The sequence below is a fragment of the Mustela putorius genome, unplaced genomic scaffold (genome assembly GCF_011764305.1).
Source record: "Mustela putorius furo isolate JIRA1106 unplaced genomic scaffold, ASM1176430v1.1 tig00000145_pilon_pilon_pilon, whole genome shotgun sequence".
NCBI classification, from domain to species: domain Eukaryota; kingdom Metazoa; phylum Chordata; class Mammalia; order Carnivora; family Mustelidae; genus Mustela; species Mustela putorius.
The window spans coordinates 13245001-13376021 of NW_025421294.1; the positions used below are offsets into that span (position 1 = coordinate 13245001).

Below are 131021 nucleotides of genomic sequence, written 5' to 3' on the forward strand. Positions count from 1 at the left end.
TGTTCGCTCCAATGCCACTTTCAGTGGAGAAGAAAACAGATATATTTTTAATTGTGTCTCACAAAAAGATTGTGAAATCCAAAAAGGGATTGCTGGGTATCAACTCAGCATTTCAAAACTGTTATCTGGCACAAGCTCATGTGAAAACATCCTTTTGGACAACGTGTAAAGGAAACCCCCAAACCTTTGATGTCACTAAATTGTTGATGCTGTACTCATGCAACCCGAACGTCGCCTCGACCAGCAGAGCAATAATCCAAACTTCCTTATTTTTTCTTCCTACAAATGAAGGAAAATTATTTTCTCTGACAATTATTGGTTGAATTATCAACTCTCTGAGTGTGTTTGTAAAATGAGGAGAGTTAAGATAATTTTTTGCTCTAATGTATTATATGATTCTATTCAGAATTTTTTTCAAGACATATAACAGGAGGAGTTCCGGGGTTAAGATTCTCATGAGAGGAAAAAGAGATTAGAGGCAGAGCTAGAAAGAGATTAGATACATTATAGATGATACCAGAGAAAAAGCACACTGGCTTCAAGCAGGAGAGGATTTCATCTAAGCCCCATTTCTTTATTTAAAGGGTCAGATCTGGGTCCTGTGAGCAATTTCATCACCCTACCTTCATTCTTCCTTCAGGGACAAAATCCTTCCAAAGCCCCTGGGTTTACTCATTCTTGCTCATAAAAGCCTGACTTAAAGGCTCAGACACAGGACCTCTGTTCAGGCTCTGTCAGTGTCAGAACCAACCTGGATAACTGATACATTAGCATACAAATAAGAAGGCATGAGTCTGAGTGATTTGCTGGGAAATAATTCAGTGTAGTTGAATAAGTATTAGGGAAGCATCTATAATGATCAACAGTGTGTAGAACAGAAGAGAACTTGGCCCAGTTCTCGTGATAACAAAGTTCCCCCTTCTTTCCACCATACCATTTCCTCCCACTCTGCCCCCAGAATAATCCTGGCTTCTGAAGGGGTAGAAGGCCTGAGATATGTGGAAAATATTATTTGAGCTTGTCTATTTTTCATAGCAAACATTACCAACCAACTCCACCAGCCATAGGTGCAGCCGTAGGGGAAGTGAATCCTAGCCGTTCCCTCAGAACTGGTGTCCAGTCAACACGGTATCTGCCCACAGGGCCTTTGCTGAGCAGTTATGGAACTGAAATTTAAACAGACCAAGGAAAGACAGGGTGGTCAGGAAGGAAAGAGCAAATATAGGCTCCCCCCACAAAGCATGCTGGGAAAAGTGCTTCTCCCTCTTCTGATTTTCACTGAACAAACTTTGAAGAGACATTAATATCTTGGGATCTATCCTGATATCGTACAGCTTGGACTCTGATTTTTTCCTGTGAAAGGAGTCAAAACTCTTGGAGCAATGAACTCCAAAAATTCTGAAATTATGCTCAGTAGTTTCCTTGGAGACCTCGAAAAGCAAGGCTTTGATCAATCATGGGATATGGCAGAATATGCATCCAGTTTCAAAAGACCCACTCTTGAGAAGAACCCGATTACAGAATTTATTGAAAAGGAAACTGGTATAAAATATGCAGAGCTAAAGGATGTGCTTCAGACCGCAAGTGCTAGAAGAATTCAGTAAGGTAGCTAAGACAGTATTCATATATATCAAGCTCTTTAGGCACTGGGTAATTTACACAGTGGTATGCTGGTAAATTAGCTCTCTAAAAAACAAAAAGTATTCCTCACTGGTAGTATTTGCCAATTTCCACGGTGTAAATATTCCCACCGTTGCTAATTTCAAGCTACCAAAGTACCTCATAAAATTCCTCAATACTTCACAGTTATCTCTAGAGAGCAGGTAGGTGCTGACTTCAGTGCACCACTGTTTTGCTATCCCATTTTATCCAACAGCATTTTAAGATAAGGGCCACTATTATTTCCAGTGTACATATTGGGAGAAATATAATTTGCCCAAATGCACAGGACTAGAATGGGGGCAGAACTCTGAAGGAAACTCAGGCTCTATGACCCTAATAACATCTAGCCATAGGCTGTACTCCTCCGTTAACCTAAAAACCGCCACAGATATTCCAGGTGGTAACCAATCCCCACCTCTGCCTCACCTCTATGACGGATACATTTTTTGTGGCCCCTTGGGGATTCAGTTAATATTTATAGGTCTTTACTGCCCAGGAGAGTATCTTGGTGTAAAAGCCCAATAAGTGAATATTTTACTTAGTACTCGAAATATTTTTTGGCCCCTTGCTACCTAAAAAATGGGCCAACCAGCAGCAGCATCTGGGAACTTGGTAGAAATCCAGACTGTTTCTTACTTAGATCTGCTAAGTCAGAAACTGTCCCGTAAGATGATCCCCAGATGATATGTATGCCCATTAAAATTTAAGAAGCCTCGCTTTAGACTACAGCAATCAAGGCGGGGCTCTCATGTGCCAAGAATGTGTCACATTGTATGTTGTTTTGCAGTTGGCAGTGACAGGCACTGACACAACACACTCTATCCTATCCCATCCCCTTTGTGGTCGTTAGGGGTACAGTCTGTGGTCATAAAACAGAGAGACTCCACGGACTGAGACTCGGCCTCATTAGCACTATTCTGAGCAAACAGCCACAGACTTCTCTTGCATTAACCTGCTTAGTAACCTCAGATTTTGTTTTTCTAATTCTACAAGAAACATTGGAGAGCCAAGTTCAGCTGGCTTCCTCACAAGGATTTCCTCTCAGAAAAATTAATGCAAAGAAAAATAACTTCTAAACACTCGAGAGTCTGTCAGGAAGTAGTGGGGAGGAGTGAGCCTGCTGGAGCCAGACCTCTCTGATGTGCTAGCTTAATTCAAACCACAGGACTTCATTTGAACTTGGCCAATCATTCATGAGTTGAAAATAGAAGGAAAGGATATGTGGCCAAAGTTAGAACTTTTAAAAACACTTTTGGGATGTTCACTAAATTCGCCATCCACACATTTTAAAAGCACTGTGGGTTGGGTTTCTATTATGTTTCGTTTTCTGTTTTCCCAAGCCATCAGGGTGCTGAGCAAACGGCCACAACCCAGAGGCAATTGAAGGTAAATCCCTGTGGATCCCAGTTGAGATACAAGTCTAGAAATGAAACAAATGCAGTTCAGAAAAAAAAAAAATTAAAGATCTATTTGGGGGACGCCTGGGTGGCTCAGTTGGTTAAGCAGCTGCCTTCGGCTTGGGTCATGATCCCGGCGTCCTGGGATGGAGTCCCACATCGGGCTCCTTGCTCCGCGGGGAGCCTGCTTCTCCCTCTGACTCTGCCTGCCATTCTGTCTGCCTGTGCTCGCTCTCTCTCCCTCTCTCTCTCTGACAAATAAATAAAATCTTTAAAAAAAAAAAAAAAGATCTATTTGGGATTTTAAAATAAAGACCAAAATTATTCATGCTCATCAGTGGGTACCAGGCTAAATACATCCCACTGGGATAGCAGGGTGAAAATTCCCTTCCCGTTTTTCATCTGACCAAGGTAGAGTAGCAAGCGTGCCTTCTAGAGGCCAGAAGAGCAACATTATTCAACAGAAGGATAGAAGGAAAAGCGTTCCATCTGCCCAGGTATGGGGAGGGTTACTGTGTTCTTACAGAGGGTGGTCCTTCAGAGATATTTCTTCAGGCTTCTAGTGACCAAGAATAGCATCCCAGGACTCTGAGGTGCCAGGAGGCCACAAAAGGTAGCCTCATAAATCATCCTTACACTGAAAGCTTCTTATTAATAGGAACCACATGCCTATTTTGGTCACCACCATGCCCCCAGTACCAACAGCATTGCCTGGTACCTAATTAATGTTCATTAAATATTTATCATATGATGGATGAATGAATAAAGCCATTGCTCCAGATTAACCTCAGCATGCTAGAAATGCCTGATAAGTACTCACCATGATGTGCATGAAGGTAGAAGGTCATCTGGTAGCCTGGGGCACCTGGCTAACTCTGTCCATTAAGCATCTGCTCCTTGATTTCAGCTCAGGTCATGATCTCAGGGTCCTGGGATGGAGCCCTGCAATGGGCTCCCTGCTCAGGCTCAACAGGGGAATCTGCTTCTCCCTCTCCCTCTGCCCCTTCCCCTGCTTGTGCTTTCTCTGTCTCTCTCTCTCAAATGAATAAATAAAAATCTTTTTTTTTTTTAAAGATTTTATTTGACAGAGACAGTGAGAGAGGGAACTCAAGCAAGGGGAATGAGAGGGAGAAGCAGGTTCCCTGCTGAGCAGGGAGCCCAACGCCGGACTTGATCCCAGGACCCCAGGATCATGACCGGAGCCAAAGGCAGATGCCCAACAATTTAGCCATCCAGTTGCCCCAATAAATAAAAATCTTTAAAAAAAAAAAAGTTAACAGTAGCCTGGAAACTAAAAATAAAAGGAAAACATAGCACAAAGTCAGAAATGGGACTGTGCAGACTGGGAAGGGAGAAGAGGGGCGATCTCTGGGGAGTCAGAAGCCTCCATCACCCAATTCGCCATTTTGCCAAAAGTTGGATTTGCCCATTTAGACATTTAGCACTGAGAATTAAACAAACCAATATCTATTACTGGCTACGGTGAGCATAGCACTCGTTTGGCACTGTAAGAGATGAAAGACCTATCATTCAGCTCAGGTCTTCTGGGAACTTAGAATTTAGTTGCAAATGGAAGTGTAACATGATCATATAACAATTTTATAAAAACACCATGCAAAATATCAATATTTTATGATTAAGTGCCAAATGTAAAAATGTCATGTTAAATGTTAAAAGGTCAAAGAAGTCTTTATAAAGGAGATACAGTTTAAACTGTAAGAGTCCCTGTCACGTAGTAAGTGCTAAATGTTTGTTTGTGTGAATGAGTAAGTAGATGAGTATTAAAAGGTACATGGTATAAGCTCAGAGCAACATGAAAATTATTTTAAGAATAATAAATATGTATATTATTATTATTATAAATGTATTGTTTGTGTGTATATATATGTGTGTGTATGTATATATATTTTATAGGGAGAAAGTTCATATTGCTGCTTCCTGAAATGAGTGGGTAGAATGTAAATAAATGGTTGGAGATCTGAAGTGACAGAGACCATCAATTTTCCATTCTTCAGGATTTCAGACAAGGATATAGTTCTGAGTAAAACACTGGGATCTCCTAAGTGTACAGGCTATCTATCTTTAGGAAAGGTCCAGATAAGCTTCTGGACGGTGTTCACTTATTTCAGAAGTAGTTTAGAAACCCCTTGACTCCAGGGATAGCACCAAGGACGGTGGTCCTCTGGTCCACAGTTCTTTTCTGCAGCTGATAATGTTCTTGAGCAGCCACTGTTTCTTCATCCCCAGTTGGGCTGGTTCACAGAAGTATCTAACTGAGGATCTGGTGGGAGAGTAGCATCAGGGAGGGAAGTGGTGTGGGACCGGAGGGGACGAGGGGGACATGGGAGCACGGGGAGGTAGTGAAGAGAAATGCACTCCACGGAGAAGCAAGCCCACTTCCACAGGGACACAGGCAAAAGCAGCCTGCACACTGACACCACAGGAAAGTGATGCTTGAAGGGTGGGTGACTGACTTGTCGTATAATGATAGTGGTGATGATGAAAATGATGACGGCTTCTTGGGGCTCTTCAGGGCTCCATGTTCTTCAGTGTAGCCCTGTTTCCTCTCTTCCTCTACCCTCTTCCAAACTGTGCCCCATCAGTCCTGCTGGAAATTCGTGATGCAGCTGAGCCAGTCAGCTAAACAACCTTTCCTTAAGATGACATGGAGGCCTATAAAATAGCAGGGTACGGTAGAAATAAAATGCAAGCCACGTTTGTAATATTAACTTTTCTGGGGATGCCTGGGTGGCTCAGTCAGTTAAACGGCTGCCTTCGGCTCAGGTCATGATCCTAGGGTCCTGGGATCGAGTTCTGCATTGGGCTCCATGCTCTGCGGGAAGCCTGCTTCTGTCTCATCCTCTGCCTGCCACTCTTCCCGCTTGTGCTCTCTCTCTGTCAAATAAATATATAAAATCTAAAAAAAAAAAAAGAAGAAGAAGAAAGAAAGAAAAAGAAAAGTCTTTATAAAAGCACTAATCCATTCATGATGGCTCCACTTTCATGACCTAATCGGCTCCCAAAGACCCCCACCTCTAAATGCCATCATACTGGGGATTAGGTTTCAACACATGAATTTGGGGCAAAAACAAACATTCATCTACAATGAACACTGTGGAAAAAATTATAAAAGAAACTTGAATTATTTAAGCTGGTATTAATTAAAATTATAATTGAAACTACACACCATGCATCTTAATGGAAAGTTCTAAATAAAGAAGTTGTTGACCTAAATACTTTAAGAATGTGAAATGCTGGTTAGTTTTAGCCTTTAAGTAGATTTTAAAATAACAAGATTCAAAAAAATTTTGTGCCAATTTCCATAAATTTAAGTTTAATCTAGACTTAGATGCCATATTGGCATTATAAAGTTGAACTTGCTTACTAAGGGGGAGAGAGAAAGTATTGAAAGTTTTGTTTTAAAAGCTCCAAGGACTTTTGGCTTCATGATATTTTATTTGTTACAAAAAACTACAGGATTTAGCAGGTTTGTGGTAGAGAACTATATTTGTTCACTTAAAGTTATACCCATGTTTATTTTGAGAGATTAACTTTTCCCATGAGTATTATGAATAATTAGCCTACTAACTGATTTCTTTAGCCTAGTTTTAATTAACTCAACCAGGAAAAAAGACTATGTGTATTCTTCTATAATCAGAAACAAACCTAATGGCATTTTTTAGTAATATAGATAAGTGACTTCAATACATTTCTTTAAAACCAGTGCATGATCTCAGTTTTCCATAATAGTATTTTATGTACATTATTGGGTCTTAATGCTTGCAACAACACTGTTGTTGTTTTGTTGTATTTTTTTAAGGATTTTATTTATCAGAGAGAGAGAAGGCGCACAGTGGGAGAGTGAAAGGGGGAAGCAGATACCCAGCTGAGCAGAGAGCCCAACATGGGACTCAATCCTAGGACCCTGGGATCATGACCTGAACCAAAGGCAGATGCTTAACCAACTGAGCCAACCAGGAGCCCCCACTGTGAGTATTTTTTTTAAAGATTTTATTTATTTATTTGAGAGAGAGAGAGAGACAGAGAGAGAGAGCATAAGAGGGGAGGTCAGAGGGAGCAGCAGACTCCCCATGGAGCTGGGAGCCCAATATGGGACTCGATCCCAGGACTCCAGGACCACGACCTGAGCTGAAGGCAATCGCTTAACCAACTGAGCCACCTAGGCGCCCCCACTGTGAGTATTTTTGATCTTCATTTGTAACTGTGGTTAAATGATTTGCTCAATATCATAAATGTACTAGAAATGTGCTTAAGCTGGGACCTAAACTCAAGGCTGCCTGATGTTCGAGTCCCTGAGCACTGCTTGTGCTGCCCCTGTACAGCTCTCCCTGTCCTAATTTGAGCACATTGCAGGAAGAGCTCTGGTTTTGCCGGAATGAAATGTAGAGCTACCTACAATTTTCTGTGAGTTCTCCTCTGGTTTATAGCACAATCAAAATATCATTAAAATCTGAAATTCTCAAGTAGATGATTTCTTGTTTATATGGGAAAGTTTCATCGTAAGTTCTTACCAGAAGGTTCTTAGCATGGAATTACCCCAAAGAGTGACAGTTAATTGGGTCCTAATGTAACATTATCAGCTTTGGCAGGGAGAGTCATTCAGTGATGTTCATTCTCAAAGTATTCAGGGCAGTTCTTCATTCATTAGCACCTCCTTTGTGCCCTGCTCTGTGCTAGACTGTAGGGACACAGAGTGGACAAAGCAGACAAGGGTCGGGCCCTTAGGAAGTTTACCCTCTAGTGGAAAAGGGTCTTAATTTAGGTTTCTTTAGCAGCAGACCCCGAGACAATTCTAAAGCAAGTAGCTGGTTAAAAAGTGCAGGAAAATGCTAGTAGGAAAGGGGGAAATCACACAGGGAGGGACCAGCAACCCAGCAACTAGTCTTCTTAAACCAGTTAACACAGGTGGCAAGAGCTTAGTTTTAAACGGGAAACTTAGGGAAATGGCATAAAACAGCACACCGCAGAATCATTACATCCAAAGACAATGCAGCTGGTGGGTATAGACCGGCTCCCAAGAGTCACTGGTTGAGGGCTGCTATTGGTTAGGGAGGGCATGAGTAAGCCCCGGAACTTCTGACCTACCCTGAGAGCTAGCAGAGTGGTCTTCTGAATTCTGAAAAAAATACCCTCAAACCAAAATACAGACATAGGCATTTGAAAGTTGAAAGTGAAGCACATTGAAAAGTCTGGGGACTGACAGGATCAGCTAGAGGGAGACAAATAATGAGGACCTAACGAAGTACAATTACAGATAGGGGCAATCGTAAGAAGGAAAAATGAGCTCATTGTATTAAGTGTAACTGGGATGGGGCAGGGAAGTGGCTGCTGCTTGGGGTGGAATATGGAGATCAGTAAGGCCTCTGAGCTGAAACCAAGGATAAGAAGCAGCCTGGTGTGGAAGCCCGCTGATCCCAGGGAAGAGGGATGTAGACCTGCACTACAAGAAGTCTAGTGCCCCTCCAGGAACTGCTTGTCATCAGTCGGAGACAAGGGAAGTACAAAACTGAGAGTACTTATAAATGGAACCTTTTAGAACCAGTTACAGCAATTTGACATCGCCCCAGCCTTGAAGCCTGTGATGATGGATTTGTCTCCTTGAACATTGTGTAGACTTGTTTGGGCGTCGTCCAGCTTGCATGGAAATTCATAGTAGAAGAGTGTGAAATATGTGATATTTTAAGGTTAGCTTGTCAACTATTACCGAAAAGTATATAAAAATCTGATATAAGCCTTATTTATTTTTTTAAGCCTTATTTATTTTTAAGACTTGCCATTTTCAGTTTAATTTTTAACAAATGTACCTTTAAATTTAGGATAACATTGTTAGTTTAATTATAGAGGTAGAATTTGTATTGTTGACTCTTTCAGCTTTATTGAGATATGATTTATATAATCACCCATTGAGGTGTTTGGTTATACGAATTTGACAAGTGAACACAGTGTGCGACCATCACCATGATCAAGATACAGAGTATTTCTATCACTCCAGAAGTTCTCTCTGTATGCTTTGTAGTCTGTTCCCTCCCCTGAGAAGCACTCCTTTGATTTCTGTCTCTCTACTTACTGCAAGAATGCCTTGTAAGTGGAGTCATGCGGTGTACAACCCTTTGTATCTGGCTTCTTTCCCTCAGTGCAATGCTCTTAAGATTCATCCGCATGTTGCATGTATCAGTACTTCTGTCCTTTTTATGGCTGACTAGTATTCCATCATCATGGGAATGAACATTTGTTCATGAACATTTGCACTGTTCCCAGTTTTGAGTCATAGTAAAGCTGCTATAAACAATCATATGTATTGTGAAACCAGGTATTTTCATTTTTCTTCACAGAATGCCAGGGAGTTGGATCACTGAGCCATATTTATGTTTAACTGTCTAAGAAACTGCTGAGTTATTTTCCAAGACGTCAGTGGCCATCTGCAGCCTGCTGGAGAGCCCCCATCCTTTCCAGCACGCAGTGCGTTGCTAGCTTTTTTAAAAGCTCTCCCAATAGGTGTGTGGTGGTATTTCGTTAAAAAATATGATTTTAATTCATATTTTTCTAATGATTACTAATGTTGAGCATCTTTTCATGTACCTAGTTGCCATCCATGTCTCTTCTTTGGTGACATGTCTGTTCAAATTTTTGCCCCCCCTTTTTTTTTTAAAGATTTTATTTATTTATTTGACAGAGATCACAAGTGGGCAGAGAGGCAGGCAGGGAGAGAAGGGGAAATAGGCTGCCCGCAGAGCAGAGAGCCCAATGTGGGGCTCGATCCCAGGACCCTGAGATCATGATCTGAGCCGAAGGCAGAGGTTTCAACCAACTGAGTCACCCAAGTGCCCCAAATTTTTGCCCTTCTTAAAATGGGATTGTTTTCTCTTACCAAGTTTTGAGGATTCTCTGTATTCTGGATACAAGTCCTTTATCAGATATGTTTTACAAATATTTTCTCCCTATCTGTAGTTTGTGCTTCCATCATCTTTCAAGCACTTCTTAAAGAGCAAAAGTTTTAATTATGACAAAATATAATCTCAGGGGCCATAAGTGATTGAAAAAATAAGTTTTTAGGGGTGCCTGGGTGGCTCAGTGGGTTAAAGCCTGTGCCTTCGACTCGGGTCATAATCCAAGGGTCATGGGATTGAGCCCTGCATTGGGCTCTCTGCTCAGCAGGGAGCTTGCTTCCCTTCCTTTCTCTCTCTGCCTGCCTCTCTGCCTACTTGTGATCTCTGTCTGTCAAATAAATAAATTAAATTTAAAAAAGGAATAATTTTTTAATTTTAATTAAATTTATGTAGCTGCATATGACTAGGGGCTACCACAATGGAGAGTACAGTATATTAATGCCTACAAGTACTTTGAGTGAACAATGTATACATTTTTTATGATTTTTTAATTCTATGTTTGTTTTGATTAAGATTTTATTTATTTATTTGAGAGAGAGCATGAGTCAGTTGGGGGGTGGGGAGTTTCAGCAGAGGGAGAAGCAGGCTCCTGGCATGGGGCTCAACCCCAGGATCCTGGGATCATGACCTGAGCCAAGGGCAGACACTTAACCAACTGAGCCACCCAGGCATCCCTGTTTCGATTATTGATATGTAACATTATGGCTACTGATCTAATAATAAAAACTGGGGCTGGCATTCTGTAAACTTTTTATTTTCCTGTTATTGATTTTTATCATATTTTATTAATGTATCAGTCCATGACGTTTTGGGAATTTTAAAACTTGGTCCTTTGCCACAGGTAGTCTGAGAAGCATGGCAGCCCAATTTCCCTGACAGGGCTATTTTTTTCTTTTTCTTTTTCTTTTTTAAAGATTTTATTTATTTATTTGACAGACAGAGATCACAAGTAGGCAGAGCAGCAGGCAGAGAGATAGGAGGAAACAGGCTCCCTGCTGAGCAGAGAGCCCCATGTGATGCGGGGCTCAATCCCAGGACCCTGGGATCATGACCTGAGCTGAAGGCAGAGGCTTTAACCCATTGAGCCACCCAGGTGCCCCGACAGGGCTATTTCTTATTGTAAATCCACTAACCAGCATTCTGGAGAGGGAACTGACTGGTGGCGGGAAGGACTGGAGGACTACTGTCGATAATGGAATCAGGGAAAGCCTCTCTGAAATGGTGACCTTTGAACTGGAGAAAAACACTCCAAATGGAGGGACAGAACGGCAGAGTTTTGCAAGGCTAGGAGAGGGCGTGGCATGTTTATGGAACAGAAAGGAGAGCAGTGTGGCTGGATGTGAGGGTTGAGAAAGGTGGTGGGTGATGAGCTGCAGGGGAAGCCAGTGGCCAGATTTTGCAATCACAGAGACCTCTTCTATACAGTACAGATAAGAGTTTATGAACTCCAAAAAAAAAAGAGTTTATGAACTCCATATGCTTGAATAAGGGCCTTATTCAAAACGTACTTGAAGAAACACCCAAATGTTATCTTACACTTGGTTTTAGTTAGATAGCAAGAATTTTCTCTATGTTCAAAGCCTGGAAAGTGGACTCAACAATAGTAACTCTCCTAACAAGTTAGGAAATGGAGTTTTCCTGCCACAGATTAAGGCACCAGGGCCCAGAAAGTTCTTTAACTTGCTTTAATCACAAAGCGAATGAGAAACAAGTTCAAACTCCTATCCTTTCCACTCTGACTGCCTTTCTTCAAAATGAGCCCCACATAGCCCTTTTACACACATGAAATTGTCTATATTTTAATTTGGTTTTTTGGTAATGTTATAAATGGGTGCAGAAATGTAACAATTATAGAGACTTTGCATTTATTTTGAGAGTATGTCCTCTGCGTTAATTTCTTGAAGCTGCTGTGACAGATTAGCACAAACTTGGCTGAAAATACAGAAATTGTTCTCTCACGCCTCTGGAGATCAGAAGTTCAAAATCAATCAAGCAACGAATGTGTTATGCTCCCTCTGAAGTCCCCAGGGGACAATCTGTTTCTTGCCTCTTGCAGTTTCTAGTGGCTACAAGGGTGCCTGGTTTGAGGCTGTATCATCCAGTCTCTGGTCACATGACTTCCCCTTCTCTTTGTGTGGCTCTTTTAAGGACATTTGTCATTGGATTTGGGGCCCACTCAGATAATCTAGGATGATTTCGACTCGAAATCCTTAATTTAATTTCATATGCAAAAATCCATTTTCCAAATAAGGTCACTTCCACAGGTTCTGAGGATTAGGGTGTTTATGCATCTTTTGGGGGACCACCATTAAGCCCACTGCACCCTCCCTGCACTTCAGCCTGGAAACTCTAGGCAGTCAGCGGGAGACCCATCAGACTCAGCTCATCTGTTTCTCTTCTTCCGGGAATCACTACCTGCGATCTGAAAAACCAGTGTTTCAGATATTTTGCCCAATTTTCTAGTTGTTTACACAATAGGCAAATCCAGTTCCTATGACTCCACCTTGGCCAGAAGCAGAAGTTGCACCCAAGAGTGTTAAGTTCATTGAGTGTGGAGGACTTGCTCATCCCTGCATCATCAGAGCCTATAGAAATGACTGGAATATGGTGATCCTTCCACAGAAATCGATGAATCAAGGAGCAAATGCGTGAGAAGGAAACTAATCTAAATCGTTCTGCCTCAGTCCTCTGGGCAAGCTTGAGCCATCTTTCCTTAGCTGAGGATGTGCTAGTATGAGTCACTTTATTTGTCAATCCACTAAGCCTTCTCACTTCAGCTTTCATGGCTAATGCAAAAAAAAACAACACCGGGAAATTTAAGAGATTTACCTATGGAGCACATCTTGCATAATGATTTATAAGAAGTGGGTTTGCTCATGTTTTAAATAAACAGAACACAGGGAATTTGGGTGAAAGGGGCTGATGTGAGAAAGACAAGTGAGTGGCAATATTGCCATAGGGAATTGAGGCCAGACGATGTGTTTAATGGAAAAAAAATGATAAGGCAGTGAGAAAATACGAGAAGCAAGAGCTAAGAAAGAAGCTTACCTAGTGAAGAATATATGTCATAAGTTATATCAGTCAATATCACAACAAATTATGGTCATATATGAAGAAAAATGGTTTCTGCTTTCATTTGCACATGCACAAACAAAGTTAAAAAGAAAATACCACCATTTTCAATAGCATGTAGGGAGGTACCTGCTGTATGGCTCTGTGATTCACCCAAAAATCAAATTATTTAGAGTATAGAGCTTTGTTAGTTTGTTTTGAATTTACCACATCATATTTTTAATGACAAATATAAAATAATAGACCTTTGTTATAGTAAGACTAAAAACACAATGGTGGATGGAGTTAGAAATCTACTACTCTAACTGCAGTCCCCTGAGATATCCAGTATTAACAGTTTAGTGGGTATCTTTCTGCATCTTCCTTGGTGTTCCTTAGAACATACATAAATATATTTACATAAACAGTGGGTGGTTTTTGGTTTTATAAAAATGTGAACAAATGAAATATAAACTTTTTTTTCCCATTTAACCATAGATTAGAGACCTCCTACCAGATGAATAGAGAGATTTCCCTCACATCTTTTAATCTAGAGTGTGAATTTACTATCATTTATCCACCTCTTCCTCAAATGATATATATTCTGATATATATATATATTTTTTCCACCACAGATAATACTGCACTGAACACCCTTGTGATGGCAGACTGTTTTAATTTCATTTTCCTGGGTCTCTTGAGCCTTGAAATCTAACCTTTCAAATGCCACTTGCTTCCCCTTACCCTCCCTGTCATTTGGAGAATGAAGCTAGCCGCTGTTGAGCCAGAAAAGCCGATAATCACTCCATATAGCACATGGCCAGCAGCTTCCTGCTACAGTATTTACGTCCTATTCCATTGAGATGGCACTCTCCGCTCACATGACCCAAATGCAGCTCTCACTCCACCAAGAACACAGCTGATTCCAACTGCATTGGCAGCTTTGCACATGCTCCGTCAGGCCCTGTGAATCCTCACTCACCCATTGAGATTTCTTTTAGTTTAAAGCAACATCCCAGCTGCTGAAGCTCCGTGACCTCCAGTGTTTTCCTGGCTCTAATCCAAGGCAGGTGGCCCCTGCAAATGGCGTTTTTTTAGAGTTTGAGCTTTTTTGTTTATTTGTTGGGGGTCGGAAGGTGTATGGTAATTACCCACAAGCATAGCTGATGAATGGAGCCATAAGAAGTAACTCTTTTTTCTGGCAGGTATTACAGGAAGAACATTTACCTATTGCCTTGACAACAACCTGCAGCTCTAATGCACATGTAAGTCACAAACAGAGGTCTTGGCGAGTGATGCTGTATCTGACTGATACGTTGACTGTAACACGTGAGGTGGTGCTTTTTCCCTCTCTAGAAACCTGGATGCTTTTTGTCATTCTGATGGTAAATGATGAGACAGGCAACCATGGATTTCAGCACTCCGTCTGTGTTTGATCAGCAAAAAGGTAAAACGCTGCTTTCATACATCCTTTGGTTCTTCGCATCTTTAGTTCAGTAGTTGAGATTTTGCAATTCTAAGGGGAAAGAGGGGTGTGTGTGTGTGTGTGTGTGTGTGTGTGTGTGTGTGTGTGTAAAGAGGATTTCACACAGAAAAACCTGTTCTAAATGCCCACTTCTTATTCGATAAGCATTTGGAAGGGAAAAGTAAGCTTATGGTCTGTTTGTCTTGTTAAAATATTCCGATCTACAAATTTTAAAAATTGGGTTTCAAGCACACCAGCTATTTCAGATAGGATCATCTTTATTCTCATTTGATTTTTTTCAAATCTTCTCAAAAAATGTTATAGTAAGTTATATAAAAAGAATACATCACATATCTCTTTTCAGTCTATTAACCCAGCATCTCATTTGCTCCAGTTTCAGAGATACTTCTTGATTCCCTTTTAGGAATAGATGTTACCTAGATTTACATTATAGTTGATATGTTATCTCATCCGGGGTTGTGGTATGACTTACCACTATGTTATTATTTGCAATGACAGGATATATCTTTATTACTCATAATTTGCAGAGTGGAGGTCATTTTCCACATGAAAAGATTGCTGTGGAATCAATCCATCTTCATGAAAAGCATGTATTCAGCCATACAGTTTATATGTATCCATTTTGCTTATGAAGTGTTTACATATATGTATACATAATACCTTTGTACAATTATGCATCTTTTCTATGTATGTACAGGAAATTTCCACTCTGCAAATGTCATAGATTTTTTTTTAGAATATTTAAAAAAAAATATGTGATACACTTTCAGCCACCTGTGAGTATTCTTCAGGATCCTAAAGTTCTTTGGTCATTTCCTTGATTTGGCTACCACATGAAAATGGTGATTTGTGAAAGCCTCATTCAGAAAATTCATTGCTTCTTTCTTTTTCCCTTTTCCTGCTTTAGGCCATACTGTGTTTACTATCCTTCAAGCTACATATGGTTTCATGGGTGAATTATTTTAGTTTGGTGCTTTCTCAAATATTAGTTTTACATTTACATCTCTGAGTAACTGTATGTACAGGTGTCCACACACATATACACACACACAGATTGATCTCCACTTCTGAACTCATTTTGAATTGTGTGTGTGTGTGCACCTTCAGAATGTGCTGTTTCACACTGCATTGGTTGAGGAACGCCATAGAGAAAGTGACTGTTACAGCTGTGCCCACAGACATCCCCTCCCCTGTGTCCGTCTTGTATCCCTGAAGACAATCAGCAAAAGTGAAAATATGCCTAAATCCAAAGACCTAATACTGGCTTAAAAAATGACATTGCTGAGCTATGCAATGCAAAGAGGAGCACAGTGGGTTTATTTTGTAAGGTGAATTTGAGGAAATTGGGACCGACTGAAGAGCTGGCCCTTCATGATGAATTCATCTGTTCCAAGGTTGTGACTCCTTACAGGACTGAGCCCCAAACAAAGTTAACTAGTTAACATATTAAATTGTAGCATTCGTTTTCTTTTAGCACCTTTCATGTGAGCTATTCACTGCATTTCCTCCACCCTAGTCGTGACTCTCCCTCATTGAAGTTAACCTTCTCCCTGCCAACTCTATCTCCAGTTCTCAATCCTTTCTTTCTAGGGGTGATATGGTCCAGTGGAAATAGCATAGGTTGGAATGGTAGGTTGACTTCTTAGCTGTGTGACCTTTGCCAATTACCTAACCTCTCTGGGTCTTATTTTCCTCAGCAATAAAATGGAGGCAGTAATGCTGGCCTAGCAGGGTTGTTGTGAGAATGTAAAACAATTTATAAAAAGCACCAGTCCCGGGGCACCTGGGTGGCTCAGTGGGTTAAAGCCTCTGCTTTCAGCTCAGGTCATGATCCCAGGGTCTTGGGATCGAGCCCCACATCAGGCTCTCTGCTTGGCAGGGAGCCTGCTTCCTCCTCTCTCTCTGCCTGCCTCTGCCTGCTTGTGGTCTCTATCTGTCAAATAAATAAATAAAATCTTTAAAAAAAAAAAAAAAAAGCACCAGTCCCATTGCCTAATGTGCCATAAGAACCTTTAAATTGTGGTGCTTTTGTTATTATTGTTGCTATTATAATTATTACTACCTTGGACTGTGAGTACCTCAAATGTGAAAGGCTCTTCACTTCTCTATCTCCAGCTTGAATTTAGCAGTTCTCAGAACAAATGCTTAAAAGCATGCAAGGCCATAATGGTTTAGACCATCAAATAGATTTTAAATACCAATATTGTGTAGCTGGGCAAACCACAACAAAGTGACCGTCTCTCTAAAAGTTGAATGTTGGCTTTATTTGAGGGCTTTCCGTGAATTCTGAAGATTTAGAAAAATAAAAATTCTAGTAGATGCAGATGTTGAGGAAAGATGGGCTATCTGGAAGGATCTTAGAAGTCATGTAATCCATTGGTTCTCAAATGTAGCCGCACATAAGAATCACGTGAATAGGTTTTGAAAATGCTGATGCCTGGATCTCCAGTTTAATTGGTGTGGGGTGTGGCCTAACAAAAGCTCCCCAGGAAGATCTCTGTACAATGAAGATTGAAAACCATTCATCCAACCCATCCCCCTAACTTCTCCGATGGGAAGAATGAAGCACAGAGAGATTAAAAGTCAGGCCCTGTTTGTATTAAGACACGCAGCTAATCAGTAATAGAGGGGACTGAGACCCAGGTGTTCACTCTCCAGACAACAGAACAATAAGAAATTTCTCTTCATGGGTGGTCTACTATGGGGTGGTGGTAGGGCTCATGCTGCTCTGGTTTATGGGTTCCCAGAGAACGGTTAGCACTGTACACTTGAAAAATATGACACAGAATGACCATCCGGGCTCAAATGATGTGGATATGCTAAATCTGAATCCCTCCAATGGCATTTTTCTCTATTTTCTATATTTCTCTTTGGTAGAATGAGTCATCCTTATGCTAGGGGCACGGGGATGGAGGGCAACTGCTCATGTCCTGTCTCAGTTTTCTTCCCATTTGCATGCACCTGGGCAAACTGATCTCTGTGTCTGAAAAATGTGCAGGGACAGAGCTGCTGGGAGGTTTGAAGATCTGGTTTTCTGACTGGCCAAAAGAATTAGAGCCGTGTTTCTGGCTTGCTTTGTGAAATTGTGACGCAGGAAGCCTGGGTCTTCAGAGCTCTCCACTCCTGCTTTGTGCTTCTTGCTCTCACCATAGCAACATCACTTCTGGTCCCACGTGCTCCTTCTGGCTGTCTTCCCTCTCAGAGCCCACATGCAGGAAAGGACCTGTAGTAAAATCATTTACTACAGAACACAAAGGTTCTTCCTGCAGTGGAGATGTTATATAACTGAAGAGATTTACGTTGTAAGCTTTGTCTCTAATTGTGGAAAGAAAAGGTTTGTGATGCCTGAAGGAGGAACCCAAGGCCTCAGAGAGAGAACAGGAGCTGGACAACTGGTCCCAAGGGTCTTGCCTATACCCAGCCCTGAGCAGGGCCTGGAAAGTTAAGCATTTGATGAGCAGTGTGTCTGTGGGCACCTGAGGGGGCTGGGGGCCACCCCACAGGCTTTTCACTGGTAAGGGTGCTGAGACAATGGGAGGAGGGCCAGGCGCTCTGGTGCAGATTCAATTCCTGCAGTAGAATCCTAGAGCTACCTGGCAAGTACCATAGGATGGGTTGCTTAAAACAACAGAAAGGCATGGTCTCCTACTTCTAGAGGCCAGAAGTACGAAATCAAAATGTCAGCTTGCTCCTTCCGGAATCTTCCTTGCCTTTTCCCTCTGCAGGTACTTTACCTCGAATACATTTGATAAGAACAAAGGTTTACTGAGCACTTACCAGACCCAGGCTCTGTGCCACATGCACGTATACTGGCTCATTTAACCCTCATATCTGCCCCACTATTATTTTCCCCCCATTTACCAAGGAGGGAATTTTTTATTATTATTTTTTTTTAATTTATTTATTTGACAAACAGATCACAAGTAGGCAGAGAGGCAGGCAGAGAGAGAGAGGAGCAAGCAGGCTCCCTGTTGAGCAGAGAGCCTGATGTGGTCTCAATCCCAGGACCTTGGGATCATAACCTGAGCCAAAGGCAGAGGCTTTAACCCACTGAGCCACCCAGGTGCCCCAAGGAGGGAATTTTTCCAAAAGTTATGACTGACCCAAGGTTACAACAGACAAAATGGCAATGCTGAGATTCAAGCATAAATCGTCTGGACTTCAAAACCTATGTTGGATCTAGACAGTACTCTTCCTTCATCAACCCTACATTTTAAGGAAGAAGTAGAGATTAATGAAAATTCAAATTAATGAGGCGGTATTTTCATAATCAAGCTGTTCTTCCGTTGTGTTGTGGATTTTTGAAGCTCCCACACACAGATGTGACAGTTTTCATTTCCAACTTTTCATCCAAAATGGGAATGCTAAACAAAAAGAATTTAGAGTATACAGATTTGCACTTTGCTGAAAAAGCAAAAGTGAAAACTCTGGGTGACATCCAGATACCCCCACAGGAAGAGTAAGCAAATTTCCAACGAGTTTTGGGAAGAGAGCAGAGCAAAGTCAGGCAAAGGAGACAAGACAGAGAGGGAATGATATGGGCTCACGTGATGATTTTAGGATTAAAAACCTTGATTGGGTGCCTAGAATGAAACCCAGGAACACTGAGGAGAATGCTGTGATTAATTTTCAGACTGATAAAGGAAGATAGGCCGGTAAATCATCAATCCATAGGTTTAGAAGCAGAATATCTTGGCCTCTGGAAAATGCTTAGCCTTCTCCCTCTCTTGGTGAAGGAAGAGGAGCAGAGGGAAAATGAGAGATGAGCGAATTCTTTTCTCCAGTGTTGTTGCCCACTGGAGACCAAGTTTCATCAAACAGGCTTGCTGGAAGCCTGCCCTTCGCCCTTACTTGTTTCCCCGCTGTCCCTTTGGCACAAGAACCTCCTTCCCATCAACCAACTCCTAGGAGAAGTTGTAATAGTCCAGTCCTCTCCTGGCACCTCTTCGGAGCCTAGCTGAAAGGAAGCCCTTGACTAGTCTTATCCACACAATTACCATTCACAACCTTAGAGAGCCATGAAAAATGCAAGCGATTCCGCGGGTTGGGAATTAGAAATACGGTGTCATTGTCACTATTCTCCTCTAGAGGACAGCCCTACCTGGGGAATGGGCCCTCTTACCCTGTGATGCATCCGAAGGCAGATCCAGGAATGGTAGCCCCAGGGAATGTAGGTAACTGGGTCCCTACGTCTCCTGCATTAACCCTGACATTATGTCCCACATCGTAGCCAAATCAACTCCAGAAGGCAAATCCTCTATTCAGCCCCTTGTTCAGAAGTCAGCTGGGGCCCCACACTGAGCTTTTCTTACCATCTCTATTCATTAACTCCACATTTCTGTAACAATTATTAAGCAACTGTGTTGAGTAACTGATACTCACATATTTTTCTCCTTGACCCAACCATTTGGATGCAAGGATATTTTAATGGAGTGTGAAAGAGAAATGACTCATGTAGCTATGATTATTACCAAACACATATGAAACAAACATCTGACCTGTCCCCAAATATGAGACAAGGTGAGAAGATGAGGGTCTGGATGCACATCTGGATGCACTTGCAGAAAGACCACATCCAATTAGGAGTCACACTTAACACTTCTATCAGGAAGGCTGCCAGTCAGTCAGTGTGAAGTGTTGGGTGATTCTGAGAATCCATCTATAGAAGGAGGCTGATCTCAGCTCTTCTGATTTATCTCCTAAAATCATGGTGGTTTATCCTAAAACTTACCAGCTTCCAACTAATAGATAGATCTGTGTGCTTAATAAGGACCCTTAGTTTGTTTTCTCTTTGTGAAACTTCAAAATGTTACTTGCTCATCAATGATCTGCTTTTATTGGGTCTATTGGGGAGGAGGAAAAGAGAAGACTGTCCTTTTACACAGGAGGTATTTCTACTTCAGAATGTACCTCAGAATTTTGAAATATACATATACAATATTTAATAACATCCTAATCCTTTCTTAATTTTTTGTTTAAAAATAATTTCAAGCATAAGGAAATGTTGTAAAAATAGTATAAAGAACACTTGACTGTCTTTTACACAGATTCACCTCACATTAACATTTTGACCAATTGGCTTTATTGTTGGCTTTCTTTATCTCTCTCTGTCCCCCATCTCCCAGTCTCTGCCTCTCTCTGCCTCTATGTATATATATATATGCATGTGTGTCCATATACTTTAATCTGTCTGCATTCCAATTTTTTCTAGTCAGCCAGTAATGTCTTTCATATCATTTCCTTCAGTACTTGATCCCATCTAGGATTAAGTACTACATTTAGTTGTCATGTGTCTTATGTTTCCTTTCTTTTGGAACACTTCTGCATACTTCCTTTGTCTTTTATGACATTGACATTTTGAAATTACAGTCTCTCTCTCTTTCTTTTCATAGTGAGTTCCTCTTTCTGGGTTTGTCTGACACTCCCTCATGACTAGATTTAGACTATGCCTTTCCAGCCAAAGTGCCACAGGGTGATGTCTCCATCTCAGGTTATCACAACATCATTTAAATCTTTTTAAATGGTAATTGGAAGTGACAGGTGTTGTACTTCTACATATCAAGAAGTTCTTAGTGTTTTTTTTAATATACTAGGATTTTTTTTTTCAGTTGTAAAATTAACACCACCTTCTTCAAAATAGTCAAGCAATACAAAAAGCATTTCAGCATAAAAAGTGTTGTATTCTAGGGGTCCCTGGGTGGCTCAGTGGGTTAAAGTCTCTGCCTTCAGCTCAGATCATGGTCCCAGGGTCCTGGGATCAAGCCCCACATTGGGCTTTCTGCTCAGCAGGGAGCCTGCTTCCTCCCCTTCTCTGCCTGCCTCTCTGCCTACTGTGATCTCTGTCTCAAATAAATAAATAAAATCTTTTTTTAAAAAAAGTGTTGTATTCTAGCAATACAAGTGTTGTATAGCTTGCAAATGGCTCTGTTCTTCAGTCTGTAAGCCCAGCCTGTCCTCAGCTTCTCACCCACCAAGATGGACTCATAGTAATTCACCCTTCCTGCTAGGGCTGGGAAGTAGCTTTCAATGGGAGATAAAGGAAATCAGGCCAAGCATATTAATCAGCATCATTAATCAGAAGAAGAGCAGTAATTGGTATATTAAGCAGCTCCCATGTGCTAGGTGGTGTGCTTAAATCTTTACTCCTGTTAATGTCACATGAGGGGCTTGATTCCAGGACCCTGGGATCACAACCTTCGCTAAAGGCAGACGCCTAATGACTGAGCCACCTAGGCACGCTAAGAAACCAGTTTCTTTTCTTTTTTTTTTTTTTTTTTAAGATTTTATTTATTTATTTGACAGACAGAGATCACAAGTAGGCAGAGAGGGAGGCAGGCAGAGAGAGAGAGAGAAGAGGAAGCAGGCTCCCTGCCCCGATCGATTCGGGGCTCGATCCCAGGACCCTGGGATCATGACCTGAGCTGAAGGCAGAGGCTTTAACCCACTGAGCCACCCAGGTGCCCCAAGTGCCCCAAGAAACCAGTTTCTTCATCATAGTCCTACTCAGCACATTTGTTCTGGGCAGCACACTGTTGATGTTTCTCCAAAAGACAGTTTAGGGAGCCCAGCTCTGTAAATAAGGTCACACATAAACAGCATTTGATAGAAAGAAAAAAAGAATTTTTTTGACATCAATATCCTGTGGTTTGATTGTGAATAACCCTGAGACCATTTCTTTGTTCTTTAACTCACCATAGTAAATCAGAACACAGTCTACTGTAAGGGTTTTTTTTTTTAACTTATTTTTAAGAACTGTGAGAGAGACACCTGAAATTCATCTGAATTGACATTTTTATTCTTCTGATTACTTAGTGCTATTTAAAAAATGCTGTGCTAGAATTTTGGCTACAACTTGACTGACTGAGCATGACCACTTAACACAGGAGTCAAGATGGGCTCACAGGTATCTGCTTTCAGGTAGTCAGAGTGGAAATCAATTTCAGGATGGATCCTGGAAGTGTTTTAACTTAGAACAGTCATATTTTAGAATTGGAAGGAACTTCAGTGTGTAATCAAACTCCCTCACTTTTTATATGTGAAGACTGAAACATAGAGCTATTGATGGGGATAAAGTATAATGCTGTAATGGGTCCTAGAGCCAAACTGAACAAGGCCAGTACCACCACTTCCTGTGTGACCCAGCTATTTAACAACTCTATGGCTTCATTTTCCTACCTTTTAAACTAAGATGAAGCTACTACCAAGGACTGCTTATCTAGATTGAATTAATGAATACATTCAAAGCCCCTGTAACCATGCTTGGCTCATAGTAATCATTCAGTGAGGGCTAGTGGTGGTTTTAGGATTGTTGTAAAGATGGTTATAACGAGGATTGTTCTAAAGATTTAATGAATACATACAAAGCAGTTGGACTACACATGCCCCAGAGTAATCACTCCACAAGTGCCAGTGATTCTTACAAATGACTTACATAAGGTCACATGGACAACTGGTCTTCCCAGGTCAAGAGAACATCTTACCCTTTAAGCTGGCTCCTCCTTAGTAATGAATACATGGCATAGCACCACTGTTTTTTGTGGAAATTGGAAGGTACAGAATTTTCCTGGGCAGGAAAACCACATCAGAAGGAAATGAATTCTCTAGGAAAGCTCACACATCTTGGACTACTTCTGCTTTGCCTGTCCTCTGTTACCGGTTTTCTGTCGCCTTCCAGATTAAACTCTTCCCTTCGCTCAAAAGCCAGTCTACCTGCTAGCTTTCACTCTCCATGCTGGTGCAAAGCAGGTTTCTGGCTCTCGACGCGGTTCTGGGAATCTATCTGATTTTGAGGCAGAATGCTATTTATTTATTTATTTATTTATGTGCTAGATTTTTTAGATTATTTTTATTATAATATAATATTATAATATAAATAATATAAAATATTATAATGTCATGTATTATTTGCCCCAGAGGTGCAGGTCTGTGAATCATCAGGCTTACACACTTCACATCACTTCAGAATGTCATTTTTTAAAAACTTAATAGTTTTATTATGTTGTACTATTTGACAGAGGAAAACTCCCTCAGTACTCTTTTTTTTTTCTTTCAATTTTATTGGATATTCTTACTCATTTTTTGTTTTATTTTTGCTTTTGGAAGAATGCTGCATTAATACAAGTTCAAGGTATAAAGCCGTAACCAATGAAGACTTTTCCACCCTGCCAAACTCTCCTAGCCACAAAGCAAAACCATGTAAGCAGTTTCCTATGTATTCTTTTAGAGAGATTCTGTGTAGATGAGCCAATAGCTAAATATATTCTTTTTTTCTTCTTTAAAGCATAGAGTTGGGACACCTGGGTGGCTCAGTGGGTTAAAGCCTCTGCCTTTGGCTCAGGTCATGATCTCAGGGTCCTGGGATTGAGCCCCGCATCTGCATCCAGCTCTCTACTCAGCGGGGAGCCTGCTTCCCATCCTCTCTCTCTCTCTCTGCCTGCCTCTCTGCCTACTTGAGATATCTGTCTGTCAGATAAATAAATAAATAAATCTTTAAAGCATAAAGTTATCCATTTGTTCTTACAAATTAAAAGTAGTATCATTTTACTGACCCTGATCCCCCAGAAAACTATTGTAACTTTTATTGAAATGACATTAAACTTACAAATGAATCTGTAATACTAATTAAAATTTATCATCCTATTTTGTTTGCCCTTTCTGGGAATATGGCATATATCTCCATCAATTAAACTCTTCTGTTATATGGCTCAACAAAATTCTGTAGTTTTCCTCAATTAGATTTTAAATATTTATTCCTGGGCATTTCATATTTTCATTATAATGAGTTATTTTCTGTGTAAGGAGGACTGATTTTCCTGCTTATATTATTTATTACAAAGAACTATCTAGTTTTATATTGATTTTAAAATCTGCTAATTTAATCAGTTATTATTATTACCTCTAATAGTTTCGTCATTAATTCTCTTGTGTCATCCTTATGTACAGGATGAAATGTGGCGGACTGTTTTCAAAACCTGTTTTGCCACTTAAGGGCTGTACAACTATGGGGAAATTACTAAACTTCTCCATGCTTCAATATCCTTATCTATAAATTGGGATAAAGATACCACCTACTTCATAAAATTGTTGAAGCAAATAAACAGCCTAATTCAAATGATACTGCTGGGACAGTACTTGGAACATGAGTCATCCATAAAGTTAGCTATTATTAAAACTATGATAATTTTGTTCTCCCTTTGTGATCGTTGTATTTTTTTTTGTTTCATACTTACTGTATTAGATTACATTTGTCTTCTTTCTTCTCTATTGTTTTACTATTAAATATGATATTTGGAACTGATTAGAAATAAATTCACTTAGCCATACTTAGAATGTAAGCTTTTAGCTGTAAAAGCTTTTTTAGATTCTTAACTCAAATTGTCATGTATTTCCCCTTTGTTCTAGTGCTGTGGTGTATTTTATTAATAGACATCAAGAAATCAAAATGATGTAGTTTTGGAGTATACGTGAGGTTAGGTGGGGTGAGGTCCAGAGCCTAGGACCAAGAAAAAAATTCTTCAGATGTCTTTGGTGCAAAATGGTGGTTTTATTAAAGCTTGGCAGGCACCCGTAGGCAGAAAGAACTGCTGCACTAGGGTCCTGAGGAGTGGAGATTACATACTTGGGAGTTAGGGGAAGTAAGGGAAAGGGAGGTTTCAAAAGAACTTTCATATGCTAAAGAGGACCAGGGACTGACAAACAAGATACTGAGGAGATACTGGAGCAAGGTATTAACATTGAGGTAGTTGGGAGATCCCAGGAAGAATGTCACACCTGTCCCACCAAAGAGTCGGGGGATGGGGGAGGTTGCAGGGTGTTAGCTTATGCTTTGTCTTCAGCTGGCCTTCTGCTCCCTCATTACAAACATCTTTATAAATGATAAAGTATTTGATAAATGATAATTTATAAATGACTTATAAATTATAAACTTTCAATATCCAACTGAATTTTATCTGGTAAAATTTAATTTAAAACTTAGAATTCTGTGCTCATAAACTGAATTCTTCTGTAGGTGCCTCCCTGTGTGTTTGTGTGTGTTATCAGTTTTGCTGCCTTAGAAAATAAATTTGAGGGGGTGCCTGGCTGGCTCAGTTGGTAGAGCATCGAGCTCTTCATCCTGGGGTTGTGAGTTCAAGCCCCATCTTGGATGTAGAGATTATTTTAAAGGAAAATCTTTTTTTAAAAATAAGCAATTAGCAAAATTTCTCTTTTTCAGTGCTTCAGTTTGGGAATTATTTGTTCTTTGGTCATTTGATTTTTATCTTAACTTAAAGAATTCAGTCAACCTCACTTTAGAATCTTTATGCTATTTCTACTAACTTTAACCCCTCCCTGGTGTACAACTGACTCTTAATAGATACATTTCCAATTTTCAGTTAACGTGTGAATTTTATTTTTGCTACAAATGAGTTTAAACTCCAGGACAGTGATGTCTGTCAGGCAAAATGCTGAACCACGCAGCTGGTGCCCCAGAGAGGAGAGCAGGGCAAAAGCTCTGTTGAGAGAATGGAACATAGAATGATCATCCAGCACAAAAGAAAGGTCACAAATTCACATTCATATGTGAGAGCTTTGCCTCCTGAGAGAAAAGGCAGTTATACCCAATAGTGCACCTGGGTCAGAGGGTAGAATCTGAGGCCTGACAGCCTGCAGCCTCTTCTGAGTTACACCACGTACTTACTACCTATGTGACTTTGAGTAAGTCACTTTCCTGCGCTATGCCTCAGTTTCCCCATCAGTAAAATGGGGCTAATTTGTAGTACCTACTTCATGAGGTGAAAATTAAATGAACTGATTTACAGAAAGGGTTTAGTACAGTGCCTGGTGCATAAAAAACATGAAACTGTTAACCATCCTTATGACTCCTTTTCAGACAGTGACAGAGACATGAAGAGCACAGTAACAGTGGATACTATCACAGTGACTGGTAGACACTGTTGTCTCCTGTAAAAGTGACTGTTACCATAGTTTTTGCTAACTTTGGGGTTGTTCCAAGTTTTTTAATTCCTTCCAATATGCTAACAAAAATTCAGAATTCAGAACTCTGCTGGAAACCCAAAAAAAGCTCAGAACCTTGACTGTGGACTAACCACAAGACTCTATGGAATGTGCCTGAGGTGCACTTTGGCTCTGTCCCCAAGTTCATGTGTGTACCACTACAGAGAGGGCAGGTCAGGGCTTCTGCTTGCCAAGCCACAGTTTAAGGGAACAGGAGGTAGGAAGAGCCTCTTGTGGGGAGTTAATAATGATTTAGTTTATGATAAGGTTGCCTCCACAAACAGCAAGGAAAGGGACCAATTATCCACTAATTGGTTATTTGAGAAAAAATTGTAGCATACAAAAATTTAGTTTAGAAATTCTGTATTAATTATAGTTCAATATTAACATGTAAGTTAGGACCTTAGGCTTAAGGTTCCACAAATCCTGACCTCTCTAATCATAAAAGCAGTGCAGTAAATTTTGTAAAGGCAGTATCCATAAATTTTGAAGATGTATTTTTCAAAAACCAGCAAAACACTTGAAAACTTGAGTAGCAAACAGGGGAAATAACCGCAGCATAGGTAACAGGTGAAAAACTGGTGTCCTTACTATATATAAAGGTATTTAAAATCAACTCGATAATGATAAATGCCCTGAAATAGTAAAATGTAAGGACACCAATAAATAATTCATAAATGGCCATCAACAGATGGAACAACTTTTCTCTCCGGGAACAGAAGAACCATTGATAATTACATACTGTTTTCCTTCTTTCACATCAACATTAATTAAAAAAATAATGTACAGTGTCATTAAGAAAGATGAAGTATGTGCTCTCAGGCCTGGCTTGGGGAGGGTACGTTGGTTTAACTTTTCTGGAGGCCCAATTTTACAGACTCGAATGCACTTACTCCCATGTTTACTTCTAGGAATATGCCCAGAGGAAATAGTCAAAGATGGGGGAAACGACATATAAGCAAGAATATTATAGCTTTATTTGGAGTGGCCCCAAAACTTATGATTCTTCAAAAAAAGAGAAAACATTTAAATGTCCTGTAATAAGAAAATGATCTAGTTCGTTGTGTTAAGCTCAGTCAATGGACTCCTTTGCCCCATTTTATAAACAACATCTTAAAATCTCACCTTGTGACATGGAAAGACATTTATGATCATATATTAAGTGAAAGGGGGCAAAAATAAGAATTGTATGTACAGCATGATCTTATTTTTGTAAAAAACAAATAGGTATGTGTAATTCCAGCACTATGCTCAGAACTGTCATCGATTCTTACAATATTAAAATAGCTCTATACCCTCAGATCAATAGAGACCACCCCTCTTCCTATACTGATCATTCCCCAGGAACACATACACATTACATACAATTTAGCAGCTAAAAAGTTATAGATCCCACTCCAGCTATTAGGCCTGCCTCCATTTCGATGGAGGCTCTGGTAAACAAGTTGTTAGATCCGCTTAACTTCACGCTTGACCTGGCCCCTTATTATGGAAGGGGATTTGGGAGTGAGGGGAGACCCAGAGATTTACTTAATAAATAAGCAACGAAATGCCCACACTATTGAGCCTAACTCACACGGGATCTTAGGAAATTTTACTCATTTTTTCCAAGTTCTTCACTGTATTCTAATCCCTTAGCTTTGCATTGCTCCTGAAGCCCTGTTGCAGACATTCTGTCAGCTGGCCTTCCATGGATGTCTTGTTGTCTTGACTCTTCTTCCTCCCTCTTCATCAGTAATCCATTCCCAGATTGGACACCGATCTCTTACCTTTCTTACCTTTTTCTTTAAAATTGTTCTGATCTTCGAAATGTCCATATTTGCTCTCTGTCCATAGCCACCGATTGACATTAAGTTTCCTAACAGCAGTCTCATGTGTTTCTAAAGATGCCTGAAGAAATTGAAATGGAATTGTGGCAGACTTCCTGCCATGGTTTCTTTGCTATTGTTCATTTGTTTTGGTAACTATTTTTATTCGTTATTTTTATTTAAATTCTGTTAGCCAACATATAGTATAAAGTATATACTTTTAGATGTAGCATTCAGTAATTGATCAGCAGCCACAGGCAGGAAGCCACTGTCCTTATCCTGAGGCCCAGCACATCAGGGGGCTATAGCACCTTCGAGAACTTTTTGTCCCATGGCCTTGAGGTTGTCATGTCTTCTCCTAGCTAACATACTCTGCCTCTTCACCTATTCTTCACCTTCCAGAGTCCCCAGTTAAAATGGCATATACTTAATGTGGAAAATCTGTCAATTCTTGGAAGTGAAAGAAGTAGGTGGAGTGATATATTTGGTCCAGAAGAAAGTCAGGGAGATTGGAGGAAGGGTGGTTCAAATAACAGTACTTGACTTGTTTGGCAATTTCCAAAGACCAGCGAGGCTAGTACAGTCCTTTACAAAATTCATTTAAAATTTATACCTGCCTAATTGCCAAAGAACTTAAAGACACAATAAACATCAAGGAGATTTCCACAAGACCTCCAGTAGGCGAGAAAACCCACTGAATATGCAGGCTGAAACACTCAATTGAGCCATTCATTGTACATATCCTCAATGCCCTATGCATTGAAGATTGAGATCTAACATTTTAAGAATTAGTATGATTAAAATGAAGTTCTTTCCATGAAAATACTAGAGAGGCAACATTACTGAAGTTCAACACAGACATGCTTCTTAAAATAGCAAGTTTCATTTTCCCAGCCCCCCCCACCCCTCATCCCACTACCACCCCAGGTTCAGTAGAGATGCCAACTGTGGAATGGCATTCACAGGTCAGAAGCAGCAGCCCGAGGGACACAGTGATGCTGAGATTCAAAGAAACACAACATGTGCCACATCACAAATCCAGTTATTAAGAAAGGTCTGATTGTGGCCAGGTATTTGCCCTTGAGATATTATTGCAAGACTTCCTCCCCAGAGAATGAAATCCCCTTTTCCATTCCCAGGGCATGAAAGTTCCTTTGAGTACTTGCTCTCTGAGCTGGTATATACAGAAAGCTTGGAGCTATTTTTCTCTTTAAAAATATTAGAAAGAGACTCTTTTTCCTCCTTGCATATGACTGGCACTTTATAAAATACTCTTAAAGCCTCAGCCAATATACCCTGAGGAACTGGAGGAGAAAACAGGAGAAATAACAAAATGTTTCAGCTCACAAGATCTCTGCAGCCTGCTCAGCAATGCAAAGGGTCTCATTAAGGGCAAAGAAGACAGAGAGCCCTATCTATGTCAGAGAAGTAATATTCATAATAACTGACATGGTTTGAATACTCACTCTGTGCAGGCATTGCTTGAAGCACCTTGCATGGATTAACTCATTTAGCTCTCAAAACAGAGCTATAAGGTAGTTATTATTCTTATCCCCTTTGACAATTGAAGAATAGGAATAGAGAAGTTAAGCAACTCCCCTAAGATCCCACAGCTCGCAAGTAAGTGGCAATGCCAGGATTCAAACAAACTCTGGAGGTTGGGTCTATGCTCTGAGTGTTTTCCTACATTGCCTCTGAGTATGTATGCAATGTGTCACATGATATATATGGTGCGTCATATGAAACTACTTTTGTTTCAATGCCACCCAACTGTATCAATGATCTCAAACTTGTTTCTGCACTGTTAGAGATTTCCAGACTGGCTTTTAATTCTCTCCAGCAGAACTGGTACGTACCATCCTGGTTCAGGGACAGGTCAAGGCCCACAGGGACTCTTCATCGCCAATGGGAGGCAATATTGTCACATGGAGCCATCAGGGTACAGTGTAGGCTTAGTATCCTCCCTAAAAGTGGAAGGGCCTCACCACCTTATGGATAGGTCATTCCATACAACCCCTGAAATGGAGTTTCTCTACTGTCCCTGAAACATCCAGGATAATCCTGCAGGAGGAGAGAGGGATCTGAATCAAGGGAATGCCCAGGGAACTATTCATTTAAGTGATTCTTCCTCTGTCCTTCCATATCCCTGCTATATCTCAGTTGTCATTTACACACTCGTCTCCCCACTAGGGCATGTCTTTCTTAAAGACGGAGACTCTGCAACATTTGTCCCCACAATTTCTAGGGTAGCCTAGGGTAGATGTCAAGTAAATGGATGAATCATTAAACTTCAGCTCTTCACAGGCAATCAGTTCCTCTGTGAGAAAAAGTCTAACGAAGATCTACAAAGTCAGCCAAAATGAATCTGGACTTAGGGTGATTCTAGAGTGGGTTCAGCCACCCAAGGAGCCTCAGAATAGTGTGAACTAAAGAAAGCCTCCTCAAGACCATTCTGGTCGGGACTCTTGAAACTGCAATACCCAATCTATCCTTACATTGATCGAACTCTTCCACAAAATAGTCACAGCTTAAGCAGAACAAGTGTCAAGCTGACCTCTGGGTAAATTTCAATAAAATAGGCCAGTTATTTCTGTAGGCAATGACTTTCCCAAGCAGCTCCGCAATAACTCAAGGGCAGAACTACTGTGTGAAGCTTTAGAAAAGAGGCTTACATTTGTGTAAAATTTGAGAAATTCTGAGGAAGTTCCTCTAATCTCAAACATTTCTAAAAGCCTGTCATTATGTCTAAAATTCCACTATTAAAGAGCGAGGCACTTGGGATTAGGTACATAATTTATGGCACATCCAGAAAACTTTTAGGGTTTTTAACCATGAAAAATGAGGGAAATAGATGGTTGCAAGAGTGTCTGTCCTTCCAATTTTTAGGTAAAACCTAACAAAAACTTAATATATGTACCTGTTTGTTTAATCTAGGGAATTTATAAAGGTCAGAATTAGAAAAATATATATATTTTTTTCTTTTTCAGAACTTGGTCAAATATCCAGGACTTGTTTTCTCAGTTACAGACACACTAAGCTTTGTTTATCCTTTTAGTAGTAGCACATCAGTATAAAGCTTGTAAGACACTTTCCTCAGCATTTAAGAAAAAAACTTGGTTTAATTTGATGATTTTTAAAAATATAAACACAGTATAGAAAACTTGGAAAATATAGAAAGTTCTAAAGAACATCTAAGAGATGATCTCTATTGATTTTTTAATGCATGTCCTTCCAGTCTTATTTCCTATTTATACCTATACATAGATAACATTTTATAAAACATGATTTACATCTATTCACATGATTCTTTCTTCCTACTTCTTTGTCTCTTTTCCATTTTCTACTTTCAGCCTCTCCCCCCTTGGTGAATTCTGCAATTTCTCTTTATGTACCCATACATAAGTCTACCTGTTTTACTTTCACACAATTAGAGAGGCTAGAGCCATTCAAAACATGCTCTAGATGGTGGTCATATAATACTAGATAGAAAAATAGATGATAGATATATACAGAGATAGATAAGAAAAGAAGGAATGAGAGGAAGAATGCATATATTGTTTGTTTATTTAATCCTTCTGTTTTCTGTTTTGTGACCTTTGGTTTCATGACCTGCGGTAGAAAAAAATTTTCTTGTTTGTTTTAGATTCTTTAGGGACCATCATTCATCCTTCTCTTTGTACATGTCATTTCTACATCACACTTCCTCATTTCCAATTCTTTGTATAGTCTTAAATTTATACCTAATTATTTGCATTGTCTTCAACTTAAATTAGCTGTGTCTACCCATCCTCTGTGGAAGCCCCTTCACTTCCTATTTCTTAATGCTCCATTGTTTAGTATGATAGTTCAGGGTTAGAAGGAACTCTGAAGGAAATTCTGTTCTGCCTCACACATCTTCCTGTCCCTTTATGCTGTGCCTCCTGCTGTGTGAATTCCTTTTATAATACATTTCCTTAGTGGCCATCTACCCAAGATTGACCACCTTCAATGTCAGGAAACTCACTACCTCTTAAGTGACCCAGAATATTTTTCTTTCTTTTTTCTTTTTTCTTTTTTTTTTTAAAGAGGGAACACAAGCAAGCAGAGAGGAAGAGGCAGGTTTCACACCAAGCAGGGAGCCCGATGCAGGGCTTAATACCAGGACCCTGGGATCATGACCTGAGCTAAAGGCAGATGCTTAACAACTGAGCCACCCAGGCACCCTGACCCAGAATATTTTTATAGTGCCTTAACACTTAAAATACCCTTTCTCTGTCACTCTCACTCACTGCTATTTCTAACTGCCGGAGTTCCACAAAACAATTTAACCATAAAATTGTTTAAAAAGTTCTTTGAAAAACAATTCTATTTACAAGCAGCATCAAAAAAAAAAAAAATTTATGAATAAACTTAGCCAAGGAGGCTAAAGATTTATACACTAAAAACTATAAAATATTGCTGAAGGAAATTAAAGAAGACACTGATAAATAGGAAGACATCCTTGTTTCATGGATTAGAAGATAATATCGAGATGTCAGTGCTACCCAAAGAAACCTACAGATTCAATGTAATTGCCGTCTAAATTCCAATGATACTAGACAGAAAAATGGATAATAGATAAGGAAAGAGGAAAGAAGAGAAGGAAGAATTTATATATTGTTTATGTAGATCTTCTGCATATAAATGGTTTTGTAACCTTCTGTCGAAAAAAATTTTGTTTTTGCAAAATAGAAGAATCCACCCTAAAATCCAAATGGAATCTCAAGGAGCCCCAAATAGCCAAAACAATCTTACATATGAAAAAGTTGGAGTTCTCAAGACTTCCAGATTTCAGAATATACTACAAACTTATGGTAATCAAAACTCTATAATACTGGCACAAAGATAGACATATAGATCCATGGAACAGAACTGTGAATCTAGAAATAATCCCATACATTTAAATTAACTGATTTTCAACAAGGGTGCTGTGACCATTCAATGGGAAGGAACAGTGCTGGAACAACTGGATAGCCATGTGTAAAAGACTAAAAATCAGACCCTTACCTTAACACCATATATAATAATTAACTCAAGATGGATCAAGGATCTAAACATAAGATCTAAAACTATAAAGCTCTTAGAGGAAAACATAGGAGAAAAGCTTTTTGACACTAAATTTGAATTTGACAATGATTTCTTGGGTATGATGACAAAACAGCAAACAACAAAAGAAGAAATAGCCAAATTGAGCTACATCAGAGTTAAAAACTTTTGGACATCAAAGGACATGATCAGCAGAATGAAAAGGCAACCCACAGAATGGGAAAAAATATGTGTAAATCATATATCTGATAAGGTGTTAATATCCAGAATATATTAAGAATTTCTGTAACTTAACACCAGAAATTCAACAACCTGATTAAAAATGGATAAAGGACATAAGGAAACATTTCTTCAGAGATTTACAAAGAGCCAACAAATACATGAAAAGATACTCAACATGAGTAATCATTGGGCCATGCTAATCAATACCATGAGATATCACTTCACACCTATTGACTACCTATTATTAAAACACCCACACACATAAAACAATAACAGGAAATACCAAGTGTAAATATCTCCATGTAAGGACATGGGGATATTTGAACCCTTGTGTGCTGTTGGCAGGAATATAAAATGGTGCAGCCACTGAGGAAACATTATGGTAGTTCTTTAAAAAAAAAAATTATATATATATATATATAAAATATATATATTAGCATATGTTCCCGCAATTCCACTTTGAAGTTTATGCCAAAGAATTGAAAGCAGGGTCTCAAAGAGGTATTTGAATCCTGTGCTCATGACAGCATCATTCAAAATTGCCAAAAGGTGGAAACAGCCCAAGCATCTATTGATGATGAGCAGATAAACCATGTAGTCTAAACATACAATAGACTATTATTCAGCCTTGAAAAAGGAGGCTATTATGACACATGATACAATATAGATGAACCTTAGGACATTATGCTGAGTAAAAGAAGCCAGTTGCAAAAGCACAAACACTGTTAATTTCACTTAAATGATTCCTTAGAGTTGTCAAATTCATAAAGACTGAAAGTGGCATGGTGGTTTCCAGGGGCTGTAGGAGGGATGAATGGAGAATTACTATTTAATGGATACAGACTTTGAGTCCTGAAGATGAAAAAAGTTCTGAAAATGATTTATGGTGAGGATTACTCAATAATAGGAATGTACCTAATTCCCCTGAACTATATATTTTTAAAGGGTTGAAATGATAAATTTTCTGTTATATGTATTTGACCACAATTTTTAATTTAAAAAAATCTTCAAATATCTGAAAGCTGCTGCATTAGGCCCCATGGAACAATCTCTGGGGTAAACACATAGACACAGACATAAGTGGTTGTCATCATCATCTCCATTTTATTATTAGTTTTTTAAAGATTTTATTTATTGGAGAGAGAGAGCATGAGTGAGGGAAAGGGGCAAAAGGAGAACAGAGGCAGACTCCCCGCTGAGCAGGGAAGCCAACCACAGGGCTCAGTCTTGGGACCCTGGGATCATGACCTGAGCCAAAGGCAGACCCTTAACCAACTGAGCCACCCACGCAGCATTCATCATTTCCATTTTAGAAGCAAAGAAACAGAGAGGGTCATTTTCAAATTCACAGACCTAGTTAGTATAAATCAGAACTTGAACCCAAGTTGTATGGCTCCAGAGTCCTCACACTTACCACAGAAGGGGCATCTGACATTGATATCTCTCACCTCCTACTTCCAGCCCCCAGGCAAAAGTGCATATGAGTCTGCTTTTAAAACACCCATACCAACAACAAATTTACTGTGGATAAATTAGGGAGCAACTACTCACTTTACAAAGCAGCCTGTTGTCATAAGTGAACCATTTTCAATAACAACCTCCTCCTGGGACAGGTCAACTAGTTAAAAAATCACCAATGACTTCCCAGAAGTACTGGGGCAGAGAAACCCAGCCAACAGGTTAGGATTACTGCCAACTACTGATTAGAACTGTGAAGTATTTCTGGTGTAATGTCCACATTCACAGAAAAACATGATTTTGAAAACTCTGTATGCACAAATGTATTTTCTCTGAATAATGGCTGTGTGTGGAAGAAACTGTAGAAGCAGAGGGGCTCTGCACAGTGCCTCCCTAGGGGTCTCCACATGAGCAGAGCTTGCCTCCCAGCCCTTCAGTGCTCCCCTGGCATCACCTGGCCTGAAGTTCTGTTGTCATCTTTGGCAGTACCATTAGTTGGTTCAAAGGTATAATACAGGTGACTACCAAATTCCAAGGAGTTGCATATAGGTCTGGTCCTTCTGGAAACAGCGTATCATGAAATCCCAACTAGTTTTGTAAAGGGACTACATACAGAGATGAAGCAGGGTGGAGAGAAGGGTTTCAAAGGGAACCCAGAAAGAGCTGGTTCTGGGGAGGAAGAAACTCCTGGTGGAAGAGAAGCAGCTACTGTTAGACACTACACCAGGAGAAGGCAGAAAGGAATTCCTTACCTCTCTATCTTCTCCCCATCAGTCTCCAGCTGGTGTCTTCTGTGGGCAAGCCAGAGAGTAAGGGGGCCCGGGTGATACAGTGTCAGCCCCCCGGGGTACACAGCAGAGTGGGAAGGGGGTAGAGAGTACATCAGGAGAATAGGAAATAGAGAATGCAGCATCTCTATCAGAGTTGGGTAAACGGAGTCATTGAAAGGAAAAGTTTAACATGTTTCAGATCAAAGAGGGAAACCTAGAACCAAAATAAGGGTCCCTTTTTCCACTCTGGCCTGATTTTGAGTAGCCTGAAGGCCTACAGAGAATCGTAAAATCTCAGAGGACATCTAATCCCTCAAACTCCTTCTCTGTATATGGTGATGTTACAACATGGCCCACAGGGGTCCACCTTTCTTCAGAAGCACTGAGGGTGCTTGTGAGGAGGATGACTCAGCATCCTGCCTGGATTCATCAGAGAAGTTTTCATGAATCACTTGTATGGGCGATGTTGTGGGTGTTATTCTTTCAGTGAGTTTGGTACACACACTAAGTGTATCTCTGTTTGATTCATGAAGGTGACTCATCTGAAGAAGTCGACCTGACCATGGTTTATCAGGCAGCTTCTAATGGAGATGTCAATGCTCTGACTTCAGTAATTCGGGAAGACCCTTCCATCCTAGAATGCTGTGACAGTGAAGGTGAGCTATTTATGCATTTTTAATCCTGCAGAATGTTCTGTCCTATTGTTTCCAGAAGGCCTTCAGAGTGAGCAATGTTAATAAAATTATATATGACAGACCACTGATACTGGAGGGACAAGGAGTCTATGGCTGAAGGTCCGGTAGAAAGGCCCAGTAGTTAAAAAGGGAGTATGGAAAGAGGGCTATTTTTGGTAGCACTGGATGTTGGGAAAGTGTGACTACTGAAGCCAGAAAGCAAAAATTTGCTTTTTAGAAAATGGGAGTAGACGTACTTTTATTCTATTCCTACTGCTAAATATAACTAAAAATCTTAGATGTTGTATATAATATAAACGTAAGAACACTCTAGAGAGTGGAAAGAAAATGACAGACTGGCTAGGACCATGGGACCCAAGGAATGACATGGTGTTAAGTTTCCTTGGTTTTCTTTTTCGCCTCTTATGTCCCATACTTTGAGTTGAAGAATCCAACAGCCCAGAAAGGCTAATAATCACAGACCAAAAAAAAAAAAAAAAAACAAAAAACACCCCAAACCCCACAAAAAAAAAGCCTGCTCTCTAACCAAAGAACCAGGAAAGGGACCACAAAGCAAGACAGAGAACTTTTAGACAGTAATGAGTTTACTCCAACCAAGCATCACACAAACACACAAACAAGCAAACAAAAACTTGTCACTTTAGTCCTGTCATTTCAGCAAAGACCAAGTAGAGATCTTGAACCTCCACCCCAGCTACTGAGCCTCCCTCCCCCTACCTGGCAGGGTGGTGTCAGAGGAAGCTGTTTTGAGAATTAGTATTTTTACCACCACCTAGTAATGAAGATTCTTCTCCCTCAGATGTCAATGGTAGTAAAGTAGGGAACCTGGACTTTTAATATGACCTGGCAATGATGAGGTGGCACACACACACACCCTTACTTCCCTTGCAGAGCAATGTCAGAGAAAGCCAGCTAAAATAGAGGGTTTAAATAGGATTAGGCAACTCAACACAATACCCCAAACATCCAGGTTTCAACAGAAAATCATTTGTCATATCAATAAACAGGAGCACCTCAAACTGACTGAAAAACACAATTGATAGATACCAATACTGAGATAACAGATGTTAGGATTATCTGACAAGGCGCCTTGCTTGACAAGGTGGCTCAGTTGGTTAAGCAACTGCCTCCAGCTCAGGTCACAATCCTGGGGTCCTAGAATCAAGTCCCGCATTGGGCTCCCAGCTCCACGGGGAGTCTGCTTCTCACTCTGACCTTCTCACCTCTCGTGCTCTCTTTCACTGTCTCTCTCAAATAAATAAATAAAACCTTAAAAAAATAAAGAATTATCTGACAGATTTTGAAAAGGCCATGTAAAAAGAAATGCTTCAATGAGCAATTAAAAATGTGCTTGAAACAAAAGAAAAAATAGGAACCCTTAACAAAGAAATAACAGATATAAAAAAACAAATAAAAAATTTTAAAACTAAAAATAATCACAATTTAAAATTCAATAGTAAAGCTAAGCAGCATAATGAGGAAGCAGAGGAAAGGATCGATGAACTTGAAAATAGTACGACAGAAATGAGAAATAAGCCAGTCTAAACAACTGAAAGAAAATAGGCCTTAAAAAAAAAAAAAAAAAATCAGGGACTTGTGGGACTGTAACAGAAGTTCTGTCATAGTTTTCTTCTGTTCTATTACTTGCAGAAACTCAATAATGATTTTTAGTCAGTGTACCTGCCCAAGAAGAGCTTGGGAGTTCCTTATAATGACAGCAAAATGTCTTTAAATGTATATAAAATGTTTTGTAAAGTGAGTAGTTGCCCCTGATTATCCATAGTAGTTTTGGAGTTTTTTGTTTGCTTGTTTTTAAGTCAGACTTACTAATACATCTGCTTTGGAGCTAGAAATGGAAAATGAGGAGAAACAAATGTTGAATTCTACTTGTGTGATCATGTAAAACCCAGACTCTTTGGGTTCAATCCTAGCTTGTACCGCCTTTGAGAGGAAATGAACATATGACATCTTAAAATTTGTGGGGCACAGCTAAAGCAATACTGAAGGAAAGCACTAAATACATTCTTTATAAAAGAGGAAAGGTATCAGTCAATAATCTAAGTTCTTACCCAAAGAACGTAGAAAAAGAAGAACAAAATAAACCCAAGGAAAGAAATAATAAAGAATAGAAATCAATGGAATTGAAAACAGAAAGCAATAAAGAAAATGAATGAAGCAAGGAACTGATTCTTTGAAAAAAATCAGTAACATTGACAAAATTCTAGCAATACTGACAGAAAATGAAAGAAGTCACAAACTGCCACTATTAGGAGTGAAACCAAAGATACCACTACAGACCCTGAGGACATCTCACCAATAAAAAGGAACTACAACAAAAAAACTCTATACACATAACTTTGACTATGTTGATGAAATGGATGATTTTCTCAAAAAAGATAAAACCACCACAATTCATCCAGTAGGAAATAGACTATTTGAATTCCCCTTATAACCATTAAGGAAAGTATATTCAAATTTTTTTTTTTTTTTTTTTTTTTTTAGTATATTCAAAATTTTTAAATTCCCAGAAAAAGAAATTTTCAGGCCTACATGGTTTCTCTGGAAACTTCTACAAACTTTTAATTTTTTGTGTGTGGGTTTTCTTTTTTTTAATTTAAATCCAATTAATTAACATATAATTTCAGGGGCACCTGGGTGGCTCAGCGGGTTGAGCCTCTGCCTTCAGCTCAGGTCATGAGCTCTGAGTCCTCGGATCTAGCCCCGCATCGGGCTCTCTGCTCAGCAGGGAGCCTGCTTCCTCCTCTCTCTCTGCCTGCCTCTCTGCCTGCTTGTGATCTCTCTCAATAAATCTCTCTCAAATAAATAAATAAAATCTTTAAAAAAAAAAAAACCATATAATTTCAATGTTTTCAGTGTTTCATCAGTTGCATAGAAAACCCAGTGCTCATTCCATCAAGTGTTCCCCTTAATGCCTATCACCCAACTACCCCATACCCCCACCCACCACCCCTCCAGCAACACCCAGTTTATTTTCTATGCATTAAGAGTCTCTTATGGTTTGTCTCCCTCTCTGGTTTCATCTTGCTTTATTTTTTTCCGGGTTTGTTTCTTTTACTAACCAGAATCATGCTGCATGTATCGTTCTTTGATGTGCTTGTTGGTGATGTTCTCAGCCTAGCACACTCCTTTTATCCATTATATATTCCACAGAATTAGTGTCAGTCTTTGGGCTGCTTCATTTGCTGTTATAATCATGCCCACTTTCGTGCACAAACATGACCACAGGAGCTGGAATTTGAGGAGAAGAGTGTCAGTTTGAGCCCTTGGCAGTCTGAGGTGAAGGTTTGTTGTCTTGGCATTGAGCAGGTAGCAGGCCATGCTTGCCCACTCGGGCAGGAGGGCAGCTGAACTGTGAATTTGGGACCCATGGATGGCAGGGATGTAGCTGGTTTTGCTTTTAACTTTTGTTTTTCTTGGAAACTCTGTCTCTCCTATTCTAAATGAAGAATGGATAGCTGGATAGAGTGTTCTTGGCTGTAGATTTTTTTCCTTTTAGCTGTTGGAACTGATCATGCCACTTTCTTCTGGCCTACAGAGTTTCTGCTGAAAAACCCAATGATAGCCATATGGGGTTTCTCTTGTATGTCACTGCTTTCCTTTTTCTTGTTGCTTTTAAAATTCTCTCTTTATCACAACTTTCAGCCATCTTACTTACTTTGTGTCTTGGTGCAGATCTCTTTGGGTTGGTTTTGCTGTGCCTCCTGGATCTGGATTTCTCTTTGCTCCCATTCAGAAGTTTTTAGCTATTCTTTCTTTTTCTTTCTTTTCTTTTGTTTTCTTTTTTGTTTTTTTAAAGATTTTATTTATTTAACAGACAGATCACAAGTAGGCAGAGAGACAGGAGGAAGTAGGCTCCCCGCTGAGCAGAGAGTCCGACTCAGGGCTCAATCCCAGGACCCTGGGATCATGACCTGAGCTGATGGCAGAGGCTTTAATCCACTGAGCCACCGAGGCGCCCCACAGCTCTTCTTTCTTTAGACAAATCTTCTGCCCCCTTTTCTTGCTCTTCTCCTTCTGGGATCCCTGTCATGCGACTGTTACCCTTGACAGTGTTGCTGAGTTCCCTGGGTCTATTCTCATTTTGTGTACTTTTTTCCCCTCTCATCTGCTTAACTTGATTACTTTCCATGACTCTGTCCTCCAGGTGGCTGATCCGTTCTTCTACTTCCTCTTGTTTGCTATTTATTACAGGTGATCTATTTTTATTTCATTTAGTGAGTCCAGTAGATCTAATTGGTTCTTTTTTTATGGCTGCTATCTCTCTCTCTTTTTTTTTTTTTTAAGATTTTATTTATTTGACAGACAGAGATCACAAGTAGGCAGAGGGCCAGGCAGAGAGAGAGTGGGGGGTGGGGTGGGGAAGGAGGCTCCCTGCCAAACAGAGAGCCCGATGTGGGGCTCAATCCCAGGACCTGGGGATCACGACCTGAGCTGAAGGCAGAGGCTTTAACCCGCTGAGCCACCCAGGCACCCCTGGCTGCTATCACTTGATGGAGGGTCTCATGGAGGTTCTGCACTCCTTCTCAATTCTAGGGAGGATCTTTATGAGTGTTACTTTGAATTCAGTATCAGACATATGTCTTATCTCCATTTTGCTTAGGTCTATTGCTGTGATTTTGTTCTGTTCTTTCATTTGGGACATATTCCTCTGTCTCCTCATTCTGTCTATTGCTGTGTCTGTTTCTCTGTGTTAGGAAAGTCAGCTACATCTCCCACACTTGAAAGAGGTCCCGCAGTGCCATGTCCTATTCCCCAGAATCTGGCTCTTCAGGGGTGTCTCTTCTGTGTGTTCCCATAGGGGTGTCCTACCATTGTGCCAGAGCTGTGTTTGCCTGCAGTCCAGGCTGCAGTGGTGTTAGTGGGCCGGTCAGGGGCTGCCTTGGGCTTGAGTTGAATCAGACCAGGAGTTTACCAGACATGAAGTAGCACCGAACTACAGGCATTTTCCTTGTGTTGTCCCCTGAGAAGCTTTTGGTGGTGGGGGGCCCTGCAGTCAGACTGGCCTGTGGTTCTCCTCCCCTCTGCTTGGGGCGGGACTCACTCTGGAGTGGTGGTGGCCCTGCTCTGGGCTGCTTGCACATTGTTAGGCTTGTAGAAGTGCTTTGATGGGATCTTGCCAAGAGCAATCAGAGGGGTACATCTGCTTTGCTGTGGCCTCTTATCTATGTCAGGCCACCAGTTGCTTTCTGGGTTATTTATGCCGATGCGGGTGCTCTCCAGGTGACCATGCAGCAAGAGGTGCGCCCACGGTCCTCCTACTCCGCCATCTTCCCAGAAATCTCTCCAAACTTTTAAATAATAATATCAATTCTAAATAATCTCTTCCAGAAAAAAATGAGAAGGAAACTTTTCTTGGTTACACTGATGAAGCTAATATTACCCTAATACTGAAACCAGATGGTATAAAAGATGATATTTTAAAAAATGAACCTGAAGACCACTACTCCTCATAAGATATAGAAAACCTTAACAAAATATTAGCAAATAAAAGTCAGTAATTTGTAACTAGAATTATGTACCATAACCAAGTGGAATTTGTTGTAGGAATTATGTGACTCAGCATTTCAAAATCAATGTAATCCATCATATTAACCAGCTAAAGAAGGAAAATTTCATGATCATATCAATGAACGCAGAAAAGCATGTGAAAAAATTTTTATACACAGTAGGGATTAAAAACTCATAAAAATAGGAATAGAGGGGTACATCCTCAATTTGATCTATAAAAAAAAGAAAGAAAACCCTAGAGCTAACATTTTACTTAATGGTAAAAAATACTGAATGCTTTGTTCTTAAGATCAGGAACAAAGCAAAGATGTTCACTCTTACTTCGGCACAGTGGCAGAAGTTCTAGCCAGTGCAAAAAGGCAAGAAAAGGAAATAAAAAGCATATCTATTGAAAATGAAAAAATAAAACAATTCCCTTTTGTACAGCTTGATTTTCTACATAGAAAATCCTAAGGAAGCTACCAAAAAACCTTCTACAACTAGGTGAGTTTAGTGTGGTCAGAAAACAAATTGTATTTCTATATACCAGAAATGAACACATGGGCATCAAATTAAAGCTATAATACCCTTTGGGATGCCTGTGTGGCTCAGTTGGTTAAGTGTCCAGTTCTTGATTTCAGCTCAGGTCATGATCTCAGTGTTGTAGAATCAAACCCTGCATCTGGCTCCATGCTGAGCTTGAAGCCTGCTTAAGGATTTCTCTTTCTTGGGGCACCTGGGTGGCTCAGTCAGTTAAGTGTCTACCTTTGGCTCAGGTCATGATTCTGGGGTCCTGGGATCAAGTGCCCTTCAGGCTCCTTGCTTGGCAGGGAGCCTGCTTCTCTCTCCCTCTGCCTGCCACTCTGCCTGCTTTTGCTCTCTCCTGTAAAATAAATAAATAAAATCTTAAAAAAAACTTTCTCTCCGTCTGCCCCTCCCCCTGCTCACTCTTTCTCTCTCTTGAAAAAAAAAAAAAGCAAACAAAAACAAACAAAACAAAAACCTGTAATACCATTTAAAATCACTCAACAAATCTCTGCTCAGCGGGGAGCCTGTTCCTCCTCTCTGTCCCTCTGCCTGCCTCTGCCTACTTGTGATCGCTCTCTGTCAAATAAATAAACAAAATCTTAAAAAAAAAAAAAGATTTATATACTGAAAACTATGAAATGCTAATGACAGAAATCAGAGGAGATCTAAATAAATGGAAAGACCTATCATGCTCATGGATTAGAAGACTCAAGATAGTAAGTATGCAGTGCTTTTCAAATTCATATACAGGCTTAATGCAATTTCTATGAAACCCCGGCACTATTTTTTTGTAGATATACACAGAATTATCTCAAATTATATAGAAAGGCCAAAGAATTAGTAGAGATCAATTCTGAAGAAGAATAAAGTGGGAAGGAGAACTTAGAAGATAGAGGTGTAGGAGGAACCCGGGCTCACACCATCCCGTGTTTACTACGTATCATCCATCATCAAATAAATAAACTGGAGAGTGATCCAAGGATTGGCAGAACAAACTCCACAACTAAATAGAGAATTAGCTGCCTCTGAAAGGTTAGGAAGGTCAGGAAGGTGAGGTGGGGGAAAGCTACCTGTAGGAGGGAGATGCACATGGAGTGTGTACAGAAACAGGCCCTTACACAGGACCTCACACAGGGAAGACCAGTTCCCATAATGTTTTTTATGAAGAGGGGCTGAATTCGGTGAGTTTTTAAAACCAGTGGACTTGGAGCCTAGATCTTTAAAAGTCAGCTGACTCAGCTCTGGGTGAGCCCAGGAGGGCCAGTGACGGCTGGGTTGATACCCTTAACGAGACAGCAGACTATGTGGAGGCAACACAAAAATGGCAGGTTACATAACAGCAGGGGCAAGTGGGAGACAGATCTGCTCATATTGATTTCTGAAAATGAGGGAACTGGCAGGCACCATTTTCCCCCTGTCCCCCATCATAAACACAGAGCCACCTGTGGGAGGTGGGGCTGCACAGACACTTATAGCCTTGGCCCAGAGCTCAAGGCACATTTTGTTAAAGCTCCTGCCCAGCAGCCAGGAGCACAGCTGCCCCCTGCGCCCCGCCCAGCCACAGCACCCAACCAGAGTGCAGCCCCCAGACAGCCACATGACCCCTGGTGCCAGGGTACAGCTTTCAGCCACCACAGTACTTCAGGAGATCCAGCATAGAATTAATGGCCCAACACACTGCCACACCACTCTGAAGTTCCCCAGTGGGCATTCTCCCTCAGAGCTCCCTGGGTCCCATTAACACCACAGAGCAAACAGCCCACAAAAGGCACAGAGTCAGTGCAGAGGACTGCACTGAAAGGAAAAGTGACTCAGATGCAATAGCAGGGCATAAGCAGCACACATAGGATGTTCTTCTCGAAGGGCCAGGTTCTAGTAAACAGGGGACACCACACTTGCAGGGCACGCCAGGATCTTCTTTTCATAAAGTTACTACTTTCAAGAACTGCTTCCATTGAACATAATACTGGAAATCCCAGCTACAGCAATCATATGAGGAAAAAGGACTAAATGTGTCCAAATCAGTAAGGAAGTAGTAAAACATTTACTATTTGCAGATGACATCATACTTATATAGAAAACTGAAAAGACTCTACCAAAAAACTGTTAGAACTGATATACATGAATTCAGTGAAGTTGCAGCACAACGGACAGAAATCTGGTGCTCTTCTCTCACCAATAATGAAGCACCAGAAAGCGAAATTAAGGTAGCAGTCCGATTTGCAACTCCACCAAAAACTGTGAGACACTTAGGAATGAACTTAACCAAAGAAATGAAAGACCTGTGCTCTGAAAACTATAAAATACTAATGAAAGAAATTGAAGAGGACACAAAGAAATGGAAAGCCATTCCATGCTCATGTACTTACTGAAAGAACAAATATTGTTAAAATGTCCATACTACTCAAAGCAATCTACACATTTAACACAATCCCTATCAAAATACCAGCAGCATTTTTTACAGAACTAGAGCAAACAATTCTAAAAATCTGTATGGAACCACAAAAGACCCTGAATAGCCAAAGAAATCTTATAAAAGAAAAACAACGCTGGAGGTATCATAATTCTGGACTTCAGTTATATTACAGAGCTGTAGTAGTCAAAATAGTATGGTACTTGCACAAAAGTAGATATACAGCTCAACAGAACAGAAGAGAAAACACAGAAATAGACCCACAACTATATGGTCAATTAATCTTCAACAAAGCAGGAAAGAATATCCAATGGGAAAGGGATAATCTCTCCAACAAATGGTGTTGGGAAAACAAGACAGCAACAAGCAAAAGAAAGAAACTGGACCAGTTTCTCACACCATACACAAAAATAAACTAAAAATGGATTAAAAACCTAAATGTGAGAACCGAAGCCATAAAAATCATGACAGAGAACTTCTTTGACTTTGGTTGTAGCAACTTTTGTCTAGATGCATCTCCTGAGGCAAGGGAAACAAAAGCAAAAATAAACTATTAGGATTACAACAAAATAAAAAGTTTCTGAGAGTGAAGGAAACAATCAACAAAACTGAAAGGCAACCTATGGAATGGGAGAAGATATTTGCAAGTGACATCTCTGATAAAGGGTTAGTGTGCAAAATATATAAAGAACTTATAAAACTCAACACCTAAAAACAAATAATGCAGTTTAAATATAGGCAGAAGGCATGAACAGATATTTCTCCAAAAAAGGCATACACATGGCCAACTGAGAACTGAAAAGATGTTCATCATCACTTATCATCAGGGAAATGAAAATCAAAACTACAATGTGGTATCACCTCAGACCCATCAGAATGGCTAAAATCAACAACACAAGATACAACAGATGTTGGTTAAGAATGTGGAAAAATAGGAACCCCCATGTGTTGTTGATGGGACTGCAAACTGATGCAGCCATTGTGGGGAAAAAGTATGGAGTTGCCCCACAAAGTTAAAAATAATACAGAAAAAGTTAAAAATAATACAAAAAAAAATACAGAAACACTAACTCAAAGGAATACATGCCCCTATGTTTATAGCCTTATTGACAGTAGCCAAGATATGAAAGCAGCCCAAGTTTCCATGAATGTGTAGAGAAGATGTGATTGATTTTATGTATCTATTTCTATTTCTATGTCTGTATCTATATCTATATACAGTGGAATATCATTCAGCCATAAAAAAGAATGAGATCTTGCCATTTGCAACAATATGGATGGAGCTAGAAAATATAATTCTAAGCAAAATAAGTCACTTAAAGACAAACACTATATGATTTCACTCATATGTGGAATTTAAGAAACAAAACAAATGAGCAAAGGGGGAAAAAAGAGAGATAAACCAAGAAACAGACTTTAACTTATAGAGAACACACTGATGGCTACCAGAGGGGAGATAGGTGGAGGGTTGGGTTAAAAATGTGATGGGAATTAAGGAGGGCACTGGTTGTGATGGGCACTGGATGATGTATGGAAGTGTTTTATCACTATACTGTATACCTAAAACTAATATCACAGTGTTTATTAACTAGCTGGAATTAAAACTTAAAATGTTGGGGAACCTAGGTGGCTCAACAGGTTGAGCCTCTGCCTTTGGCTCAGGTCATGATCCCAGAGTCCTGGGATTGAGCCCCACATTGGGCTCTCTGCTCAGCGGGGAGCTTTCTTCCCTTCCTCTCTCTCTGCCTGCCTCTCTGCCTACTTGTGATCCCTGTCTGTCAAATAAATAAAAATAAAAATGTTAAAAAAAAAAAAAAAGAATAAAGCAGGAGGAATCAGTCTGCCAAATTTCAAGATTTATTCTATGGCTACAGAAATCAAGACTGTGGTAATGGCTAAGGGATGCACACATGGATTAATGGAAAAGACCAAAAAATTCAGAAATAGACTCACACAAATATACTCGACTGATCTCTGACAAAGGTGCAAATGTAATTCGATGAAAGCCAGCCTCTTCAACCAACAGGCGCTAGACCAATTCAACACCCACAAACAGAAAAAGGAATCGAGATGGAAGGAGGGACAGTAGGGATTAGCGCGGGAAGAAAGAAGGGAAAGAGGAAAGGGAGGAAGATATAAAGAAGGAAGGATTGCAACTATTTAAGACATAGCGCTTCACTGCTGCTTTTACCCAAAGAGCATCTGCAGAGCAACTGGGTTGCCAGGGCAGTCTTTTGGTGAGAACAGCAGTCCCTCCATTGGTCCATTCTCAGGGATCTCCTAGGGTCATAGCTTGCAGTTCACTAGAAGAAGGTGTGAATCGCCAACAAAAATGCTTGTAAACACGTCTCACGTTAGCAAGGGACTGTGTCTGAGATTTGGGAAGGAGTGTGAAGCACCTGGATTCTGCCTTACCAGCCTGGCTTGTTCCCAGAAACCTACAGGTTGTTTACAATGTGTAATTTCATCTCTGTTTTTGTTCAGAAAGAAAAGACATGAAGAACCAAATGCCTTGGCTTATATTAATAACCAAAACAGAGAAGTATTTCAATAAGGGTGGACCCTTTTCTTTCGATTGTGTGCAAGCTAAGGCTAGGCTGCCCTTTATCACCCACCACCTCTAATAAAAGTGGGCTAGACCCGTCTGCCTGGCTGGAGTTGCTTTCCAGACACTTCCAGATTCTACATTGTTCAAACCAAGTCAGGATAAACCTGCCTATTATGTCCCAAGTCATGCTAATTCTCAAGGTAGTAATGAGGAATTTTTATCATTGGCACAAAATGTTTTAATCACCCATTACTGAAAAATAACAGAAGATTTGACAGAACCAGAAAAAAATAGTTTGTATTAATGAAGCAATAATGATCTTCATTTCTCTCCTGTCCCATGTAGCTCAGCAGCTGCGTTTGTGTTGAGAGCAGCTCATTTATCTGCAAAGAGCACATATATGGGCAAATAAAGTTTGCCCATATATTTCACAAGTCAAATATTATTAAAGACTGTTGAAATGTCTCCTTCCAGGATGTACACCCTTGATGCATGCGGTTTCTGGACGTCAAGTGGACACAGTGAAGCTGTTGTTGAAGATGGGGGCCAATATTAACATGCAGGATGCTTATGGTCGCACAAGTCTGTGCCTGGCAACCTATCTGGTAGCAATCATGTCTTTGGTGACTGTCAGGGGACTGGGGAGGGCTAAATGTGTTGTTACGGGGTCCCTCTTGCAGGAGAAGTGTCTATCACAGCTCCAAACTCAGTATACAAATGTATTTACTACGGATGTATATAAACTTAGGCAAATGACTTTACCTCCTTCCTTATTTGTAAAATGTAGTAAAAAATAGTATCCTACATTTATCACAAGTGAAAGAGAAACACATGTGTAACCACCCAGAGCATAGTGAGTAAAAACGTACTTGTTGGTTCTGAATAGTGACCACTGGTTTCAAGTATATTCAGTGATTTTCTGATTTCTTTTCCAAAGAAAAAAAGAAAACCACATACACACAGTTCCAGGAAATGTTGCAAAATGATAAAAATGTTTCAACCCCTCCCCCACCAGAAGGTCTGTTTTCAAAAACTAAAACTTAGGCAACTGAAAAATTTGTCCAGCATGCCTTTCTTTTAGGTCTCCCGGTCGTATTTTTTCCTTTTAATCAGAGATTTTGCTGACTTGGACATTAGAAGCTAAAACCAGATTTAATACTTTAGGAAACTGCAATATTTGACTGAACAACATTTGCTTCTCCTTAAGACATATATTATTGGTCAACTCAAACGATGTCCAGAATTTCCAGAACCAAAAGGTTCGTTTTTCATTATCTTTCTTTTCCATTCATTTAATAACATTTTGATTTTCACTGCTTCCAGTATTGTGAAGGAAAATCAGTCATTCTCATTGGACCAAGTAGTCTTCAAGTTTAACTATACAGGAGCAGAGGAAGGCAGGAGAGAGAGTTATATATATTACTCTTCATTATAATAGTTTCATCTACTTATATGTCTACTTATAATTGAATGAGTAACCCCAATGGCTCTGGATGAATATAGGAGGCGTTCTCCTTAGCCAAACTTTGTTATCAGTAGAGTTGAGTCAGTTACTTAAAGTAGTGTAGAACAGAAATGGAGGGAGGACTAGCTGGCTATTTTATTTGCCCTCTGAAATGAGAGATAGTGGGGAAATGGCCCATTGTAAGGACGAACCAGGAAGGCAACAAGCATGAGGTGCAGCAGTATCATTCCCAATCTGGAGGATGAGTGGACAGCAGGGAGTTTACATGAAGTTTCTTGGGAGAAATTCATAGTAGGTGAAACACAGCTATAGGGAAATCTTAGAGGGTCCTGGTAGTAGCCCCGTATTCAGCATCAGAAAAATCAGCCAACGAGATGGCAGGGTCCCACCCTTTGGATTAGGGCTCAGGTTAGGATTCTAGACACTGGGAGAAGACAGACTAGGATAAGCAAAATATTACCCTTATAGTTCCTAGAAAGGAAACTTAGAAAAGTGGACCAAAGCTTGCTTATCAGATATAAACTGAGGCACAGAGTGAGCCTGGAACTCAAGAGTGACATAGGAGCCCAATTTTTGGAATTGGACCATGGCACCTGGGTGAGACCATTGACAAGCATGATTTGGAGCTAAGCCCATAGAATGACAGGCTACAGTTACCATGCACCACATTTAGTCCTAGGAATTCAGTATTCAAGTGGAAAACAGCAAGAAAGAAATGGGGACTGGGAGACAGAGGAGAGAGTCTAGGAAACTCAGGAAGCCACACCTCAAGACCATCAGCCATACGTTGAAGTGCTGAAATTAACCACTTAACCACTTCAGATCAGTGAGACATGGTTTTAGCCACACTGAAGAAAAGAAAGAAAATTGGAGAAAGTTTGTTGGTCTGTGTTATACCAGGCTGTGTTATTTAATGACGCAGTTGCTCTGTATTTCAGGGTTGGCTGGAAGGCTGTGTGAGTCTGCTTAGAAATGGTGCCAAGCACAATATCCCAGATAAAAATGGCCGTCTGCCACTGCATGCTGCCACTGCTGAGCCCGATGTGAGGTAAGTAGCCAGGTTCACACAATGCTCACGTTGGCAGGAACTTAACTTGGATTAGAATGTCACTTAATCAACCTCGGTGGTGAATAAAAACAAAACCTGTCCATTTTTTTTTTTTTTGAAGTTGTAGCAGATAGGACCACATTTCAGTATAAATCAAAATATCCTGGAAGAATCTTAAACTCTTATCTCAAATCCTGTCCTACTTCAATAAAACCCTTTTCTCCTAATCTCTGATTTAAGAAATGCTTATTTTTTTATTATCTGAATTCACTTATTCATTCAATCAGGCAGTTATTGATTCAATAAATCTTGAGTGCTTAATAATAGACCAAGTGCTATTCTATGCCGTAGGGGTTCCCATTAAGCACGACAGGGTCTCTGACCTTAAAGAGCTCATATTCTAGTGAAAGTGTTAAGTGGCATACCAGTAAACAAATAAAGAGGGTAATTTCAAAATAAATAGGATAATTTCAGATAGTGGGGAGGGGAATGGAAAAGCACTGACTGGGCATAAAGATTAATGTCTAAAGTCAGAGTCATGCCAACATTCCTCTTTAAGATTTCTTTCTTTCTTTCTTTCTTTCTTTCTTTCTTTCTTTCTTTCTTTCTTTCTTTCTTTCTTTTCTTTCTTTCTTTCTTTCTTTTAGAGGGAGAGACTGAGCAGGGAGAGGGGCAGAGAGAGAAGGAGAGAACCGCCAAGGAAACTCCCCACTGAGTGCACAGCCTGATGAGGGACTCATCCCAGGACCCTGAGAGCACAAACTGAGCCAAAATCAAGAGTCAGACACTTAACTGAGCCACTCAGGTACCCCAGAGTCATGCTTAATGTTTATGGGTTGGAAGGAGGCAAGGGACCCAGCAAAGCAGAGTGAGACAGAGAAACAAGTGGGTTAGAAAGAGAACCAGGCCTCTGAGCGGCTGGGAACTGCATGAAGAAATATACTCAAGTAAGCTGGATGGTCAAAAGGGTCACATTTTTGTAAGACAATTGAGCAACAAAGGAATAAGTTTTGTCCAGACCAAGTATAGCTTCCCCAATCCTCTGTGTCTAAAGGCCTCAGTCTATAATCTTTTGAAAGCCCTTGGAGCACCTAATAACAGCATTTCCCACTGTGGAATCAGCAACATTCTGGGCACTTCTGCAGAACAGAACATGCCTCTGACAGGAATTTAGCATTCCCCAGAGGTAGGCGCAGACCAGCACCACAGGGGGGCATTCTGGGAGACTCATCCCCTAGACCCTGTATCCAGAACTAAAACTAAAGCTCTGTGGCGGGGGGGGGAGGTGTTCATGAGACCAAGGTCGAGAGGTTAACAGGATTTCTTCATTTCATTCTGTTTTACACTAAAAGGGTTTGGGAAATTCCAGAACTATTCCCAACCAAGCACTACCTCTTGTTATCATTGGATTATATCCAGGAATAATAATAAAAGAAAAAAACCTAGGATTTACTCAAAGCCCAACAAAACAAGGAAGTTTAGAGAAGAAACAGCAAGCTCAGAGCTAACAATCAGTAGACATCGTAAGGGATGACTCCTTTTTGATGAGTCGGGAAAAAGAAAGAATGACTTTTCTGGACAACCCACAAAAATATTTAGTTACAAAATCACACTGTTTTCCTAAGAATAATCTTAAAAATATATATATTTAAAATGTGCCTTTAAGACTCTTCTGCCAGGGCGCCGGGGTAGCTCAGTGTGTTGGGCCTCTGCCTTCAGCTCAGGTCATGATCTCAGGGTCCTGGGATGGAGCCCCACATCGGGCTCTCTGCTCAGTGGGGAGCCTGCTTCTCCCTCTCTCACTCTGCCTGCTGCTCTGTCTACTTGTGAGCTCTCTCTCTTTTTCTGTCAAATATATATATATATATATAATTTAAAAATATTATATATATTAATATATATTATAAAAATATATATATTTTATATATATATATATATAATTTTTTTTTTTTAAAGACTATTCTGCCTTGATTGGCTCTACTTCATTCTGCCTGCCTCACCCAGTGGTCATTTCAAAATCTGCCTGACTCTGGAAGAGAAATGACTGCTTTTTCTTATCGTGATTATAGCTTTTGTAACACATTAAACCCAAAGCGTCCATGTTTTAACACAGGAAGAGCTTTGTCCAATGTAGCCATCCTGGGTTGGGGGGGATTCCCTCTGCATGGTAACTCAGGGATCTAAGTTACTTCCATTTTGTGACTCCACCATCCTCTAGGATCAAAGAATTCTTCTTTGTTAAGCCTGGGAATGGGAAAAGAGTAATGTGGAGATAACCCTCTTATTTCTTTAAAATCTCAGCCTTTGATACAATTCACGTCTGCTCACATTCTTTTAATAAAGATTAGTCATTTACCGTACTGGTCCCATACCACACATAGGTATAAGGAGCACTTGGGAATATAGAATAGAATCCACCTCCTAGCAGTGACTCCAGTCCAAAAAAGGAGGTCATGAATTTTGGTGAAAAGCTCTCTCCATCATCATGCCATTGCACCTGAGGGGCGAACCAAGACTTGTCAGTCAAAATCACACTCAAGGTCAATTTGGTCAGTTGATTGGACTCATCATCTCAAATCACTGCAGTAATGAATTGAAAACCAATCCAACTGTACTTCCTCTTTCATGGACATATTAGTCTATTTCTTATTATGCCCAGCAGTGGCTCTAGACTCTCTAGGATTTATATTACATCACTATAACAGATAACACAGAGTTGTGGTTTCCCCTTCTCTTGAAATTATACCTAATGACCCAACCACCACCTTCAGAAGAGGGGAAGCCAGAAAAATAAACATCCTTCTGTGTCCTGACGATATAATGTTATTGTCCTAAATGGACACTTAGCTGATTCTGAAAGATGAAATCCTACTTTGATTATGATAATAGTAGCTGTGGTAACTAGGAAAGCCCAAAGGTTAAGATTAACTACTGCAAAACCAAAACATCATTTCTGGTAAATGTTCTTCAGAAATGAATTGGGTTAAACTTCAACAATCAATATAGCAAAGCAACTGGCTTTGTTACATAGAGAATGTTTAGAAACTAGTTTGCCTTAAAAAATTCTCTATGGAATTATGTTGCTTAAAATTAGGTATTTTATCATTGTTTTATGAGAAAAAATACAGGCACAGAGTATTTGATAGCATCTGCATTCAGTGTTTTAAGCAGAAAGTAGCCAAGCCATGCTCTCTGGCATGAAATTTGGCCTCTTTCTTTCTTCCATCTGTTTGTGTGCCAGCATGAAACTGTAATTGTTTTCTGGAAAAAAGAGAAAAAAATTGGTCTGGCTTGTGGGTACTTTCTAATCCTACAGACATAATGTAGAAGTAGTGACCTTCCATTAGGCCATGCAAACCTGTTTGCTTAATTTTCCTAAGTGGATACAACTTAAGGCTGGTTCAGGCTAACCACTAAAGTATATAAATCTGCATTTATAATGATGAAGAAAAGGAGGACAAACATCACTGATTATTTACCATGTTCTGAGCAAGGTTCTGAGTGTTTTCCATGCATTATCTCATCTAATCTTGACTACACCTTTATGTCATAGGTATCTCTATCCCCATTTTATGGCGAAGGAAGCTGAGGCACTAAGAAGATAATTTATTACCTAGTGCATGTGTAAGGATAAGTAACCTGCCCAGGGGGCCTGTTATGTTCCGAGAATCCACTGCTGCAGACCCTATAGAATGTATTTTAACTGCCACATTCTGTCATTAAGCCCTACCTTCAAAAACTTTACGAAATTCCTTATTGTCTCAGTGTCAGGAAATACTTTGTCACAACATCTAAAAAAAAATGAAAAACCACAAAAAGGATTTCTACTAAAGAAGGAACTGCTGTGCTTCTCCTGATAAATTATTGATTTTTACTATGTGGAAGTGTGACTTGGTGTTTTTCTCTCTGTGTGTTTAAAAAACCCGTAGCCCAATTTGTGTCCCACCTTTGGCACACATGTAGGACCATAATTGCATCGTCTTTTCTTGTTCTCTCTTTGCCCTTGTTTTCACTTTGCTTAGTTTCTTCATTTGTAATCTTGTTTTACTATTATCTGAAAACCACCTAAAATCCTTTTTGGATTGAGGTAAAGGGTGGCCAGGCATGGAAGATCTGGAGTCTGACTGACTGAGTTTGAATCTGGTCCATCTCTTAATGACCATATTTTTTATTTATTTATTTATTTATTTATTTATTGTCAGAGAGAGTGAGCACAGGCAGACAGAGTGGCAGGCAGAGACAGAGGGAGAAGCAGGCTTCCCGCTGAGCAAGGAGCCTGATGTGGGACTCGATCCCAGGATGCTGGGATCATGTCCTGAGCTAAAGGCAGCCGCCTAACCAACTGAGCCACCCAGGCGTCCCTCTTAATGACCATATTAACATGACAAAGCTCAGCTAACTTGCTTTCCTACAAGGTATGAATAATACAATATTTATCTCATAGTAAAAAGGTAGAAGTAAATGAGAAAACATGTGAAAAGCACTGAACACTGTCAATCATCAGTGTTCAGTAAGTGTTGGTTATATTGATGATAGTAGTGATAATTGTGATGCAAGATGGATAGAAATAAAGAAATACTATAGATCAGTGCTAAAGAACAAATTCCTGCTATTATCACCTCACCAGTTCTCACCCCCGTCTTCTTTACCTTAGCACACACAGGTCCACAAAAAATATACCCATTTTTGCATTGGGACGAGTTGTTTGCTCTACCCTTCAGAGATTTTCTAGCTGGGCTAAGCATCAAATTGACATGAGACAGATTCACAGGTAAAACTAAAAGTTAGTAGCATGTGTACTGGGAATCCACACAGACATGGAAATTCCAAAGACAGTCAAGTAACATGAGGATAACCTAAGGAAAGGGATTGGGATCTGAGCATACAAGGGGAAGACGACCATGAGAAGAAAGATGAGAGGACATATTTGGAAAACAAAGATTGCCCTATTAGGCAGGACGTTTCTTAGGTGAAAGGGAATCTCTGTTAATAGCTCTCTTCCAGGTAGAGGCAGGCAGTTGAAAGGGAGCAAAAGAGCTCTTTCCCCTACTGAGTTTTGATTGCTTTAAACTCAAAATAATGTCCATGCCAAAGTAGACCATCTTGGGGTGGCCTTCCCTTGGCCGCTGCAAGACTGTTGCTAGTCTTTAGAATCCAAAGATCAACTCAACCATTCAGCTCCCCTGCAACTCCCTTCCCCACCTTGCTGGTGCACATTCATCTCTACTTGTCCCCTGATCATAAAACATATATGTACAGGCCACATTGTGTCCTTAAACTCAGGTATTGATACTCATTTTAAAAATCTGATAACCCTCAGATTTCCAAATAGCATGCTTCTTCTACTCAGTGCTCAACTGGAGGTTGTTTAGAGTGAAGCCTCAGACAGTAGCTGCTTATCAACAAGCCAGGGGGTCACCTCCATTAGCCCTGTGTTCCCAGCAAGATTCTGTGATGGAAACACTCACGAACAAACCAACAAGTTCCAATACACAGCCTTAGCTAAGCTGCAGCTCAGTGGGGATTTCAACTGATGGAGGAATAAGGGATTTATAATTATGAACAGGAAAGCCAGGTGGTGGACAAAAGCAAAGGAGTGCAGGTTTTATCTCATGGTTCCCTTTTCTGCTTTGAACCCTCAGTTCTCAGTAGGTCCACGTTTTCTCCCTTTCAGCTCGCCATGGCTTTTCTTGCTTCCTTGGCTTGGAGATTCAGAGGGCACCGCGTGAAAGTGGGTTAAGATGAAGCTCCAAAGAGAAAGGAGCTGTGTTTGTACAGGGCTGCACATACTAGCATTGGAAGGCGAGCAATGATTTCTTCTGAATGCAGCCACAGGGCTCACAGCACAGTCTTTTTCATGGTTTCCATGGTTACTGGCACAATCTTTTTTTCCCCCCTGCCGGAGTGCCAGAGGCTCTGCCTCTTTTCATGGCTCTTGATGACAGACAGAGGGAAGAAGGAAATTATTTCTTTGGGGTCCTTTCTCGAGTTGCCAGGTGATGTATACTAATCTGTGGGTGAGTGCTATATTACAGCATACTCCCCACATCAGCAGCTTTAGGAACAGGAGGGCAGACAGCTAAACTTAGGGACCCTTTTCCCCAGCCATCACTGTGCTGGTCAGATCCAGGGCTGTGAGCCCAAGGAGCCAGCAAAATAGAGAAGCCCAAAGAGGCAAGCCGCTCCCACTTGAGCATACATCTAGTTGATCTCCGGCCTCCCAATCACCTAGGGGGTTCCCCAAACATAAAGAGTAGGTATTTTTAAAAAATTATTAAATTAGGGATGCCAGGGTGCCTCATTTGGTTGAGAGTCCAACTCTTGGTTTTGGTTCAGGTCATGATCTCAGGGTCACGAGATCAAGCTTCACATGGGCTTGATGCTGGGTATGGCGCCTGCTTGAGATTCTCTCTCTCCCCCTCTGCCCACCTACCACACTCTCTCTCTAAAAATTATTAAATCAGGGGCTCCTGGATGGCTCAGTGGTTTAAGCCTCTGCCTTTGGCTCAGGTCATGATATCAGGATCCTGGGATCGAGCCCCATATCAGGCTCTCTGCTCAGTGGGGAGCCAGTTTCCCCGCTCTCTCTCTCTCTGCCTGCCTCTCTGCCTACTTGTGATCTCTATCAAATAAATAAATAAAATCTTTTAAAAAATAAAAATAAAAATTATTAAATCATAGAGAACTTGTAAATGTCATTCTAAGTGCTTTTTATGTATTGACACACTTAAAATCACAACAGATCTTTAAGTAGTAGGTGTTATTATTACTTCTGTTTCAAAGGTAAGAAAATACGGGCACTGAGAGTTTCCTAGCTTGCCTAAGTTTACTGGCTGGCTGGTAATGGAGCAGGGATTCCAATGGAGGCAGTCTGGCCCTAGCATCTGTTGTCTTACCACTCACCATGCTGCCTGTCTAGGAGTGCTTCTGCTGGGCGTTTACCTACTGTCCTGCTACCTGGGATGAGGGAGGCTTTGTGCTGCTCCCTAGAGAGTTGAGAATAGGACAGAGCTGGTGCTTAGAGGAGACTAGTTTGGGGGTTCTGGGAGAAATACTCCTGAGCCACCTTAGCACAGAACGAGGGCTCTGAGAAAACAAAACTAAGAGGTCTGCAAGTCCTCTGGTAATTAAGACAGATGTGGGACCTGCTCCTGGCAGATTACCCCTGTACCATGGAACATCATGGAAGCCCCAGGCCGGGAACCAAATACCTGCTTTCTAGTCTAGGCTGGATCACCACCAAGGCAATGCAGGATGGCCCTACAAGGTTGGGGCTCAAGTCATTTGCTCTGCCAAAAAGAGAGAGAGAACGAGCATACTTATCTGTAAATTTGTGTCCATCTTTGAAAATCAATGACTCTTTGTCCATCTTTGAAAATCAATGACTGGGCGCCTGGGTGGCTCAGTGGGTTAAGCCGCTGCCTTCGGCTCAGGTCATGATCTCAGGGTCCTGGGATCGAGTCCCATCTTTGCTCAGCAAATCTGCCTGCCTCTCTGTCTACTTGTGATCTCTCTCTGTCAAATAAATAAATAAAATCTTAAAAAAAAAAAAAAAAAAAAAAAAAGAAAATCAATGACTTAGGAATCAAACTGTATGAAGCAAGAATAGATTGGCATGTATCTATCAAGGTCCTAAGAGGGAAGTTGTGGAATAGGAGAAGGTAACTGTACAAAGCTTCATGGAAGACTACTGAAAATTAACTAATGGGAGATGGTAACATAATTCCCCACTTCACCTTCCCCTCCACCACCATCCCGCCCCAAAACAAGAAAATGTTCCACCCCTAGGCCAGAGGGACAAGAAAGGGAGCTATTATTGGTCCTGCTGAGAACTCTGCCTGGAGAAGAGGGTCCACCTACCAGGAGCCCTGGTTTTTGGTATAAGAAAGAAGTCAGAAGAGGAAGTGGCTTCCCTCCTCTCTCCTGTCAGCTCTCCTGGCTAAACTCAGAGAGAAGTCAGAGCCTGCATGATAAAGACATTGCAGGGTAGCAAATGGATTTAAGCAGCAAACAGAGAAATATCCAGGTAGAGGATTCATCCCATGCCCTCTTGGAGGCATCCCCAGGACATGACAAGAGGTCTTGCCCTCCCTTCCCTCATTCCCATCTGGTCAGAGCCTAACTTCCTTCAGTGTGATCGCTGCTCTGGGGCAGTCCCAGGAGATGCCGTCTAGCTACATATGATCTCAGTTTGCTCAGGGTTAGCTGAGGATAACCAGACTGGACCACAGCTGACCTCTTGCTTTTCCCTCCTACTCTCCCCCCACACTTTAGACCAAATGAGCCATAGAGCTTAAACAATGGCCAGTAAAGAGAGAGAAGAAAGTCTGTTGCCAGTTGCCTTCCAGCCTTATAAAGAAACTATAAGAGAAAATATATCCAGGAATGAAATGTAATTATGAAGATAAAAACAGCATTATCCATAAGTGCAATTATTTTTATAGCCTCATCCCACTAGATGGAGGAATTTTAGAATTTAGAAAGCTTGCATTTAGAGACCTTGTTCAAGTCACTGTACTAAGAGCTTTATGCCTGTTTCATTATTCAGTCCTTACCACGTGATCCCCATGCCATTATCGCCATGATAAACGTGAGGATACAGAAGCTCAGAGAGGTCATGCAGAATTAAATCACAGCATTATCCCAGCTCCCCAAAAGACAGTGATAAGACTAGTTTTAAACCTTGGGCTTCTTGATTATTTTACCTCCACAGCGAATAACTAGAAGGGTATCCCTAATTAAGCTCTGTTACATTTACCACTAATGAAACATGGAACTTTCTCTTCTATTGCAGATAGCAATTTAACACTCAGGACTACATGGCATCTAAGCTGAGACACAATGAAAATATGAGGGAAAGCCTAAACCATTTCATTTCTTCACATAATTCTTCCAAAATTAATTACCTTCACTGTCTCCCCATAGACGATCCTTTATCATCTTGACTGGGTATATTAGTTTGGTAGAACTTCCCTAACAGAGTAGCATAGACTGGATGGCTGAAGCAACAGAAATGTATCTTTTCAAATTTCTGGAGGTGGAAGTTTACCCTTGGCTTGCAGAGAATCACCTTCTTGCTGCCTTTTGACATAGTCTTTCTCTATGATCCCCTACCCCTTGGTGTGTTTCTGCTGTGCCCTAATCTCTTCTTCTGAGAACATCAAGTCAAATTATGAGTTCCTAACCACTACACTCAGTCACTTCTCTCCCACAGTGCTGACCTGGATTAGGATCCGCCCTAATGGCTTCATTTTAACTTAATTACCTCTTTAAAGGCTCAGTCTCCAAGTACAGTCACATTTTAAGGCACTGGAGGTCAGAGCCTTATTAATTTGGAGGGGGAAGGGACAGAATTCAGTTCATAGCAATGAGTATCCATTGATTAATTCATTCATTACCTGTCTCGATGGTTTTCATTCCTGTTTACCAGAATTTCCTGAATAAGCCCTTTTCAACTCTGAAAGCTGAGCTCTCCAGACCTACTGAGTCAGAAACCCTGAATATAGAATCCAGGTATTTGTGGTTTTAAAAAAATTTCCGATGGTGATTCTGAGATGGAGCCAGGGTTAAAATCTAGGGTCGGGGTGCCTAGGTGGCTCAGGTGGTGAAGAGTCCACCTTCAGCTCAGGTCATGATGCCAGGGTCCTTGGATGGAGACCCGCATTGGGCTCTTTGCTCAGTGAGGAGTGTGTTTCTCTCCCTTCCTCCCCCTTCACTCCTGCTCTCTCTCTCTCAAATAAATAAATAAAATATTTTTTAAAAATTTTAGGGTTAAGTGTACTAGAAATAACACTTGCTGTGTTCCAGGCATGCTATAAATGCTGTATGCATTAACTCATTTAATCTGCACTCTGAGCTCTAAACTAGGCACTTTTTATCACCCCTCTTTTACAGATGAGGACTTTTAGGCACAGAAAGGTTAAGGCACTTGCCTGGGGTCACAAAGCTGGTCAGTAGCAGGGCTGGGATGTGAACCCACACAGTCTGGCTCCAGATTATGAGTCCCTAACCACTACACTCAGTCACTTCTCTCCCACAGTGCTCACCAAGGTCATTCAAGTGTGAGACCCAACTGCGATAAACACTTGAACTTGAGAAACACTGATTGTTGTTTCACATTGAGTAATGTCATTTCATGCTTAGATATCTGTATGTTTTGCAAAAAATACACAAAGTTGTAAATGCTGTCTCCTTTTAAAATCTATACATTTATTTTTTTTTTTTTTAAGATTTATTTATTTATTTGACAGAGAGAGATTACAAGTAGGCAGAGAGGCAGGCAGAGAGAGAGAGGAGGAAGCAGGCTCCCTGCTGAGCAGAGAGCCCGATGCGGGACTCGATCCCAGGACCCTGAGATCATGACCTGAGCCGAAGGCAGCGGCTTAACCCACTGAGCCACCATGACCCACGTAGCGAGTGGTGAAGCAATTTGAAAGCATTGTATACAGTTGTAAAAGAATATGTAAAAGAATAAAGAATAAGTAGTGGAGGGCTTTAGTTCTTCAAGTGTCACACAGAACAGGTCTGGTGAGTAAAACAAGCCTGAAAATTCATCTTCTCCATGCCATTTGCACCCTACCCTGACCTGAGTCACTCAGATGGAAAAAAGGTTGGAGGACAGAGGCAGAGGAATCCCCCCAGGTGCCTTCTCACTGATCACACTGCCTTTTCTATGGCTCTTTCCCCTAGGTAAGCAGAAGCAGCCCATCTTCATTTGGAGGCATTCAGTGGACTGTCTTTCTAATGTTATGTCCTCATACAGATTGTTCTTTTGAGCCTTTCTATTTTTCTTCACAGGCTCCTAACAGTCTTGGTGCAACAGTCAAATCTCAGCGAGATTAATCACCAGGACAATGAGGTGAGCCTGCCCTCTCAAGAACAGTTGGCCATTGCACCTCTCAGGGTAGAAGGAAGGGCTTTTCTCAACCTGTGCTTCCTATCATACAGGTTCAGGGAGGGGATGGAGCACATTTGTGGGCTCCCACCCTGAGAGGGGAGCTTGTGTCTCGACTAGTAACCCTCAGGCAGAAATTTATCCACACCCTGGTTATGGGTAGCTTCTACTGGGATAGGATTTTTTTTGCATTAAATACTTAAGCATCTATCATACCACTGAAATTTTGTAATTTCCCTCTGGATATTGAGAAATAAATGTTGCTCTTTCCTGTCTTCTTGAGCCAGAAACTTCAAGGGCAAGCTGCCATTGCTCTCCCTTTGAGAGAAAGATGACAGATAATTCCAGGCTCCATGCGCCGGAGGCCACATCATTAACACCAGCGATCACTGTTGCTGTTTCCTTTATGTGGCAGACACAACAGAAGTCTTCCAAGACGACAATACAGTACTCGCAAACAAAATCCCTGCCTGAGTGTTACCAGATACCAGGCAGAGCTGCCACAGCGTAGCTCAGGGTCTTATTCTAGCTACTTAACTCTTTAAATTAAAAACAGGACTGATTTTCATGACCCAGCCTGTTTTCTTTAACCAGATTTAAATGTTTTAATGTTGTTGGTTTTTTAATATATTATGTGCTTGGTTTGGCTTCACTCTACTAAGAATGTCTGATAATTGAGAAAGTGTGATAGCGTTGAAAATGCCTATGTGTGAAAATCCCAAATTATACTGTTTTCAAGGAAACCAGGTGGCCATAGACAGCAGTTGTAGGAGGACGTGCCCTAATGGGGGCTGGGCCCCTAGCCTTTCTTGAGTTTTCTGATGACAGGGTTTCCTCCCAGCTGGCTTAGCATTACTGACCACACTGAAAAGCCCCTTCTTCACCACCTCAGTCTGAGGTTGGACACCACCCTGACTCAGTGGTCACACGCTGCTTTCACTCCCCATGTCTTCAGGGACTTAAAGCAAAACCCTAAGAATATGAGGTTTACACTGTTCTGAACTTCCGCTTTAAAAATGAGAGCCAGCGATGAGAGAGCACACTCTGACCACTCTGCCCATGGTGTGAAAGCAGGCAGCTTGAGTGGTGCCGTTTTGTTTTTAAGATTTTTATTTGTGAGAGAGAGAGGGCACGTATAAGCATGGGGAGCAGCAGGCAGAGGGAGAAGCAGGCTTCTACCAGAGCAGGGAGCCCAATGTGGGACTCTATCGCAGGACCCCAGCATCATAACCTGAGCCAAAGGCAGTTGCTTAACTGACTGAACCACCCAGTCATCCTAAGTGGTGCAGTTTTTACTAACTGATCACGAACTTCTGAAGTTTGGGAAAGTTGACAATCAACTTCCTCTACCTCCAACTTGTACCCCCACCCAACAAAACTGACTTTTCTTAGGAAGGGGTCAAATTCACTCATTCATACCCTAAAGCTTAGTTCCAACTCAGTTCAGTCTTCAGCTAAAAGAACATCATCTGGCAAAGTGATGGTTCCCTATTCTTCCCCACCCTGCAAGGCCCCTGGCTGCTGGGAACAGTGAAAGCAGACCCAGGTATTTCTAACAATGGTAACTGTTACACTTCTCAGATAGTATGTGCTAAATATTGGAAATGTCTCCACTTCCTTCTTATGCAAAGTAACCTCTCAAAAGAGATTCCTCCCACTGTGGCTTTTATGCGCAGAGAACAGGACCTCAAAAGGACACTTAACAGCCAGTGTTGCAGCTTCCTCTTTGGGACGTGTCACAGCGCGTCTGAAATCCATCTAAGCCAACTGCTAATGCTTGTCTGTGTTTAAAATGTGTGTGTGTATACACACATATACCCATACACACACACACACACACACACACACAGGGCAATGATCTTACGAGTCAATCCATATACATTTGTAAGGGCTAGAAGCTCTTAACCACTAGGAAATGAGGACACTTCTAACATGGAGAGAACACAGCAAAGGCTTTTTTTCATTCACCACCTTGGCAGATTTCCTACACTCGGCTTCTCAGGTTCTGAACAGCAATGGCCCACTCTCCCCCTCCCCCAATCACTTTGCCAGCGAGCTCCAAGCACAGTGATTCTCCATTATATATGACGGGACAACAATTAAAGCATAGGCACATGCACACAGCACCACCCCACTCCCTGCATCTGTTAAGTAACAGGAAGGAGAAAAGATTAAAGGCAAGAGAAATGAGGGAAAAAGTAAGTTACCGCTGCTATTGAAGCATTAAGGCTGTCTAATACAAGTGGAAAGAGCAAGGCATTCCTCTGTAGAGTCTGAATGAAATTATTCTCCAAGAATAACTGAAGGACCCCCAAGCTTATCACAATAACGATTGAAAATTAAAGGATCACTTAGTAGAAATCTAATTTCATTAGGAGATAGGTTATAAACTGAAACTACCAAATAGAGAAAGCAAGCACCTCTCCTGTTCAGGTAAAATAAAACATGAGGTAAAACTTCATTATCAGGGAAGTGATTATCACTTTAGTGGCTGTCTTGATCTGAGCTCAGGGGCTTAACACAATTTTTTTTACATTATTAGTTTTTACTTGTGTAATATGTAAACACATTTGCTTTTTTACAAATTTAAATATTACAAGTAATGATAGTCCTCAATTACTTCCACCCTACCACCTTAGCCCCTAGGTAATGACTGTCTGATGTGTCTCTTTCCCAATGTCTTTTATATAACCACAGACCCCGTGGACTGTAACATAAAAGGTATCACACTCCCTATGTTGTTCTACAACTTTGGTTTCTCACCCAACAGAATGTCTTAGAGCTCTATTCATATCAATAATGTACGGATCTGGCTCATTCCTTCTAATGGCTTCATGATGTTCCGCACTATGAAAATACCTCCGTTTATGTTGATATTCCCCTATGAATGTATATTTAGGCTGTCTCCGGTTTTTCACCATCACAAACACTCCTCTAAAGAGTGTCTCATACAAGCCTCGTTGAGTATTTTACACAATCATTTCTCTAGAAAACCAGTGGTGGGAAGCGGGGTGTACATTTTTGTTTTTTATACACACGCCTGGTGCTTCTCCAGGCTGTATCAATTTATAGCTCTACCTGCGGTTGAATAGCGTGCTGGTCATATTTTCTTGTTTTAATTTGCATTTCCCCGATAGTTAATGAGACTGAGTACCATTACATAGGCATAAAGGCCATTTTTGTATCTTTTTATGACTTGCCTCTTTTAGATTTTTTTGTCCATTCATTTATTGGGCTACTTTGTCATTTATTTTCTATTCTGAACATTAACTTTGTTTGCTGTTGGATTACAAATAATTTTTCGCAGTGCATGACTCCTTTTAGAACTGTCTGTGGTATCTTTTCTAGTACAGGAATTTTAAAATATGATATAATCAAAGTAATCTTCTTATTCCTTTCTGCTTCTGCTTTTGAGGCCTTTTTAAAGAAGGCCCACCCCGAAGCCCACAAGGCATAATTACATTATGCTAAGTTTTTTTGTAATTGTTCTGTTCTAATGATCTGTTTGTTTTTCCTGTTTCATTGACCACTGAGCTTAATTGTCAAGTGACTTATTTACAACGGGCTATCTACACTGCAGAGTTTGACCCTGTGGGAAAGGCAAAATGGGTCAGACTGTCCTTTGTGCCTTTGTTCTTCTGGACCTCAGAGGAATCACTGACATACAGAGTAGCTGTCTGTTGCAGTTAAAGGGAGCTGACAAGTTGCTAAACTCCTGGAATCTAACCTCTCTTGCTCTCATTTTAGCCTTGACAGGAAGAGTGCCTCATCAAAAGGGGCTACAGACTAATTTAATGGCAGCTCATTTAGAACTTTTAATGCATTTATCCAGAGAAGCACTGCTTTTAACTGTATTTAGGGTACATCGTTAAACCTGTGTTGAACGCACATTCTGATATAAGTAGATTTTTGTAAGTGACCTGACAATGACCAAACTTTCATTCTAACAGTGCTCTGAGAAAAAAAAAAATCCAAATTGCAAAAACAGATGTGAATCTTTGGATATAATTCTTAGCATTAAATTCACTTAAAACATCCTTAAGACATAATCATAAACAGAGACTGTGCACTGTCAAGGCAAAATCAACAGAAACAGTGCCTGACTCTAGAAATCATTTTACTTTACAGTTAGCAAGAGGGAAAATAATGAAGTGAAATTTTTTTAATGCTCCAGAATTTTTATCCTAAAAATGAATACCTTAAAAAAAAATGGGAGTAAAGTCTCTGCAATTTAGGAACCCTCACCTTCTCCTTTCCCTGTCTAAAGGTAGGCTTTTTTTTTTCTTTTTTCTTTTTGGATCCCTAGACTCTAGCTCAGTAACTTGCACATAGTAGAGCCCTCACCTCAAAAATATACTTACATATGTAGATAAGGAATTATCAAATTTTTGAAGAATCCATTTTATTGGCCCTTTCTCTTTGTTTCATTGACCCAACTCATTTTATGTATCACATTTGACTCCCCAGGTGACTTTTAATTATTGCCAAAAATCTACTCTCAAGAAAAAGACGTTGTATCATTTGGGATCTTCAAAAAATGTGCTGTAGACGCTAGGCCAGGAGTCCTTGTCCATTTTTATGATATGGACACCTCTGGTGCACTGGTGAAGATGATGGATCCAACCACAGAAAAATGCTTGAAACTATATATACATAGGATTACAAGAGAAACCAGTTATTTTGAAACAGCAGTATCAAAATATTATAAAGATCAAATTTACAATGGTGATATGCAAGCTTGCTTGTTAATACATTAAGATTTAGTAGTCAGACAAGTAACACTGTACTAGTGATGCATAGAAATAGTACTTTGAGATATCTGGGCTAATTAAGGCAATACAAAAGCATCTGTGATTTGTATCATTGGCAAAGTCACAGGTGTCATTAACAGTGGTTGCCTGTATCCATATTTAAAGAAGATGCTAAATTTCCATTTGAAGTTAGTGATTGCAAAAATGTAATTTATTTCTTTGATCTAAGCACACAAAGCCTGTTTTCTATCCATGGCTAGAACTCCTGCTGCAGTGGATATTGCAGAATATTTTTTGCAGGATATTGCAGAATATCCAAAAAAGATCTTTCAAAAATACTTTGATCAACAAGTGGAATAACTGTAAGCCTCCCAAAGTGATCTGCTTGAAATGAGGAAGTTGTCGTGTTATTCATTAAAAAATATTTATGTACCTACCTTGTCACATGTAGGCTTGATTCCTGCTCTAATAGTTCACCATTTAGTGCAGAATGTAGGATGTTCTGTTTAGCTGAAAAATAAATACAACTTAGGTCTCTATTCTCAAGGCTTTACTTTAGAAGTTTGTTCTTACTAAAATTTGCCCTTTTGCTTCCATGGCCTGAGTTATTCTTCATAGCCTTTCTTCTGTTAGGGTCTCATTTAAATTACAAAACTCTCTAAGGATTTTTATGTTTTTGTTGGATACACAGTTTTTGTCATTACAGGGAGACGGTAAGCATTTTTTATTTTTTAAGATTTTATTTGACAGAGACACAGTGAGAGAGGGAACACAAGCAGGGGAATGGGAGAGGGAGAAGCAGCTTCCTGCTGAGCAGGGAGCCCAATGCAGGGGGCCCAATGCAGGGCTCGATCCCAGGACCCCAGGATCGTGACCTGAGCTTAAGAAAGACCCTTAATGACTGAGCCCCCCAGGTGCCCCAACAGGGAGAGAGGGAGCATTTTAAAAGAATATCATCAATAGCAGTCATTCTTACTGTCCTAAAACCCACCATCTATTTTTAGTCTTTATAATCTTTTGACCATTATGATAAACGTAACTTATCCAGATTGAAAAACTCTAAAACATAGATGATGAAATAATTTATTAATTTTTGTGATCTATAATATATTTTTAAAATAAAAATGAAAGGAAATGGCTTTCGTCCTCCATTTTTTTTTTTTTAAAGATTTTATTTATTTATCAGAGAGAGAGGGGGGCAGAGAGCAAGTACAGGCAGACAGAATGGCAGGCAGAGGCAGAGGGAGAAGCAGGCTCCCTGCCGAACAAGGAGCCCGATGTGGGACTCGATCCCAGGACGCTAGGATCATGACCTGAGCCGAAGGCAGCTGCTCAACCAACTGAGCCACCCAGGCGTCCCTCGTCCTCCATTTTTAACCATCTATTTTTAAAATTCTTTTAAAGCACATCATTTTTTCCTTTTTTTTTGGTCTAGAAGAAACAACTTTTGTTTGAGTAGTCATGTGTGATCAGGAGATTAATAGTTTGTAAATTTAGAAAGTCAAGCAAAGCCAAGCTGGACTTCTGTGAAGTTCTAGATCCTTTAGGTTTTGCTGACCTCTCAGGACTTGCTAGAATTTTACCCCCCAGAGCACCAAGTTGAGAGGTGTAGCAAGTGCCTGGCCACATCGAACCTCTGTGCTTCTTGGGTCTGCAGATTCCAGTTTAAAGGTGCCATCCTGAGCACTTAACCAGATTTCTGGTTCAGAAAACACAGAAGAGTGGTTTTGGGGCAGGGGTGGGGGGTAGTTCTGAAACATTGGTAAGATTTGTAAGCCCTTAAAATGTCAGTGACACAGGCTCAAGGTACAGAATTCATCTGTATGAAAGTGCCGTTTCAAAGCAACCTGCTCAACACCCAACACAGACCCATCAGCAATCTCCAGAAGGATTCAAAGCCAACTAAAACTGAACATGTCCCTTTGAAACATTGTGGAGAGCTATGCTCTCAAGTGTCAGTTACTTTTTAGTCTCTGAGCCAATACTTTTTCAAAAAATGTGGCGTTCTACTCTGACCTGGACCATCTTCGGTGTTTGTTGCAACATGTCTGCAGATGGCTCCTGGGTTTTCAGCCCCCTGATGCTTCGAAGGTCCAACTGAGTCCTCAACGAAATTGTAGGGAGCATTGATAGAAAAGGTCTCCACAGTTAGGACACAAAGGGCTGGACTGCATCCAAGACACTCTGGTATTTTCTACTCTGAGACCAAGGGAGCCTTGATAACCTGTAATTCACTAATTCTTCCTGTATTTCTTTAATACTGCATTCGATGCTGTGGGCTTACCATGCCCAAGAAGCCACAGCTTCTGCCTTTAAGTGCATCACAGCTTAACGCAGACACCAGTCTGAGTCTGAAGTCAGCCCCTTAAATGGCCACCAGCCTTCACGTAACGAAACTGGGATGCCTTCTGGTCTGGAGACAGACAGTTGTAGCAAAAAAAAAAAAAAAAAAAAGTTGTAGCAACACACTCTTAAACAGTGTGTTATGCAATGCCAGGGCCTGCACTGAAGCTGATTCTGCAAGTTTTGGTTTTCATATTACTAATTCTAAAGGGATTTATTTTTCTCATTAGCCCAATTGAAAAAACAGCAATGTCAAAGTTCCTTTGACTTGTTTGCAACTTGTATTATAGTGTATGTAATACATATAACGTGTGTGTTTATGATTATTTCAAGAAGGAATGGAATGATTCCTCCTTGATTTAGGGTCAGATGGTCACCCAAATTCTAGGGTGGGGGATGGGAGAAAATATATGGTTCAGTACCTTCCAAAGTATGTGCCAGCTGTTTTGAGAGCCTAGAAACAATGCTGAATTCAACAAATATAGGATGGCAACCCTTACACAAGTGAAAACCCTTTCAGAAAGTTAGATCTGAATCCAGTTAATATCACAGAGGAAAGCATTCTCCAGCAGTTGAGCTCACTTCCAAAAGGAAAGCCTACCACCATGTGTGGGAAGAAATGTTATTCTCCAAGGTTGAAGAGACCTGGATTTGAATCCCAACTATGGCACATATCCGTACCATAGGCAAATTACTTAAACTGTGTTTTGGTTTCTTCACCTGTAAAATGGGGCTATGAAAGTCTACCCCTTAAGGACTACATCTATAAATATGGTTAAGGTAATATAAATTTCTTGGCTGCAAGTAGCTATATGAAAAGTGCTAGCGTTTCTCCCCACCCTACCACTTTACCAAAAGATGCAGAAGTTGGGGTTTTTAAGGTTTTTTTGGAAGGGGGTGGGTTTTTTTTTTTTAAGGAAGTAACTCTAGAAGTTTAACAGTTGTTGTTTAGGAGACAAGGATTAGCAGTGCATAACCAGAATCTAGTTCATAAACGTTATTTTCACATTGAGTTCACGTATCAGTAAATCATACCTATGCACAGAGTGATAGCCATATACCTATTTGGAGAACTGATCAAAAATTCTAGATTTCAGATGAAGAGTTGGTAACAATGAGGTATCAGACAAACTGATTCTCTATAAAGGAGAAGTCAGGTTTTGCTTTTTATTTATGCAGTTTTTAAAAGCAAAGCTAAAATTTGCAAAAGCAAAACAATTTAATCAAGGATGGTTAAGAAGTCATTTATTTTAAATAACTTATTTAGCACCTACAATATTCCTGACACTGTTCTAAGCTCTAAGCCTTCAGACAGCAGACAAGGACCTATCCTCAGAGTTTACACTGCAGTGACTTCCAGTTTTGATGTCTAACACTGAATACTGGTAGCTGAAACCAGTATGAGTCTGAAGCAAACAAGACTAAGCACTGGGAAAGGAAAATCCATGAGTGATAAAAATAAGATTCCCGCTGAGTCTAGATTTCTACCTCCAGTGTGCCACATTTATAATGAACAGGACTTGAAATGCAGGGAGTTATTCTGAATCCTCAGTGAATACTCAGCTGTCACAATACGAAAAAGAAGTTCTCCTGCATTTGTATAATGTCACCTTTGCAAGGTGGGGATCCTGGTGATCACAGCCGAAATGATGGGGGGACTGTGGGGACTAACGGTATCAGTAGACACTTTTCTTACTATCACTTTACACAAAATCGGGTTACAAACAGGATCTAGATTTATGTGCAGGACATGAACTGCGTGTAAGATGTGAGCTGTATCTGGGAGGTGGGCTACAAGTAGGCAATGAAGTATGGTATGTGAAGGAATCTCTTAGCTTTAAAAAACAAGGCCAAGTTAAGGATTCTCCACACTTATCAGATCTAGGAGGACGCCATGAAAGCGCTCTGGGGATCCTCCCATATTTATTCTGGGGGTCATTGGCCCAGGAAGACTTTTGCCCTCCATCTCCTGGAGTTTTTTGCATAGGATCCTACTCCATCCCAGTCACATTGCCGAGGGTCCAGTTTGGTTCCAGTGATTCTTTTGTTTTTTAATTGCAGTATCTTAAGAGCCAGTTCCAAGCTAGACACCTATTTGTTCACTCATTGTTTGAGGTCACTTGTCGTTTGAGACATCAGTACCCTTTAAGAAATAGACATAAACTGTATTAGCAAGCTAACTCCTGCTCCCAAAACAATGCATAATACTCTGAAACCAAGCTCAATGGTCAAGGCCCTGCAGTGCCTCAGCAATCCCTGTAACAAGATTCTCACAAGGAAAGCCTGGCAATTTGTTTCAAAAGGTTTCAAAAATCTCCTGCTGGAGTCCTTGGTCAAGAGATAGAGTCCCTCGTAAATCTTGTAAATGATATTTGATCTTATCCCATTCATAATGAGTACTATTATATTTTGCAGGGGTAATACAAAAAGATGTCACAGTCCAATCACAAGTGACTCTTCTGAGTGACCACCTCCATCTCCTGTCCTCCAGATCTTTCTCAGAAATCGGGGATGCAGTGGTTATCAGCGGGGTCATTGGTTTTTCTGGGGCCTGATGAGCCAAGGAGGAAACCATAGTGTTTCAGAGGCTCCATCACCGTTATCTGAGGAAATAAGAACAGACCATTTGCCTTTCCTTAATAGAGGCCAGGAAGCCATTCATTAAAAGATTTGAACCAAATAGAATAGATGCTTCAAGGGATTGCTGTGATTGTGAGAAGTTTTTCTGCGGCTGCCGGACTGTTGCCTTGGCATAAATTCAAAAAATTAAGAGTAAATAGAGTGCTAAAACATCCTTGGGGTTTCCCCCTTTTTTGCTTAGTAATTGCAGTTTTAGTGTAAAATGAGCTCGTTCAACTCTACCTTATCCTTGTGGGTTTTAACTGTAATATGATGAATCTGCCAAACAGAACAAAAGGCAGTGAAGTCTGTAGCTTGGGTAAGCTGGTGCCTTCGTTTTTTATGGTAGTAGGGACCCCCGTAATGCTGAAACATTGCAATAGAGCTGACGGCAGTAAAGGACTTGGGAGGACTGAGAACTGCCCAGAAAAATCTGGAAATAATTTATCAATAACACGTAAATAAGGTTGAATATGATCTTGTAATCCCTCTGGTTCACACAGGGCAGAGGTCAGCTGCTTTGTCTCAGTTGAGTGGTTACATAGCCAAGACCCCTCAAGGGCATTATCAGCAGGCATTGTAGGTCATTGGCGTGGCCAACACAGACAAGAAAGGATGGAAATATCTGCTCCAGAATCTAAGAGCTCTTCACATGTTCGTCCCTTACTAGAAACTTCATTTGGGGTCAACTTCCTACAGTTTCTCAGAAAAATGAATCTTTTTATTAGTACTGCTGAACTCTCCTTCCCTGAAGTTTGAAGATTGAGTAGGCTTTAATATAGGGAAGTAACAAAAGTTGGGTGACTTGGTTTGCCTGCCGAAAAGGTCCAGGAACAGTGACAGAAACCATAATTTGAATCTCACCATAATAACCAGAGTCTGACTCCTTACGTACGTACTGTAACTCCTTTCATAGTTAAGCTACTCCGTTCAAGCAGGAGACCAGCCATATTTGGGGGTAGAGGTCCATATTGGTTTGTTGACAATTTATAAGGACATTGAGATGGACATATAAAGCAAGCCTTAGGAAGAGGGATACCAAAGGCAGCACTCCCCTGAGTAACAGGGACTAAGTCCATTAACTGAGAGTCGCTTTTGGGTACAAACTGAATAGGAAATTCTGTGACCCCACATTAATTGGGGCCTGGGGTTGGCCCCTTAGGGAAACGTTTCCCAGATGAGGATTCGCAGAAGGATTTCCATCTCTACTGGTTTTTGACTTGCATTTCTTAGCCCAATGTTTGCTTGCGTTGTCAACAGTGGGGGAAAAACATTACGGGGTTGAATCCTGGATTTATTCGGGTGATTGGCAGAAGAGGGAGCAATCAGACAGGGAGGGAGATGGCATGGTTTATATATCCCGTTTGTCCACAATTAACATTTTGCCTGCAATTGTTTTGAACAGCCATGGTTTCTAATGCTGTTCCTCAGGCCTGATGTTTAAAGGATCCAACATTACGACAAGCTTTTCAATAATCCAGGACATTGCCAGATTCTCAGAGGTTAAATCAGGGCCTGGGAGTCTTCATTAGCACTATCATATGCTAATTGTTTTAAGAGTATTTCCTGAATTTGCTTTCCTCTTACCTGCGTTTCCAGTGATTCTTTTAACCCGCCAATAAAATCAATGTATGGCTCTTTAGGCCCTTGTTGGATTTTTGTTTAACTGGGAGTATAATCAGCATCCGAATTAATTTTTTGCCAGGCTTGTAGGGCCACATCACACATGCAGGGAAGGGCTGCAGGAGGAATGTTAGGAGTTTGATGATTAGACGTCGTCCAAGCTCCTGTTCCCATGTTGAGTAACAGCTGTAACATTCGCTCTGTCCTGAACTCCTGAATTTTTCATTTGCCTCCTCAGAAAGCCACACCACATTTTCCATTGTAGAAGTTCAGAGAAGACTAATACCATTTTACTTATGAGTTGAAAATCACAGGTTATCCAGCAGGCATTACTGCTCCAACTGGATAAATATTCCTATTAATATGGAGAAGTAGATCTGTACATGGGACACGCCTTTAACTCTTACAGTCTTCATCGGCATCCCGTCCTAAGTATTTGGCCTATTAGCCTGAAAGTTACAGGGAAAACTAAGTGCAGCTCATGGGGGCAAGATGGTGTAGAAACAGGATCGTGTTTTTTAGTTTTTGTTGGTCCTAAATGTAGCGTGCGTAAATCATCGAACCCACTGTCATTTCACTGATCCCCAAAGAGGTCTGCTGCTATTTCCTCATCCTCATCCCCAAAGGGAATCAAAGATGCAGTGGCCAAAGGAGAAACATGGCATTTGTCCTTTCTGCCGAGAAATAATTTTTTTTACTTTCGGGTTGAATTTGTCGGGTTGTTTCATCATCTAACTCAAATGTATGTAAAGAAGTGGCTGTTTCAGCCTTAAAATCATCTTCCTGATGTTTCCTTCCCAAAATTAAAATTTACCAATGCCCATATAACCCAAAACTCCATAAAATTTTTTTCACCTCATCTGTAAGCCTTTTCCACATTATGGCACGCATGCTCCCAAACTGCCTCTTCCAAGGATCCCTTCATTGGAAAACCAAGGATTATATTCACAAGTAGTATCCCAACAAGCTCTTAATCGACCACTGGACACTCGAGCACCTCCCTGATATAAAAGGTGTTGTATTAATGCTAGGAAATACTGCACACAACTTTGATTCTGCCCCATCATTCTCACTTACCTCTTCCTGTGAGGTCTCCAGATCACTGCGTTACTATTTGTCAATTTCAGGTCCTTGTTCAGGTGTCACTTGTCACCTACGTGAAGGAGAAACCTGGTGATCAGAGCTCAAATGATGGGGAGTTATCGACTGATGATCAGTGACCAGTAGATGACTTTTTTTTTTTTTTCAATCACTTCTTTTATACTTTACATAAGATCTGGTTACAAACAGAATATAGATTTACAAGCAGGACATGAAGGGCGTGTGAGATGTGAGCTACGTGCAGGATGTAGGCCAAGTGCAGGATGTGGGCCACCTGCAGGCAATAAACTGTGACAGAACGATTATCTCTTAGTTCGGAAGTCCAAGGCTCTAGCCTTTGTGCTACCGAGCCTTATCTCTTAGCTTTAAATGACAAGAGCAAGTTAAGGATTCTCCACACTTATCAGATCTAAGTGGAGGCCCTGAGTGAGCTCCAGGGATCCTCCCATGTTTATTCCAGGAGTCATTGGCCCAGGAAGACTCTTGCCCTCCATCTCATGGAGTTTTCTTATAGAACCATACTCGACCCCACTCACATTGGCGAGGATCCAGGTTGTGTTCCAATAGTGTAGCCTTCTTTTCCAAATGAAACTAATTTCTTGAAGTATTCTCAAGAGCGTATCTCACTTGTGTGAGCCTCGCAACTTGAAAACAGGCCATAGTATAATGATTTAGAATTTTTGACCTGGTCAAGGGGATTGACATTCTCATCCCAGTGTCCCATAAACCTCAAACCCTAGATTCTCACTCACAGACTTGGGAATTGCTCTAGAGCTCAGCTTCCTCTTCCATAAAACAAGGAGGATAGCAGCACCTATCAGAGTTGGCCCATTGCTACAATAATAAACTCAAAATCTCAGGGGCCTGGCACAGTTAAAGCTTCTTTCTTGCTACAATCATAGTCCAATCCTGGATCACAGGGTAGCCTTACTCTCCTTCATCAGTCAGGTCCTAAGTGTCATAATTACATGGTTCTGGAATCTTCTCCAGTCTTGCTGGCTGCATTCATTTGTCGGATGAGGAAAGAGAGAAGGAAGGGGAGGAGACCCTGTGGGTTTTGTTTTCTAGGCAGGCCTGTGATGAGCTTCCTCCCACTCTGTCCATGTTGCAATGATCAGGACTCAGTTTCAAGGCCACCCCTATCTGCTGGGAGGCTGGGGAATGTACCCTGTGCACCCTGGAGGAAGAGGACATAGAGTTTGGTGAACACATAGTGGAGTTCAGCACAGTACTTAATTCGGAAGATTGTTTAGAGGATTCAGTGAAAAATGTACATAAGAACTCATAAAGACCATAGCATTGATAAGTATTAGACTCTCAGCTTTATATTATGTGCAGAGATGACTATGAAAAGAACTTTAAAGCTGCCCATACTCTTTGCCCTCTTTACCAAGCATCTTAGTCTAGAGTCATTTCAGAGATACTTTGTGTACTGAGAGTGTGGGCAAGGAAAAGAGGCCATCTTTTCATGGTATACTCCCAAATAATACTTGTCCTCATGGTTACCTTTCCCATTCATTGTATTATTAAATGATGCCTAAAGCATGTGACTTCGAGCTCTGAAAGAAGCTGAGATTCACCAGATGGACTCATCCAAGCTGCCACAGAGTGATCTCTTCCAACAGTGTAAATCAGATCATGTCAACATGCTCTTAAAACCCTTCACTGCCTTTTCACAGACCTCAGAATGAAATCTAAATGCTTTATACAGAGTTTGTATCCCCCATCCTACATCCCAGGATCAGCCCTGCCTCCCTCTCCAGACTCGTCTCACATGGATCTCTCTCCTTCTCCATTCATTCCTTCAACAACTATTTATCCAGTCTCTGTTGTAGCCACTGAGGATACTGTAGTAAAACAGTGTCCCTCCCCCTGTGGGTGGGATATGGCAGTTTAGCGTGACCCCAGTCACAAGTGGTTGCCTCTGTGGCTTGGCGCTTGCTGCTCTGTTCCCCCAGCCTGGCTCCTAGAAGCCCACTTAGTACAGTCACTAAGCCTGCAATTACTCTCTCACAGCTCCCCATACACATTCTTTATAGAACTTGGAAAATCCTTTTGCTCATTTCCATTTGTTGTCTGTCTTCCTCTACTACACTGCAGTTCCCATGAGAGCAAGGATCTTGTTTAGGTAATTCTCTGTAGTATTCTCCATCCCTGTTTTCCTGGCACAAAGCAGAACCTCAGTAAGTATCTGTTGATTGAATGGCTTAAGGACTGATTGAACTAACAGGCAGCAACCAATGTATCTGGTGATGGCCCTTGGGTCTGGGGAGAAAGTGGGACCTCCCTTTTCTTTCCTGATAGCCTGTGCTCACCTCTCCCCTTTCTGACTGTGGTTTTGTAGGGAATGACACCGCTCCACTGGGCCGCTTTCCATAACCAGCCTCAACATACTCAAATGCTGCTGAAGAAGGGAGCAGACCCCACGCTTGTGGATAAAGACTTTAAAACAGCTCTCCACTGGGCAGTCCAGGTGAGAAATTGACCAGTAAATTTGTCTCAAGTTTAGATGGTGTAAAGCCATGTTACAAGTCTCTGAGTTTATCAGACCTGAAAGATGGAATTATCAAAGGTGCAGCCACTGCACTGAGATGGAGGTTAAATGTGTGCTAGAGCAAGGAAGATTCACGCTGCCCTCTTCAGTCCCTTCATGTCCAAAGGGCCTGACCACAAACCTGTCACTTTGGAGGATTTGAGTCCATCTGTGGAGAAGAAACCCCTCCAAGGTACAGAGGGGGAAGAGAGCCTACTTTGGCTGTTATACACACAGGCACATGCGCACGCGCGCACACACACACACACACACACCCCACCTCTCTTGCTTGCTCTCTTACTCTCTCCATCTGCATGCTTGCTAAGTAGCTCACAGTACACCAGGATAAACCTTCAAAGTTTTATTAGGAAAACTTGCTCTTCAAAGTCTTTTGACCATAACTCTCTTCTTCCAAATCCTCCAAAGCAGAGTTACTCCAAGTGACCCTGAGTTCTGGGCTGAGCAATGAAAATCATGCCTCTTAACGCTATCCCGTGATCACAAAAGGGAGTCTGTCTTAGAACACATGACCAAAGAAATCAGAATAGACCCAAGAAGTCTACAGCCCAAAGAGGGGAAAGTGAGAATAAGGTGAGAGAATGCCCATAGCTAACATTATTAGCGTGCTTTCTATTTTAGAGGAATAGATTAACTCAGAGTCATGTACTCTGTCCTTCAGAGGACAGTAGTATTATGCATCATTTCAACCAAGTTGCCAGCCCATTCTTTTGCTACCCAAGCAGAGACACTGTTAACCTTCATCAGCCCAACAAAGGCACCCTTGCCGAGCTGCTGCCAGGACACTTGTGAGAGGGGGTTTCTGCCTGCCCTGCTGGCGGTTTCACTTAATGGTTTCACGTGCCAAGCATACCAGAGACGAGCACCTGGCACTTTCAGGCTCGAGGTAAAATTGAAACTGAAGTGATTTGGAAACTTCTCTGGTTTTGTAACTCCAACTTTGGTTCTAGTTATTCTGTACTAAGACGAGCACTGGGCAAAACTGCAAAGTGAGCAAAACTTGTTTTGTCCTCCCCACCTGCTGTAGCATCCTCCTACATACTTTCAGTATCTAATCTCCCATGCCAGTCCCTGCCGGGCTGGTCCTCTGGCTGAGCAGCCCTGTGTGCGGGTCCTCAGCTGAGGTGGGAGTGGTATCCAGATCAAGCATTTCTGTATTCACCCTCATCACCCTGGCATTCAGATTCCACAGATCTGGGATGGGGCTCACACCCCTGCTCCCACGTCCTCCACCCCACCCCCGCAATTTAGAGCTGCTCTTGGGGTCCCAGCCTTGCAATGGAATCAGCCACAGTGCTTGTAAAATGATAGGTTCCCAGACCCTACTTCTGACCTTCTGATTTGGACTTTTCAGGGGTGGGAGCCCCTGCTCTTATCCTCAAAGAGGCCATTTGGCAAAATGAAAAGAACACCCAGTACTCAACTCAAAAAATCTGTTTGCATTGACAGACCTGGTTTTTATCTGAGAAAAATCACCAGTTCCTCTTGGATTAACTGTCTGTGTGTCATTGGGGTATGAATGAGAGTTTGTGTATGACAGCAACGTGTAATGTGCTAGGTAATTAGAATAGATAACCATTTTTGTTATGGTAACTGCTTTCCTCCACAACAGCTTAATTATCATACCCACATCTTCTTTCTCTCTACCAAATGATAGGGCTTTTAATGTGCTACATTGATTTCAGTCCTGTCTGCACTTTAAAATCATCTAAAGGGCTTTTAAGCAATACTGTTACACAGACCTCACACCCTAGATTTTCAGCTAGTTGTTCTGGTATAGAGCCCAGGCATCCATACTTTTTAAAGCTTCCCTTCACCCCAGGAGATTGAAATGTGCACTGAGGGTTGAAAACTGCTATGATAAATGAATTCATAGTAATGGGTACTGAAATCTTATCTACTCATACTTAAGATATTTGCATCTTGATCATGATTTGGTATAAACATACTGCACCATCCATTTGTTTACTCAATTGCCTAATACATATTTCTTGAGCACCCACTGTGTATCTGCCTTTGGGGGTAAAAGGATTAACTAGACAGGTCCCTTCTACAACCCCTACAACTGTATGAAACATGCTATGCGTGAAGATGTAAATATGTTGGCAAACTCTTCTGAGGAACTTTCTTCAGTTCCTCCCTCAGTGCAGATCAGTGACTATCCCTAAAAGGTGCAGAATCACACTTGGAAGAGAACCATGCTCCCTCTCTGTCCTTGTGGTTAGCAGTGAAATTCAGAAGTGGTGTGTCCTGCCCTTTAATCTGCCAAGAATACTAAGGGTAATTCCAAATGTCAGCTGAAACCATGATTACACTTGCCCCCTTTAGCCTTCTGGTTCATTTATAGCACAGGACGAGCATTGTGCTCCTTTTACAGTTTTTCCACATGAGTGAGTCTATTTCCCGTTGTCATGTATTCCTTTCTCCAAACTTCCTGCCTTTCTTTTGGACCACATGAGCCCATGTTTAAAGCCATGACACTTTCAAATAATAGAGCCTCTGTATTTCACCCAGATAACCAAGGCAAGAAAGATTGGAGACATTAATTAGGCCCATGAAGTGGTTTGGGGTTAGGCTTCTGCCCCATCTCTCAAGTGCCTTGGTAGCTGGTGAGGTCCTCCTGTGGGCCCGTTGCCCTCCTTCACCTCCCCGGTCTGCCCAGGAGACCCTCCCAAAGTTCCGTCCTCAGTCTTTTTTCTTCCTCTCTTCCTCAGAAAGCCCATCCCATCAACTGTCATTCTACTCAGAAGATTCTCAAATCTGACCTCTCTCTCTGAAACTCTAGACTCACATTTCTAGCTCTCCTTGTCATCCCCACATCATTTCCCAGACCCTTCAAGCTGGACACGTCCAAACTTAACCCGTGGTCTTCCCTTCCCATCACATTCTTGTCCTCCTAGTAGCCCAAGCCAAAGAGCTTTGCGTCATCCACACTCCTTCCTTATCAGCCTTTGTGTCTAGTTGGTTGTCAAGACTCCTCAGTTCTACCTCCTCAGCTCTCACATCTCTGTCATCTCCTTTCTCTCTCCACTGTACAGGTCAGGGTCACAGCAGGAAACATAGCCCAGTCTGGATGGGATAAATTGGGAAGAGATTCCTGAAGAGGCTATCACATACCACAGCAGATTGCGATTAGGGCATCTGGCTCTAAAAGGGCATGGGAGGGAGTGGTTACTAAGACACAACAAAAGCTAGAGCTGTAGCAGAGGGCCTAGGACAGTAGGTATAACCTTTGATGGAATGACCAAACTGTGGCCCAGCAGAGAGAGAACTGAATGATAAACACCCCAATTTCTATCCTCATACTCCCATCTCTGGTCAGTGTCACTCATTGGCCAAACCCAACCACAAGCCATAGGGCAAGGAAGGCTAAATGGAAGAGCAAAATGGAAAAAGATGGGAGCAGGATGGAAAAAAATGGGAGAGTAAACCCTGAAGAGCAAATGGAGACAATTTTTCACTTTCTTAGATCAAGCTTCTACCATCTCTCATCCGAACAGTTTCACTATCTATATTACTACTTTCAGCCCTTTCTTTGTCCCTTCTATTCTTACATTGCCACCAATGGCTCTTTCTACAAATCCCAAAGGAATATATAAACACAGCTGTTAATCCTGCCAGGACAGTTATGGTCACTGTTGGTCCTTGGCTCAAAAACCTTCTGTGAGTTCCATTTTTTGGTACAGAACAAAATCCCTGGCCTAGTGCCTACTGTTGTAAACAACCACTCCCTAGTTCCCACCCACTCCTTGACCTCTCCTCTTCAGCCCATATAGGCTTTATTCCAGTCACACCAAAATATGAACGGTCCCTCCAGTACATCATGGAGATTCAGTATGTCTCCATCTTAATCACTCTCTTCCTTTTTGTTGAAACCCTTCTTGCGCTCCCCACATCATTCCTTCTGCCTGAAGAATCTCTGCTTATTCTTTCTTATTCCTGAAGACCCAAAGGAATGCCACCTTCTTTGTTGAACTCCCTTTCAGAATTGTTCCCTCTGAGTTGCTCATCTAGTACTTTCTTATGTCTAGGACTGGTGTTACAAGCAGTGGGATGGCTGATTCTTCCCTTATAGACTGTATGCTTAAGGACAATATGCCTTATTCATATAGATGTCTCTCCAGACCCAGAACGGATCTTTGTGAATCTTAGTTCCTTTAAGAAGTGTTCACTGAATTCAATGCAATAAATTTACCCATCTCAAATCAGCAAGATTAATGGCTTACTGAGTTCTCTTTGTAGAACACCATTTGTTAGCTCAACTGAGACTTGCAGGAGAGTAATGCCTTAATACTAGGAAGGTTTTTCTAATGGTAGGAATTCTAGAATAGATATGATGGCAGGTCAGTGAGGGGGCAGGTATCTAGTGCTCCTCAAATCTCACCAGTAGCTCCCTCCTCTATTTATTAGAAGATGTGTTTCTTTGGAATCTTCCTTAGAAGTACTTTCTTTTCGTGCATTTTTAAAGGAGAGTAGAAAGAAAAGAGGTGCACTAATATAAAACAACTATTTCATGTTTGTTCATTCAGTATGTGGTTATGTGGTTAAGGAAATTAAACACACGCACACACACACACACACACACACACACACACTCTCACCCTTCGAGCTCTTTTAATATAACCTTTGAGCCTCTAGTGTTTGACCCTGGTTTGGAATCCTCCTCCTTCCTGTGGTGAAGATCTGTGGTCAACCTTTTGGACTGTGTCAAAATCTTAGAAATACACTTTTACCCTGAATATATTCAGAGTGACAATGGATAAATGTCATATACCAGAGGGTCCAGTTCATACAGGGAAAGAATCTTAGAGCTAGAAGTGACTATGTTAATTCATTTAGTCCCACCATCCAATTCACGGGTAAAGAAAACTAGTGTACCAGAGGTTGTCCTCGGAGCAAGGACACCCAGCACCCACGGAGGCCCGAAGGCACGCAGGCCTTATCTCCCAGTGCTTGATAAGAGGAGGACTACAAAGCCGCTAAGCCTAAAGTAAACAAAAAGAAAGTCAAGTTTTCTAAACCCCTACCCGGCAGGAAAGGCTGACATACTTAGGGAAATTGCAGGCTTGAGGGGAAACCTGAGTTTAAATGGCCACGTGGGTCAGCTCCCCAGCGCCCGGTTATAGAGAGAAAAAGAGTGCAGGAGAAGATAACAGGGACTCACCTAAGAGTGAATACATATTAAAAAAAAAAAAAAAAAAAAGGTGAAAAGAGTAAAAGGGGGAAGATAATGAAGAAAAGAGAGAGAGGCTAAAAAGGATGGGTTTTCTCTTTGGCTTTGCTCAAAGTTCATCAATATTTTTTTCTCATTTATTTACTTTTCAGCAAATATTTATTGAGAGTGACTCTCTGCTAGGCTTCATTTCAGCTGAATCCCAGTCAGACATTTAACAAGGACAGATAGGGCTCTCCTGGAGATCTTCATCTTGTCAGACAACCAGAAGCAGAATTCAGCCCCTTTCTACAAATTAACAGAGCAAGAAAGGAGATTTTTTTTTTCCTACCATATTAGAGAATCTATGAAATGATGAGACTCTGAAGCTGAGGGTCAGCATGCCTCATGCCCCATTCCCCGCCTTTTTGTCTTTCCCCTAGCTTTTCAGGGCAGTCAGCCCCAAGCTTTGGGGTACAGTGGCCTCTGGAGTCAAGCCAAGCAGTAAAGCTTGTATCCAAAGGGACTAACCATGAAGATGGTTCAGACTTCAGGCTATTAGGTACTTTTTATATCTGGTTAGGTATATTAGGTACTTTTTATATCTCTCAATTTTCAAGTATTCGCCTAGTATAGACTGGTAGATGTTCCCTCACAGCTCCATTCCCAGCCTGATACATCTGACTCTGGCTTATGACCTAAAATCCTAGCCTCCTATTTATCTGGTCACCATCGTGAGACAAAGTGTTGCAAATGGGCCACTGCTTCCAAAAGAAGGGAGGAGATTGGAGATTCCTCTGAGAAGAAGCCACGATAGCACTAATTCCCCAGACATGTGTTAGCAAATAACCAAGTAGTCCTAAGTCGCCCACTAAGACCCTTTGGAAGGTCTCCTAGAATAAAAAGCATCTACAGTCAGAACATTGGAATCTTGTTTTTTAGCAGTCTTCCTGCAGCAAAATTATTGTACATTAGTTCAACTTTTGTGTGTGGGTGGCAAGGTTTTTCAGGGTATTTGAGAATGAGAGTCAGTTCAGACACTGTCTCTCTGGAGATGGCATCAGGTTCCACAGGTGAAAGGTTCAGTCCCACAAGGCTGCACCTCACTCCCCAGTTCAGACGCCAGTCTCAAGCTCCAGGCTGTTACCTGTGCTTCTGACTGACCAGCTACAGGTTGGACGTTCCAGTGACCTCCTCTTAGATTAATTTGCTGGAGCAGCTCACAATACTTAGGGACACACCAGCACTTAACCATTTTATGAAAGGATATGATAAAGCACAGGAATCAACAGCCAGTTAAAGGGATACATAAGGTGAGGTCCCAGAGTAAGGAGCTTCTGTCCTCATGGATTTTGGGGTCTGGCTTGGTAGCAGATGGAAACCTTCCAGTTCCCCAAGCATGGAAGCTCTCCGAGAAAGGCCTAAAGATTGCCCTCTTGGATTTTTATGGAGGCTTCACTACACTATAATGATTAAGTTATCGGCCACGGGCTGAGTCAACCTCTAGCTCCTCTGCCCTCCCTAGAAGCTTTGGTGGGGGGTACTGACAACTCCAACCTTCTAATCACACGGTTGGTCCTCCTGGCAACCAGCCCCACCCTTGGGTGGGGTCCAAAAGTCACCTTTTAATAACAGGACACCCATTTCACCTTTATGGCTCTGAAGCATTTTCAGGAATCTGAGTGACCATATATATATTTCTTATAAATCATTATATCACACAAGGCTTCTTAGGAACCCTCCCTTATGACAAGTAACGTGACAATGACTAACATTCAGTAGTTCCCAGCAGCTCTCAGAGCACATGAGGGCAATTTCATGAATTATCTACAAACAGAAACAGAACAAATACAACAGAAGACAAATCCACAATGCTCATCAGGTCATCCAGTGCAGAATTCCAGAGCTCCGTAAGAATAGGATCTGTACAGTATTACTGCCCCCCCGCCCCCAAATTTAATGACATTTCTCCCAAGTAGAAACCCACTCTCCATTCTTCCAGAGGCCTCTTCCAGGCATCATCCCATTCCTTGTGTCCTGGTGCTTCTTGGTCTCTGTGACCCTTGCTGGCCTCCCAGGCCTGGAGCCTACCTTTGCCTGACACAGCCAGCTCGCCGAGAAAGAAATGCGGTTACCAGGAAACCAGCAAGCCAAAGCCCCCGCTCACAGCCTAGTGCTCTCTCAGACCCCTCAGATTCCTCTGAGGGTGCACCATGGCAACCCTCAGAGTAGAGGCTTTTAAAGACCTCATGTTTCATTTGGCTGGGCACACATCCTTGCTACTGCTGTAGCAGCCTAAACAGGAGTTCTTTACTTTTTTACTTTCATTTCTCCAGGATGAACATGAAGGATCAAATAAACAGACAGGGTTCCTTTTATCAGAGACAGAATGGTGTAGCCATGAGGTGCAAGGGCTCTGCAGACAGGCTGTCTGTCTATCGTGCTGTGTCACTTCTTGGCTGTCACCTTGGGCAAGTTACTTAACCCCCGTGTGCCACCATATTCTGCTCAATGAAATGGGAATCAAAGGAGGATCTACCCCCACAGGGTTGTTGTCTGGATGAAACGAACTGGTACGTGAAAATGCTTGGAGCAGTGCCAGGCACACAATGTTCACTCAGTAAAGACAACTTTCCCCATTATTCCTGGGAGTTATCTTCCTTCAGAGAAAAGGAGATCGAGTGATGCTGCTGAGTTAAGAGCTAGATGTAAAGACAAAGAAGTTCCCTGGAAAATTCAGGACAAAAGGTATTTGGGAGGAAAAAGACACCAAAAAGAAAGGAATAAGCTGGGGCGCCTGGGTGGCTCAGTGGGTTAAAGCCTCTGCCTTTGGCTCGGGTCGTGATCCCAGAGTCCTGGGATCGAGCCCCGAGTCAGGCTCTCTGCTCGCCGGGGAGCCTGCTTCCCCCTTTCTCTCTGCCTGCCTCTCTGCCTACTTGTGATCTCTGTCTGTCAAATAAATAAATAAAATCTTTAAAAAAAGAAAGGAATAAGCTTGTTCCCTGCCATGTGAATAGTGACTCCACACATGATATATCTGGCCCTGGCTGTTGCAGTTAACACACACTCAGCACTCTGAGAGCTGTGAGGCTCTTGGCCCTCGGTCCTGCAAGAGGTTATGGGACTGTCAGCTGCTGTCGCCTTATGCACTGGAAACACACCCCAGGGTCCACAGTGTAATGGCTCATTGTGAAGCCAGCAGCAAGCTGAGTCATGGGAAATCCGGAGAGCCAGAGAGCCCAGAGTGTGAACAGAAACAAGGGAGGGAAAGGAAGAGGAAAGGTGAAATGAATGAGTGCTGTTCCATGGAATTGTGGAAACTGACCCAAGTACTAGAATGCAAATTTGGGATTACATGAACAGGGTAACAAAGCAGGAAGAAGATCAACAGGAAATTTTACATGGAAAAGTGTATCAGGAAGTAGCTGCTGAACAGCGTTTAAAGCCTATCAGAATTGCTGCGTTTTAAAAATCCAACTCTCTCTCTTGCCCGGGTCTCTGACCCTAACATGTGGTCCAAAGCTGCGCTTCCAGAATAACAACTTGCCTCTCCCATTTCCTTAACTTGGCTTTGCATGCCTCCGAAGGGCCTCCATTCCATCCAGAAGTCCTACTGGGTGGAGTTCCAGGGTCTCTGTGGATTCACTGAGAAAATTAAAATGCTAATAAATTATTTGGATTGTTTTATGATCTTCCCAGAGATACCGGGAGAAATCTAAAAGATAGGACTTTTTATTGAATGATATGAGAATTTCTTTCACTTGCCCCTGAAGATTTATTATCATCTTACATTGCAAATGCTCATGCAATTTTTTTTTATTTTTCAATTTGATAGAAGGTATTCAATAGCAGTAATATGCACAGAGTTTACTCACCTATTTGTGCAAGCTGGAGAAATACGGGACACCTCAAAGAACTGGTGGCTTTTAAGGCTGGGACAGGTTACTAAAAAGAGTGTACAATAGCCTCCCTTCGAAGATAAGATAAAACTTTATTATAGATCTACACAGAGAGATAGACCCAGTTTATATGGTTGCCTGAAGTTCTTTCTCATACTTGTCGATTTCTTTATTGATTAGCTACTTAATTATGATCCATTTCCTTTCCCCAAGGATTTTTGGAGATTAAATTTCATGCCATTTGTAGCCATTTGACCATTACTGGATCCTCTTGGTCATCATTATGCCACCAGTCAGTACCTGTCATGGTCATTTTGTTAACATGAGAATTCACTGTACCAACTTCTCAGCAGTCACCTCTGCCACAGTTGGGGAAAGAAAGCACAGAGATCTGAGCAGCAAGTTGCTGTGTCGGTGGCCCCTGCATGGGCCAGCTCCAACGTTAGTCAACTAGACTTCTGTATAACTGAAGTCCTTCTTAGCTGGCGAATCATAGAAGACAATTTAGCTCTTCTGGGAAACAGAAATCCTGGCAGGAACAAGAGATAAGTGGGAAGGTGTTGGAGGCTTTGATAAAATGTGTTTACTTCCCTTTTTCTTTTTCCTTTTCCTTTTGCATTTGTTTTCCCCTTTGTATTTTATCTGAACATGCATGGGCAGGGAAGAGCCCCAGGCTGGACCTCATGAGCTCCTTTTGACCTCTCCTCCCCAGAGTGGAAACAGAATCCTGTGTTCCATTATCCTGAGCCACCACCAAGGGCCGTCCATCGTCAACTACGATGACGAGAGTGGGAAGACGTGCGTGCACATCGCAGCGGCAGCGGGCTTCAGTGATATCATTAATGAGCTGGCCAGAGTGCCTGAGTGTAACCTGCAGGCTCTGGATGTGGATGACAGGTATTCGGGCCCACTCAGGATGGGTCGGGGACTACCAGTCATCTTCTCTGAAAGTTAATCTTAAAGAACATGGTTAAAGGGTTATCCTATATGACTATATCCCCACTGCCGGTAATGTTGACACATGTGCTGGTGACAAAAAAAAAACTGCTCTGTTTTAGTCAGGGCAGGAAAAATCATTGTTATGGAGAGAAATGCTGTGACTGAACAGTCTTGTCAGATTTTCCACTTTTTGCTAAACGTTTTCAGAAAGCTTTCTGTATGTCAGTTTCCTGCTATATGTTCTTTTTTATTCTTAACAGTAAGTCTTTTTTTTTTTTCTAAATTCCTGGTTTCTGTTATAAAGTCAAAAAGTTCTTGCTATCCAGACAAGAGCATAATAGAGGCTTTATATTCAGAACCAGATAGGACTTTATCAAGCCTTTTTTTCCCAAGCATTAAAATATATTAGCATAGAAAAGGAAGCTGGATCTGGAATGGGGAAGAGACTTATCTCAGAGGTAATTAGCAATTAAAGGAAGACGTATACTCTCCTCTTCCAAACAGAACTTTTCATCCACAGTGCTTTTCTTCCTAATCAACTATTAAGAGCTTTTCAATTACACTGTTTATCTAATCTTCCTTTTAGTTAAGCATTGACTCAATGGAAATGCAAGAATAATATAACAACAAACAAGACTTGGAAAATAAGTAAAAGGCTTACGCACTGTGTATGGGGTTTTTTTTTTTTTTTGGTTTTGTTTTGTTTTGCTTTTTGTTTGTGTGTTTTTAAGCCTCTTGCAACTTTAGCCACCTATGTATCCTAACTTTAGATAAATTCCAAGAAGCACCTCCTACTACTGATTCCCGAAATCCTTGTAATGCTGGAGGAAAAAATCTTAGGTTGCACCTTAGTCTCAGGAGCTGGGCATGGTTAACATGATGACTGTAAAATTAAAGCATAAAGCATTGAAAGTAGACTTTTCCTAAGAGTAGATGTTAATCCTGAGCAGGTAAGACAGTAGTAGCAGGACTAAAGTTATATGAAGAGAAAAGGTGAATGATCTAGAAGGACAAAAAAAAAAGCGCAACACATTGAGGAGAGGAGGGCTGGAGAAAAGTTTGCCTAATTCAAAGTAGTTTTAGAAGCAGCTCTGAAGAGAGTCTTCACCATTCTGCATTATCACACACTTAGCAAAGAAAAGCCAGTTCCACAAGCGTCAAAAGAAAGTAGAGCCAAGCAGAGAAAGAAGGTACAAAAGATAAAGGCCATGGAGAGTTTAAGTTCAAGTAAAATCTCAAGGAGAATCTAGTTCCTGCTCCCGAGCTCAGTTCACAGTTTGCCGGCGGTGACAGATCCTGCCCGCCCTCTTGTTTCATGTTTAGTGCGTCATGCAGCTGTGCCTTCACACAAACTATGAGCTCCTCTTCATGGTAGAATTTTTTCAAAATTTTAGTAGGTGTAAGTGCCTTAAGCATTTGTAGTAACTGTGATTTCCCATCTTTCTTAGCAGAGGGAAGTGTTTGAAGAAAAGGGAAGAAATAAGGCAATGATTTAAAAAAAGAGAGAGAGAAAAGGAAAATGCGGAGGTCCTAGTTCTCCTTGATACTAAAATTTTACAGATCTGTGACATTTAGAACATGGTGTAAATTAGCCTGAGAGTGATGGCACAGAACACATGACCCAGAAGTAGCTTATGTAGCATAAATGTCCCAAGTTTCATCAACCCGTGGGGTCAGATTGACATTAATATCCAACCCATCTATCATCAGGAAAGACCATCTTCCATCAAGTTCCCCTCCCTACATGTTTCTGGGAATCCTCTAGGGAATGTTTACATGTCCTATAAATCATTCCATGGCTGCCAATTCCTCAACCAATGCTTCATGCTTAGAGTCATCATTTCCTGCCACTCAGAGACTACCTCCTCAGCCATCTCTAATGACTTTCTTCTGATCATGGGCTCTGACCCTCCTAACTCCACACTGTGATGGCTGAAACCAGTCTGCTGTTCCTGTGAAACTGCAGGAAGTTTAGAGTAAGAAAGGAATTACAGCCCGGGATAACTTGCAATTGGACACTACAGATTGCCCACAAAGTCTCTACATGTATCAGTTAGGAGTTGTCTATATACTTCCCTTGTTTTTCTGAAAAACAATGTCAGTTTCCCCCCATTCTTCTGGACCTCTTTTTCTGTGTTGGTAGTCCAAACAATTAAAACAGTCAGCCTTCACAGTTGTTGTGAAGAAATATTTCAAGCTGCTCCAGAGTGGATTGTCATGGTTCAGTAAATTGCCGAAATTGATGTCCCACCCTTCATCTACCGAATTTATTGGCAATATATTCTCTAAACAGGATGGCATAATCTGGCTGCTGCCTCATCCTATTTCATAATAAATAGTGTCTGGAGACCGCTCTCAAGTAGAGTGGAATGAATCACATCTGCCACATATTCAAATAAGCACTGTGATTGATCACTATATTGAAGAAGAAATATGGCCCTATTAAGTGGTCTCAAAGTGCTACCCATAGCATAACTCGAGGTGAAGGATGCTTGATTGACAGGAGATATAATCCATACCTCGGGACACTGGCCACACTGGGGAAAAGACTACCCTCCAAATATTAAGGCTCATGTACCTTCACAGATAGCCCCAACTGAGCCCTTCTCTGTCAAACCCTTCAGCTGCCTCCATGTCTGAGAGACCACTTGGCTGCCCTTCTGCCCAAGGTTGAAGCCCCACCACAAAGCCAAGGAGAAGCTGGTCATGCCCTCCTTTCCTGCCTCAGGACTGAGTCTTTCCCAGGGCAACTGATAAATTACAGTATTTTCTCCCAGTCTCTTGCTTTTTTTTTATCCTAAGAAAATACTGGTTTTACAATTTAATAAAGGCTTAGATACTGGCGAACATATACCTATCTTCTGGCTAATGCAGGGCTTTCTAAGCATAAAGTTATGAAAAACAAAAGTGAAGAGATAATTAAATGTGTTTTTTCAATGTATGGAAAATCACTAAAAAATTAAAAGTCAAGTAACAAATTAAAGAAAAAGACTGATACCTTTAATTCATAAAGAGCCCACATAAATAGTAGAAAAAACTACCAATCTAACAGAAAGAGAGCCAAAGGGCATTAAGAGTCATTTCAGTGAGGAGACACAAATGACAGTAATGTATTTCAAAAAGTTCAACCTCACTGTTAAACAAATGCAAAAGGAAACAGCACTGAAGTATCATTTTGCCTACCAAATTGGCAGAGATTTTTTTTTTTTATATTATTTATTTATTTGAGAGAGAGAGTGAGCAAGAGAGAGCACGTGTGGGCTCGAGGGGAAGAGGGAGAGGGAGAAGCAGGCTTCCCGCTGAGCAGGGAGCCCCATGTGGGGCTCAATCCCAGGACCTTGAGATCATGACCTGAGCTGAAGGCAGACACTTAATTGACTGAGCCACGCTGGCACCCCAGCAAAGAGTTTCTTTAAAGGTGCTAGTAACACTCAGTTTAGGGAAGGAATAGGCACCCAGCTGGTAGGTGGCTAAATTGAGTCAGTGTTCTTAGAAGACTATTTGGCCCTGGGTACATAGAGCCTGAAAATTATCCGCAGCCTTTGACCCACTGCTTCCTCTTCTAGGACATTCTCAGGAAGGCCAGTGAAGGCAGAAGGCCAGGGAATGCTTAGAACTAGAGGACAGGCTCCAATGGGCACACTGTCATCCTGCAGCCCCATCTAAAGCTTAGCATGTCCAGGACATGCAGAGCAACATACGTCTCAGGCGGGGCCCAGACTTTAAACAGGACCTGTCGCTGGCTAAGCAACCTGGGCCATGTCTGTGCTCTGACCCTTGTATTGCTTCCCTGTGGTCCCCCAGGACCCCACTGCACTGGGCTGCTGCTGCAGGGAAGGCAGACTGTGTCCAGTCACTGCTGGAGCTGGGCATGGACAGCAACCTGCGGGACACCAAGGAGAGCACACCCCTGGCCTATGCCCTGTACTGTGGCCACGCAGCCTGCGTCAGACTCCTCTCCCAGGAGAGCAGGTGAGTGCACCGGCAGGCCCTCATTTTCTTCCTCCCAGCAGTGCACAAAATCCCTTACAATTGCTGAATTTGTTGATGCACCAGGCCAGCACTACCTTAATACTGTGTTTGCTGTTGTCTAACAGAGGGTAACATGTTCTCAACGCAGTGAAGCAAAGTGATAGTCATGGCATGAATCCATCAGACCCAGCACCCTCTGGACTGGCGCTTCTCCTTTCTTCTCCCTTTCTTCTTCCCTTAATGCCATGTCTCTTCATATTCTTTATTCTGTAATCAACAATTTCAAAATTTTGTTCTCAAGACCCTTTTGCACTTCCAAAAATTAGGAACCCCAGAGAGCTTTTATGGATGTGAGTTACACCTACTGATATTTATGGCATTAGAAATTAAAATAAATTTTTAATAAAATATTTATTTAGTTACTCCTGTAAAGCAATAATAACCCCATTATATTTGAATGGTGACCTAAATACCATGTTTTTAGTTAAACACAACCTGTTCTCCGAAACCAAAAACAAGTTGTAATGAGAAGAATAGCCGAGCTCCACCTTGTTTGCAGATCTCTTTGGTATCGTAATAGATGCCTGGATACAATACAGCTGGATTCCCATATCTGCTCCTGCCTTCCCTCTGTTGCAATGCTTTGTTTTAAAGTGTCTGGAAAAAAATCTGGCTTTGCATAAATGTAGTTGAAGAAAGATATTTCAGTGGCCTTTGGAGATGATTGTGGATACTTTTTCCTTTGATATTACATCAAAACTTGACAAGTGTTAGTTTCCTAAAGGTTAGTTGCAATATGGACTGCCAGCATATCAATGAACCTTTTATACTCTGTTGTATCAAAATCCATTAGTTCTATCTTGCACTTTAAATGGGTTTTATACCCATGCATGACTTTATAACATCTTGTTCTGGTCCTTTGGAAAATACTGGTTCAGTTAGTTGTGAATATCTTCCAAATGACACACTTCATGATAGAATTTTTTAAAAAATCACATTCATTAGTATGATCACTGATCTTATCAGTAAAGCTTTTATGTATCAGGAAGCTGTTAAGCTTACAGAGTGCCTGTAGGTTGTTCACAATTCTAATTTTTCCTGAAAAACTGGACTTTTGTCATTAGCAGCAATTACTATCAACTGTTTACCTTCAAATAGCAGGCTTATTTTATTCATTTTTGAGAAAATTTCTGTAAATAGCCAACTCCAAATAACCATAATTTGTCTATGAGTCATAAAAATGGTGTTCCGTGAAAAAAAAGGTGTCTGAGTTAGCTGGCAACTCAATTACACAAGTGTTTTGCCTCAAGACAACGGTCATACTTCATTATATAGTGGAATTGCTTACGAGCACTTCTTCCTGTTTTGTCAAAAAATATATACCTAAAGGTTAATATTTAATAAAGTTAATCCCTTTTGCTGGACATTAATAAATTAAATGACGATTTTTTTTTTAACGTAAGTCCATTGACGCTACTGTGACGCTACTTGATTTGTACCAAGGAGCCCAATACTTTGACCCCCTATCTCTGTTGTACCCTTGGTGCAAAAAACAGCATAGTGAAAAAGGCACCTTTTTTTTTTCTAAGATTTTATTTATTTATTTGACAGAGAGAGATCACAAGTAGGCAGAGAGGCAGGCAGAGAGAGACAAGGAAACAGGCTCCCTGCCGAGCAGGGAGCCCAATGCAGGGCTTGATCCCAGGACCCTGAGACCATGACCTGAGCCGAAGACAGAGGCTTCAACCCACTGAGCCACCCAGGCACTCCCGAAAAAGGCATCTTGATATTATTAAAACACCTCATGGAACTCCTGAAGACTATTAGGGACCCCCGCCCTCAGGGTCAATGGGCCGCACTCTGAGACCCCCTCACCCCCGAATCACAATCTGTGACAGGAGGAGGAAAGACTGTAGAAGATACTAAAGTAGGATTAATTCACAGGGCCATATTCTCTACAGGTCAACTTGAAAGAACTTTAGAAATCCCCTGGGGCTCTCTCTGGTAACATCAGGGGTCCAGAAGTTGTGTTCAGTAGTTCAAAAAGCCTAGTGGAATGTGAAAGAAGGAAGGAGAAATACATCATAGAAGTAAAGATCCAATTACACACTGCGTGACCTATCAAGATAAACATGAATTATATGCAGTTAAGGGGTGATGTTTTCCAAATCACAGATTACAATTTCTCACTCAGAAAAGTAATGTTGCAATCTGGCTTTTAGGACACTCACATGGGTCAGGTTTCATCATTAACTCGTACCACAGAAAGCACTAAGTCAGTTGTGGCCTCAAAAGAGAGTAATAGAATTTTCCAAGGAACAAAAACAGAATAGTGCTTCAGGGAAACTCTCCACAGAAAAGGAGCCAACTGGACAACTTTTTTTTTCTTTAGAATTTGCCTGTCCATTGGGCATTGCTCACATTGTTTCTGCTGCCACGCCCAATCTCTGGCTTACACACTTCCTCTAGAGCAGCTGAAACCCAGACAAAATTTTCTTCCCTTGCTTTCCTTTAGTAGACTTTTTTTTTTAAGTATTTTTTCAATAGGAAATTTAGTAAAAACTGAAAGGGAAGTGAAGAACATCTAAATAGCATAAAATAGGCCAGCTTCCTAAAGTAGATACTGTCTGAGCTCTGCCCAGATCTGTTGGGATCCCTTGCAGAGAAAGCCCCAAACCACACTTCCCCCACCTCTACGAGCACACCCCACTTCCACTAGTTGAAGCCTCAACTCAGGCCTGGCCTTCATCTCTGTGACTTAAAATTTACACTCCCTATTAACTGCCCTTGAGAAGTGAGAACCGTAGTGTTTTAAGCTCTTTTCAGCTTAGGTTATCCCTTGGTGAAAATAGATTCTCTAGAGGTAAATTTTGAAAGGATAGCTCCCGAGGAACTAAGAGGAATCTAAGAAATAACTGGGCTGAGAAGTTACCATGGCAAGGAAAGAGGAGAGACAAAGGGTGTTGCAAGTTCCTCCACATCACCTTTGACTTGAGACGGCTTTGGGGTCTCTTTGGATGACCTCAGACAACCTTCTCAAGAAGATGGAACAGAGGGAGGTTGTTTTGTTTTTATTTGGTTGGGGATTGTCTCCATTTTCTGTCCTCTCATGGCATCCTTGTTATTTTATATCCCCATAGAATAGAGCCTGCTCGACCTCTTCCTTCCCAGAACAGTAGACTCCAGAAGAAGGAGGGACGATTCAGCATGCTCAACCAAATCTTCTGCAAAAACAAAAAAGAAGAGCAGAGGGCCTATCATAAGGATCACAGCAGGGATCGATACAGGGGGGAGCACACCTCGGAAGTCGATGACATCATCACTACCTTTGACAGCATCACGGAGACCAACTGCCAAGAAGAGCCTGGTGGTCAGGTGGCTATGATTGACTTTAAGAAGCGGACCTTGGAGAATTCAAAATATCTCTTGCCAGAAAAGAAGCCTCTGGCCCATAAGGGGCTTCCACCAATCAGAACGCAGAGTCTCCCACCCATCACCCTGGGCAATAACTTCCTCACGGCTTCCCAGGGGGCCACTTCTCAAGCCGGCCTGAACTCTGGTACTCATCAGATGGCCCCGAGATCTCAGAAAAGCCGAAGTGAGCAGGACTTACTGCACAACAGAACTGGCTGCCAGACATTGCTAGATCACCCCTGGAGAGGCGATTCCAACCAGGTGTTCTGTAAAGCCTGGACTGTGTCTTCTTCTGATAAGCTGCTAGACAGATTGCTCACCAGCAAGGCTGGTCACCAGGAGGTCTTGGGGCTGCCCCAACTTCCTCACCTATACAATCCTTCATCAGGTATTGTCCTTGCTTCCTTTTCCCTCATTCTGGGCAGGGTCTCTCTGTATAGTTCTGGGTGAGGAACTGGACCAACAGTAGTAGCCTTGAGGGCAAGGCCAGAACAAAATGGATGGTTAGGGCCAACTTCTGTCCTTGAATCCACTGGATTCAAGATCTCCAGGCTATGGAAGCATTCTGCTTTTCCACCCTGAGAGCAGTCAGCAAGTTCAAGTATGTGCCTTCTCATCTTCCCAGCAAATACCTGTGGCAGATTTGAACGGGAATCTTAGTATTTTCAGTGGCAAGACTCTTAGCTAGGGGTAAGTGGCAGAGATCAGTCACGAGGTGTTGATCTGTTTGTGTGCCAGCTTGGTTTTAAATCAGGTGTTCGGTCCCTGCTCCAGACCTACTGAAGCAAAATCTTGGTGACAGAGAAGGGGAAGTGGCAGTGCCTTCTGTGTATCCACATAGAAAGGAAACACATTCACATGTTAATGGTTCATGTCTCCACACATTCCAAAGGCTCACATTGCATTTCTCCCTCCTGTCTCTTCCCCCAGCTCTAGGGCACCCCACATCCAAAACTACTGATGCTGTTTTTTGTTTATTCTTCCAGAGAGGTCTTATATACGTGATATACACACACACACAAAACATTTATACATAAGTATATATCCCCCTTTTAAATAAATATATAATACAAAGAATTTGGTTTTATATACATACCATATATATATATATATATATATATATATATATATATATAATTCTCCCCCCCTTTAAAATAAATATATCACACTAAAACATTTATTTTTATTTTGTAAATGGTCCAAAGGGGATTCTGAGGCACACCTGAGAAAGGAAACCATTGTTCCAAAGCGGAGGCTACAAAACCGCTTCCCAAATCTATTCATTACCACAGTGTCTTTTGTTTTCAAGTGAGTTAATCGCTAATATTAAAAAATCATGAAGTTTCACACAAAAATGGAAAATTCTAGCTTCTCTTGAGAAGTTAACAAGTTGGGCAACCCTGAACCCAAATCGCACAGGGTCATGACAGGCTGGATGTGCATACCCACAGTCCCCTTCAATCCCAGTTGGACGTCACTGACCCCAGTTCGGCGTAGTCCACCACACGCCCTAGTATCTCTCCGTGGAATGTCAGTTGTTCTTTATCCATGTGTTTCTGTTGTTTTTCTTATGATAGGGTTGAGAGGGAGAAAAAATGATGTATCTCGAACCCTGTTTCTGTCAAACACAGAGGAAGGAAAGACCAGGAGAGCTATGGGTATTGTAAGAAGAGGAGGAGGAACATGTGTTTGGAAATAGAAAATATTCCTTCCTGTTTACTATGTAGCATGAGTCTGGCTCTCTTCCCTCATTTCTGGTGCGTGGTGTCTGAAACACGTGAGGTGGAGTATGGCTGCCCTCATACGTGTCTGTTATGTATTGAACCACAGGATAAATATGGATGAGCACAGGAAGGCTTTTGCCTGGTATCCGAGGAAAACTCCACCCAACATTTTACTTCCTCCACAAAGCGCGAAAGTATGTGGTTAGTGGCCTGGATTTGGTCCTGTCCTGGCTAATACCTTCTCTTTTGAAAAGCTTTTGAAATTTGTGAAAATCCTGTTCTTTTTCTGTTCCCCAGATAGCCTTGGTCTGTCTTTTCTCTGTCAGTTACGACTGGGCTCACCTATCTGGAACAGAAACTAAAGTAACAGCAGCTTCAACAACAACATTGAAGTAACTTGAATAGTCCTGGGGTGGCAGAATAGCAGAAGAGAAGCAACAAAATTCTCCAAGGGAATCTTAAATAATTAGCTGTGGCACATTGAAGCGTTTCTTTTTTCAACCAATGTTTTTAAGCACTGATAATAACTAGGAGCCATTGTAGGCAACTGAGTTGTGATAAAATAAATCTCCCAAGAATCTTTAGCCTATAAAGGAGTTTTTAAAGATAATGGTTTTACTAAAATGATTGTGCAACTGACTTTAATTTTCTTCTCATGTTTAGATAGAAGATTATATGGTCTTTATAATGGTTAGAGTCTCTGTCATTCTAATTTGTCAAGAGGCAGAATACTGCGGTGGTTAAAACATCTGGCTTTAAATTCTGGCTCTGTCACTTACTGTTACTTAATCTCTCTGGGCTTTCTTTTTTTTTTTTTTTTTAACCTGAAAAAAACTGGGAGGAAATACCTTAATATAAGACTGTGAGTTGCTGTTAAGATTAAAAGAGGTGGTGGATGTAAAGTACTTAGAACAGTGATTTGAATATAGTATTATACACACACAAAAGTGTATGTTGTTGTTTTTTTTAAAAACAATGTGCCAGACCCTGTACTAAGCACTGTGCTTTAGATACAAGCTAGAAATGACCTTGTTTAAAAGATGATGAAGTTTAAGTAAATATACTAGTCAGCTGCCTCATTGCTCTCACATCTAGTCTTTTTTCTTCAGCTCTATTCTGTCTCTCAGGTAACGATGCTTCCTAGGCTCCCTTGCAGCTGCTTCCAGGTACTTTGGGCCAAGTACCGGGAGGCACAGCAGCAGCAGAAGAGCAGGAGAATGAGGGAAAGCAGTGTAGTTGTACAGGGTGTCTCTCTGCTTCCTCTGCTTCCCAACAGCAGGTCCACCTCCTCTTCCCGCTCCCCCCACACAGCTGCTTACTGTGCCTCTGGCCCCCACTAGCTTCTACCATCTCTTCCTCTCATCTCACCAGCCTAGGGGTGGTTGCATTTTAAAAATAATAATAATTATATATATATATAAAATTATTTTATATATATATATATTTATATACAGCTAATCTCTGGATTGTCCTCCTACTTTCTCTTCATTTGGTTTCTTAGCTTTTCTATCCCAGATATAACCAACTGTATGAAATTCCCTCTTTTTGAAAGACAAACAGAGGTCTCTTTTTTTCCTAGATGAGCCCTGATTGATAAAGCAAGACATGTCATCTCTCTGAACGAGTTTCTTATCCAGAGGCTGGAGCTATTATATCTCATGAGGCCGTTTCAGTTATAACTCACATGGCCTAAAATAGTTAAAGCGGTTTGGTCAGAGTCTTACAACCAATTAACGACACACTCAGCACTCGAACCCAGATTTCCTAAACAGCAAAGGGTCATCGTGGCAATGTGCTTGTCTCCTGAAATCTCACAGTCCAGTTTGTTAGTATACTTGCCGCTTTACCCACAGTGCATTTTCTTGGAAATTATGTTGTCCTTCCCCAAACAAAAAGATTTTCCTGCCTTACAGATTTTATTTTTGTGGACATTTTTAACCCACTTTAAAATGTTGTTTTTAGGGACGCCTGGGTGGCTCAGTTGGTTAAGCGGCTGCCTTCAGCTCAGGCCATGATCCCAGTCCTGGGATCGAGTCCCACATCGGGCTCCTTACTCGGCGTGGAGCCTGCTTCTCCCTCTGCCTCTGCCTGCCACTCTGCCTGTGCTCACTCTCTCTGACAAATAAATAAATAAAACCTTAAAAAAAATTAAAAATTGTTGTTTTTAGAACTGCTGAGGCTTCAGGACTACAGTTCTGAGGGTTCACTTAAGTGGTTTAAGCTGTTTATCTAGCAGATTTCAACACTGATCCCCTATATTTGATATGAAAGTCCAATACGATAATGCAGTTGGATGCTGTAAATCATACCACTGCACCCACCACTGACTGGTTTGAACTTGAATAGCCCCTTCAGCATTGGAGTTTGTCTTTTCCTGCCCTGGGTTTAGTAGAAATAAGAGGGGCTAACAGTGCTGCCGTTTGAATTCCTGGCAGCCAATATCCTGTGCTTGCATCAGCAGCCCTGAACATTTAGCTGCAATGATTATTGTTTAACATTCATTGAGACCTGTCAGTGGGCTAGATGGAGAGAGATATGGGATGGGGCACTTAACCTAATGAGGAAATTTGGAGCACATCAGCTTAATTCACTGCAAGCAGCTTTCAGAGAAAATGGAATAGAAAGCTCTGCGGTGTTTGCTACCAGCCTGGTTATTTACAAGCCATCACACAGAAAGTAAAAAAGTGCTCGCTTCCCCTCTCCCTCCAGAGAGAACTCCCTTCTCCCAGTTTTCTAGACGATCACAGCAGCAGTGTGTTGTCCTCCCTGATCTTGTAGGATCTGATCCCGTGACCCCTGTGTTTCAGCTCATCAGAGGTGCTGCATCTTTTCCAGGACAAAGGTCAGATTCTTTGGCTGGTAAACAGAATGTTCCCAGCGTGGCTGGGCCTCACTTCCCATTCTCAGCGTCTGGGCCTCATACCTCCAATCCTTTCCTGTCCCCTTGAACACTTCCTTGACTATCTCTCAGTTCCCTGATAACCCATACCTTTCAGTCTGTGGCATCTGTGCCCCTGTTATGTATGCCTTCTGTCCACTGTGTGCTTGGCAGATTTGTATAGTCTTTTGAGAACCAGCTCAAAAGCCACTGTTGTCTGGAAGTCACCCTGACCTCCACAGGAGCTGTGGCTCTTTCTCATCGTGAACCGTGGAAGAACGGCTCCACCTTAATGAGCCTCCTGTGGGGCAGGTAGTGAAGTGCTACTTCCCCTTTGACAGCGCTGCAGGAGGAAAGTTCTTAATCCCTATTCTGGAAATGAGGAAATGGAGGCACAGACAGGGTAGCCCACCTGCTTAAGGTCACAGAGCTAGGGAGGAAGTGGGAGAGCCCTGTGAAATTCAGGACACCTCCACCTTTCAGGACCCCTCTTTCCTACATGATGCCCTCACACCTTTACTCTTGGGCTTGAAAAGAATAAATTAACCTGCTTTTCTTCTAGCATACACTATAATCCCCTCCTGAGAACACTGCCTTGTCCTCTTTGTACTCTAGGCTCAGGAATATGGTGAGTACACAATAGAGTGCTGAACTTCTTCAGTTGCTTAACCAAATTCCTTTAACTGTGAAGACCCCTCTTGCCATTTGAATCTAGGACAGTGGTCCTCCACCCTGTCCCCATGGTCTGGATGCTCCCCAAGGTGCCCACAGGACAGGTAAAAGAGCTCTGAGCTGTGCATAGCTCTACCTCGTCCTTCCAAACTGAGCCAGATGCCAGGGCAGAATGAAGTCTAGCTCCCCCCATCCCCCATGACTGTCACGTCCCCTTTCTGCCCATCTCTTATCTTGTCAAAATGGCTTTGGCTGCTAGGGAGGCGGGATGGGTTTTCTGTCAGACAGACCTAAGTTGGAGCTTTGTTGCTTTGCATTCTGCGACCTTGAGCACATTTGAGAAGTCCTCCAACCCAGGGTCCTCATTTGTAAAGTGGGGATGATAATGGTATCTGTGTCACAAGCGAAAGTGATTGTTAAGATTCAATGAAGTCATGCCTATAGGGTTCAGCCCAGTTCCTGAGAGTCCTAAGTTCTCAGTAAACATTAACCATAATTATCATTATCTCATTTCTTGGTTTTGTAAATTTCTGCTTAAATGTTCATAGATAAGTAAGGTATGAGTTGATATGGGTACTTGGCTATAATCACTTTCTGTTATTCTATTCAGGGATGTTTTCTTTTTAAATAGCTTATGAAGTTATTTGACCTTTAGAATACAAAAGAATAAAAATATAATATCCACCAGAGAGACTGGAAATTTTGCTCAATTTTCATCAAATGGCAGTGCTCAGATCTCTGCCCTTAGAATATGTCATTGGACTCCTCTACGCAGATGGACAGTGGATCTTGGCTGATGCTTTTTCCCCCTTATTCTAAGGACTTCTTGACCCAAGCAGAATTAAACCTATGAGCAGCTCTGTTAGTGTTTTGATTCTTACAAGACTATGAGGCAAAAGATCAAAACATTCCCCACTCTCCAGGAGATCATGTTAAACACTCCACAGAATAAAACTGTAATAATTACTAATGTTTTGTGAGCATTAACCTTGTAAGCTGAATGCTTTATAATTGTTCTCCTACTTAATTTGTATGACAAGTGAAAAAACCAGATACAATTATTTTCACAATTTTGTAGGTCAGGAGATTGAGGCTCAGAGAGGGAGCAGCTCTTGCCCAAGCTGGCAAATGAGTCTAATTCTGTCCCACTTGGTCAGCTATTGAAAAGGACCTACATACCTTGGGTATTCTTTCTACTTTAAGAGATTTAGATCACTCTTTTACAATCGGTAGTGTGTTGATAAATATTTAACAGCTCTCCAGGAGAGAAATCAGTGCTTGCCATGTCCATAGTATAAATACTTCTACCATGACCGACACCAGGCTGCCACTGTGATGTCAAGCCGATCACTAAATTCCTGAGATTTTAACCATTGGTTCCCAACAGGCAGTACACGGGGCTCCTGGACAGAACTGCTTATGGCCTAACTTAGAGAGTAGCCATCTCCCGAGTACCTTCACCCAGATCCCATCTTCTAGGGCAGTGATGCTCAAGCCTATTGTATTTTAGAATCCCTTCAAAACTGGTAAAAATCTGATGCCCCATTCCAGCCCCAGAGATTCTCTTTTAATCGATCTCGGGTTTGGCTAGGGCAACGGTGTTTTTTTTTAACTCCTCAGATAATTCCTAGGTGCAGCCAGCATTGAGAAACACTAATATAGAAGAATATATCCTACTGATTTGTATTTTTCACCACAGATTTGATTAAGATGTTACACTTTATACCCCATTTTATTTTTTCAAACTTTTAAGTTTTATGGAGTGGGTGGTCAACTGTGCTGTTTATAAAATTTTATTTCAACTAATTTATTCAAGAATTGACTTCTGATGTCTTTTTCTTTCATTGAAACAGTGACTTTGCTATAATAGAAACTTAGCAAAGTGTAGCTGTTATGATTTTTGTTCTTGTTAGCATCTTAAACTCCGCGATCTTGAACAACTTCACAATTCTCCAATGCAGTGGATTTTGTAATTTGTACTTGGTTATGCTCAAATGATTGAAACAATTCTTTTTGTCCCCAGGACAAAATTTTCAGCATCTGTCCCCAAACAGACCCCAGATCAGGGACCTTCCTATCACCCGGAACAACCTAGCTCCTCTGCCAGACCAAAAATGTAAGTATTCTGAATCTTCTTTGGCTGCCTTTGCAAGTGTTAATATGTCTAGACGCAACTGTTATTTCAGTTTACTTTCATATTTTGAGGGAACATCAGGTGCCAAAACTTGTGAATTACAGGAAAATAGAAGAGAGACCGTGTTTAAAGCTTCGTCCAACTTGGTAATGCTTGTTTAGAAAGAAAAAAGAATACTCCCTCCCTTGAGGAATTTTTGTGTTTGGATTATAAAAACAATGACAAGTTTATTTTGCTATGTACTATTTAATGTGTTTAAGAAGGTGCTTTAAAAATTCTTAAGACTGGTCTCTTGACATTGCTTTCCTTACTCTGATGAACAGATACAAATATGTGTTATTCCTGTACTCAGAAGCTATGCATCCCTAAACAGAAAGGAATAATCATGGAGATGCTGTTCACCCATAATGCTTTTGACATTATTGATTTATTTTATAATCTATACAAAAATTTCTTAAATATAAAATATCAAATATATTCTATTCAGCCAGTGACCTTCAAGTTTGAGTGTACTTAAAAGTATTGCCTGGTGTGCTTGTTATAAAGTAGATTTCTGGGCCCCATACCCAGAAATTCTGAGTTTATATATCCTCATATCTGTATGAGGAGGCAGGCTCTATTATTATTCCTATTGTACAGATGAGAAAGCTGAGTTCAGAGAGGTTACATGATTCGCCCAACATTACTTAGGTAGTAAGTAGCAGAGCCAGGAGCAAAACTATAAGACACTGAGTCAGATGACTCATGCAAACAACCAATACTTAAGAATCCTAATTTCCTTCCTTCCTTTTCTTTCTATCCCAGCCCGGTCATTTATAACATATATGCAAGCATGCAGGTACTTTCTCATGCTCGCTCTCTCTCTCTCGCTCTTGCTCTCTTTCTCCATACCCTCTTTATTGCGGAGATTGGATGATTTTAGAGCTGCCTTGTTTCAGACAGGTTTCTTAACCTTCAGTTTCCTACCTTAGCCAATAGGAACACTGCCAGCCTGACAAGGTTGTTGGGAGGATTACATGAGGTAACAGGTGGAAAACCCTGCCTGGCAGCACTTTGCACAGAATAAATATCCAACATGTCTTTTCTGCCCCAGGCTGGAAGGAACCAATCAAGGGTTCTATGATTCCTTAGGTAAAAACAGTGACCAGGGGGTCTTAGTATAACCCTGTCCTTCCGCAGATAAGGAAAAGGAGAGGTGGAGATAATATGTCCAAACTCAAAGAGTTTGTAGCCAAAACCAAAATCTCAGATCCATTCCTTCGCTTTTCCTGATCCATGTAAAGTGAGAGTTTGAGATGGTGTGAATTCAATCACTAGATGAAATTCAAGCCTGACCTTATCTTTAAGCAGAAATGATTCACAAAGATACCTAATTAAGTAGTCACTTGGCCTTGAATCCTGGTGGGGTTTGGAGAAGCCAGAGAAGGGATTTTCTTTGGCAGAGCCCAGGAGCCTTTGTTCTCCACAATTAAAAGTAGGGAGAGAAGGGAAGATAAAGATAATTAAAAGTTGGGAGAGAAGGGAAGATAAAGAAGGGAAGATAAAGAAATCAGCTTTAGCTCAATGAAAAAGAAATGGAAAGGTACAGAGGGCTTTTCTTAAGAGAACACTGAGAACATTTTGAGGTTCACGTAAAATAGCGGTACAGATGTCTTGGGGCTCATTTAGAGCATTATGCTGACTTGGCCATCAACAGCTACTCCACCCCAGGAAAAGAGAGCTCTGCCAGGCACACACAGCCTGATGTGTTTTGAACAAACTTGGCTCCGTCTTGTGTTTCTGCATATTTGACATCGCTGATGACACGTGGTAAGCCTGAATGGATAGAGAGACATAGCTTTTTCCTGCAGCTGGGCTCTCACCAAGACAGGCTCCTTAGAAATTCCTCCACTCCTCATTCTGCCACCTCCATTCTGAGAGAAGCAAACCTTTAAAGACTCCCGTTCTGTTCTTTCTCTGCAGTTCTGTCTGGAGGACCTCTGCGGACAAACCGAGTGCTTCCTGCTATTCCAAGCCAACGGGGACACAGCACAGCAGCCGAGGACAGAGAAAGCTTGGCCAATCCCGCCACTGATGAAAATTTTTAACTGTGGGTCACCAGCTGTAAAAATAGAGATTACATATATTTTCAGCCGTCAAAAAATTAGATTACTCTATAGTTTGTGAGAACAGAGTGATGTAGTAAATTGCGTTCTAGAAGCCATTCACAGTTTTATAACTCTTTATTCCAATGATGCTTCCCAAAGAAGTGCTTGGAATCTTTGATTGTATATATGTTTTAAGTCTGTGAGTTTCTGTGGCGTCTCCATGCCAAAATAAAAAGTCACAATATGTTATCAGCGGGGAGACTTTGCTGTGTTTTGTTTGCATTGTGGCATCCCCATATTTTTTTCCTAAATGATTTTGTTTTAAAAATACATGCTTTGCTGAATAAAAAACAACAGAAAAGTATATTCCATACTTTTTCTTCACATTTATTGCAATTCTATCTTATGTTGATGAAACTTAATTAAAATCATAGTAAATTCCTTTATAAACAGTCAGTTTATAGCTTTTAAATGTACAGGCTTCTGTAAGATATTTTCTAACATCTTCTGATTCTGGCTATAGCCCAAATCATTTGCCAGTGTTTATGTACCTTCTTTCTTATTTGATTATTTCCACTTACTGTCATTTTTAGATATGATTGTTGTAATAGTGAGAAGATCATGTGAGTTGGAAGGGTCTACATCCTGGCCTAACTGAATAAGATAGGAATTTCTCATACATTCCTCAAATACTCTGTGTATTTAATCATTCTTTTCTCTGAGAATAATGGTCTCTGCCTATTCAAGACATTCTCAAACGTATGATTTAGTAAAGTTTGAAAGACTACTGCTAACTGTAGGTCTTACTAAGATGTTTGTGTGTTGTTTGGACTGATTTAAACTTCAAGGTCTAGGTGTATAAGATCATAGTCATTCTGTGTTATTTCTTTTTATTTATTTATTTATTTATTTATTTATTGGGTGTGTGTGTGTGTGTGTGTGTGTGTGTTTGACAAAAGAGAGGGTTTTTTTGACAGAGAGACAGTGAGAGAAGGAATACAAGCAGTGGAAGTGGGAAAGGGAGAAGCAGGCTTCCCGCTGAGCAGGGGGCCTGATGCAAGGCTCGATCCCAGGACCCTGGGATCATGACCTGAGCTGAAGGCAGACACTTAACAACTGAGCCACCCAAGTGCCCCAAGTCTGTGTTATTTCTAAGACTATATGTTATTCTGTAAATATCTCAAGTACAATACTACCATTTTATATTGGCATTATTTGTTGAGAGAGGTCAGACTGTGCCATTAACTAAACAGAAACTCCTCTGAGGCCAAATCATAGTTTTTTGGCTTTGCACTTCTAGAAATGTATACAGTGCCTGGCACACAATGGCACTCAGTCTCCCCCCCCACCCAGGAAAGAAGGAAGGGAAGGAAATAGGGATGTAGAAAGAGAGGTGGCAAGGTAGAGAGATGTAAGAAGTGATAATAAAGAGGTTACTAGTCTACAGTCTCATTTTGCCAATGATAGTAGTCTGAATTAGGGATTATAGAAGAGAAAGCCTTTGACGGTCACCCAGGCTAATGGGAGGGCAAATGGAAGAGCTCTCAGGACATAGATTCTGAAGGGTTTTCTCTTACGTTTTGTTCATGGGCTGCATCTTGGAAGAATCCTTCTTTGTTAAGTATCAGTTAGGTGGTCCTATAATATCACCGGTTACTTCTGAATCTATGTTTGTGCAAGTAGATACCCAGACATAGCTGGCTTAGCTTAGTCAGGACAGGCCAGCCTCTGCTGCAATAATAAACCACCCCCAAATCTCCTTGGCTGACAATGCTCATTCACAGTACAGGTCACGTACCAGCTGGCAGAGTTGGCAGGTGTACATTCTACTTCAGCATGCACCTCCTTGGTGATAAAAATAGAGGAAGTTCCAGGAGAGTCTCATCCCTTCCCTTTACATTTCATTTGCCAAATCAAGTCATGTGGGGACATGCCTAACTCCAAATGAGGTAAGCAGGAATGGGGAGAACTGGAATATTAATGAATTATCCAAAAAATTAGGAATGGGGAGAACTGGAATATTAATGAATTATCCAAAAAATTACCACACTAACCAAAGCTGTCCCCAAGTGCTCATTTAAGTTCCCTTTACCAAGTGGATAGCTAATGGCTAAAGCAATTTAAAAAACAGGGAAACCAGAGCACCTGGGTGGCTCAGTGGGTTCAAGCCTTTACCTTTGGCTCAGGTCATGATCCCAGGGTGCTGGGATCGAAGCCTGCATCAGGCTTTCTGCTCAGCGGGGAGCCTGCTTCCTCCTTTTTCTCTCTGCCTGCCTCTCTACCTACTTGTGATCTCTGTCAAATAAAATCTTAAAAAAATAAAAATAAAAATAAAAAACAGGGAAACCATAGGGTCTATAGGTCTGGAAAAAGCCACCATCCCCCGACACTTGCACCAAGGTATACACATGTAACATTTCCGTTTAGTTTTTTTCTTTTTCTTTTTTTAAAGATTTATTTATTTTATTTGAGAGTAAGAGAGAAAGAGCATGCACCCAGGGGGAGGAGCAGAGGGAGAGGGAGAGAGAGAACCATGAGTTGACTCTGCTGAGCATGGAGCCTGATGCAGGGCTCAATCCCACGACCCTAATATTATGACCTGAGCTAAATTGAGTCAGACACTCAACAGACTAAGCCACCTGGGGCCCCCACACTTAGCATTTTCTAATGTTAGGCCTGCCCACTGAAGTTGATTTAAGAATCTTGGGCACCTGGGTGGCTCAGTGGGTTAAAGCTTCTGCCTTTGGCTCAGGTCATGATCCCAGGGTCCTGGGATTGAGCCCCACATCAGGGTCTCTGCTCCACAGGGAGCCTGCTTCCCGCCCCCCGCCTGCCTGCCTCTCTGCCTACTTGTGATCTCTGTCTGTCAAATAAATAAATAAAATCTTTAAAAAAAAAGAATCTTTTGTCAGCTATGAAGAAGTATTATGCTGTCCACTACCAACTTTTTAAATAGACTAGTTAACCTTTTGTCACCAAGTAAAGTGGCTTGTTTGGCGTAGATTTATCCTTTTACTGATGAAATCAGATATTAAGTATTTGCTGGTTTGTGCCCAACTTAAAAAATGTCAAGTAAGTTTTTATTCTAAAATGACTATTATTTTACCTCTTATATTTCCCTTCCTTGCTAAAGACATGTCATTTATTTACACAATAAAAATCATAACTGTTCATACATTATTTCACTGGGATCATTACATCAACCTGTATTATCCAAGTACAGACAAGGAATCCAAGGCAAAGAAAGAAGTTGACTAGTTCGCCCACAGTCACACAGCTGATGGCAGAGTCTTCCTAGTCCCATAGTCCACATACATAATTCCCAAATCATTGTTTTCCTGTTCCAGAAATATCATTGGTGCGATACACCTTTGGCAAAGCATCCCTTTCTGGATTTATTCATTCAGCCTAAAAGCTGTACAGGCAGAGTAGAGCTAAAGTTAATATTTGCGGAAAGAGTCCACCAATTCAGTAATTTGTGCTAACCAGTTAGGGTTGTTGGAAAGGTAGAGTTCCCCCCCATTTTTCTTATTTTCCTTCGGTAATCACCTGGGGTAACACAGGTGTTCTTTCTCCCCATAAGCACTAAACTCTAACACTCTCATTTTCATAGGACTCAGCCAATATAAAAAGCTTCTGTGACTCCAGTTTATTATCCTTTCCAACTCTTAATAATCACAGCTTGATAACATAATTTTAGAAAATGTCACCAAGTGACTAATTAGAAAATTGTGCCTTCCAGAAAGACAAACATAATCATTGATTTTGCTTTTGCCCCTACTCTTTGAAGTTTACCAATGCATGTCTCTAAGCATCTTGGTGTTTTAAAGGCAGTCTTGAAAACAAACTTCAGAATCTACTGTAGGGCTTAAATGGGATAATTAAGAAGAAACATATCTGAACTTAGCATAAAACATAACACTCAAGTGAAAAACTAAGTTAATAATAATAAAAAGAACACATGATAGCAACTCTCAAGTGTGGTAGTTAGCTTCTCTTATTGCCTTCAGAGAAAATTATCTTTCTCCTTAGAGGTGCTGGGGTGGCTCAGGCAGGTTAAGCTACCAACTCTTGATTTCAGCTCAGGTCATGACCTCAGTGTTGTGGGATCAAGACCTGCGTTCCAGCTCCACAATCAGCACAGTCTGCTTGTCTCTTTCCCTCTGCTTCTCCTCTCATGCACTCTCTCTCTCTCCCTCTAATAAATAAATAAAATCTTTTTTAAAAAAAATCCAATCAGGAAATTCCATCAGAGTCACATATTTCCTAGACATTGGCATAGAAATATTAATACTGACAGATGAAGATTGTCACCAAACTTTATGTTTCTATCAAAACTATTGTTTTCAAAGAAAATGCCTTCCCATTCTGACCTCTATTTTAGTCCATCCAACCTTGGTCTTTTAGGCAACTGAGCTTCAAGCTTCAAGAAATCCCCAAAGACCAACATGAAAAGTCAATGAATCAGCATGGTATATTAGCACAACTGTCATCAGAAGGATAAAGGTAATTTTTACACTAACGTGTGAAAAGTGGGAAGTAGCTTGTTAATTATTAAATCCCTAGTAAAAATTTTATTAATGGTGAATGGTAAGTCACTTTACAATTTCTAGTGGTCCACAACTGGGAAAAATGAGAACAAAAGAAACACTGCTGTTTCCCTTAGGTAGACTCTAACATGTTGTGTTTACTGATGGGAAGATGGAGTTTGGAGATTTGGAGATGAGAGGCCAGCTATAAGGTGAGAAGGTGGAGGGAAGGTGGAGAGTAGTTGGCCGCACATGGTAAGTGAATGCAAGAACTGAGCCCAGATACAGATGATCATGAACAGTATCTTTGGTGCCCAGAATGTGAATCACCACTAGAGACATAGCAGTAAGTGACATAAAGGGACGAGGAAAGGAAATTCTCTCCATTATTTCCATTTCACGCGGTGTATAAAAGTACTCCCAAAGAAGCTTTTAAAGAGAAACCAATTATATTTACCAACTATTCAGATGCTGATAATGAAAAGACCAGCTTATGAGGAAGCAAAGACACATATTAGAGCCAAAAGAATAGTTCTCTGTGATAAAATAAGAACAGGTCTCACCTGCAGAAGATGACACCCATTTCCCTTGACTAATACTGAAGACATTGTTCCAAGATGTCCCAGGAGATATGAACTATAATTTCTCTACTTCGTCCGGGTTCAATCCTACCTACTGATGAGATACAGAGAAGACAGGCATTATGCTCAATCAGGTTAAAAAAAGAAACTTAAAACCCTAAAAATGGACTTCGGGAACACCACTATGGAGCCAAACACTAACCATATTTGAAAAAGTAGAACTTATTCAAGCTGCAGAGCTAGATGAGAAGTTTCTGAAAGTATGTAGGAGAATAACAAACCGCCAGTGAGGCCAATCAGCACTGTGGTTTACGGCTAGAAGGAGGCTGCCAGAGGACTTTTCTCAAATCTCTATGGCGAAGCTAAGTAAGCATTTGAATTCCAGAAAAGCTAAAAACCAAAGGAATGTTCTCATGTGTTGAAATAGCTTGCTCTAAGATACCTACCCCAGTGTTCTCTGAATAAGTGACTTTGAGGAGGGAAAAAATAGAAAGGCAAAGGAAAAAGGAAAAGACTTAAAGAATCTCCCTTCCGTTGAATGTCTAACTCCTGAGTTCTGGAGAGCTAGCCCTTTCAGTCTCTATTAGTGGAGCGTTTAGGGCGCATCCTCTCCCCTTTGCCACCTTCTACTAGCTCAGGATGAAGAGTCAAACTTCCATAAAGCCCTTTCTCCTATTCTAACAAAGGCTTATATAATAAATAAGATTTTGCTTCCTCGGATATGCTCGGGCCAGCTCTTACCAGCTTGTAAGAGTTGGTTGTTAAATCCAGTATGCAAGAAGTCTGAACCACTGGTGGCTTGACCTTGGCCCCGTGGACTCTGGAAAACACTAAAAATCAGGACTTTCTTATATTTGAGATCTGGTTTACCAGCATACCACTAGGTATAACATTTTGGGGAGTAATCTTTTAGGTATAAGAGCACTTTAATGTTATTTTCTGCAAAAGCTTTGTTTGTTTCCGTTTGGCCTACTGGCTTGGTCTGTCGTGTTCAGGGTGGCTGAACAGAGGCCCGGTGGCCGCAGGAAGAGGCTCGGGCAGAAGCCCTGACTTCAGGCCCGCAAGAGTCCCGGTGACGCCCGAAGGGGAGCCGCGTGAGGTGACGTCTGGGGGCCGCCCGCGGAGTCGGACAGGCGGCGGCCATCTTCTCAGTCGGCGGCGCCTGCGCCACGAGGCTGAGCTCCGGAGGGCGGCCCGCTGAGCCCGGGCGGCACCTGCGTCTACCGCTCGCGTCAGCGCGGCCTCCGCACGCACGTCCCGGAAGGGGCGCCGCCGGCCGCTTGGTTGGCGTCTTCAGGCGACGCCGAGGACCGGGATCTTCTCCTCCGCCCGCTGGCGGGAGCGGCGCCGACGGAGCCACGTGCTCCCCGCCGAGCCGCCGCCCGGAGAGAGGTCAGTGCAGGGGGCCCAGAGGGCCGGGCGTCCACGCGGCCTCCGCCTGGGTGGGATCAGGCGACGGTGGGAGCTCCTGCTGGGGCGCCGGGGGGCACTGCAGGGGCTACGTTCGCCCCGCGGTATTGGCTGTCCCAGGAGGCAGACTGTGGTTCTGAAGGCTGCGACCGGAAAAGAGGTTGCCGGGTGTGGGAGGCCGGAGGAAGGGGCGTCCCGGCGTCTGTTCCTTCCAAACACTGTGGAAGAGACCGATACCTGGAACTGTGTAGGAGATTGCGATATTTAAAATATAGATCCTTTTGCAAACACTGCTGAGGCACAGGAATCATGTGTAGGTTTTACTGTATTAACTGTATTTACTGTATTTTGTGGTGTAGAATATAATCCAAGTGTCAGTGAAACCCATATGATAAATGAATGCGTGACTCAACATTGCGCTCAGAATGCGGTTTGCCCTTAGAGCTCATCATGAGCCACATCACACCGCAATGAGTACTCCTGAATGAACAGTTTCTCCGTGTTACCCTGTGAGTCTTTTAACAGCTCACAGCTCAGTTTAGGCCCTTGTTCTGTTCAAGATAGGTAGCCTGGTGGTAAGGTAGGCTCTGTAACTTCACGTCTGATCTTGTAGTTACCCCCACCCGGAAAACTCAGGAAAATGCCTGAGTTTCCGCCGTAACTGCCCACCTAGTTAAGAGATCACTACAGCCCTTGGGAAGGAGTGGAAGGCAGGTAGGAAATGAATGTGACAGTGCCTTTCTTCAGGCCAGTTGTCCGAGAATCAAGGAGATAAACAGGGTTCTCCTTATATGTATAAGCCAGGCAAATCGTGGCTGTCTGTGAATCTGAATTGCTTGGCCGGTTGCATAACCAGTCACTGTTTGTTGTAAAGAGAAAGGTTAATTTAAATCTGTGACCCAAGAACTCAGACATCACTCAGAGAGGCAGGGAGGCCTCTTACAGATTCAGCTCTAACGTCAGCATCTGGAAATTATCCCCGTTTCCAGCATCTTTTCTCTGTTCTTGCGTTAACTTGTTCTGGATCAGAAGCGGATGGTTGTACAGTATTTAAGCTGTCATTCCTTCTCTCAGCAAGCATTTATTGACTGTTCGCCCTGTGGTAGGTGCTGTAACTTACAAAGTAACTTACAAAGTATAAAGTAACTTACAAAGTAACTTACAAAGTATAAAGGATAAAACAAATTTATATGAGGTTATGTTATGAGGATTTTCCTGTATTTATTAGAAGAAAAAAGTCATTTAAACTGTGTACTCTCTGTTTTGGTCCTTTTTAAAATTTGAAGCCAATAAATTAACTTATAACATGTGAACCTTAAAAAATAAACTAGCCAGTTTACCAGTAAAAGGAGTTTATTTGGGAACAGGGGAATAGCAATACTGGACATGCAAACTATAGCAACCATTGGAAAGTCCAGATCACTTAGGAGAGGAGTGTTCTTTTATAGGGACACATAGGCTATTGGTGGGGGGGGGGGGGCTGTTGGAAGCAAAAGTCCATTGGAAGAGGACAAGAGTTTGGGGTTGTGGCAGCTTCTCATTTGCTGAGTTGGCTGTAGTTGTCACTGGCTGGACTGTTCCTGGGCAAGGAGAAAACTTCCTTCCTTTTGTGGAATGGTAAAATAAGCTTCAGCCTCCTGGGAGGTTTGAACTGTGCTTATTCCTAGTGGGATCTGCAAACAGGGGCAAGAAGGCTCCCCCTTCAGGGTTTCCCAACTCCCCTTTAAATGAGGTTTCCTGTATTCATTTTCCCAAGTAAAACCAAATGTTAACTCTTAAATTGCTTCTCTACTTTTATTGGTTTTTAATTATTATGATATGGCTATTTATTTATTTTTAAATAATTTCTACACTGAACGTGGGGCTCAAACTCACAGCCCCAAGATAAAGAGTCTCACACTCCACCAGCTGAGCCAGCTGGGCACCTCTATAGCATTTTATTTTAGAAAAGAAGAAGAAGAAGAAGAAGAAGAAAAACCCTTCTATTTTCCTAGAATAAATTTTCATGTTAGAAATTCCCACAGTGGGAATGTAACAATTTAGTGAAATAATAATCCAGAGTATTAACATTGTAACTTGAATTAACACTCAAGATCCTGAAAATGAAGCCAGAGGTACAGGGTCAGAGTATAAGGAAATCTAGACTAGTTCTTATAAAGTGGTAACTGCTACCCAAAAACCAGAAACTTGACATATTTGGCAAAGCTGTGCCACTCTCCAAAATGTTGACATTGCTGAGTCTTTCTTTCTCAAAATGATACTTCGTGCTAATTTGACCTCATTTCCTTATCAGTAGATCTGTTCAGGAAAGGATAGCCAACTGCTGAGACACTATAGGAAGTGGGGGGGGGGAGCGTGGAGGGAGGAGGAGTGGACATGGAAGCTCATGCTTTCACCAGACTTGTCCCTGCCATTCCCAGTCCAACCCAGGGGCCAAGGAGAGAGTTTCTCTGGGTGGAGCAACAGAATAAGCAATGGTAGTTACCCCTGCAAAGAGGAGAGAGGTGTTTCTGGTACTCCTGAGGCACAGCTTTTTTTTTTTTTTTTTAAATTTCAGTTAGCCAACATATAGTACATTGTTAGTTTCAGATATAGTATTCAGTAATTTATCAGTTGCATATAACACCCAGTGCTCATCACCACATGCCTCCCTTAATGCCCATCACCCAGTTACCCCATCTTCCCACCCACCTCCCTTTGTTCCCTATAATTAAGAGTCTCTCATGGTTTTTCTTCCTGTCTGATGACTTCCCATTCAGTTTTCCCTCCCTTCCCCTATGATCCTCTGCACTTTCTTGTATTCCACAGAGGAGTGAAACCATATGATAATTGTTTTTCACTGATTGATTTATTTTGCACAGCATAATACCCTCCAGTTCACAGCTTTTTTAATGGAGTATCCATTACCTTATCTCTCTTGGTGCAAACTTTTTTAACACAGTGCCTCACAAGAGGCAAAATAAACTGACATCTGTGATCCAATTTCTCTTAATCTCTTAAAGATTCTGTGGGTGTGCACATGAACTCTGGAAAAGGGAGGAGGAAGGAAAGAGGCCTGAAAGATCTGTCAGCTTTGAAAGCAGCCCCCCAATGATAGAGAATTGGCTTTAAGTCTCATAGACCTAAGTATGTGCACATGCAGACATCAAGCATAAAGTTAAAAATCATCTGTCTTTTCTGTAACGCTGGTTGTTATGAGAAGGGAAGCAGAACAAAATGTCGGGAAGCTTCTCTAGTGTGTTTTATCTTCAACATTTGAAAGGTAACTATACAAATCATTTTAAAATCAGGATTAACTCAACAGAACTCTGAATTTTTTTTTATTAGCTTAAAATTTCCCTGGCAAGAATATATGGGTAATTACCTTTTTTCAATTAAAGTGAATGTGGAGGAGGTGTCTTTTTGACAGTTTTTAAGAGAAAATGAATAATGAAGAAGAATGGCCATTTAGTTCCTAAAGACATATATTTTTATAAAATGTGCTAGCCCTTCTAACACTACTAATATACTTAAAAAAAAAAAAAGATTTTATTTATTTCTTAGAGAGCAGGAATGCAAGTGGGGGAAGGGGCAGAGGGAGAAGCAGGCTTCCCGCCAAGCAGGAACCCAGGGGTGGGGCTCCATCCCAGGACCCTGGAATGATGATCTGAGCTGTAGGTAGCTGCTTAACTGACTGAGCCACGCAGGCACCCTGACTAATACTCTTTTTGATGTGAGGAACAATACTTCTTAATAATGACTTTAATCTTATTTATTTATTTTTTTTATTTGTCAGAGAGAGAGCGAGCGAGAGCGAGCATAGGCAGACAGAGTGGAAGGCAGAGTCAGAGGGAGAAGCAGGCTCCCCGCAGAGTAAGGAGCCGGATGTGGGACTCGATCCCAGGACACTGGGATCATGACCTGAGCCGAAGGCAGCTGCTTAACCAACTGAGCCACCCAGGCGTCCCAATAACTTTAATCTTATAATTAAAAATTCTGTAAAAAGTTATGGCAGAGACTATCAGAAGAAACTAAGCAGTCTTTCTTAAATGTTACCTTGTTTTCATTTACTACCTATCTTCTGCTGCTAACTCTCCCTTCTTCAGACAAAGATTGATTATTTTAGCAAAAAAGTTATGAATACCTGTTATGTGCATTGGTCCAGGGTGAGGAAGCGACAGTTGTGAATAAAACAAAATGTGATGAGGAAGCCAGCCAAAATTCTCCAGGTTGCATTTACATAGGTAAGGCATGACAAAGACTGTTGATTACCTCCGGTTCTATTTTCTGACTTTGTCCCATCAGTGTCCAAGGAACTCCATGAAATCTGATTGATTGCCAGTTACTGGCATTGCTGCCTCTAATAGCCCTGTTTGCCTGGGGTCTATTTCCTGTGAGAATTGATCAAGTACATGGAGAGAAAAGTAGAAAACCAAAGGGGACCATGCCACTTACTTTAGAAAGATTCTTTAAATGGGCAATAAAGACAAAGTCTCATTAAGAGGAGGTTTTCAGAAGGTATTTGATGGTGGGGAGAGAACTGGAGGCCAGAGGATAGAGCATAAGCAAAGGAGATTTTTACAACCAGAGGGTGTGTAATGGAGAAAATTAAAATCCAGAACAGAAATAGCCATTCAAAGCTGCTGCAAAGAAAAAAAAAATGGGAAAGAAAAGGAGAAGCAGATGGAGGTCCAGGAAGGACCTCAGACATTAGAAAAGAACATTTTAGGGGTGCCCAGCTAGCTTAGTCGGCTAAGCACTTGACTCTTCATCTTAGCTCAGGTCTTGATATCAGGGTCATGAGTTGAATGAAGCCTGGTGTTGGGCTCCACAGTGGGCATGGATCCTACTTAAAAAAAAAAGGAAAGAACATTTTTAGTTGAAGCAATAAACGAGAGAGGAGAAACAAAAGCAGCTCATGTTCTTCTCTTGGGCCTGGTATAGGTGCTTCCCATTCATAAATAGCTACTATCCCTCAGTCATTTACTACAGTGCAGTTGTGGTTCTAAGTCTCGTACTCATGGGAGTCCTCTTGTGGAACCCTCATAACCGTCCCATGAGATCAGGACCATTACCCTGCCTTACAGCTGTAAGTGGCAGGACCAGCCTCCTTGCCCAAGTTGTGTGGCTCATAGTCCCTGCACATCCTGCTTCCTGTGCCCCCCTTACCCCCCCGGAAGCTCACCTGGTTCTGCTGAGACTGCCGGCACTACCAATACCATGGTGACCTCTTCTTCCTGGGAATATGGCAAAACCACTTGTCCCGAGCCCTTGCAGCAGGGTGAGGCATGGGCTGATTCTGAATGTGAGTGGCCATGATGTGTCCAAACTCTCTAAAACCTCCCAGAGGACCTTTCATGCTCTCTCGGTTCCGTCACCAAGAGTAAGACACAGAGGCCCCAGGGGAGAACTCTGAGGCCATAGAAGATGGCGAAACCACTCCCTGACATGGCCTGAGTCCAATTGCCAAAGATGGACTTCAGTGTTTTCAAGAAATAACTTGTCTCGTCTTAAATCACTGAGATTTAGGAGTTACTCTAGTAGTAGCTTTTTGCTGTTAAGACTTCCACTTTTTTCCTGGAAAAGCTCTTTGTCATCTTGTATAGGGTATCTCAGCAAACCAATGGAGTGGTTCTTGGCTTTGCCTATAGAGCCTATGCTTCAGAATTCTTGGTGACGAGCAAGCTGGGCAGGATCACTCTGGGGACCTGTATACTCTGGAAGGCTAAGGAGGCTGGTGAGCCCAGAGCGGTACAAGCTGCATCTTCTTGTAGGTCAAGCTGAACTGGGACACCTCATGCCACAAGAGAGGTCTTGGTGTTCAGGACTCCTGCTCTTTCTGTCTGTCAGGCCAATGAGACACCCCTGGGTTCTATCTGTGCATCGCCTAAGGGATTTCTCAGGTAAGTTCCACACATTCCTCACTGTACTCAGTATTTTTCCAAATATCCAAGGTCCTGACACACAGCTACAGATAATTGCCTCTTTCCTCTGACATTTTAACCACTCAGTCACTGCATCTACTTCTAGACTTTTTAGGGGCCTAAGAAGAGAAGGAAATGGGGATTCAGATTTTTGGTGCTCTGTCAACCGCAGAATGCTTGCCAAGCTGCAAAAGAAGAGAGCCATCTTTTCCCACACCCACCAATCACCATAATAGGCATGGTAAGTGGTTCATGAGCTATAACAGAGAGAATCTGGTGATGTTAAATGGAGAACTCAGAAGGAATGAGATTAATGGAGTATGGTCATTGTCTACTTCCATTTTCCTGCTTTAAGATCTTTGATATATCTTCCCATCTTTGTGCCCTTGGGGTGGGGAAAAAAGGTCAGGGATGCAGAACCAAGGTTCTCTGGGAGGACTGACATCTTGTAAGCCTGCAAGCCTGAATCTCTGGGCAGGTGGGGGACCCAAATGTTCTCTGAAGGTGAATAGAAATAATCTTATCTAAAACAAGGGCAATGTTGGACTCTGTTTTTGGACTTCCAGGCTTGGCTCTTGGTCGAATATTGCAGTTACTTAGGCTAGCAGATCTCTGGTCTATTAAAAAAAAAAGCAAAAGCAAAAAAAAAAAGCAGCAAGCATCCGTGGGTCTCCTGCAGAAGCAGTCACTGCAGAGGCAGTAAGAAGCACTGAGCAGTTATTATCTGGAGCACCTCTCTGACACCAGAGGTTACTTCACTCTGTTTGAAGATAACCTAGTACATATCCATAAGAGAAAAGCATGGTTTATTTCAGTATCTTTTATGAGTGGCTATCCATATTATAAAATCACAAAACATGGACACTGAAAGAGAGCTTAATGAAACTTAATTTTCCTGATTTAGGAAATGAGATTGTTAGACTAGAACAATTATAAATATGCTTCCGACTATTAAAGTCATACATACCCATGGACACATAAAAAGAAGCCATAAAGTATCAAGCTGCATTTTTTTTTTTTAAAGCAAACATGTCAAAATGCCTACATGATACATTTCTTTCAGGAAGTAAGTCTCAATTGACGGTGAATTTGAAAGCAATTTTAATGTTGCCCATCATTCCCTAGTAGACAGAGACCATTTTTCCAGCCCCTAGATAAAGTCTCAGGCAGATCCAATAGCTTTTCAGGCCCAAGAACATCAGCTTTTGATGTTCAAAATTCAGAACAGTTTAACATCTTAACTCCAACCTAATTCTCATCTGAACACAAGTTGGCTTCCAGCTTGGAGGCTTGCTGTGGAGAACTGGGTGTTGTTAGCTTCCTCTCTCCTATATTTACCTCTTCTCCAACATCCTGGCACTTGTATTGGGCCCCTCAGAATCACCCTATGGAGAGAGGGGAGGAGGGAGCCAAAATGCATCCCCAAAAGTCTGATGGAATCTCCTTCTGGCCCCTGCCCCTGGCCCCACCCCGCCCCTGGCCCCAGGTGACTGCTGTGCCATCAAGGCCTCTCTCCAGTGGAAGGTAGCTTCAGGTTTATCTCCCTTGGTCTCTCTTGCTGAGAACAGCTCTCCTCTGGTCAACAGCTTATCTCTTCTCACCACCCCAAGATCCTAACTAGTTGCCCACCTTTCTTTTGGGATCCCATCTCTACTTTAGGGCAAGATCCATTTATCTTAGTCTGTTTAGAATAAGGAAGTTGGGAGAACTAAATTTCTTTTATTATAAGCCACCCAGTCTATGGTACTTGCTATGGGAGCCCAAGAGGACTGAGACAACACCTTTCTTCCCAGTCTGAATGGTGGGGTAGGGAAGCATTAAATGCAACAGTTCTTCTCTCTGAAGATGAAATGGAATAATTTCATCCAGGAATTGTCTGTCTCTTCCTGTTAGGTCTTTGCAAACTGTTTTATAACAAATGTGGATAAAGACTCTGGAGATGGCAGTGGCCAGTGTCAGATATGTAAGTTACAATATTATTTATAGCCTCTGTTAGATATGCTCAAAGCCTCACATGTAGAAACATCTGTTTGCTCTAGGAAGTCATCAAAAATTCCACTAACTCAGAAATAGTGACTTTGTTGTGCCTGACAATGACTTCCTTTCCCCCAAATTAGCAATTAATATTAGCATATCATATTAGCAATTATATTTCTACAAGCAACCCAAAAGATGGCTTTAGCTTATTAATGTTTTAATTATCAGAACTAATTAGAGATGGGAAATGTGGTCCAGTTCCACCCACTGAAAAATAAGCCCTAAACAAGTATTTTTTAAGTGGTGATGATTTGGCCTTAACATTTCCAGGCTTCTGATGCACATGGTCAAAATATATCATGGATAACGGGGAAATCTGTCCCCCTGAGGTCAGTGTTGCTCAAGGTCAGTGATTAGTTCTTGGGGCTTCTATACACCCTCCCCCACAAGAATGATCTCAGTTGTAATCACCACAGGGATAAAGAAAAATGAAAGTGACTTTATTTAAATGCCATGTCAATGGAGTAAATAAGGAAGTGGTCTGGCTTTTTTCCCTACCCTTGGAAAAATAGCATGACACACAGTAAGCACTCAGTGAAGTATTATTCTTGATGACGAAAGGAACATGAGGACAATAATGGTAGTGTTCTCAGGACAGGCATCTCATGGAACCACTCTTGCCCACAAGCGTTGGTTGGAATCACAGTCGTTTATTCGGCAAGCATTTGTGTCAGCACTGTGCAAACTGTTAGAAAGGGTACAGTGAGCCAGAGATGGGCTTACCATCAAGGTGCTTATCACTACCAGGCAGGTAATAGTGTGGTAAGACTCTTGATGGAGTTACTCTTTTGGCTCTGGAACCTCCTAAAAATCAGAAAAAACTTTAGGCTGGGATTCGTATCCCTAACCAGGGATCTGATAATGAGTTAGAGTGGGCCGGGAACAGGAGAAGGAAAGAGAGCCTATGGAACTGCTCAGACAAAGGTTAAGAGATGAGAAAGCATTCAGGACACAGCTGACAGTTCACTATGATGGGGGAGTGGAAGGGATGACAGGAAAGGAAATAAGAGAAGCAAGCAAAGAACTCAAGATGAAAGTCCTTGAAGGCATGTGGGGAAATCTGGACTGTGTCCTAAGGGTAATGAGGCACAATCAGAGGGGTATAGAGTGGATGAAGGGGGTTGCGTGCTCCGATGGGAATGCAAAGAAAGAGTGCTGTGGCCCAGTGGGAAGAATGGAAGGAAGGGAACAAAAATAGAGTTGAGGAGACTATTTAGGAGGCTGTTGGATTAACCAGGTGAGAGAGAAAAGAACTCAAACTAACATAGGGACAATTAGGAAAGAGAGAAATACATGGATTTAAAAAATTGAAAAAGTAAAACTGATAGTAGGCCTCAGTGACTGACTAGATGTGGGGAATATGGCAGAGGGAGGAGCCAGGGATGCCATGGAAACTCTGACCCCACAGGGCAACAACAGGGATGACAGGTGCTATTCATGAGAAAGGCAATACAGTGCGGGAGTGGGCTTCGGGGGAGCTACGATCGCAATTTAGGATATCCCCATTCCAAAATGCTGGTGGATAGCCATGTGGAGGCGACAAGCATACTGTTGAATTTTCTGTGGATTCTGCAATTAAGAGATAAACAAATGGAACCCACAAAGGATTCTAAGAAATTGAGGTAGAAAAGATAAGTATCATTAAAGCCAAAGAAAAGCAGTTCAAGAACGCAGTGGTTAACAGTATCAGATGCCGCTTAGAGCTTAAATCAAATAATGCTAGAAAAGCCACCTTAAATTTTAGCAACAAGGTTTTAGTGATCTTGACAGGAGCAGTATTAGAGAAATGTTGGGAGAAAGGCCAGATTATAGGAGAACTTCAGAGTGGAGAGTAAGGGAGTGGTGATGGTGAGTGTAGATACCTGTTTCAATATACTTGACTAAAGCCAAAGGTAAACAGATAAGGAAGTTGGTAGATGTTTTAAAATTAGTTTTCATTATTATTCCGGTAATGGGAAGCTAGCAGATTAGAAGACCACTGCCATGGAAAACATAGTTTGTTACAGTTCCCAAAAGGAGGGGCAGATGGGCCACACTGGGCCACACTCGGGAAGCACCAGGGTCAGTCAGGAGGCAGAGGAAAATGGGGGAAAATACAGGCAGAAGACTTTCTTGTGGATTTTACAGGAAGGCAAGGCAAGGCAGGATGAGCAGGCTTAGAATTGGCTAGCAGGACTAATTCTGGTGAGCTCTGGAGCAGAGGGCCTGTCTGTATTGTCTGGTACCTGGGCCTGGGGTAATTAGCATAGGAGGAGAGTGGACCAAGTGCAGCAGTCCTGTGAGAGCCACGTAAAAGAGGTGGTTGGGGTATGGGTTCCGAATTGGCTAGTGTACACAGGACAGGTGAGTTGTTTTTTGTCTCTAGAAATTAGCTAACTTGGAGAGAGGTGGACCTTCCCTGGTCAGCAAGGCCTCAGATGCCAGAGCATCAAGAATACAGAATGATGAAAGTATAGTTAATCCATAAGGAAGGAACGTGGAAACAAAGGAGGGCATTGTTTTGGGTTGGGAGAAACTTGAACTGGTTTAAATGCTGATGGAATGAAGCAGTAGCAAAAGAGGCAGCAGGAAGGAGAAGGGACTAGAACAGAGCAAAGCCCATCAGGCTGAAAGGGAAATAGCATTAGCATTGAGTGTGGCAATGAGCAAGCAATCTCTTCAACTAGAATGGAGGGAGCCCATGAAAGGATGGGTGGAAGAAAGGAATGTGGCAAGAATTTGAGGGCGTTTCTCTCCAGTGGCTTTTATTTTCTCCTAAGAAGTAGAAGAAAAATTCCCCCACAGAAGACTGATGAAAAATACAGATAGATGGATGTCAACTTTATGGTCACCCATTTTTCCCGAATGTGGTTTCACTTATAAGTAGAAAACATGACAAATCAAACTTTGTCATTCAGTCATTCACTTTCCTTCCTTTAAAAGGTTGGTCTTAACCCCCCAGCCACGAACTATAGGCCCAGGGCAGGCCTTAGCCGAGCTCCCTGAGCAGCAGGGTGACTGTCATGGCTATTGATGAGTTCTGGGCACCTCAGATCATCAGTGTCATGGTGAGCTTAGAGGGCCTCCAGTCACCGGAACATTTGGGAAGGACAGATGAAGGAGTGTTTCCTGAAGCCTGGGAGCATCTGGTGGCCCGAGGAAAGGCTTATGGAAGAAGTGGGGCTGACCTCAGGAAGCAGAGGCCAAGGGGAAGGAACAAAGAACCTAGAGGTGGAAGTCAGAAAGGACCAGCGCAGGCTGCTCTTAGACCGGCACAGCCAAACAGGGCAGTGTATTTAGAACTCGAAGATGCACACTTGTCCTCCCCCCACCCCCCTTCTCTCTCAGGTTTCTTTTTTATGATTTGTTAGACTATTTCTGTCTTCACTGGCTTAAATAAAGCACTAACCTGCTTTATAGCCCAAGTGATTGTTTCTTGTTACTTAGTTGCTTTCATAATATAGTCTCAGAAAACTGAAGCTGCCTCAGACCCCCCAGTCCTCACTTCCCAGTGTAGCTTTATGCGAGAAGGGTCTGTCCACCCCACACAGCTGATGAGAAAATACTTCAGATACCCCTGCATGCGCAGGCACCCCAGAACCCCGGAGTGTGCATCAGGAGGGCCCTCACCTAAAAGCAGTTTTCAAGGTTCTGCTTTGCTTTGACATTCTCAGCAATCTGCTTTCCAAATCAGTCACTTAATAAAGTGGCGGCAGTGAGCCACCATTATTTGCCAAAATGGCTGGGCCTCCCGCTGGATCTCGAGGAAGAAGCAGAGAAGCTTTTCCCATTTTCACTCTCTGCCCCTACTCTGGGGATCAGGTGTTTCTATACCAGGGGGAGGGGTCCTTGAGAGGCCACCTGCTCTGTCACCAGCACCAGGCCCTCCCCCAAGACACATGGGCTCCCTCAACTGTCACAAAAGAAGAAAGACTCAGACCTTTCCTTGGTAAAACCTTTAGATAAAAAGATTTCATAAATTTCTGCAGTGACTATTTCAAAACTAAATAACGTTCTGATTTTGTCAGCCTCTGAAATGAAAGTAGAGAAAGAGACTGGAGGGTGGTGGGGCACAGAGGGGCAAGGAGGAGAGTACCACTGCCAAATGGGAAAACAGGAAACAGAGTATAGAGGGAGAACCAAACAATAAAAAAGTTTTAACTGGGGCTCCTGGATGGCTCAGTGGGTTAAGCCTCTGCCTTCGGCTCGGGTCATGATCTCAGCATCCTGGGATTGAGTCCTGCATCGGGCTCTCTGCTCAACAGGGAGCCTGCTTCCCCCTCTCTCTCTCTCTGCCTGTCTCTCTGCCTACTTGTGATCTCTCTCTGTCAAATAAATAAATAAAATCTTAAAAAAAAAAAAGGTTTAACTGACCCTTAAATGAAGAATTTTGTATGAAAGTACAGAGCTGTCTCTTTTCTCCCCTTTAATACCTATCAACTATATTTGGGAAGAATGAAATGGGACCTACTGCAGCACTAGAAATGTAGCTGTTGGAGAGCTGTCTCCTTGTTGAAAACACACACACACACACACTCTCTCTCTCTCTCTCTCTCTCTCTCTCTCTCTACACAAACGGAAATCTGATGAGCCAAAGTCAACAGATACTCATATCAGACTGGAGTAGACCATACCCTCAGGATTCCCAGCTCACACCCACTGCTCTCATGACTACTTCTCCACTTCTCTCTTTGCCTAGAGAGGGGTCAACACTTTTAGGAATCCTCTCTGTGCCTGCAATTTTCACATTTCTGTTTCTGACTGCTCTTGGCCCAAAACTTCCCACCAACTCCCTTCTCTCCCTGCTCCAAGCTGCCCGCCTCTTTCTCTCTGAAATGAAAAAGAGATTCTGCTCTTCCTGGCTGATTTGCTGGAGTGGCTCAGCCAGGACAATTCCCTGTAGACATTACGGCAGAGAGGATGGCCCAAATCCCTCCTATTTCTTAGTCAAATCAATGGAAATGTCTTTTTTCTTGTACTTCTTTCCATGCCCCCTACCTTCCACCACCCTGTCCCAGCAGGAGCAGCCGCTGTGAATCTTCTTTTACTGCCTTGAGATAGATCATCTGCCTGGGACAAGTGGGTCGGAGTGGTATGTTGGACTTTATATCACTTAGGAAACAGAGGTGAATTTGAGACGCTATTGAGTTTATGGAAGTTAGGAGGAGAGAGTTTTAATTTCATTCAAAAATGGTGGCCAGTGGGTGCTGCTACCCAAATGAAGCTTCCGAGCGCCAAGACCAAAGACTTTCCTCAGCATATTTTATGGGCTCGGGGGCTTCATGTGGCTGTGCCGGCAGCTATAAGGAGAGCCATGCAGGTTCCCTGCTTTACTGAAAGTGTCAGGCCATCTGGGGGTGTGCCCACACTGAGGCTGGAGCACCAGGAGAACAGTGGTGGGCAAAATCACCTACTGGTTAGCCACCCTTTTCCTGCTCTCATTTTTCCCTAGTGCACATAGAGTTGATTTTCCAGAAGTTAAGTATGCTGATGACATAATTCCAGACAGAGATTTGAAGAGTTCGATTTTCATGAGTCCAGTTTCTTGTTCTGCTTCGAAAAGTCTCACTGGGATTTCTACAACCGCTCACGTGGCACTAAAACATTTTTTTAAAAATAATAAACCAATTGTTTATTACACACTTAATGTTTGCCAAGCATTTCCTAAATATTACGATCCAGAATTAAAAATAGTCTTTGCACTCTGAGAGTGACAGCAAAGTTGGAAGAGAAAAACCTAGAATGCTGAGTTGCCTGAGAACAAGAGAGGACGACTTGCAAGCAGATGCCATCTTGGTTTGTGACAGGAAGGGCTAAGGCTGTCCCCAGAGGAGTGAAGTCACTGCAGGCTGGGGCTCTGGGGGGACTTTGCGATGCCAGTGTGTCGTAGCTGCAGGGCAAGGACCTCAGATGAGGCTGTCCTGGTTGAGTGTTGCCTCTGGCACTTACTATCTGTGGGGCTTTCGAAGTCTCAGTTTCACTTCTGTTAATGAGGACCATAATAGCAGGTTCCTCACAGAACGTTTGTGAGGATTAAAGATCGAGTATACAAAAGCCTGGCTCACAGTAAGCACTCAGGAACTGCTAGTAGGATTATTCTGAGTTGGAGGCCCTGGAGGATGGGTGGGATTTGGACAAGCAGATGGGGGAGAAGGTAGAGCCCAGGCTTTGAGGCCATCTGGAGTAAGGATAATGGGAAGGAAGTGCAGCCGTGATAAAGCGGATGTGAGTTCTGATCCCAGTTCTCCTATTTTCTTATGATCTAGGGCAAGTACGCCCTGTGCCACAGCTTCCTCATCTGTTAATAATAGTAGTTGCCTTGTAGTGTTGTAGTGAGGACTAAAAGTGGTAATGTATCCTAAATGCTCAGCACACTCTCTTGGAAGGCAAACAGTGGGGGCGCATGAGCTGACTGACTCTGGGCAGAATGTTTAGGGAAAAAGAATGGAAGACTTACTCTATGAACATCTCACTCTGTGCACTTCAGTTTCTTTTAAATGTTTTAGTGTGTGGAGATTATTAATTCACACACACACACACAAAATCCCAAAAAGCATATGCAGAAAGAGATCAGTACAGAGCCTGGTATGGAGTAAATACAAAATGGGAAGCAGCGTTACGTGATGATTGCTGCAATATACTAACATGTTCCGCACAGGATGAGACCACATTCTTTATCACCTGCAAAAAAGAGAGTGCAGAATAAGCTCAAGAGACAGACTCCATCAGAGCAGTATTATGCAAAACAAATGCTGAAATTACGATCAGTCTTCTGAAGGAAACAAACCGTGTTCAAGTACTTAAAGTAATTTTAGCATCTATTTTATAACACTTAATTGACTCAATTATACTACCCCTGCCCGACGCCATCCATGAGCATTTAAACACCCCCAGGAGGGGCGCCTGGGGTTAAGTGGGGTTAAGGCCTCTGCCTTTGGCTCAGGTCAGGATCCCAGGGTCCTGGGATGGAGCCCTGCGTGGGGCTCTCTGCTCAGCAGGGAGCCTGCTTCCTCCTCTCTCTCTCTGCCTGCCTCTCTGCCTACTTGTGATCTCTCTGTCAAATAAATAAATAGAATCTTTAAGAAAACAATTAGGTAGAATGTGGTGGAACAAGAGAACTAGAAGCCTTGGTGTATCCCAAGGGATGGGAATTAAAAAAAAAAAAAAAAAAACAATACCCCCAGGAGGTTTTCTACTTGCTTCCTCAGCTCTTTAACTATTAAGGAATATGCCTTAAAATAATAAATTTACATTTACTTTAAAAATTAACACATAGTTTATGTTTTTATGCACCTCAGATCCCTTTTGACACTATTCTGAGTTACTGAGAGTTCACTATAGTCAAATGCTTCAGAGCTGTCAGTGTTTCTTCTCCATACTTTAGGCTTGAACTGACATTTACTTTCCTTTACTGCCTTTTTTTCCTTCTTCTGCATCATCTCCCATTCCTTTCCTACATGCTTTGATCCTATGGGTCAGCTTGGTAGGGTCTCATTGGCAGCTTTACAGCCTTCTAAATAAGGGTGTCAATTCTAAAAGGTTTCCCTGATTTCTCCAGAGTCCCCTGGGTCAGAAGGTTGAATAATGAGTTCTGAGAAGCCCTGGCTTTGCTTTCCAGGCCTGGCTCAGAGCCTGGCCTCCCTCTGTGCACTGACACTCACCTGGTTTCCCATCACACGCCACTTTCCAGGGACCTGGAGGGAATCACTGATGTTCAGCCACTGCCAGTGGCTCAGTGACTCTGAGGCACTGTTGCAGGCACGTAAAGGAATCTTCATGTGTTAAACCATTTGTTGAGTTCTTAAAAATCTGACCACTTTATTTAAAATTTTTTTTTAATTTTTAATTTTTTATTAACATATATCGTATTATTAGCCCCAGGGATACAGGTCTGTGTATTGCCAGGTTTACATACTTAATGGCACTCACCATAGCACATACCCTCCCCAGTATCCATAATCCAGCCAATCTTCCCTCCCCCACCTCCCCTGGCAACCTTCAGTTTGTTTTGTGAGATTAAGAGTCTCTTATGGTTTGCCTCCCTCCCAATCCCATCTTGTTTCATTTTTTCCTTCCCTACCCCCAAGCCCTCCCATTGCCTCTCAAATTCCTCATATCAGGGAGATCATATGATAATTGTCTTTCTCTGATTGACTTATTTCGCTCAGCATAATACCGCCTAGTTCCATCCACGTTGTTGCAGATGGCAAGATTTCATTTCTTTTGATGGCTGCATAGTATTCCATTGTATATATGTACCACATCTTCTTTACCCATTCATCTGTTGATGGACATCTAGGTTCTTTCCATAGTTTGGCTATTGTGGACATTGCTGCTATAAACATTCGGGTGCACATGCCCCTTTGGATCACTACATTTCTACCTTTAGGGTAAATACCCAGTAATCTGACCACTTTGTGTTTTGTATTAATCATTAGAGGGCCTTGCCTCCCTTCAGTTAAACTCAACCTATGACTCTATCTTCTCACCACCGGAAGTCTATTGTGTAGCTACTGTGCTAACACAGCTTAAATTCCAGAGTAAAAGTACCAGAAGCAAAGAGAAAACAATCTCAGCAAAACCTGTGTCCTTGAGGTTTCATTTTTAAATTCTAATTTTTCTGAGTCATTGGCAATATTTTTCTAGAAGTAGATTTTACTTTTTTAGATTGGCAATTGTTTTCCCATCTGGCTTTTCCACTTTGAAATTCATCAGGAACAAAGCTGAAGTCAATATTTTCACAGCTCTTTGGTGGCAGCTTGATTACCGCTCTTCATACAAGAAATACAAGTAAAATTGATTTGAATAGAGGACAAGATGTACAGAAAATACACTCAGAAACATCAGACTTTCCCAACTTCTTGCTGTTTGCCTCACAGAGGAGAGCAGATCCCACATTCCGCCTTATCGGTCCCAAACACTTCTCTGGAAATTCTCTTGCATGAGAGCCGTTTTTAGAACCTGACATGTGAATAAGGGCAAATGATCACTTTAAAAAGAGCAAAACAAGGAGCTATTATTTCTTCCAGATGGATAGGGAGTCATTTTCAAAGAAATAAAGACATTGATTTCTTCGGGGTCTTGTCAATAATAGTTCAAAGTTTGCATTATCAGAGGAAGAGAGAAGCTTCCTCTTCTAGGAAAAGCTGGTAGACTTAGTGACGGGAACTCAGAAGGTTTCTTTGTAAAGCCATGAATTAATGAAGGTTAAGCTGCAGGGCCTCTCACTTGCCCAGGCCCCTGCCAGTGCTGGGAGCTCATCACTGGTGGGAGGGGGAAGGCAGGTTGTAATCAGGAAGCTTTTCTTTGTAAGCATTTCTGGTAAATTACCTAATCTCAGAAGGAAAGGACTCAAATCTCCATAGCACCAATAATTTGTTGTGACTTATTTTCTTTTTGGGTATATTTATTTTTATACAATTTTTACATTCATAATTTTGTATTATTTTCCTTAAAGAGAGTGACCAAAATTGTATAAGCTCCAGAACCCACAAAATCTATTTACTATTATATAAGAGTGAATCATTTTTCACTATAATTTATTGCCTGGTTTCCTTAACTGGTGGCTTCTTTTTAATTTTAAAAACAGTTATTATAGTATAATCTTTCCTTCATTCAGCCAAACCATGGAATGCAAACTTAGAGAAAAGTGTGTGTGTGGGGGGGTGGGGAGCAGTGATATGAGGGCTTCTGAAGACAGAAATTCATTTTTCTTCTAGAAGATGGATCCTTAGGGTTTTTTTTTTTTTTCCTCACTGAAACATTGAAATGTCTTAAATTGGCAGTATGTTTCTGGCTTTCCAAAGTTATGAACACGCACTGACATTTCAAAGAAATCACAGCCCACCCACCATTGCCCTGAGTAGAATTTGCTATAATGAAAGTTGCAATTAGAAAGAGTTTATCATTGGATCTCCTGTAAAGCTACGGTTGACCATGTTGTTCAGCATTTCACACTGTCCCATTACAGGGGACTCTCTAAAGCATCTGTCTGGTCTTAGTACCAAAAATGATTTACTTATTTTAGGCCACTGGAGTCTTTATCTTATCGGCTAAGTGAACTGTATAATTAGGGGCACTCACCACTTTGTGTTGGTTGCTGGTAAGCCCAGAGTTGGGTTTGCAGCTGAATCATGCCTAGTGCTTATGGTGTGCTCTTATAGTCATGTTCCTGGCTCTGCTTTATGTTATCTTTTTTCCCCTTTATTTCTAATAATTATTCATGCTATGCAGTTGGATTTTATATCTCCTTTCTCAAGAGAATAGGGATATGAATTAATAAAACATTCTTTAAAAAGCATTCTGGGTATAGTTTTATTATAGGTGTATGGATTTGAAGCAAAAATTCTTCTCTAATCAAACCAAAAACTAAAAGGATTTTGAAGGGAAAGTAATTGAGCTATCAAGCATCCTTCTTGTTAATTCCCACTTCCCCTCTTAGCATTCATACTTCCACTGGCTCATCAAGAGCGTCATCATCCCAGTGTTATTTATTTAACATCAGGGAGCAGTAATGGTGGCACTTCTTTCTAACTCCTCCTTGTCATACTCAGAATTTATCCTGCCCCCCACCCCATACCCCCATTCCTGAAAGGTCCCTGGCGCTCTGAGAGTAGTTAATCAAGATCCAGATGGTACTCAGGTTATCAATCAAATGCACTCAGGGCAGATGGATGCAAAAGAAATTTCAGAGAAGGTTCTCAAAAGTCTGAAAAAGGCTGTTAGGACCTTCTGGCTCTAGGGAGAACATCACAGATAATTCAGACAGAAAAGAGGTCTAACTGTGGGAGTGGCAGGCCCAATGTCCCACAACGCTCTGCAAAACTCTAGCTATTATTGCGGGGACAATGGACCTCTAGTAAGAAGCAAGCAAAAAGTGATATGTCCCAGAGGTTAACTCTGCTAGGGTTAACTCTGGCTGGGACAGTCTTCTTCTGGACTAGTCTGAGGAATTTAATAGCCTTCATTTTTTTTTTTTTTTCCTTTTGGAGAGAAAGTGAGCAAGAGAGCACGCGTGTATAAGCCGGTGGGGAGGGACAGAGGGAGAGTCTTAAGCAGGCTCCATACCCAGTCCAGAGACTGACATGGGGCTCTATCTCATGACCCATGACCCTGAGATCATGGTCTGAGTTAAAATCAAGAGTTGGATGCTTAACCAGTTGAGTCACCCAAGCGCCTCTAGTAGATTCCATCTTAAAAATTCTAATCCCCTAGGATTTCCAATTCAGGTTAGAGTGACAACTGAGTCTAAGGGAGAGGCATTACCATTACTCCACATTTCTAGTTCTGATGCCCTTTGCCCCAGATGCCTCTCCCATGTTTGTATTCAGCTCCCAGACTGCCCTCCTATAGCATACCACCCCTCTGACTTCACTGTCCTAGAAGCCTTCTCATTGATAATACTGACCTCTTTCCTCAATTTCAATCAAAGATACCTTTCTCAGACTTTTCCTCCTATTCCTAAAAAGATGGGGCATGTTGACTCTGGGTAGATTTGAAATTCTATGTGAATCAGGATGATGTAAGTGTTTTATTTCCACCCACAAGTTGAGATGACTACTACTGAGTTATGTCACCTAAGAAAGGAAAGTCAGCATTCAAAAGTACATTAAGACTCAGATGGAGAGCAATACTGAATGGCGTCTTAGTCAATTTGGGCTTCTATAACAAAGTCCCATAGACATGGTAGCTTATAAACAACAGAACTTCATTTCTCATAGTTCTGGAGGCTGGGAAATCCAGATCAAGATGTTGGCAGATTTGTTGTCTGGTGAAAGCCCACAGACACCCAAACTGTGGCTGTGACAGACATACTTGTTGCCTCCCAGTATTTATTCCCCTACATCTTCCTAGTAAAGTCCCATTTGGTTCACATATTAGATGACGTGTGCTTCAGAAACACAGGGCTTTTCCCTACTCCAAGGATGAATCCTGGTCATGGTATTCTCTTCTCATCAAGGCTAGCATAAGATTGTGAAGCAACTGAGGAAGGGAGTCTGTCAGGGAACTTCTGCAAGAGTTCACATTACCCTTACAGTGGCACAGGCAGAAGGGACATGCCTCTTCCCCTCTTCCAACCTTAGGTTGCAGTGAGCTATGGCAGCTGTGTTGAGAACATGAGGGGGTGTACCTGAGAATAAACTGAGGACAGCAGAACAGAAAAGTGGAAAGAACCTGGCTCCTTGATTACATTTTTGAGCCTTTGAACTAGTCAACTCTGGAGTGCCCTTGTTTCTCACATTTTAATGAAAGGTAATACAATTTTCCTATTATTTAAAATACATTCGGTTCTCTTTTCTGTTTCTTAAATCAAAAGCATATTCATTAGTATAATAACCAAAAATATAAGAACAAAAAAAAAAAAAGAAAAGAAAAAAAACCCCAACACTCAACTCACCCTAATGAGAACAGCTAAGAGTATGTGTGTTGGGAACAACTAAGATTCCCAGCAAGGCCACATAGCACCGACTTAACTTTTTATAAATATCACCCTTGACAATTTATGGTTTTCCTTATGATTCATTTGCTTATGGTTATACATGTTATTCAGTAGTTTCTCCAAGTTATTTTATTCTTGCTGCTTTTATTTGGAGGTGGGGACAGCTAATTATACTCTAGAACAGGAGTCAATAAACTTTTTCTGTAAGGGACTAGGTAGTAAATATTTTATGCTTTGTAGGCCATATGTCTCTGTTGCAATTTTTTCTTAATTTTGCCAGGATGGCTACAAGAGTAGACATAGACATTATGAGTATGGCTATGTTCCAATCAGACATTTTTATGGAAGATGAAATTTGAATTTCATGTACTTTCACCTGTCATACAATATTATTCTTTTGATTATTTTCAGACATTTAAAAAATGTAAAAACTGCATAAATTACTACATGTAAAACTGGAGAGATCTGAACAAAATCAATGGATTATAGCAAAGACAACTTCCTGGTTGGTTATATAATGTGTAGTTTTTAAGATGTCACCACTGGGGGAAACTGGAGCATCCACGGAATCTCTCTGTATCCCTCCCTCCCCTTTTTTTAAATCATGGTAACATATTTATAATATAAAATGTATCATTTTAACCATTTTTAAGTTTATAATTTAGTGGCATTACAGTGTTGTACAACTCTCACCACTACCCATCTCCAGAACATAATTATTCCAAAACAAAATAGCATGCACTTAAAAGAAATTCCTAATTTTTCCCTTCCTGCAGCTCATTTTTAGTCTTTATGAATTTGACTATTCTTTTTTTTTTTTTTAAAGATTTTATTTATTTATTTGACAGAGAGAGATCACAAGTAGGCAGAGAGGCAGGCAGAGAGAGAGGAGGAAGCAGGCTCCCTGCCGAGCAGAGAGCCCGATGTGGGACTCAATCCCAGGACCTGAGATCATGACCCGAGCTGAAGGCAGCGGCTTAACCCACTGAGTGACCCAGACGCCCGAATTTGACTATTCTTGATACCCTAGAATAAGTGAAACCATGCAGTATTTGTCTTTTAGTGTCTGGTTTATTTTGCTTAGCCTGATTTTTCTAGATTTACCTGTGTTCTAGCCTATATTAGAATTTCATTCTAATATAGGAATTTCATTCCTTTTTAAAGATTTATTTATTTGTTAGAGAGAGAGAACATGAGAAAGAGCACAAGAGGGGGGGTGGGGCAGAGGCAGAGAATCCCAAGCAGAGCTCTTGCTGCTGAGTACGGAGCTTTACAGGGTTCAGGGCTGGATCCCATGACCTTGAGATCATGACCTGAGCTGAAATGGAATCAGATGCCTAACCAACTAAGCCACCCAGGTGCCTT

At 41.5% G+C, this 131021-nt stretch overlaps 1 protein-coding gene across 1 annotated transcript; it reads left to right on the plus strand.

Moving 5' to 3' along the window:
* The first annotated feature begins 14152 nt into the window (after nt 1-14152).
* On the plus strand, nt 14153-103027 carry ANKRD55 (ankyrin repeat domain 55). The gene is made up of 12 exons (XM_013052329.2): nt 14153-14283; nt 14375-14465; nt 36354-36476; nt 47987-48117; nt 49916-50025; nt 60823-60883; nt 75701-75829; nt 85671-85855; nt 89702-89869; nt 93010-93671; nt 100581-100673; nt 102654-103027. The coding sequence occupies exons 2-12, from the start codon at nt 14408-14410 to the stop codon at nt 102776-102778; spliced, it is 1845 nt and encodes a 614-aa protein (XP_012907783.2). The 5' UTR covers nt 14153-14283; nt 14375-14407; the 3' UTR covers nt 102779-103027.
* Nucleotides 103028-131021: the final 27994 nt, after the last annotated feature.

What these genes read in the sequence shown, in the direction of transcription:
- ANKRD55 (XM_013052329.2), top strand. Translation starts at nt 14,408, where the DNA reads ATGATGAGACAGGCAACCATGGATTTCAGCACTCCGTCTGTGTTTGAT. An exon ending in ACTGCTGAGCCCGATGTGAG is followed by an intron (nt 50,026 to 60,822) that starts GTAAGTAGCCAG and finishes TTTTCTTCACAG; the next exon opens with GCTCCTAACAGTCTTGGTGC. An exon ending in TTAATCACCAGGACAATGAG is followed by an intron (nt 60,884 to 75,700) that starts GTGAGCCTGCCC and finishes GTGGTTTTGTAG; the next exon opens with GGAATGACACCGCTCCACTG.